The sequence below is a fragment of the Harpia harpyja genome, chromosome 14 (genome assembly GCF_026419915.1).
Source record: "Harpia harpyja isolate bHarHar1 chromosome 14, bHarHar1 primary haplotype, whole genome shotgun sequence".
Lineage (NCBI taxonomy): Eukaryota > Metazoa > Chordata > Aves > Accipitriformes > Accipitridae > Harpia > Harpia harpyja.
Window position 1 is genome coordinate 5413896 of NC_068953.1, and position 144179 is coordinate 5558074.

Sequence of the window (144179 nt, forward strand, 5' to 3'; positions counted from 1 at the left end):
TTTTTCTGTTTCATAAGTAACCTGGCAAGTTGAGTAATTCACATTCTGGGTATCATTCTAAAGAAATATTTCTAATAATCCTCTCTGTGTACAAAGCAGTATTGCCTCATCCTGGTCTGGCATTTAATCTACTAGTTACTATTTTCAGAAAGGCTATTTCCAAATCCAAATAAAAACAACAATCTCACACTTATATAGCGCCTTTCATCCTAGAAGAGTCCAAAGAGCTCTGCAGAATTAAAACAAAACAGACATGTTGGACACAGGGTGGCTTCATTCATCACTGAAATGCAGCCAGCTCTGGGGTGAAGCATGGTTAGTAGCAACAGCTCAGAGCAATACTATAGAGCTGTTTACAGCAGGGAGTACAGAGTGCCTGATTCTCTTCCATATCTTATTGCAGTTACACTAAATTCTGTGACGTTATTTGTGATTTACACATGATGTTAAACATGCTAGCCTGTAGCTCAATAGGGAATGGAAAGAAAACTCGGCCACCTCCATTGCAATGCCCTGCTCCCTCTGCCACCCAGCAAGCCAGAGATGCAACTGTATTCAAAAACTGTAAAAAGGGCAGAAGAGGGGAAGAGCAGCAGAGACATGACAGGCTCATAAGAAAAAGGAATGACATGTAAATATCATCCCTATAAAAGTCACATACAAAATCAAAATTCACCCAGCCTGCATTCTTCTTCACAGAGCTTTTTCTGCCCAAACATCTGAGGGCCATCCTGGCCACCACAGAACTGGGAAAGGACTATTGAAGTCCAGAGCCAATATAACAACTGCATGGCCACATCTTCAGTTGAATCAGAAATCTTTGGAATAGTCCTTGAAAGCATCCCAGCAGGGGCAAACTCCACTATTACTAGAGCAGCGTGGGAGTGTTTGGGAGGCAGCCACCCTTGATGCCTCACTCGCAGGTTTAATGCAGTCTGCTATTATTTACCTTCAGCACCTGCACTGCCAGCTGACAGCACCAGAAATCCCAGCTCTGGAGCCACCGTTTATAACCAGGAGGTTAAGATCCATTTTCTCTCCTGCCCTGCACACACACACACTCGTACCAACTCGATATGGAAATATTTTGTGAACTTTTTTTCCAGGCTATTTTTCTGCTGCCTCCAAGTGTCACAGCATAACTCAGTCAGGCTGTACCAGGATCCAGAGCTGGCCATATTATAATCTCATTTAAAGATACGAGGCCATAATTAGTGAACTCTGAATAACCATTCTGTATTATGATGTCTAATACTTGTCTTGGCTAATGCAAATACAGGGGAAAGGGTATAATCTTATTTATATGTATCAATGAACTGAATATATGTCTTTACAAAAACCCTGCAGTACTTTTGCCTGCACAATTTAATCTGTGGCACCAAAACTGCACATTAACTGCTTATACTAAGTTGTGCCTTGCTTAAAAAAAAAGAAAGGAAGGGAAAAAAAGCACCAACCTTGTTAACCCTCTTACCAGGCTAATACTTCATTGAAAATCCCCTTGGTTGTAATGGATTTTTCTTTTTATACATACTTTATACAGCACCGTATTAAAGTGGCTTTTTATAAACACAACACATGAGGTTAATAGCTGTAGCCTCGGTTAGGGGTTTTTTGTACCCTAAATCTCTACCAAGACTGTTATATAAATGCTACTATTCTAAAAATAAAAACCAAAACAATCAGGGAAATGTTACATTATTACTCACCATATTAGGCTATTAATGATGGCAAACCAGGGCATGCTATTTGTGGGTGAAATAAAACTCCTTACAAAAAGAATCCATCTTTACCTGGTCAGAACTACCTTACCACAGTTTCCAGCCTGAGTTCAGGAAATCTTTGAAGGGCATCTTTAAATATAAGCTTGTTGCATCAACAGGTCTTAAAGTTTATGCATTTACAAAATTTCACTGGCTAAATGGGATTTTAATACATGCATATATGTTTTCTTGAACTGGATATACATGCTCACACAGATACCAGACATAACGACATACACAGTTTTGAGTATAAAGAAATTCAGCATTCCCAGCTACTCATGGATTCCTGGCTCTCCTGATATCTGCAATTTTGATGATGCTTACAATACGTCTGCACTACACTGTTTCCAACAGAAGAAGCAAAGAGAGATCAGTATTTTTTCACAGATTTTTAGGCCAGAAGAGTTTTTAAAATCTTACCTACTTCAAAACACATTCCAAATACCTGAAAAGTCATTAGCAGCAGCTTGTAGAAGCTTCAAGGATGTTTTACTATTTCTGATGTAAAACTTCTGGTGTATCCTTCAAAAGAAGCTGCTCACCCCCCCCTCATTTTACGAAAATTTGCTTGGGCACTGTTTTGTCAGGCACTTAGAGTAATTGGGAGGGGGGAAAAAGTATAATTAATCTAGAACTATAAAATCAAGCATCATAAATTAGTCCACCTCGATCAGCTACTGCACTCCATTACTCACAATGATTACATTTGTCCCAGGCCTTGGCCTTCAGGAACTGCAAAGGAGCAGCCAACGGCTCCTTTTCTTTCTTCTCCTTGGATGATCTTTCATTGACCTTGAGAATCCCTCACAGGGTGGAGTGAGCTGGTCTGGGCAAGGATTATTTTGCTGTCCTCTGAACTGGTACTGCTTTGCAGTACAGGGACTGACAACAGGGACTGTGCAGCTGCAAAGATGCTTGTGCAGTCACGGGCATATACTGCCCTGGGTGGGGATAATGGCAGGAGGAACCACGATGGTTCCTACCTCCACGCTGGTAGACATTGCTCTGTGAGTGCACACTTGGTTGCTCAAGGCTGTTTTTACCGTGAAAATGCTTGTTAGCACACCACACCGTATCCTACAGGCAAAAGCCAAGGGTTTCTAAGCTCTCAGTATTGCTTTCAGAGATGTGCGCCCACACCAGTATTTTACTGCCTGTGGCTGAAAATTTATTGCTCACTCTGCTGGTTTTGTTTGGGTCACACATTAGATTTTATTGACCTGAAGCGAAATTTTGTGTGGATACATAGGAACACATATTGTAACATATACCTCAAACTTTAGGATATAAACTGTGTCCTAGCTGCTTTTGAATAAAGCAAGGATATGATTTCAATCCTTATGTATGATGTAATCTTTAGCACTTCTGGACTGGCACCTTACTCAGACCACTTGTAAATAAAGACTACTGTAGTACACAAGTTTGTCTGAGTTTTGGAGACTGCGAAGAGTTCTGGTTTATGTTGTTGATATCTGTCACAAGCTACTTCATAATCTCAATTCAGCGTACTGAAGTGGATGTTTTCACACTAGAATGAGATGTGGCTCAATGGGAAGAGCTTCTCTTCTGGCTTCTATTCCTTGCCTTGTGACAGATGAACTCTGACTAACAACAGCCTTTGATATCTTAGTGAATTCTCTGCGAACATCTAGAAATATGTCTGCTTTATAATGGTAGCATGATAAGTAATTTGAAAAGTACTTCAAACCCCCCATACGACTTCAGTGGCCAAATACAGAAACCACAAACCCAAAGATTTTCGGAGCTGTATCATTTCCCTACTACTCGATTTTGCAACTGTACCACTCAACAGGCAAAAAACATTGAGAACACTGCATTTCATAGACATCATTTAATTGTATCAGTTAGAGATAATTAGGATTTGTGTTCAAGCAGTCTCATGAAAGATAGAAAGTCCCATTTGACCAGACACTCTATAAAAACACAATACCAGCCCTGAACATTTCATACTGTCAGATGAAAGATGAATTGCCCAAGGAAGCTTGTGGCAGAGATGAAAATTTAACTGAGCTCTCCCCAAAGCCCAGTCTACTATTTCTCACAGAAAAACATGCGCTTTCCTGTTCAGTGCTGAGTCTGATGGCACAGGCCCATCTGCAGTGAGATCTGAGTGTCATCTCCTAACTGTTCTGCAAAGTGAAAGACAACAGCCAGTCCTTTTCTCACTTCATGGGAAATAAGAAATATTTTCAGTGTTTGTGGATCTTTCCACAAGCTGAGATATTCTATCTAGACAGCTTTTATTCTAGGAGAAAATACTCTAGGCATTTTCTTAATAATTTTAGCATTGCTCACTCATTTTTCTTTTTTTCCCCTTCAATTCCTCTCTGTCATGAGAATAAAAAAAATTCCATTCAAAATGGAACGTTTTCTTTAATCCTATAAAGAACAAGTATAATTGATTCAACTATAAAATTTATAGGCATGGAATCAATGCTTATTATAGTCAAAACATGCCAGGTCACTTCTTTGTGGCTGGTTTAAAGCTGTTCCGTTAAGTATAATGTTAAATGAAAATCCTTTAGTCTAAACATGAAAAGGTTAGATTGTATTACATCTGCACAACTCTGCGTGACTGTTAGTATCTGATTTCAGGGTTTCACACAGAAGACCCTCCATTGTTTTCTTTGTACCTTCTCTCTGGGGTAAAACTAACTTTTGACAGTCACAGTAAGTAGCTGCTATAATGTAGATATTAATTTAATCTGCAGCTGTATTAGTCCTTAAATAGTTCAGACTTTGCCTTTATGTTTTGATGGTCAGGAAAACACTGAAAAATTGAGTATGAATGGAGCTTAATCATGGCAATGATGGCAAATCTTTTCAGTCTCTCTTAATTTTTCTCTTCTCAGACGTCTTCCTTCAGGGCTAATTGAAAAGGTGCAAGTGTTATGCAGACCCAGTCACTCCTATAACTACAGCTCTACTCCTTTGACTATTAAACATTTCTACACACTTTGTTTGCAATTAAGCTACTAAACTTTTCAGCAGATGTTTTTTCTAAGCAGCAAAGTGTTTATAACTTTTCTGTTGGCGTAGAACAATGCAATCACATAAATCGAATGGTGGAACATTTAGTAGGTATATTTATTAGTGCTGGACCCAGTCAAACAGACTGGAGAACCTCAGATTGAGCAGATTCCCACTTTCTTACTACTTTGCTATTTCATCTTTGTGGTGTGCCTGGTGTAGGCATAATACTTCTGAAACAAAACTGTGCGGCGAGGCTGTGATTACATGGTGTGACTGCGCTCTGATGTAGCAGTATCTTTAGATTTCAGTTCCTAGGCCAAAGTTTGCCCTTGGCTGAACAGGTGTAATTCCTGTTGAACCAAGTGGGAATTCCACAGTTTTAAATAAAAACAGCTCTTGGCCCATTATCCACTTACATGCACTGCACCCAGGGGCCAAGATACACAGAATTGACAAGTGATTGGGGGTTCCCCAAGAGCTTGAATCTTTACTACATAGGGCTTAAATAAAGCAGTGTTTCAGACAGCTGGGAGCACATGCCAGTTTCATTTGTCTGAATTTCATCACTCAGAATAAAGGCCCTTAAAATCACTAGTCACCTTCCAACAAAACCAAAACCCCCAAAATTATAAATCCTAGCAGTGTCAAAGCCTAAATAAATATATATGTCAGCTGCCAGGATCCTGGACGTCAGTTTTCAAGGCATATATTGCCCCAGACTAGTCTGTAAATAATTTTTATTTTTATTCAGGACTTTAAAACCACATCACTAGTGGGCTGGACTTGTGGTTCTTCATTTGCATATTCTGTGTTTTGACCTAAATTGAGTTAAATGCAGGGGGAAAAGAAACGAGGGTCAAATTTCATTAACAAAATAAAGCAGCTCGTGTGAAATCAACGTCTAGTGATGGAAAAATATGCAACTGAACTGAGCCCTTCACTGGTTATTTAACTGAAACAAGGTCTCCTTAATGACAAACACTCCCATCTTCAACTGCATCACAGACACTAATGGAGAAACTTGGCATCTCTCATTGTATGGGGATACGAGGCAGAACTGGTGAGGACTTTTTCCTGCCATCCCCTTGCCAACTGTACATTCCATCTGACTGAGGATTACTGATAATTTTTGGCAACTTCGTGGCTACAGAGGACTCTTCTGTACAACTATTTATTTATCCAGGACTTCAGGAATTTATTTTTAACAGAACTTTTAAAAATGCTGTAAACACAAAATATGCTAATTGTATTAACAAAAGGATTCCTACACCAAGCTTACTTTTTTTTCAAGCATACTTTGGGGCCAAGCTCCTCAGTTGGTGTAAGTTGGTAAGTAAGTGCTCTCACTTTGGTGGACGCCTGCCAAACTTACAACAGTTGAGGATCTTTCCCAGTAAAGCAAAATGCTTATAAAAATCTGAACAAAAGGGAGTATTTAGACATATGTATATTCTCTCCTTAGCAGTAGTACCAGGGAACCTTTAACAGCCATGTCTCCGCAGCTATGAAAGGGACCTAATTTGCCAAGGCAGCATATATAGACACGGACCCCGTCCGAGAGCCTTAACAAAATGAAAAGAGAAAACAGGTCAAGGATATTATTCCCATTTTACGGAAGAAAAACTGAGATGATAGAAAAGCAGTCGATATGTGACCATGAGAGTGGCTCTCAGGACCTGGCTGTCTTCTGACCACATGGCTGCCTTGTAGACAGCCTGGAGACCATCGGTGGGCAACTGGTGCGACCATGCCTTCTGAAGCATGATAATCCACCGACCATTTTGGACACCTGGGGTCTTGCGTGATCAAGAGGACAGGCTTCAGCCGTCCGGAGGCTGCCCTTGAAGGCAAGCCTCCTGCACCAAGGGCAAGCCTTGTCGGGGGCAGCCTTGGCAGGGGTGTGCTGCCTGACCACCCACCATCAGCCCTGGGAGGGTGGGGGTAACTGCAGAGATGGGGACTCAGGTGCGAATGGGAAGGGGAAAGGGAAGGGAGCGAGGAAAGGAGGAGAAATGCCCCACTGAGCTGAACGCAGGCAGGTGGCAGGGTTTCTCTGAGGAGGGGACAGCAATGACAGGGAGCTGAGCTTGCCTGAAGTGGCATTAAACCACCACTCCATTAACTGGCTTTTATTTTCTACCAAACCAGACAGAACTGACTCCATCAGAGGCCTGGGCCACCCTATCAGGGCATGTAGACATACCCAGTTAGATTACGTAGCTTGTCAAAAACCTCTGACAAAGCTGAGAACTGAGCTCTGGCCTCCTGTGTCCCCATCCAGAGCACAGCCTACTATTCCCTAAATGTCCTGGAAAATCTCAGGACTAGATTAGAAACTATTACTTTCACCACAAAAAATTCAGTGACAACTTTTTGGTTTTCAGCGACAGAAAGCTGAAATGTTTTAGTTTTGAACGAAGTCCTTCCCTTCTACTTTTGGGTACTGAAAAACCAAAGAATTTTTACAAGCAAACCTGATTTTTTTCCTGGTTTTAACAGAAAGGTTGCTACCCAATCAGAGCCTCACAATTTTTTCAGAATCTGGACCTGAACATTTTCAGATGCATTACTAAAGGAAAAAAAAGCAATTTTTTTGACAAGACCAACTTTCCATTAAAAATCACAGCAAAGGGGGCAATTTTCTATGTTTTCTTCCTCCATCAAAATTGTAAGTGGTGGGAAGGAAAGAGGCAAGGGGCTGTGTCCCAGCAGCACCACTCTAGGACTAGCTCCGGGAGGCAGTCATGTAGACTTAGCCCTAGTCACAGCCCCTTCGCCGTCCCCTCCTCCTGAGCAGGGAGCAGAAACTGCTTTTGATCTACCTCTGCACTAAACTGCCTAGCACGCAAGGGGTTCACCAGCCATGGCTTTCTCATCCTCAACACCTCCCCACCACCTTGTCTCCAAACATGTCCAGATGGAGAGTCCGCTCCAGGCAGGATCACTGGCCCTTACTCCCTGCATCTCAGAAGGGTTATGCTGTGTGTTTAGTGGGCAATTTGCGCTCATTTAAATTTCATGGACTCCTGAACTGCTTTTGCTATGTTGTTATAAAGCCTGTGTGAAAATTTTGACCATGATTTAGAGCAAATAATTTAGGTGGTAAATAGGCTGTTAACTGTGCTCTGCCTCTCCAAACCCTCCGCTGGAACTAGGGACACTAAACCTCTGACTTAGGAATCTAACTTGTGTACCTGACATAACTAAAGCTGGGCAGTATAGCTGGCTATGGATTAAATCCCCTGTGTTCGGTTTTCAAGTTAGTCAACATTACCTTTGCCTTGAATTAAGAATACATGCACAGACTATGACCAAAGCTCCGCACAATAACTTACTGAGCTATGGCTTCACAAGCACATGCCTTAGTGCTGAGTAGCATGGAGGCTGGCTCACAAGTGGCTGTGTAGCTCTGAAGCAGGAAAAGCATTATTTGACAAAAAATGAAAATTTCTGCTTTAAAAGATTTAATTATTTTTAAATGTAAAATAAAATATCCATAAAGTAACCCAAAGAAGTTAAACATTCCCTTCGAGGGAAATTCTCTCTTTTTAAAATTATCCCTTTTTCTAATAAACTAGTAATTTATGTAATCCATATAAAACCACTAACACTTATTCTTCTATTTTTAAATAACATTGGAGAGCTTTCCCAAGGCTTATTTTATTTTTATGAGAAGGATTAAAAATCATGATGGGCCAGATTCTTCCACACTTCTATCTGCTGACAAGTAACATACTCCTGCCATAATACCAGTGACTAGCAGCTAGGGATGTGTCGCTCTGCGGAATTTGCACCACTCCACTGGCTGCAGTGGAGTAATACCAGGCTGACAGATTCACTGCTCTGAATGCAACGCCATCTGATTTGGAGCTTGCTGAACAAGTCATAAATCAAGCGATCTTTATGTTTCTAGACAAACATTTCAAGAAAAACAAGGATAAAGGATCTCTATATGGAGCAATTTGTTCTATCCAGTCTCTTATCCAGCTTAATATTTTTATTGCTTCACAACGAGCCTGCATATTGTGATTTGTCTAGACTGCATAGGAGGAAGCTTTACCCTTTCAAAGTAAGTCAAGGCTGCATCCGTGTTTTTTATCCAGAAGAGGATCATGGGAAGAATCTACAGCTGAGTCACCATGCTTCCTGGGGCTCGCTCTTCCGGGGATGCTGTTGTGCTTCAACCCATACCTATGGCATGCAGAAAACATAATCTACCCTTAAGCAACTGTACATCTGTGACTTAACAGCACTTTGGTTTTGGATCCAGTTTAGCGCTAAAGTGCGGCAAGGCTGAGTGAATGAACTGTCCTAGAAATGACACGCTATCATCTCAGACGGCATTGCAGACACAAACCAAGGGGGACACACTATCCTCACCACTCAAACGAGCGGGGGGTGAAGTCTACTCAGATAAGAAAATCCTGCCTGCTCTCCGATACTTCCCCTCTGCCCCTTATTTCTCTCTCAAATAATTCAGATGTTTTAGCCCTTCCAGACAAAACCTGGAGCTTTAAATTAAAATGTCATCTGTTAGTAAAGAAACTAAGCTATGTTTTTCATTCCTGAGAAAGGACTCACTTATGCTTATAACTATAAGTTGCTAGTGATTAAGCAACTGGTATATTTTCACACTCATTAAAAGAAACATGGTGTGTTCGCCTTTCTAAGAAAAGGCATCTTGTTTGTAATACTGTAATACATTGGGAACACCTTCTAATTGGCTTCTAGTGCCCCTTGCCAAAATTCAGACACAAGTTTGTTTATTTACACAAGGAAAAAAATAAAACATTGTATAATTAGTCGAGTAATGGACTCCTAAATTCAGCAACTCAGAGGTATGCAAAACTGACAAACTTTTTAAGATTCCATTTTGGTTTATGAAATATCTCAATAGGTAGCCCAGACTGCATCATGGCTATTGTAGCAATGTGCTGCTCAATGTGGTGTTTGTGTCGAGATGGAAAACTTTGACATGTTTGATTTTTATGCAAGTCAATTAACTTGTTTTTTAAAACTGTAAGGGCATGCTTTGCAAATAAGATTACTTACTATAAATTATGAGAACATAGGGCTCCATTCAGACAAAAATGTTACACACCCCTTACACATGCATAAGTCTTCAGAATATAGTTCTGCACCCTGACAACCTATTCAGCTAGGGGTAGGAGCTTATTTTGGTCTATTCCATAGGGGCTTTCCTAAAAAGATATTAACAAAAGGGGATAGAGACTTAATTAGAATGTCTCTCTACACCCCACCTTCCTTTGCACCACCCAGGCAATTCCAACAGGCCAAAACCTCTCCTTATGTGGTGAAGGAAGAATTTCTTTTTTCAGTTAAGTCAGCCCACAGCAGAATTAGCAATGGTATGGCCCCCTAACCACAGTACAGACAGACATTTGGCCATTCCCACCTGTGAGTTCTGCTCTCAACACTCACACTTAAGCACGGTCTATTGACTGCAGTCATGTCCATCTGTTAACATAACATTCATTGTGCTTGGCCCCAGCTCAGATGGGACCCTTACACCAAGACATCAGGGTGAAGCTGTCCCTGGAAGAAATGACATTGGAAACCAAAAGTGACATGCTACTAGCACAAATGAAGATGGCAGGGGTATTGCAGTCAGCACGCATCCTTTTCATTTAATGCAATAGGCATTTGGTCAAGACTTCTTGCTTCCAAAACGCAGATGCTTCGATGGGTGCATGAGAAACTCAGGATGTCTATTTGGCATTCAAAATACAACATAAAGAACTGCAGATATGTACTTGGGGCTTGGAGGCAACCACAGTGCCAATACATACACAAAGCAAATCCAGAGACAAGTATGAGTCAGAGAAAGAAAAACTGCAGAATTTTGTCCAGGTCCTTTCCACTTTTACACATGCGGAGAATCTTTACCTAAGCAAATCATCCCATTGATTACATACGTGAGCAAGAATTACTTGCATGAAGAAAGGTTACTGGATCTGGTCCCTGCTCTATGCACATTGTGATATAAAGCCAACTCTTACTAAGTCCAAGACTTGTTCCTATTAGTTCTGAATATTAGGTTAAGGCACAGGAGACCACACAGCAGAGCATTTTGTCTTCCTTGCCAGCTTCAGTCTAGGTAATGAAGTCATTCTTATTTGAGTTTGATGTTAGGTTGTTGGTTCTAATTTAGTCTGCAGCACAGATAGTCCGTATTGCAGATTACTCATTTCCTTGAAATGTCTTTTACCTAGACAAAAAGGTTAACAACAGGGCGAGAAGAGTAAGGGACAAATGGCTTTCCTTGTCCCCTGGCCACATTCTGGACAATCTCTTCCACAGACTGTTTGCTATTAGAGCTAACTTTCAGCTTAGAGCGGTAAACTCATACTCGTAGAAATAGTTACACAAATTCACAGGAACACATGTATGCACATACACATTGAGAAAAGGAGTTTCAGTCAAAAGACCTTCCAAAGTTACATTCCCATAATTGCGTTCAGAATAACGTAAGATGCTAGCCTGATTAGAAATCAGCTATGTCATTTACCAGAACTGACCTGCCACGTAAGGAAAGATACCTCCCATTCATCAGGAGAACCAGCGTGGCTACGTGCCTCTGAGCAGCCTTACAATGTCGGGTCAACTGTTGTTACTGGCAAGACACTGCTGTGGAAAGCCTGCAACAGAATCAGGGACTCATCACTACCAGTATGTGTTGCTATGGTCACCATTGAAGAAAAGCAAAATCATTTGAGAAGGAAATAAAAGACTCTTTTCCACCAATGGTGACAGACACTCTAATAGGTTAGTGATCCTGGTGGAATGCTAATCAACAGCACATAGAAAGACTTGGAAGTCATGCAACTTTTAATATTTCTCATGAAGGAGCAGAGAAGTAAATTCATGTAATACATGGCCATGCACACAGGATTTATACTAATACTTAGTACTGAAAACACAGGCATCACAAGTTAATGCCACGGATAAGTTGGATATTACTTTTGTCTTACAAGTCTTTCCTCTCAAGGATCTCAGCTACAAGCCGTATTCACCTGAAGAGTCCACCTACACAGTCCCACTGAACCAAACACTTAAATGGAGCTGGATTCCTTGCTTGCATAAGACTGAATAGCTTGCCCGACACCAGCAAAGCTATGCTGATTTACTGCAGCTATGGATCTGGCATCTGATTTGAGCTGTGAGACAATCTAATTTTTCCATTCCTTGCAGCTCTGGTGAATAATTTAAATATACGCTCGGAGCTCACCAAAAATAATACTTTTTCAAAATTTTTGGTGAGCTGAAAAGTAAGAAATACTGGCTCAGAATCACACAAAATGCTCTGTTCAATCTTAAAAAGTTTAATTTTGATTGAGTTGGGATTTTGGCTTACCTAGGTTAAAAAGGAATGGATTTTTGTAACAGAATTGAATGAGGACTTTCAAAATGAAAAAAACATTTTAAATTAAAAAATCAATAGGTATTACTCTGAAAACATCAGAACAAAATATTTTATTTTTTAAAAAATTGTTTAACGTTTTCAAAACTGGAAAGTGGCCACATTTTTTGGCTGATGTGAATCTGTAAAACGTTACACTGCCACTGAGTCACCATTTTTGCCCCAGAAAAACTGCCAGAATATTTTTCTCAGCTGTACAAGTACATAAATCTATTGACCTCACTAAGACAATTTGCACGAGTAGGGCCAGAAGCATTTACTGTTTTAACAGAACCTAAACTATTCTGAGCAATTTACAGCAGAAATATAGAAGCAGGGACATTTTCTCAAAGGGACCTTCAATCTAGTTTCATTTGCAGTACAATGAAATGAATCCAAAATACTAAGAAGTGGGACAAGGGTTACAGAATAAACTATAGCTCAGTAAGGCTAGAAGGCAGCAAAATCCTTTGAAATAAATAACATATTTGACTCACACATTGCAAGTGCCATCGCAGAAATGATGCTCAAGAGCATCTGAGGCAGGAGAAGATTCAGGGATGATTTGCAATAGGGCTATTTAATACTTGGAGTAGAGCTACTCATGGATTCAGATCTATTATTCAGTGCTACCCTAACTTTTTGTAGATTTTTTGTTTTCAAAGGAAATTAGGTTTATTGGACTGTGCTGTGTGTCTGTCTACATGCTCTCTCAGTTATGAATATTAAATTCCTAACAATAACAAAATCCAAAAGCTATGTTGGGAAGAGAGATCTAGTAGTTCCCACTACTAAGGTAAGCTGAAGCATAAGCTCAGATGTTATTAAAAATCAAGGAACCAACACAAGGCCTCACCCAGCAGGACAGACGGACAGAACAGGATTCGGGTCATGTCTCTCAGAGTGCTGCCCGGCTTATTCAAAGCTGATGTCACCTGGCTTGCAGTGCACAGGCAAGACAACGCTCCCCAGAAATGGGAGGGTCAGGTTAGTGCTGTCCAGGTTTGGCTCCAGATACATTTGGCAAATGAGCTCCAGAAATTCACTTTCAAGACATAAATCCACAGGAAACCAGGTTTCACATGTTCCATGGCTTAATATATTATAAATATTGCAATTTCCCCTCAGTGTTCAAATTATTGTTTCCAATGAGCAGCACAGCGGTCCACTAGATGCTGCAGTAGTAGCTGTCCCAAACTTGAACATAGGAAGATACCTAGCGCACTTGTAAAATACATATATTGTATTCTTTTCTGAAGGTAAGTCTGCACAGAAAACAGAAGCCTCCTACTGCTGCCAGCTAAAGCTTTCTTCAGGTCAAGTGGTACCAGTCTCTGCACAGACACTAAAGATCCTGCAAGATACTGACAGGGATTATTACACCAGATATTCTACCTAACAGTGAAATAACATTTATGCTCTGCCCCTCAACACTACTGCTTTACACTATGAAGTGACCAAAGCAGTCCTTTTAATTGCAGACTTTCATCCTACCTCTAGCAAAACTGCAAAGGCTTTACTGGAAGTTTCTCACGAGCTCCTCAAGAGTGGGCAGTATAGATTTAGAATCCATTTATTTTACAGAAAGGGGTGATAAAAAAGCCCATACTTTGCTTTGTTTTTATAGAAAGCTAAAGAAATTCCACAAAGCTAAACTTGCAAGAGAAAATGTGCAATTTCATAAAACATCTACTATTTGGTCAAAAAATATTTTAATCACAATATTATGACCACCTTCAGGGAAAACATGGTAACAGACAAAGAGAAACTTCAGTGATAGATAATTACTGTGCCAAAGGCAGAAAGATTTTAGGCAACAAGAAATAGAAAAAGAGACTTCTGAAAAGACTTTATTTATTTTATAAGCTGATTAAGATTTTCAATCAGCATAAAATAACTGTATTGAAGTAAATATGTTTGTCCACTACATCTGCAGGGGCTGACGGAGAGCTGAAATGAAGGAGGGAGGGGACTCAACCACTCCTTCAGCATGTGACAGCATCAACCATGCTGGTGGGAGGCAGGAGGAGGGAAAAAAGTGAAGAGAGGGTCACGCTGCCTTAGCTCTGTGTCCCCCATCCTCCCTTTTTCCCTACAAATCCACCCTGGCAGAAGATATGGCTTAGAATCTAATTATTTTGCTTTAGGATTTCTCCTGCCTGTGAGAAACTGTAAGTCCTCTTCTTTTTCTCATTACTTCAGAGTGAGCAGATTTGTAAATGGGATTTTCTACAGCTCCTAGGAAAGTTATGTACCTAAATCCCACTTTTTTAAAAACATGCATCTATTAGCTCTTTTTGGAAAAAAAATATAAAAAATCTTACTATAACCAGTTATAAAATTCACAGTATCAGATACAGACTTAAGCGGTAAGGCTACATCTGCTGTTTTTCACTGTGTGGTGTATTATCATTGTCTCCTACTGAGACCTGTGAATTTCTGCATCCAAAACTCAAACCACAGGGTTTTTTCCCCCATAGGTGTCTGCTTGTTGAACAAGATGCCTAATCTTAGGCACCCAGGCCTGAAAACGTTAACCTTAAAGTCTGTTGGCATCTCTCAGAAGCTTAAGAGTAAGAGGAACCTAGTCTGGCTGTCTGAAACGTTTCATTCAAATTGCTTTAAATATTTTGTGGATGATTACAGTCTGAACATTTGACTACATGCCACTTCATTAGACTTACTCATTTTTTTTTTCGTACCATAGATGGGAAATTAAAAATGATCTCTTTAAAAACTCTGATACTTAATTTCCCATAAGATATGAGAGATATTCAGGGCAGTGTCTGGAAAAAAATTAGGATAATAAGGTGTATAAATCTCTGCTTCATTTGAAACAACGCATAAAAGCCAACCCCACATTAATTTTTTTGCTGAAAGAACTTCAATAAGTTTTAAAGTAAGTGTTTCATTTACTGCCACATGCCACACATACATGGCAAACAGTTTATACAAACCACAACACTCAGCTGTTCCTGGTTAGGTAAAGCAGCCCTCCCCTGAACACCCAAGCTGCTCTCGGTTCCCTCGGGACTCTGATACAGGGTGCTGAGCATTTCGACCTGATCCAAGGGAGAACCTATGTACATGTTTTACTTTAATCAGGTAAGCAGTCCTTCTGTGGAGGTGCTCATGAAGCCTAGCTTGAGTATGCGCTTAAGATTTTGTTGGCTCAGACCAGAATGTTCTGCCCTTTTGAAGACAGCTTAAGTACAGCATAACTATCCCTGACCTGGTGGTCCAGCCTTAATGCCTTCTTCATGTAGTTCTTAGTGAACTTTATTAGACTTTCCAGTTAACTAGAATACTCCACTGTGTATATACACAACTGTATTGGGTTTGCGTGGCAAGGTTTTGGCAGCAGGGGGGCTACAGGGGTGGCTTCTGTGAGAAGCTGCTAGAAGCTTCCCCCATGTCCGACAGAGCCAATGCCAGCCGGCTCCAGGAGGAACCCGCTGCTGGCCAAGGCCGAGCCCATCAACAACGGTGGTAGCGCCTCTGGGATAACAGATTTAAGAAGGGGGAAAAAAACCTGCACAACTGCAGCTGGAGACACGAGTGAGAATATGCGAGAGAAACAACCCTGCAGACCCCCGGGTCAGTGAAGAAGGAGGGGGAGGAGGTGCTTCAGGCACCGGAGCAGAGATTCCCCTGCAGCCCGTGGTGAAGACCATGGTGAGGCAGGCTGTCCCCCTGCAGCCCAGGGAGGTCCACGGTGGAGCAGATATCCACCTGCAGCCTGTGGAAGACCTCACGCCGGAGCAGGCGGATGCCCGAAGGAGGCTGTGACCCCATGGAAAGCCCAGACTGGAGCAGGCTCCTGGCAGAACCTGCGGATCTGTGGAGAGAGGAGCCCACGCTGGAGCAGGTTTTCTGGCAGGGCTTGTGACCCCGCAGGGGACCCACGCTGGAGCAGTCTGTGCCTGAAGGATGGCACCTCGCGGAAGGGACCCACGCTGGAGCAGTTTGTGAAGAACTGCAGCCCGTAGGAAGGACCCACATTGGAGAAGTTCATGGAGAACTGTCTCCCGTGGGAGGGACCCCACGGTGGAGCAGGGGAAGAGTGAGGAGTCCTCCCGCATAGGAGGAAGGAGCGGCAGAGACAACGTGTGATGAACTGACCGCAACCCCCATTCCCCGTCCCCCTGCACTGCTGGGGGGAGGAGGGAGAGAAAATTGGGAGTAAAGTTAAGCCCAGGAAGAAGAGAGGGGTGGGAGGAAGGTGGTTTAAGATTTGGTTTTATTTCTCATTATCTTACTCTGATTTGATTGAATAAATGAAAATTGAATAAATGAAACTAATTTCCCCATGTCGAGTCTGTTTTGCCCGTGATGGTACTTGGTGAGTGATCTCTCCCTGTCCTTATCTCAACCCATGAGCCTTTCACTATATTTTCTCTCCCCTGTCCAGCTGAGGAGGGGAGTGACAGAGCAGCTTTGGGTCAACCCACCACAACAACAGAAGATCCGGATCCAGTAAACTACTCGGTGAAAAGGGACTCTTCACACCCATCTGAAGCCAATAGTCTATGAGCAGATACAACGAGACAGAGGAGATACGTTAAGTGTTTCTAAGGCCATGAGAAAGATTTCTAATGTAGCCCTGAGACTTAATTTAGGGCTTGATTGTAACTAAGACAGTGAGGCTTATTTACAAGACCATCAAGGTTCAAATCAATGACCTAATTTGTTGCGCAAGTGCTACCTGCAAAACAAAATTTTATCTACTTATTCCAAAAGGACATGATGAACTTGGAAATCCACTTAATTTTAAAAGATACCATTTCAACTTGTCTTACTGGGCTATAAAGTCCCTCTACTAATTTATGCATGTTTACAACAATATTTATGCAATATTTTTCAGTATTCTGTTGCTGTATGAAAAAAAAATTAGCATTCTGTTGCTGTATGAAAAAAATAGAGTGCCCTTGGAGGAACAAATCTGTGCAAAGGGCAAAATAAAACTGACTAGATATGCAGTATCTCTAAACGTCCAAAGCAAACTAGGAGGGGGAGTGAAGGAAAATTATTTTCTGTCCATTTTTCACTCACAGACAATATTATGAAGTGCTTGGAATACCAGAAGGTTCATTCTGAAACAGAGGAGTGATGTTTACACTGGCTTTTATATAAATATGTATTGGTTTTATGTACTTCTTTTTCCTAATACTTGAAGTTAAAATCAGCTTATTTATTGCTGAGAAAAGGTGCTGGATTTTTTTATTGCACAGGTACAACACAGCAGCTTGGCAAGCATACTCTGAATCACAGCCTGTTCCACCCTTTGTTCAGAGAAATGCGTGTTTGGAGCTGCATGATTGGGGGTCCTATGAAAGGGTAACCTCTAACCTGAGCCCTGGAAAGTTGCACTGCCTTAACTAAAGCAGACCAACCCAGTAAGCAGAATATATTTGTAGTGGTAGGCATAAAGTGCATTTACTGTAAAGTAATTTGCACCGCACCACACAGTTCTGCAGGCACTTTGGATTAATGCAGCAGAGTATGGCCCTTGCATTTGCTGCATCTTCCTCTGGACCACGCTTTTGCATCCAAGCCAGGTAGTAAGTTGCTGGGTGTAGGTCAAATATAAAGATATTACTATGCCAGAGGGAAAATACTATTAGCGTTGTATCTATACAAGTGACTATACTGGTTATATTCTTCTATATTAACCCCTCCCCCGCAAAACAAACACCACCCCCGCCCCCCCAACCCTTATTGCTACTAAATCACAAACGCAGATCAAACATCCTCATTCCTGTTTCATTTTGCTCTTTGGATTGAGAATCCTTGCAAGCATGTCAGTTCTGGTGGTGGCTTTGTGATCTGGATCCTGCTTGGTAGGATCTATGCAGAGACCAACAACTCATTCTACACAGCCCACTATGCAGGCATCAGATGACTGTGGCTTTCAGTTACTACCCCTGGATTGAAGCCAGAAGCCTAGCGGTGAAAAGCTCTTTATACCATTACCAATCCCCCGAGCCACCCAGTCCTTCTCCATTGCATACAGGTTTTTAGTGTTGTGCCTTAAGATCTGTTCTGGTTCTGAGTAACGTTCTTTGTGATGGGAGTCTTGCCACTCCCCCTCTCATGAGGGGAGAAAAAAAAACGAGGAGGGAGTGTGAAACCTATTTTCAAACTCTGTTATGATTATCTGATGCAGCTAGTACTCTTCGATTCTCTAAGGGAGAGACTCGAGTCCTGGGGAACGTCTGTCTTAGGTGAAGAGTAGGCTCCAGCCTAGTCAGTGCTGAGATCGGCGTGCCTTCAGTCAGTACCGCTGCCCTTAGCTTGGTGGTTGGCTGTTGCACAGGAGCACCCGCACACTGCCAGAGCCCTCACAGGGACGGCTGCTAAGCTGTCCGGGACATCTGCAGGCTGACCGGGCCTTAAGTGCACACACAGGTTGGTCTGGTCTTGAGCTTGAGCGTTGGCTCAGAACCATGCATAATGGCAGCATAAATGTACCCCTGGAGAGGGCAGAAGGTACAACCAGTGAGCCCCAGAGCATCTGTTCTCAGCTGGTTTCCGTGTAAACTATCCACCTAAAGAGTTAAGAGCCGAAATAATGCCATCCCTGCAGCTCCTGTCCTCCAGTTCAGCAGAGAAAAGTGACTCACTGTGACGTTATACCCATGCAGATTTCTCTTCCAGTATCTCTTCTCTCAGACTCTTCAGAAAGCACATCACATAGAGCAGCTGCTTTTCCCCACAGAGAACTAGCTGCAGGAGACTTAACAGTAATACATCGGTACTCAGCCTTCACGAAAGAGGGCTGTAAGCTGCTGATCCTGCAATAACACCTCTAAGGATTTAGAGTCTTTCATGTTGATTGCTGAATATTTCTGTTCCCCTCTGAACCATTCCAACAGTTGTTTCAAGTGAATGTATTCATTCCCTTCCTTTTAACCATTGGAGCTTCTTGCTTGGTCTGGGAGCAAGGAAGAGGGAATGAAAGGGTCTCTTCAAATTTGCTGTAGCTGCTCTCTTAAAAGAGAGCATTGACACAGATTCTGCAGCTCTCGCGTGTAGTAAGACTCCCAGAGGACCTGCACGCACAGAAAGACTGCAGGATCCTTGTGGGCACTCCAGGAAGAGTGTGGCTATTCTCCTCCCCACTGGATGAGAGTATCGTATCTATTCCTAGCATGGATCTACCAGGTGGCAGCATTCCCCTGCCAACATACCTTTGGTTTGGCTTACCTTGAAAGCTATGATGTTATATTATATGATGACGTCATTATATTTATTTCAACTTTCAGTGAAGATTCCTGGCAAATCTCCGAGCTGGAATATCTTCTTTTTAATGGATCCAAGATCCAGCCAACATGGTGCAGATTACATTTATATAACACAACCCAAGTAAGGTGAAGTGCTAGGGATTTTTTTAACAGCTGTTGACGTTACTAAATTGAGATTATTTCTCTATTAAAACTATGGAAGAGGAAAAACTTCTCCGGTATTTATACAAACACTACTGCTCTAATTTCTAGCTGTGGTTATTTTTGTGATGACTCCATCATGCACTCATGCAATCTCAAGAATTTACCTTTGTGGTAGTATTTTGAAAAGGATAAAATGAATCAAACATATTTTTTCAGTTAAGTACGCATATGAGGACACCACACTTTAATGGGATGGGTAACAAAGTTTTCCCAGTTGGTTCTTTTTCTTCACCCTACCTGGACTAATTTTGAATGAGCTTATTACAAACATTTGGACCACTTCGGTCTACTTTTTTTATCCTTTTATCAACTGTGTTACTCTTAGCACTTTCAAATTAGCCTACAACATCACAGCTTTCATTGAAAGTCACATGCTTTTCCTGATAAACAGAAGTACAAAACATTTGAGAATGCTACATAAGATACTGTTCTGCACTGGCAAAAATAATGGCTCGGATGCTAAATCCAATACCATCAAAGAACCCCCCTTGAACACTGGGCCTTAACATTACTAGATTTTGAATAAACACATGGTGTGAGAGAACAAATTATTCTAGATAAAGACTGTCTACGCTGACAAAGTAGACGAAGTCCTGTACTCATAAGGAACAGCAGCACATAGGTTAAGTGACTGAACTGAGGTTACGCAGTCTATGGGAGAGGTAGAAATGGATTTAAATTTTCAATATTGTGCTTTAAGACACTAAAATTGCAGAAGAAGAAACTGAAGAGTAACCAAAAGCAAACTTTTAACCTTTCCCTTCTTATTTCTTCCCCACAGTGGTCTCTGTGAGGTCTTATGATGCCACTACAAAGATCAGCAAACAAAAATTGGCTGTGTTATGAATTGATTTCAATTTAAAAGAGCCATAATTCAATTTTGCTTTAAAAACATATTACAAAATCTCATATTAAAAAGATTTGCATAGAAACATTCATCAGAAAGATATTTTATTTGTTTGGCTTGAAACACTTCCACTACAAGCCAAACATTTCAACACTAGGGCAGGAGGACCAGAAAGTGAACCTGACCAGAAACAACAGTGAAAACTACTAGTTTATTTTTGCTCTACCAGCTGACAAAATTTAGTTATTTATTTAAAAAAAATCACGGGCCTTGTGGATGGTGAAACTTGATTTTTTTAACCCAAAATATTCTTGTAAATTTATTAGTAACAGGGCGTTATTAGTTGAGAAAGCATGTATGTACATATGTCTTACTGATTACAATGACTATCAGATTAAAAATAAGACAGATGCGGCGATAGCTGTTTAGACTATATTAACAACACACTTATTTTACACTCACATGACACTCACAAATACACACACATCTCTGCACACACAGAAAAATCCAAAATCTTTAAGCAAACAGTCAGAGGTGGTTTCCAGATGAAGCCTCTATTTGCCCCATTCTTGGATCACAGACAGATAAATCACTGGGTGAGTCCCCTCGCTAAGTAGTGGGAATATAACTTTAGTAAAGTTTGCTAATGGGGCAAAGGACCTTGTATTGTAATCCAGTGACATTTTCAACCTTCGGAGAACTTTTGTTGACATTCCCGAGTCCCTGGCTGCCATCCCAGCATGAAATAGTTTCTGTTCACATAATTCTCGTGTTTACCAGTCATGAAAAACTCTTGCTTTTGGCTTTTTTTTTTAAATAAACTTTTTTTTTTTTTGCAAGTGAAACTCTGTCTAAAAAAATATTGGCCCCAGGCATAGAAGGTTTTGCATAAATTCATATGTGATGAATGGCTGATTTTAATGTTATTTGGGTATTTGTCAGAACCTAACAAATATACATGGTAATGGTGGTTCATAAACTTAAACATCTCAATATACCCTTTCTTCTAGAAATAAATTACGTTTGTTTGCCCTGCCTGGAGTCCTAAGGTAGCCGACATTAGGAATATTTTAAATGTGATCATCCATCCAGCATGTCTTTCAGGCGCCACGAAGATTAAATGAAAGAATCATAAGATGAAGGTCTTTAACTTTTAATCCTTTTACAATGAACCCTTAGATAGACATGGGGGCAGGGTGCCTTCTATGTGAGTAATAATGCCTCTGTTCCTCTTCACTAGGTTAATGAATACCCTAAATGTCCCAAGATCTGATTTTTTTTTTTTTCCCCCCAAACTATTGAAATTAGAAGCGAAGAGACGGGTGGTAAAACGCACCGAAAGAGTGAGAGAGGGAATGAATATGCATTCGGAGATAGGCGAACTAAACGTTAGAGAAAGCAGGGCTGGGTTGTGTCAATGAAAGACCCGCGGCTTTAAAATAATTAGCATAGATTCCCTCAGAGTTTGGGGAAAAAAAAAAAGTTTTTTGATTCCAAGATAAATAAGGAAAAGGCTTTCTGCGCTGTCAGGGAGCCTTTGAAGAACACGTGGAAAGTTTGTTTTTGCAGTTGGTATCTACGAGATACTAACCGTCGGGTCTCCCGGCACGTAAAACTCAAATACTTCGTTAATTGCGACGGGTCCTTACAGAGCCGCGGGACAGTTACGCGCCCCGCGGGCCGGGGACGCTCCCCGCCGCCGCTGCCCCGCTCCCCGGCGCGGAGAGCCGAGCGCGGGGGCCGGAGCGGAGCCCCGCAGGCTGTTCCGCGCTGGGGGCGGGCAGCGCTGGAGCCGGCGGCCGGGGAGGGGGGGGAGCGGCGCCGCGGGCCCCGCGGAAGGCGGGCCGGGGGAAGAGGGCGGCTGCGGGACGTCGGGCACCTCCGGGGCTGCGGCGGCCCCGGGCGCGGGGGAGCCCCGTGCTCCCCGCCCTGCCCGGGGGAACGGGGCGGAGGGCGGTGGGGGGGGCCCGTCCCTGGGCAGCGCAGCCCCGGGGCGGCCCGTCAGCGGAGCGATCGGCCGGGGGCTGGCGGGAGCCCAAAGAGTTAACCGGGCTGCGAGGGGCGACTGCGGCCGGGCAGGGAGGGTGTGCGAGGCTGTCATAGGATCAGGCTAATAACGTGTCTGCGCTGAAAACCCCCAAAGCCCAAGGGTCAAGTTTCAGCAGTGTCCCACCACAATGGTAGGTGTGAAAGACACGTGTCCCGTTGTAAATGAAATGTCAAGCGGTTAAAAAAAAAAAAAAAAAAAATCCCAAACCAGCTGCCACCGAGCGCGCCCTGCCTGCGCGGCAGTGGGTGAGCGGCTCCGCGGGGGGACAGCGCAGCGCGGGGCCGGCGGGGACCCCCCCACCCCCCCGGCCGCTCCTCGCCGGCCCCACACGCGGGGCCGGATCCCCGGGGCACTCCTGTGGTGTAGGTGCCAAAGATTGCCTTCTAAGAGAGTCGTGAGCAGGTTCCCACCCCCCCGCGCCACCACGAAACGTCCTGCTGAGCGTGGAGAACGAGGAGGAGAGAGAAGAAAGCCCCCCCGAAGGTGGCCAAACCAAAAAGCAAACAGAATCCAAACGGCTCGTGTTTTAGTGGTTGACTTTAATTCTGCACTGCACTTTTACTACAAGGATATAAAGAATAAATAGCAGATACTCTTCATTTACATAGGATTAAGTCATTCAAACTGTTCTCTCTATTTACAATAACATTGTGCTCTAGGCGTTTATTCATTTTTATTTTAAATCTAAAGTCCATAAGGAAAAAGAAAAAAACTCACACACACGCTTTCCGAATAATGGAAAATAGCTTTAAAACGTTTTCTTATCAAAAAGTTTGGTTTGTATTTTTTAATCCTTTTATTAAAAAAAAAACAACAAACAAAAAACAAACAACAAAACCCCTACTTCGCCAAAGCGAAGCAACTTCTCTCTGGAATATAAATACCAAAAAAAAAAAAAAAGATACATTAGCAACGATCAGGGTAATAGTCTTAAAAATACAGTAGACGCTGATTATTTCACGTATAATACTGACCTTTTAATAGTATATTAAAACGGTGCCATATATACACACAATATACATTCTCCTACACGTTACAGTGCATTACAACGTTAACCAGAAAGCAAATGTCTTTTATTTTTGTTGCAGCAAAGGTCCACGTGAGTCCGCTGGAGAAGGGGGCGAGAAAAGGTAAGTGCAAGCCCTAGCAGGAGCACTTGCACTCCGAAATGATGGGGTACTGGATGGGTATCCATGTGCACCTCTGCCCTCCCCGACGCTGGCACCTCCACCTCAGGATCGTTAAATGCACGGACTTGGCAGGTTTGCAAACCATGCCTTCTGGGACCGAACAAGACCTTTTACTGTAGCAGCTGCCCACTTTGACGTACCGGGGCCAAAAGCGGCTGCCGAGATCGTTCCACGTGTATAGGACCGGGCAGAAGGTCTGGGACCAGAGCCACATCTGCAGCTTCCTGCGCAGCTTCTTGCTCAGCCTGTGCTTCTTGCCCGGCTGCAGCCCGTCGTAAAACTCCAGCCCTTTGATTTCGCTGGGCATCGCTCCCGAGGGTCTCTGCCTGAGCAGCAAGTCCAGCTCAGCTAGATCGTCCACTCCAAGCCGGTCCTCGGGCAAGGAAATAGCCATAAAGTTAGGGTCGAAGTGTCCGCCCATGAGGTTCCTTAGCAAGGTCTCGTTAAGATCCTTCTCCTTGGGGTCAAAGATAGGGTCCGGGTGCTCGATTAGATCCACCAAGGGCAAGTTGTCGCTGGGAGCCGGTCGGATGTGCAGATAGTGCTGGCAGGCGCCCTGCTCTAGCCGGAGACCCAGCAGAACCACCAAGGCGTATATAGTCACAAGGCACTGGGAATGATCCATCCTTGGGAGACCGCTGGGGGGGGGAGAGGGGGGCTGGGTTCACCAAACAGCAGGGGAAGAAGGTGCAAGCAAATACATCAGAAAACTTGTACGGGGATATCCAAAATAGCTTGTCTTTAAGGGGGATCACCTCCACTCCCCGCACCACCAGCAAAGACAGCCCCCTAATAAGCCCGGAGAACAAGCCCCCTGCAAACACTCTCTCTTGCAGGCTTCTCTATAAAATTTCTCCTGGTGGAGCGGCTCCAAAATTCTGCTGCTGCTGCTGCTGCTGCTGCTTCTTTTCACCCTGCCCGGGAAAGGGAGATGCCTCTTTTTGTTGCAAATTCGGCTTGCCGCCGCTGCTCCTCGTCGTCTGCCCGTGCGTGTGGAAGAAGTTGCTGCCGATTCTTCCTCCCCGCTCCTCTCCGCCGTTTGCAAAGCAGCCTCCTCAGCAGCAACAGCAGCCACGCACGTTGGCACCAGTTTGTCTGCTTTGCAAGGACCCAAAGCCTTTAAATTTCCTGCACTTTCAGCTTCATCTCCATGGAAACCACAGACTCTCTTCTAACCCACCCCACCCCCCTTAAAAAAAAAAAAAACCCCCACACACAACGCAACCCCCACTCCCACAAAAGTCCAGGAGAGCGCGGCTTCCCCCTTCCCACCAGCAGACACCCTCTGGTGGGGAAGGCTGAGGCGGGAGCCGCCGCTGCCTCCCCCCGCCTTCCGCACGCCGCCGCTCACGCGAGCCCGCCGCGCCTCGGGAGATGCTGCTCTCGCCGGGGCGGCCGCCGGCCGGCCCGCCCCGCCGGCCCGCTCCTCCGGCCGCCGGCGGCGGCTCCTCGCTCGGCCTGGCCGCCGCGCTCCGCGGCGCCGCTCAGCCCATGGGCGCAGCCGGCGCGGCGGCGGAGCGCGGCCTCTCCCGCTCGCCCCGCGCAGGAGCGCGGCCCGCCCGCCCGCGGAGGGCGGCGGCGCGCCCCGCGGCGCGCAGGCTTCCGCGCCGGCTCTCCCGTGGCCGCCCGCGCTCCCCGGCCGCTGGGGGCTGCTCGCCCGGCTCCGCACATGGGCCCGCGATGCACTGCCCGCCGCGCCCGCCTGGCCGCTCGCCCGCCCGCGGCAGACACCTCCTCTGCCCGCGCCCAGCCGCGGCCCCGGCGCCGCGCGGCAGCCGCCGGCCGCCTTCCCGGGCGGAGCGAGCCCTCTGCTGGCGGCGCCGCGCCGCGGGCCGGGCCGAGGCGGGGGCCGCGGCCGGGGCCGGGGCCGGCGGCTGCCCGCGGGCGGGCGGTGGGCACGGGGAGAGCGGGAGGCGGCGGAAAGGCCGTCGCGTTTTCGGGGGGCCGGAGAAACCCCCGGGATCGACTCCCCGCGCCGTGCCGGTGAAGGCGGGCCGAAACAACGGCGTGCAAAACCTCTGCGGGCTGGGAGGAGGAGGCGGCTCCTGCGGACAGTGCTCAGACAGACCGCGGAGGCGACCGCCCAGCGAGACCCTCCGCACGGAGCCTGAGGTCCCCCGAGCTCCGCTCCCACGGCCGATCGCTCCCGCAGGCTGCGAGGCTCCGCTGCCGTCCTCTGAGCGCGCACTTAGCATTTTCCTAGGGAGCTCTCTCGGACTTCGCCGTCAGAAACACCATTTCCAGTTATGCCCCCAGTCCATACAGAAGAGAGGGCGAGTCTACCTCAATAGCAAACACATAAAACAATGGAAAAAAATTGATACTTAATGCTACTTCCATTGCAGAATTACTGTCTCACAAAGAGCACTCGCAAGGCACGGCGGGCAGCGTGCTGTAAGGGGAGGCGAACGGTCTATTACGGTTTGAGTAAAATTTCCTGAAGTGCTTGAATCCCATTCCTGCAGGCTATTTAGGCACTTAGGAGCCTAAGTTTAATGGGACTGAAGCTTAGCCATTCCACCTAAATTATTTATGCATTTGTGTAAATGTTAACCTGCAAATTTAGGTTCATTATGAAAGTAATACACAGATCGTGTTACCCGGGTTTAGTGTTTTTTCTAAAAACTAACTGTATTTTTTCAACTACTTTCACTCCTTGAGTTGAATTTAAAACAACTCTTATTTTGCTTTATTCCTGAGCGTGGAGGGCATTTTATAAAGAATACATAACTGAAATAAAGGACATGAAAAAGATGGAAAACTGACCCTAGCTCTACACTGTAAAAGGAACCTCACAGTGACACTTGCTACTATAGTGTCAGTTAAGGATCTGCTAGAGTTTTATTAGATATTTTTTTCACCTGGAAGTTTAGGTCTCTACCTTCATCTAGAACCTGATAAACTTTCATCGCTGAAACTTGGCATACAAGTTGTCCCTGGAAGTGAGTGAGAAGCCACACCTCTTATCTTTCAAAATAAAATTCCCCAAAATTCAAGGAGTACAAGCTTATCAGGAATGGAAGACAGACATTCTGCTGAATTTAGGACTTAAATGGATATGACTTTGATGCTGACCTGAATATGAGTAGGACATGGAGATGCTAAGGTCTGCACAGAGCCAGTGAGTGAGCTCAGACACAAGCTGCTTCTGGCTCAGGTTCTCACCGAATTCCTGGCCTGTTCATGCCACAGTTCCGCTCCTGCCTCCTGGGATTTAGCCTATAGAAGCTGTTCCTCTGTCACTGAGCTGAGCTGGGGAGGGTTTACTCATCCCTCCTTTATTCATACACACTCCACATTTTTGCCCACCCTGCAGGACAAAGTGTTTCTTGACACACAGGAGCTAAGCCCGCACTTAAAGCTCATCGGCTGATCCACTGGTTCTGGGAAGGGTTGACGTGACTAGTTGCAGGAGGGAGCAGTTGTGAGGATGGCTGACGAATCCTAGCAAGGTGTTAATGTTTTTTTTGGGGTGCCTGTCTGTCTCTTTCTCTCTCTTTCCTCACTGTGTTCCTACCTCCAGCCAGTAAGTCACCTGCAAGTCGCTGCAAATATTTTTGAATTCACTTTTAAACCACCTTGTTTAAAAACAAAGGCACAAATAACAATACTAGGTTAAAATAATAGTGTTTCGAACAGAAAGCAAAAATTCAGAAGTTACACCTAATGTCCTGTATTTCTTAATAATAAATTCAGTTTTACTCAACTGGTATTTGAAAACAATTCTTTAACTACCTACCAGTCTCTAAGTCTAAAGATAAAGCCTGTAAGGCCTATGTCCTGTCTATTTCATGCCAGCTGTGTGTTTAAGATTCTACATTCAAAACTGTGATCCTAAGCAAGCACTCAAAGACCTCTCTCTCCTGAACTGAGTTACCTGCAGGAGGAAATGTTTTCTGGAATGAGGCTGGTTCAGATGGACTGCCTCTTTAAGGTACAGAGATTTGTTCTGAGCAGAGCAGGCTGGGGTTCGGTAATTCCTCAAGTGCAGGCGTTCGCCTCGGGTGCACCAGGCTCCTGGCAAGGCCATGAAAGCTCGAGGGATGCAGAAGTGACAGAAGTCACTTGTGGCCCAAGAATTTCTTGGTGGAGTGGCTGATAGCAGGACTGGGGAAGACCTGCCAGTAACAGCTCTGCCAGAAGCCTCTGGGTCAGAGGGAAAAAAGATTTGGATTCCCATCAAACTGATTTATTTCAGGGTTTGCTGAGAACAGCAGTAAATGAAACCTGGATGTAAAGGGCCTGATCCAGGGTCCGTGTATGATGCCAGCCCTTCCTGGGGTAGGGAGAGAGGCCAGCAGCTCATAGGGGCCTTAGCTGGTCACTCTACTGGCAAGGGTGCATGAAACAGCAGAGAAAACAACTCCCTTCGCCTCAGCTTTATTGGTTCTGGAGTGCTGTCAGTAGTAAAAATGTGTTTTTTCAGTAGACAAAGCAAATACAACCTTCAAGGCACACAGGAAGCCAATGTGGGTGAGAGTAAGATGCCACTCTGCAGGTCACACCTCTGATGAGGAGAGAAGAGGTATGCAGCCTGCACTGCTCTGCTTATGACTCTGGAGGCACAGCTCTGAAAACACATTATGTAAGGATCTGATTTCAGTCCACAACAGCAAGGATGCACAGAAAGAATTCAGAATAGATTTGTTTCCCATCAAATCTACTAACAGAAAATGGCCTGACCTACTTTCACCCAACCCAGTGCTCAGGGACATCCCACTAAATTCAGCCCGTGGTGTCGAATCAGTCTGGTCTACGAGCAATGATCTCAAGCTCGATGCATGCACCACTCTAAAACATGGGGAATCTCACAGAAAGCAATAAAGCACTACAAAACTGGGATGAAGAAGGACTATGCCAGATGTGCTTGGAAGGGCTGTACCTTCCTTAGGAGGGGAGGCTTCCTTACAACTATTCTTGTTTCCCTTACACTTAAAGATTATTTAAATCATTATCTCATTCATAATCTCATTGCCTTTCACTTCTTATTTTTAAAATCCATTGGCATGAAACAATGATTGTTTGTTAAAGAAAGGAAAACCAACAACATAACCAAGTGAGTCCTCTGCACAGCTCTCATGCAAATGTCTCATATGGCTTTGGGCAACACATTTCATAGCTTTGTGCTTTCCTTATTTGTAGAGCAGGAATGATAATCCTTGCCTCTTTCACAGAGATGTTGGAGCGTTTGATTAGATGCTACCGGTAAATCTGTATCGATGCAGAGGGGAGAGTGCAGTGTTTTACTAAAATTATAGAGGAAAGCTGTGATTGATAGAGCAGACAACTGAATTAAAATCACCTAAATTTTAGTCTTAGGTCTTAGTGAGCTGCTAGACCAGCTCCCTCTTCCTTGGTCACACACCTAGACATTTTGTAAGGAACTTCTTATGGATTAATTTTCTACCTTTTTTTAAACTGTGAATCCCTGAAGAAATTCTAAAGGAGATGCACAGCTTTCAGACATTTTACATAGTTCATATTTGCCACATGACAATCTACCCAATCTACATTATTAGCTATCAAAGGTCATGTATGACCTCACCCAGGAATCTATGCACCACAGGTAGAAAATTAGTGTTCTACTGCTTTCAAGCTATATTCTTTAGTCTGGAAAGATTCAGGGAGATCTTGCTGGACCTTTGAAATGTGGTGCTGCGTCTCAAGGTGCCTCATCCATTTCCCTGCCCCTTTCCTGATTCACAGAAAGGGCCACAGAATAAGGATTGCGTTAACAGACTACACAATGTTAGCAGGTGATCAGCTGCTCTGAAAGAAAACAGTTATGAATCACATACTTTGGAAGGTAAACATTTTTTGAGAGAGCAAAGTTCTACCTTGAAATCCCAACAGAATGGAGACAGGGGAGGACACATTTGGCCAAGATCCTGTATCTGCAGTGATAAATGATGTATAAATAATATATTTTGAAACTAAGCTCTGGGATGAATGTTTTATAGTGGAGTAAATCCTAAGATGACTGATGGATTAAAGCAATGAAAAAAAGCAAAAAAAAAAAAGGAGACCCTCCAAATAAAACAAGTTATTTCTTAGTCTTTAAGTACAGCTACACGTAGAGATGTATCCATTGCCTTAAAAAAAAAAGACAAGCAAAGAAAAAAAAAGAGAAGGCTATAAAAGAAGGGAATAAAATCTTGCAACGTCCTTAAAGAATTGCTCTATTTTTCTCATTTCGTGTAATTCTTGCTCCTAAAATACTGTGCCTCTTTGATTCTCAGTCCGCTCTCCTCTTGCTCCTGCATTTTTCCTAAGGTATAGACTTTTGTCTTTAGAACGGAGCTTGTGCATTCATCTGCTGATAAACTGTTTATCTTAGCTTTTATGAGGGCGCCTTGCTGCAAGCCAGCCAGAGACAGGATCCTGGGTGTTTGTCTTTTTTTTTAAAAGAAGGTCCGGGAAGTGACGGGTATTTATACCTCCCCTTGGCTCTATATATCATGGGAGGTGGAAATCCACTGTCTCTGTTTCTTGCTTTTTCTCTCAGCAGTGTCTTCTACCGTAAATCTGAATCTCTCAGAACAGAGTTTTCTTGGCTGCAACCCCTCTTGGAGGAATTAGTTTTATTTATTTATTTATTTATTCGCGCAAAAGGTTTGCAACAGAGGAAACCCAAAGTTCTTCTAAATCCTCCCCCTCCTCTACCCCACCTAACCATCCTATTTTTTGTGCCAAATACTAACATCTCAGCAGTCAAGAGAAGAGGCCAGAGCCGGTTGAGTGTCTCACAGTTTGCAGACCTATTCGTTATGGAGAGAGAGGCCAGTGGGAGAATTGGCAAAGATGAAACAAAAACCAAGGCATTTTTTATGTTAAAAAATGACACTTATATTTACAAGCAATGGCTCCTGACAGGGATCTGAATTTCCACACAGGCAACGTTGTTTATCCAAACAAACTCCCTGTAGCAGCATATATTACATACATACACACATGACAAGCAGGAATGTATTTATCCTTTTTTTGCCAGCCTGCTTATTAAGATAAACATCTATTGAGATAAACCACGTTTTTATTATTCCTTTTTTATAAAACACTAAAGACAACTGAGTGACAGAGATTCAATGAAGCGAAAAATACAGCAACCCCCCAATCAAGCCCTGTGTGCATGTGAGTAATTCATTGATGCCAGCTACTGAATAACCCTGATACATAACATTTCCCACCTCTGATATTTAAAAAGACCCCTTTGCCCTTTTAGCACCAATGGAGCCCTTCAAATGTTTTATTGCTAATTGTCTAATGCTACGTGATGAATGGCTGCTTGACTGAAAATGACAACCCCTTTTCTCTCAACTACTTCATTTTCCTGGCTCCAGTGGGGGTGAAGAGGAAAAAATAAATCCGATTACATCATATTTAGCCTGTTGGTTATGAATGAAGGAAAATTAAAGTTATTTTAAAAGTACTGCTGTCAACGAAGTCCTGAGCCCCCAGGTCCCCTGCACTCAGTAAATGTTGCCTCAGATGCTGGGGCAGAATGTTCTGAGAGACTTATGGGTTGTGTGGAAGCACAAAATCCCAAAGGCAGGGTCTAATCCTGAACAGGGAGCCAGGGGGAGCAGGATCACAAATATATCTAACCGAGAAACCCTGGACCAAATCTAGAGTGGCTGGACTTTGTGCTCACAAGAAGTATTTTGGCTACAGGGTAATAACATCGCAGAATTTAGCCTGATATATAAAATAACTCCTGACTACAGTTTTGCCTCAAGAATAAATGCAGCAGAGGAAGGTCAAAAAATTCAGAACTACTGCTTTATTAGACATTCTTAAAATTTGCTCTGGCTAGAAAATCTGCAAGGATGAAGGAGTTCTAATAACTAGAAAAAGATTAAACTGTGCATCTTTCCCCAGCATTTTGTTTTTATCACTTCTTTTCTGCTTCTTATGCTTTATCCCTTTAGGGAATCTGAGCTCTTCAAAAAGAAGTAGACCACAATGATCTGCCAGAGTTGTGTGCATAGCATTATCTTTGCAGCCACTACAAAATGTCACAAAATACAAACTCACAGTGACTGGGCTGGCTGTGAAAAGCTGTATGTTCAATAGGATACTTTTCAAAGAAACTTGTACCTTTAGTGGCAAATGGAATGATTTCCCCTTTCTCTCACAAATGATGAAACAGACACACACACATGGGGGTATGGGATTAATTCAGATACAGAAACAGACACAAAGGAGACTGCTTCCAAACCTGCTCATGTTCACTATGAATCTCTGGGTTGTGTTTCTTTGGCTTGGGAGTTTCAAGTCTTTGCCTATGAAGGCAAAGGGACCCAGGCGAGTAAAATAATGAATCTAGGCTTCCCAGACACAGATCTGACATTTGCTCTCTCCCTCTGACTCAGGCTTTGACTGGGTTCAGGGATTAATTAGGCCATGCAAACGAGTTAGGTTCTCTCTTCTGGCAACCTGGTCACGTAGGAAACCCCCACCCCTCCCCTTCCCCACACTCTCCTTCCTCATAATGAAGCATGACTGTAGTAAAACAAGTCTTTTGATGGTGCCTCTTCTCATCACTTTCAAGACAAACAATGTCTCAGAAGCCCCCCAGCTGCTTTTATTTTTCTTATATCTACAGTTACATCTTGGGTGTGTTTACTCATCCTCATTAAATATGTTGTTCCCCCCCGCCCTTTTTTTTAATATCCTTCCTTTACTGCAGTTTACACAACACATCAATTACAGGATAGAGTTAAAAGCTTTTAGAGCCATTCTTGGGTATAGAGCAACATCGCACAACACCACCATCTCCAAAAGAGAATTGACACAGGGTATAGCAGGGTATAGTAGGAATGTGAGACAAACAACCCCACAGCAAACACCTCCACAGCAAAGGAAGAAGTGGTCACAAATTACTACTTTGCTTACAGCAAAGCATTGCTTATGTATAGTAAACTTCCTTTGATAAGCCTGAGTAAGGACTTTGGGTTTTTTTTTTTCATTAAAAAATATTAACAGGTGACTATTGCCCTCCTCCTTTTAATACAGATACTTGGAAAGTCTAAGATGGCACAGTAAGAAGAAACAACCCATCACAGGACTAACAATCAGCTAGACTTTCCTGCATACACCTTGGTCTTAGGATCATTTTCTTTCAAGCAAGATTGAAATAATGACACTTCAATTGAGTATCCTTGCTGTTTAGCGTGCCTTTTGAAGCCACATCACCTTTTAAAGTACTTGTTTTTATAATAAACACATCAGCAGTTCAATAAGATGCCAGACACAATGGCATATATTTTAACTATTATTTGGATTTGTTCTCTCTCTCTACGTGTGTGTGCGCAACTGTGTGTGTATGCATGCATGTGCAATTGTTCCCATGTAGGAACAGCCTTTCCATTACTCCCATTCTTGATAGGATAATGTGTCTTTGCAACACTGTTCTGTTTTTATTTACAAAAAAATCAAAACCAAACAAAAAAGAGCATTGCCCTGACCACTGTGGAAGTTCCACAACAGTTCTCCATACTTTGAACATGAAGGTTAACTTCTGTAAGCAAAGTGAGCACTTCAACTCAAATATTAGGTATTGAAACAGACCTGGACAAGGGATTCAAAGAAAAGACATGCCTTTGTAACAGAAAAAGAAGCAAAAGGAACACTGCTGCATTTAAAGTGTCTCATGGCAGAGATGGCTTTTTATGCCACTTTCACTTAAGCTCTCCCCACTTTTCTCATCAAAAAAGAAGGTAGGAATAACCTTGCTTTGCAGACCCTAACTTAAGTCACTCTCTCCAGGGGGACAATTCAGCTCCAGATATCGGAGTCTGCCTATCATCATTCTGTGTTAGATCTCTTAAATAAATAAATAAATAAATAAGCATCCTTCCCCCACCAGCCTGAGGGCCCTTGTGTGCCTAGGCTTAGGCCTTGCCCAGTGGCTTACTGCTGCAGGACCTGAAGGGAGCAGGGCGGGGAGCGAGGTGGGGGCAATCACCCTCCAACACTGGGAACCGTTTGTAAATTACCCTAAGCTTCCCTTAGTCATTATTCCATTAACTGCCTCTTGGTAGATCTGTCAGTAACTAAGCTGGGACTTATTTGTAGAGAATCAGAGGCTATTTGCTGTACTAAGTGAGCCATGAGAGTGAAAGGGTTTGGGATTTATTTGTAATTACAGTTGGGATTTTTTTCTTCTCCTTCTTGCCTGGACCCCACTGGTACTTTCATTCACATTCCCTAAGCTGAAGCTGGCGCCAGGATCACAGGCTGGCCCTGTGTTTATGTCATTGAGACTAGGACAATATTTCAGTGTGGAGCCAGACCGCAGGGATCCACTCTATAAAACCCTCACTAAAAATAGACAGCCGCCCTGCCCCCAGGCCCGCGGACCGCCGGCACCCTGCGTGGAGCACAGCCCTCGGCTGGGCCGAACTCAGCCCTCCCGGCTGGGCCTGCCGGCCCCGCCAGCCCCCGTCCCATCCCGCGCTTCCCCCCAGCGAGGGTCCCCCTGAGCTGCCCCTGGAGCCGGCGGAGCCGTTCAGGCTCCTCATTCAGCAGCATCCTGAGGGCTCCTCTCCTCCCTGACTGCTCCTTGCGAGTGGATGTGGCACCTCGAGGTGCCCGGCCTTCCCCTGGGCCCTCCCGGCTGGGGGGCAGCACGCCCCGAGTCCTGTTCTGCAGCAATCTCTGACCAGCCCTGCAAAAGCTCTGCTCAGGCTGCAACGCAGAGCCAGCGTGGTACCCTAAAACCCCACTGGCTCGCTAGGGTATCGCGGCTGTTAACTGGGAGAGTAAGAGATACCTGAAAATATCAGTGCTTGGGACTCCTCCTTTCCCTCTGTAGCTTGTAAAGGCGTTCAGAGGGACCCCAGCAGGACAAAACTGGGTCAAAGACTTCACCTCTGTCTGATAAATCTTTCCTGCAGCAAATTAAAAAAAGAGCTGAACATTTCCATCTCATAGCTGTCAATTTTATTCAAAAGCATGAACCGGGGCAAATCATTCAGCCTTTTCAATGCCAGTGGTGCGTGATCCCTCAGCTTAGGAGGATAAATGTAACTGGTAGAGTGTTTATTGATTAGTTCAACAGCTATATAGATAAGATATGAGGCGCTTAATACACAGATTTTCAAGGTAAGAGCCTGATCCTACAGCTTAGATCCTGACATTGGAAAGGGCTTCATTCAAGAAGCCTGCAAGTGACAGAAAAAGCTCACATGGATTTTAATGGGCAACAAAGCCTTCCAAAAGACAGCAACAAAGAGCAATCGAGCCTCTTGATTCCCTTAGATCCCTGTTTATTTAGCTGCTGAAAAAGCATACCGAAAGGCAGCAGACGTGAGTACGTGTGCTCACACACACAGGTATCCCGAGAAGGGATGCTGCCACCGAGCGCCAACGAATGCCGACCTCTGAGAGGAACAAACCCTCAGAGAACAGCTTCGTTCCAGATTCCTGTCACTGAATCACAGTCCTGGTGTAGGTCACGTTTATTAAGTCGGTAGGAACCAGACCCAAGCGTGAATGCTTGCTCAAACCAGTGGCAAAACTACAGTGTGTGCCAGGGAAGAGCCAGATGCTGAGCTGTGATACAGAACAGCTGGAAGGGAACACCAGGGTTTGGTTAGCTAGAGGACCCTGTCTCACTCTCTTATCCAAGGCCCAGGCCAGCCTGACTGTTCTCCAGCTGGGCTGCACGGTTCATTCCTGACACAGGTGCAGCCAGTCACCACCTGAGCAGAGGTGGTTGCATGAATCTGTGACAGAACTGAAAACTGAACTCCGAGCTCTGAAATCCCAGATAGTGCTTTAAAACCTTGCTGTGCCACACATGATGCCGCTTATAATGAGACTTGACTTTGATTTGATTGGCTCAAACTACATCATTCACTGGGCAAAGAAGTCGTTTTGTATAAGGAGATAAGACTATTGTATCATGGACTAAGAACGTAGGAAAATAATGGCTCCTTGTTGAAAAAGGCTGCTTTGAAAATTTTCAAAATGTCAAGAATGTGTATGCAGTAGTATACAAGGACAGCTGTGGTGTCATAAAGAGATTTATCAGAGACATTGGGAAGAGAATCCAACAGATTTCAGACAAACTGGTACACGTTTTCTGCACCATGCTATATGTACTCAGCACTTGCTCAGTGATTATTCTGTTGAGTTCAGCTTCTTCTGTCAGTTGTTCACTTTGCTTTTTCAGCTAAATATATCAGGTGAATGTTAGCGCAGTGTAATCAGGATCCCTTTGCAGTAGGCATTGTGCATGTGTTGAACGGCAGTTCAGGGTCTGAATTTCGGATCATCTCAATAGATTACACAGATAAAAGGTGAGAAGGTAAAAGCACACAAAGTACCGAACTGGCCTGCCCAAGGTCACAAAACAGCAACACTGAGAAGAGGGCTCCACTTTCCCTGCTTAGGACTGGTTCCTATCTTTTGTAAGAGTAGCATGTTGGCAGGCATAGGCCACAGGGCCTCATGGATTTCATAGCATCTTCTGATGCCATTACAGTGGAAGTTAGTCATCAATTAGAAAGGGAGATCCAAATCACAGCTGCATGAAAGGCAATGGCAAAACTCCACACTGCTGCTAACAGTGGCTTTATCAACCAGCAACGAACATGTCAGAGTAGGAACTGTAGCTACAGGGGACTGTTGTGCAGTGTGTGAAATACCGGTTGCTCCCTGCACAACTTCTCAAAGTAATCCTCGCAGCAAGGAAATACTACACAGACAAAATTCAGTTTAGAAGCAGCCTTTGAAATGTAACGTAATAGTTGCTTTTGCAGGGCTTCTCTCTATTTTATCTGAATAGTCACTGTTTCTCAAATACCAGTCCTGGGGATAGAGGACCTTAACCACCTTCAGTCAGAAGTGTGATATGTAAATGAATGAAGCTGAAGGGCCTTCGTGCGGAGGAAGCACATTTTTGATAATGAACCACATTCTATCACATGCCATTAGTGGCGGAGAAACAGCCCTGAATTGTTCTCCCACTTCATGCTACAGCTTTTCACTACTTGAGCAAATGCCATTTGTTCCCTGTGTACTTCTTTCTATAGTCAGTGTGTGGACTTTCTTTTTCATTTTTGGAGCTCACTGATTGTGCACCTGACAATGGATATGCAATGAAAGGAGACGGTTGCAGAAATAGGACTTTCTGATTTGTTACAGTAATTAGATGCTAAGTAGTGAATGAAGCAGAAGATTGCAAGAAAATAAAGGCAACACTTGCAGGAACTGAACATCATCACAGAAAAATGAATCCTCTCCCTGTTTTCTGCCAAAGAATCCCAGTGCAGTAGCATATAAGCAACTGAAAACTTTTCACAGGTGGCCACTTAATGTATATGTCTCATTTTCGACAATGCTTAAGCTATGCAGCCTCAGTTGAGACTCCATTCATAGCAGGGCATGCATTCACAACAGCTGCAATTCAAGCCAACTGGAACCGTGCTTTGAACATATAAAGTCCTGATATGAAATATCAGCTTTTAGGTGGCTTGAATAAGCACACCCACAATTAGGGGATACTTGATAATTTTGACTGTAGACCAATCTATGTCTTGGTTCTCAAGCCATAAAACGACATCACACCCATGATGATACTAGGAAGATAAAAAACCATATCCTTTCAAGGATTTATTATTTATATTATCATAGTATCTAAAAGCTTGGACATGGACCGACCATGCTTGGTATTGTACAATGTGTAAGAAAAAGGCATGCCTGCTGCCACAAAAGTTCATAGCATAAGTTAAAACAGCCAGCCGAGGTAACAGATGGTATGACAGGAAAAAGACAATGAAACAGTACCGTCTGCTGGTTTGCTTCAGCACACCTGTGCTACAGCACCTATGTTCAATTTTTTTTTTCAGATAAAACAGAAAAAAAAGGCCTAAAAAACTTCAGATACTGTGGTAAGACCCAGAAAAAAATTCTGTACAGCCTATGCACTAGGCTGTACAGCCTGTGCTCCATACATTTTGATGAACACAGTCTCTTTCAAGAAGTCAGTGCTGTGAACTGCCAGTGAATCTAGAAGTTTTAAATAATGCTGAGTGCTGGAGAGGTTGCCTCCACACAGAAACGATCACATATTAAGAGGTAAAAAACCTGTCTACATACACTATAGAAAGACATGGTGATTTGAGTTTTCCACATAAAACAAAACAAAGTCTCTATTATATTTATTTGTTTATTCTTTGTATTGCTGCCTGGCCAAACCAGTCAGACATTAGAACCCACTATATCTCAGGCCCTAGAAATACACGCTATAGGGATTGCTTTCACCACAAGTACCTTATTATGTGATGGCTTTCCCAGCTAATTTGAAAGGTAATAATTTATCTTAATTTTAAAAGAAAAGTTGTTCTTAATCTGCAGATCTCTGCAAAGTGAACAAGCAGACCTGAGAATTTAGCAATCATCAGTTGGATTTTATACGTATTTTCAAAGTATTGCAGGTATCTGTTGTGGCAGCAATCTGCGGACTCCCTTGAAAAGTTTATGGAAATGTATTCTTTCAAATCATTACCCAACCTTTCTCCCTACCCTCTACCATTTCAGGACAGGAGCACATATACAGTTCTCTCTTTTCCTTGGCATCTGGACAACTCTTCTACTGTCACTGCCCTGTAGTCCTCGGCTGGCATAAGAATTCCAAAATAAATGAGCATGTTGTAATCAGGAGAAAAATATTGTGTCCTTGTGGTGTTGATGTTTTTGCAGCTCAGCTTCTCAATGGCCACCACAAGTTAAGCTGCATATTTCTTTACAAAAATATGCTTGCATTGGTAACTTGGCAGGCCACTCATTGAATAGACATTTAGCTACTTAACTGTTTACTGTTGCCAACAAAGTTCAGTTGATGAACTTGAAATAGGGGAGAAGAGGCACCTTGACAAACAGTACATGGTTAGCAAGCAGGCAGGCGGTCTTTAGGGCAAGCAGACCTTTACTGCAGATCTGCTGGTCAAGAGGCTTTTATGAGTTTCTGTGAAACCCAAAAGCTAACAGTAAGAGTGACATATTATAGCAGAATGTCTTTAAAGAGACAAAGATACTGACTAAATACCTTCTAAGTTTAAGCATGTTGCAAGAAATCACATAAGCAAAATAAGCCTCAGCAGATAATTTATAAACCTGCCTACAAGCAACTAAAGAAGAGCATGAGCCAATACTTAAAACCAGCACGGAAGTACTTAAAGTTGTGTTGCTGTGTACAGTCACACAGCCCAAGGGAACGTATTACCCAGAGAACTAAAAGGGCAAGGATGGGATTTTTAAAGCATTCGCTGTCAGCTTAGCTCTGCCAACTTTCACTCCTGCCAAACTGCATCCAAAAAGACAGGTCCTACCTGTGTTCATCCCCTGGAACCAACACTCTTCCTGGGGCCATTCAACTTCCAGTATCCTTCACTTCTTTCAAAAACTTAAGCTCTGTCTCAACTTCATTTCCAGTAAAACTGGATGCACAAAGTCCTAATTTATTTATTCTGTACCCTCAGTGCTCCTACAAGTGTTTTTGCCTGCCTCCCATCAATTCACACCAAAACAACCTTCAAAGTACACTAATTTGCACTTTCAACCCATGCTTTCTTGCCAGCCTAGCGGGTATAGGCTAGAGCCACAGCTGTATATTTGTTCAGGCTGGAAGATTTAAGTCAAGATCACTCACACTGCCAATAGTTTTCCAATATCCTTTCCAGAGGTCTCAGTGGAATGACAAGTTCTCTGGCCATAGATTGGGGCAGAGTCAGCACCAAGAGCTGGAGGAGATGCTCCCACACTCACGCGGGCACTGCACAGACAGCAAGGTCACCGTCTGAGCAATACTCACTCCTGACTGACGACAACCCGACTGATCAGACTACCTACTTGTTCCCCAAACTGGTTAAGCAGCACAGAGGTATTAGTGCACTACTGCTCAGGGCTCTTTGCATTCTCCAGCAGGGCTCAGCTGAGTAGGACTGGGACAGAAAGGCCATAGAGGAATAGGTACAGCCCAACTGCACCATTTTTTCCACAGCTGTTGATTTTTATTACAAAAGGGCAGTGACTGTGTTATGGAAGTCCACAAAATATGAAGCTAATAATAAACTGCTAAGCATCACGTGGAGTCTAAAACTATGCTTCATTTCAGTGGCTGCTAACGTGCAGGCTATTTAGAGTAGTTAACAATGTAGACCAAAATAATTCCTGTATGAATTAAAGCATGGGAGACATTAACTGTTACACCAGCAGGACAAGCTAAATTATGCTGAAAATACGTACACCAAATTTACGTGGTGAAGTTATAAAGGAATGGGGACAATTGGTTCTTTTTCTACAAATTTCACGTTAAAGAGGGGAATTACTACCTTGTACCACCCAGTATGAAAAAGTATTCACCAGATTTCTTAATTTAAAGAATGTCCCAATACAAGAGACATTTTCCAGAGGCAAAGTTCAATCCATTCTTCAGTTTTTCTTATAACTTTGCACATAGCCTTAAAAAAAAACCCAAAACAGACCCTGGGCACACATATTGGGCTGAAGTGTGACCACCTGAATTGATTTTTCTTTTAATGACTTCATCTTTATTCATTTCCCTCAACTTTCACAGAAATTATGCATGCGCATGAATAATGCATGCATAGGGCCCAATACAAACTATTTTGAGAGCACAGCTCCTCCTAAAATTTTTCATGGGAATACATGCTGTGGTACATGTATCTCATGGCATATGCATTAAATGTACTTTTAGAGCTCATCATAAGTCACATTTTTTGCTTTTCCTTACTTAACAAAAGGTATTGGGAGGCAAATGATTTCTTTTTTTTTTCCACATCCAATAAGAAACGTGAATTCAGAGAGGCAGTTCAGTGCAAAGGGCAAGTCAATCTTCAGGAATTTTCTCCAAAAGTTAATTGTACTCCCTATTTCTACCCCAGACTGCTCCGGTACCCAGACACTGGATCTCACAATGCAGTTTCTTTTCAATGTTAGGACACATTTACAATCTGAAGCATCCTTCTCGTGAACATACATAATGAACAGGAGCTAATAGCTCTTAGTCACCTCTTGGTTAAATTAACTACAAGAGTTGCCTAGGTATCTTGCTGTAAGGTACATTTTCCAAACCCTGAATCATTCTCATAAATCTCTACTGATCCTTCTGAACCTTTCTGAAGTCTGACTACCAGAACAGGATGAAATACTTCACTACTTGTATTAATATGCATTAACATGGATCTGTATGTGGTAAATCTGGTCATTTGGCAAAGAATTAAAGTTAAAATAATTGGTTAAACCACAAATAGAGGAGACATTTAGCAAGAAAAATACGAGTGAAAGACATTAGTTTGTCACTTCAAATGAGATTTTTAACATGAGTGCTGAAAACTAGATTATTGCCTACTTGGAATGTAATCAGGTAGCTGATGCTCAGTACAGCTGCATTCTCTCCAACTTTCACGGCTTCAGTGGATGCTGAAATGAATCTTCAGTTTGTTTTTAAAATTAATTGCCAAAACTAAAATATTTCTCAGCATTGGTTGAACTGATTTTCTGTAAACTGCTTTAGCAAATAACATAGAACATGTTGAAAGTGAAATAATAAAGCTGTCACAAAAACAATGCATCTCTTGTCAGCTTGCGCATTAGTGGGCCCAACAGCATGGATGTCATTTACTTCATACTTGCTCCAATGTGAAAGCTATCATCAAGATCGTAAAGGATGTTCTATTCATAAATGGTAACTATGTTGCCTTAAATATAATTATATTCAATGGATTTTAAAAATGCGATACTGGACACTGGATGCAATTGCTACGGAATGTAGGAGACCTATGCACGAGATAATTTTCTTCTGAGTTGCCCCTTTTTCTGATATTGTGGGAGTTCACTGATTTACTTTAAGGAAAAATATTACCATAAAAACTCCAGCTGAGTAAATGTGGTTTTAAAAGCTTGTTGCATTAAGCCTTTTATTTTACCTGCATTCTTACCCAAATCCTACCTTGACAGATGCAGATATAAGAAATGTGGTCTTTGAATAAGTCCAGAATTGTATATATTCATCACCTATTTATATTTTAACAAGTAATAGTTTCAGTAGCCTCATCCTTTGAAAACCTTTAGGACCCAATGCCAGCACGAAGCTCAACACAGAAATAGTTACCATCTGAGCTTACACAGAAGAGAAAGCTCCATTTTTTTTCAAGTACGATGGATTAATGTAGAGGGAAAGTCAGTATCGCTAAATTCATCCTGAATGTTAAAACCATGGATTGCAATGGCACGGAGGGTCAGAGATGAGTTTGGCCTGCTGTGGCTACGGCTATCTAACTTAATTAACATTTATGTTCTAAAAAAAACCCCATTTGCAAGTACTAAGTAATATGGTAAATATGGAACAAATTATCAGCAACAGCAGGGGAGATTTAAAATATGCATCTTGAGTTTGGAGTCACTCAGAAACCTGTGGTGATGCAATCACTCAAACAGAGTAATCTTTATGAGTTTAACTTTGCCAAGAATGCATGTGCAAACCGTCTTCCAGAGACTCATCAGTGTGGATGATACACAAGCTGCCCTTAGTTGTTGAAATGCCTCATCCACGTGGCCCCATGCCTGAATGTTTTCGCACGTCAGGTGTTTCCTAATGACTTAGAGCAGTGCTTTTCAATCTCTTTTGACTTGAAAACCCTTACAGCTATTCCAAGGCATGACGCAGATCCCTGTATAGTGAGTTGAAGGCTGGTGGTGATGGCTGCAGGTTGCAGCTTGGGAGGTTCCGACCGGCCATGACTCCGTGTGTTGGTGAGCCACAGGCACGCCCACCCCACCCCACTTGTGTCACAGCCTCTGTTGCCCCCCAGGGGCCTCCGGTCACCTCAGAGCCCCCAAAACGATAAATACCTGAGAGGCGGCAGCAGTGGCCATCGGTGGTCAGTGCAGAGAAAGCGATCCATGCAGGCTGGGCTTTAGCAACGTGGGCACCATGTCTGGAGCGTGGACCTGCCGTAACGTCGTAGCTAAGGGCCCGGGGGCTGTGGAAAACACCGCAGGGTTTTTTTTATCCCTCTCGTTTATGGGTCCTTGGATAATTCCCCCCTCCCGCGCCCCGCGAAGCCCCTAGAGCACATTAGGGCATTACATCTAACGCAGGGTACCCCAAGCCAAGCCTCGCGGCCGCCATTACCTCAGGCTGCCCAGCAGAGGGCGCCGCGCGGCTCCCGCGGGACGCCATTTTGGGCGGGCGTGAGGTGAGGCTGCCCGGCCCGGCCCGGCCCGGCTGTGGGCGGGCAGCCCGCCGGGCCTCCGGGCCGGGCCGAGCCGAGCCGAGCCGAGCTCTCTAGGCAGTGTGCTCCGTCCCCGTCCCCAAAGCGGGCACAGACGGAACATGCGGGCAGCAAAGGCGAGGGCTGCAGGGTGGCACTGGCGTGTGGCTGGTACCGAGGGTCCCGCCTGGCCCGCCACAGGATACAGCGTTTTCCCGCCGCCACATGCTCTGTCACCTCAGAGGCTTCGGGCTGCTGAGGTGTAAACCTGACCTCGTGGGCATACTTAGTCGCAAACTAATGAAGTTAATAAGGGGATGCCTTAGGCTGGTAAAAATGTATTTCTTGTTCAACAAACTATAGTGTTGCAAGGTGTGTTAAGATTGGTATGGAGGGTGATGTGGTTACTTATGATATGCAGCAAATGTCAAAAAATAGGGTAGGAGGCTGCTAATAAGTAAGATCCCAGCTCAGAGCTTGCTGTCATCAGGGAAAAGCTCTTGGTGCGTGGGATGGCCTTCAGCTGACGTCGTGGGGCTCTGAGCAAACCAGGAGTACGGGGCAGGGGGAGAGCACTGCTGTATTTGATGCCTGTATTGAAGGAGAGATCTGCAAAGCTGAGCAGCAAAAACCGGCATGAGTTAGCTGAACTGCTAACCTCTGTAATGGTCTTTTGTAAAATTCACATCTCTGGGCATCTAAGAGAGGGCAAGGCATACTCTGTGCTTTGCAGTTGTTTACAGGCTTCCTCCGTGAGGCCTACAGCACAGCCAGGTCTTATTTACCTAATTACTGTCTGTGGGGACAGGCTGCGGAGCTGATACCACTCAAGACAGGAGCGTGTATCTCTAGTCAAGCTGCAGAGTGAGCTGCAGGAGTACAGATTCAGGCTAGTACCATTACCACATGCAAAATGCCGGTTACATGCATTTTCCCAAATAAGATAAGGAGCAGCTGAAAACTGTGCAGGGGTATGTCCACCTCTGTAAGACAGGGCGAGGAGTCGGCGGCACTCCATGGCTGCTTTTGCAAAGTACTTGAAACAGCCTCCTCCAGCTGAGCCTGTGGCGCGTGGATTTACACTTGGTGCATCTTACATCTGGAGACAAGCAGCGTGTAGCTCGTGTGCTGGATCTGTGCCAGGGTTAAGCCCCCAGTAGTCGAAGCTGGATCCCTGGTAGCACTCATGATGGGAGGTCAGGCGCAATGAAAGAGCCCTAGTAGTTTGAGAAGGAACACACCAGCACCTTTCCTGATGGGAGGTCAGGCGCAGTGAGCAGGAGGGCCCCCCTTGTGCTGGCAGCTCCATTCCAGTGTTTGGCTGGACTCCAGAAGATTAAAATAGAGCCTTAGACTGTCCCCTCGGCAGCACTGCCAGCCAGAGCCCTGACAATCCTGGGGTTGTACTCAAACGTGAGTCCCTCGGGAGCATGGGCTTTACCCTAACAGCTGAGGCACTGAGTAGGTCGAAGCAGGCAGGGTTATTGCTCTTGTGACTCAGACTCAAGGAAGAGAGGGATCAGGATGGAGCCACGAGAGAGCAGGGGATCAGAACGAAACCACAAGGCACAGAAGGGGGGAAGGAGCAAGTGTGGCCCAGAAGAAAGCTTGAAAAAATCCTTGTTCTGCTGGGACTGGGTTCAAAGCACATGTAGCCATGAGAATAGGGCATTAAACTATTCAAGCACAAGTTCTGATTTAGCTCCTTTCTGCGATTTCAGGAAAAGAAAAGATAAGCAAAAAAAAAGAGCAACATTTTCCTTTCTCAATCATTTTAAAAAGCAATATGGGAAAAGCCGAAGGCCATGCAAGTTCATGTGAAGAACCTCCACGTAGGTGGCAAAATCATTTGTGGTCCAGAAATGATCACAGCTGAGGGGAGCCAGAGTTCTCATATCGGGTATTTTTTTTAAGTGCTAGTATTAGTCATACACATTCTCGTACATGTGTGACTAATACTAAGCACTTAAAAAAAATACCTGATTTTCAGAAGGGAGGAGCATTCCCAAGTACCACTAAAACCAACAGCAGTGGCAGATGTTGGCATTTCTTACAGAAGGGTGTTTCAACCCAGTCATCTATTACGGATTTATTTATCGCCACTTATTGAAGGCACCTACACTCAAAATGTTTTGCTTCAGGATTTTCAGAAAGTGATTACAAACAGTGCTGGACAAAACATTTTGGCATTGCCTTTTTTCCCCTGAAAAATGAAATTTGGTTGAAATGTTGAAATAATTTTAATTTTGAAAATAGCACATTGATTCAGTAAAAAAAATGCCCATAGCACCAAATTCAGTGACTGTATTTTGGTATTTCCAAAACAAAGCATGCATATTTACTGGTATAAAAGGTTGTTTTGTCTTTAAATTGACTTTAGTAGTAGTTTATAAAGCTCAAAAATTGCTACTCAGTTTACCATTTTATCTTTGTAACTGAGTGTGTATGTGAGTAGCAGAGGGGAGGTTTCTACCTGAATTTTCTTCCTGCATGTTTGCTATAATAAGATGAACTGGAAAATCAGAACAATTAGATCTGTTATTCACACAGGTAAGGAGCAGAAGTCCTACTGATTAATTAGGAATAATTAATTAATATTCATTAAAAACTCTAAGAAAATAGAAACATTTTTAATAACCCCTGTCTGAATGAACATATATTTGTTTGAAAAGAGAGTTTGAAAACAGCCGTCTGGGGAAGAGAACGGCAAAGCTTATTAATAAAGATTTTTTGTGTGTTTGCAAAACAAACAAAAAACCCAAATCAAACCCAAAGCTTTTATTTAAAGACAGCATTAAAAAATAAGTTAATAGTTTTCTCAGAGAGATGACAGTTTATATAAGTTAATACATTTGAATGGAACAGCAAAATGGTTATCTTTTGCCGTCAGAAGAATGAATCGAAAACATGCCCACAAGAGTTTGTTGACTTCTTTCCAGTTGGTTTAAAAGCATTTCAGTAAAACAGCATAGAACACAGAGGCAATTATAAAACAGCACTGTCCTTCAAGAAACCATGGCAAACTTGTTATAAAGGTCTGTAAGAATTGCACTGTTCACCTACTTATCTTCTTATATGGAGAAGAAATCTCAGCTCAGGGCAAGCAAAACATACGAACAACCAGGCCCTAAAAAATGCGTGGTACATGCAAAAATGCACCAAGGTAATTTAAGTACATGCACACAAAAATCCTTCTTTGTCTTGCAGTGTTTTTTCTAGTTAATTTCTTAGGTTACTGTACATGACTAATTACTTGCATTTGGTTTTTTTCTTTTACTAACTTAGTAAATGTGGTAACAATCTTAATGTTTTAAAATTAAAACTCAAGGAAGCAGAAATGACTGACGGTCATGTTTTATCTTACGTTTTAAGAATTATTTTGCTCTGCTGCTTAACTCCACTTTGGCTGCGTTTTGGTTGAAATATTTTCCATGTGTGAAAATATCCACAGATACTCCAGTAAGATGCTGTTATTCTGAAGCTTGCAATGAGTTGGCATGATATGGCTGAAATACAGACATTTGTCAACATTTACATTACCATATATACTTGTGCACAAGCTATGGATAATCGACTGATGCTGTAAGGATGCTAGCCAGAAAATTGTGTCCCTGCTCTGTCATAAGCTCTCTGTGTGACCTTGGGCATGTCACTTATTCCAATTATGACATTATCTGTACAAAAGGGAGAACAGTACGTGAAATGTTGAGAGGCTCAGACAGTATTGTAGTTAAAATACATTTAGCAACCTGTTCATCTTTGGAACAGGGTAAACAGTGACCCAAAGCAGAATCCTTCCAGTTCCACATCAGCATTCAGAACGGAGTTGTTCTTACTTCTCTTGCTTACATACAGTAACCCAATTTTATACTACATTAGAAATGTTGCCATGCTTTTCTTTTCTGTGTACAAGAATATGTGAAAAACAGAGGAATCGCAACAGAAGAGTGTGTTTCACTTTTATAAGGTAATTCCCTCAGTAGGTAATATCTGGGGTGTTCCTCAACTAGAAGCAGATTATACATACCCACAATACGGTATGTTTACAATGTGGCTTGAAAGCACAGATTCACACCAGAAATGCAGAGTGGATTCTGTCTGGCTGTCATTGTAAAGACACAGCTGAAAGCTGCGGAGCCTGTATGACAGCCCCCAGGCTTGGAGAAAGAGGGCTCAGTCTGTCAGTCTGTGAGATTTTTATGCTGTTCGCTGCTTTGATGCAAAGATGCTTGTATGCCAGCAACTTCTGCAGTTGTAACACACAGATTAGAAAGGTGCCACTTCAAACCTGGCTACCCAGATATCACTTCTGTATTAAGGCATTTACATTTATATAAACTGAATTTCAGTTTCTGTTGACTTTGATGGGAGGTTATTTTTCCCCACAAACTCTGGAAGCCATGCCTGTTTCATTTAGGTTTCTGAATATGTAGACCAAAATCAAAATTTAGAGACCATATTTGAAAGCTTGGCCTTCGAAAAAGTCACTTTCCAATAAAAATAAAAGAATCCAGGGGAAAAACACAAACTATATTCAGATTTCCATGGATTGTAAAGCTCACGTACGTGGGTACTTGATGATGGTCAAATAGAACATACTTCAAAAAACATGGTTTAAAGATTATACACAAGTACACATGGTATTTAGGATTATGTGAATGTATACACTAGCATTTTTTTGTTAATGAGGGAGAAGACTTGAAGTACATAATTTTAGAAGATCAGAGGAGTTGTAAGAATGCAAGAGCATTTCAAGTCTTCTAAATCTTAAAAGAGCTAGGTTTCTATGATATTAGATCAAACAAAAAAATCTATGTTAAGAACATTTTTATGACAATGATTCACTTGAATAAACCTAAGATTTCTTTTACCAACCAATCTTTTTTCTAAAATAGTATTTAATATCTGAAGTTATAAAAAATATTTGTAGTCTTGAAAATTATTTTTATTGTCTATTTTATGTAGTATACATGCCTCTTTCAGGAATTATTAAAGAAGCATGAGTCATACGGCAGTCATTTACTCTTGGCTCATGGCCATCCTCAATATATATTTTGCTATTTTCAAACCATTTGCAGGTACATATGCATGAAAATATTGTTGTGTCAAGTCCCAAGATCACAGTTAGCACAGCATACATTGTTCATCTATATATTTACAAAGTTTTAAAGCACATAAAATTGTGCATTATTATGTACCCAAGTTTAAACTTTAACATACGCTTGGTTGCATATATAGCAACAAGTTACAATAAAAATCTGAACAAAGACAACCAATAAACAGCCAAATTGCTATGTACAAACAAGGCAGGAAGCAATTAAACACTGCTTGCACATTTCACTTAAATTACTTTTTCTCTGAGGGGAAAAAAACAAACAACCCCTCTTCCCCTCCCCCAGTAACCCTAAACGGTCTTCATTTTCATCAGCAAAATAACTGGAACTCCCATTGCATTCAGTAGGGGATTCATTTGCATAATGTGGGAGAGAAATTTGGTCCCTATCATAAAATGTAGCAATGTATTATGCAGTATGTGTTTCCCCCCCAGTACAACCGGTAACACAGCAGCATGGTGGGCTTGCTCTCTGAGCCAGGCTCCGACAATGATCCCTGTGACCTCTAGGGGAATATTCCATGAGGTAAAAACCCTTTTGTCTTCTTTACACGTATTATTTTTGACACCAGCATGAATGTGTTGTTTTCATGATGACTCCTCTGATCCAGGTCCTCAGCTGATAGCGAGCCAGCCTTGTGAGCGAGTGGAGGTATGCTGATTTATACAAGGCAATACCTGACTCAGCTTCAGTGGAACTACTCTTGATTTACACTGGTGCAAAAGAACCTGGAATGAGGTCTAAGGACAGCGGAATTGGGCCCAAACTGACCTTTATATAAAGTAAACCACAAAAAGTCTGTGCGTTTAGCTTAAAATCTGCTTAATAAATTACTACAGTTCACAGTAATAAGGTAGATTAGTGCTACGACAATCACTTTCTCTAATGTTAGATCAATTTCACATAGCTTTTCCAAGAAAGAAAATGAAAATGACAATAAACATAAAAAATCTATTCTTATTATTTGACAAGTAAATAGGAGGTTTTCTGTAGCCTAGTGACAGACAAGCGTAGTAACACATTACTCCACAAGCTAAATCTTGCCCAAGATGCTGTGGTATGAAAAGGCTGAGGAAGGTATTCTAGCCTGGCTGTTACTTCACCCCAAAAGCCCAGTATGAGAAACAGCTAGCAGGGTAAGAGCTCATGATCATCAGTACCGAGGAGAGATGATCTCTGAGCTGGTAGGGTCTGTACAGCTTTCAGCAATATATGGGGCCTGCTCCAAAGCTCAGTCAAATCAACCAAATGACTCCTAATGACTTTGCAAATGCTTACTTAGCAGAAGAGAGGGCTGTAGCTGGTGCCTGCACAAAAGAGGGGTGAACGACTGGCCAAAGCATGCTCAGCCCACCTTTGGGAACGTTGCCCTTGGTTTTTGCAAAGAATATGCTGGGCCAACAGCTCTGCTTCTCACTTCTGGGCAGGATTTAGCCTTATGAATTCTACTTCATGGAATCAAAAGATAAATTATACTTACAAATAAAGTGTTCTAGCTATTTAATGTTTTTCTGTAGTGGAAAAATCAGAGACCCAACCTGATGAAATCTCCGTTGTCTGAAAATTCAAGGCCTCTTTACTAAAAATACTTCTTGCTGATGGCAAAGTTCAACACCTCAGAGAAATTCAGAGTAAGTTTCCAAGCTGTATACCATATTTTCAAATACACTATACCCTTTTTGTTTGTAAGGCTGTATTGAAGTTTTACATAACAGTCATGAGCCATGCATTTAAACACCTTAAAAGAGTTGACCAGCAACTTAATGCATTTCTTTATACCATAGAGAATTTAAAGATGCACCATCTCTTTCCAAAACACTCTAAACACAAATGTTCAGGATAAAATATTCCATCTTCCCCCTCCCCCTTTAATATCTATGTTTTAAAATATTAATTATAGATTTCTCTGTGTGTGCTCTTACTGTATAGAAAATCCAATTGTTGGAATCTAAAGGCAAAGAAAAAAAATAAATACAAGCACGGGAAATAAATGCTTGAGCCACAGGTTTCTTGAGGCAAACTGTCCATGGGCAGACTGCCTTCTTGCGGGTGCAAGGGATTTTGAGTGTAAACTTTGCACTTTACCTATATCTCGCTTCCTACCAGCAGAAACAGGAAAGTTTTAGATCATAGGAGATGTGGTCCACAGGTTTTTCTTGTTTCTTTGTTTTTTTCTTTTTTTTTTTTTTTTTTCCTGTGGAGTGGTAATATTAAAGCACTATATTCTTTTCTAGCTAGTCCAAGTGATGCCTAGAAATAGGAGGGACTGGGTTCAGCCCAGGTGAAAATATAGTCCCTGGAAGATGCAGGACAAAGGTTCTGTGGCAAGATACATGAGTAAGAGAGATATCCAGAAGTTTGCAAAACCTAAGTACCCATTTTAGAGCAGCACTTCGGCTGATATAAAGTGGGTACAGACTCATTTGAATGAGCTGTCTGCTGGCTAATGAAATTCTAGTATGCTGTGGGCTCTGAGCCACAGCATTTCCCATTTCAGTGCAAGAATCCTTGGAGGGGCACTCTCGCTCAACCTGGAGAAAGGGTTCCTGATAATTAAAGCAAAGGTCTGAGTTCCTAATTTTAATTTGATTCCTGACTGTGAGCTTTAAGTTCTACTCAGAAGAGTCACTCTTGCCTTTATGGAGTGGGGATAACAGTGCTGGATTTTGCAGGATTCTTCTGAACTGCTATAGTTGCTTGTGAAATGTCTGAGTGATCTTCCTAAAAGAATCGCAGAAGTATTATGATTAGTATTACGACAGTACTTGAAAGGCACTGCTTTCCACTGTTTATTTATCTCTGGGTGTTCATCACTATTCTTTTAAGGAGCTGCTTTACTCAGTCACTCACTGAATAGGTAGGGATAGCAATTTTGAACAAAGAACACATACTTCTACCAAAAGATAAATCCAGTGCTTTATAACCAGAAGTATTTAAAGTCAGAACTATCAATTACTACTTTGACTATGTGGAAAAAAACTCGATCTAGAGGTAATAGGATCAAGGAAGCATGCCCCATTGGCCATCATGTAAACACTACTTCTATATAACAAGGTTAAAATCAAGATGGGGTACACGGTGGCTGGCATTTGCATTCCCAGAGTCAAATTCCATCTTAGCACAGAAGATTATGATAAAGTCAAGCCCTTTCTACCAGTAAAGAATCCAGCTCTTTGTTAGATACATGACTGCTTCTGGAAAAGTTCAGCAGCAGGAGTAGGTAACAGAGATTTTTACATCCTTATCTAACCAGCAGTGGGTACCTGTTCTGCTGTAGATTTTGCTGCTTCTTGCCCTCACTGTTCCTGAAAAGCCAAAGCAAAGAAAGGTGGGTTTCATTTAGGAACATCTTGTTTTATCTCGTCACTTCCTGCAAAAACATATGGCCTCAGCATATTGTTATTTTTATTCTTTAATAGACAGTTTTATGGCAGTTTTACTTAGAGGCTAAACAGATTAGGGAAGCCTGGGCTAGGTGGTGTATACTAGAAAACAATGTGAATTATTTTGACTTCGGAATATGAGCCTTACATTGTTCTGGCTCTCCCTGGTGAAAAGCCTTCTGCTAATGAACATAATCTAATGTAATAAGCTCTTACTGCCCTCACCGACAGTAAACCATCACTATTTAGTTCTATGGCATGTGAGTCAGGTTTTCCCCGTGCAGGTCCATGTGGCATAAAACGTACAATGTATGTCCTTCTAGCTGCAAATTGGCACTGACACTTCTGCTCCCCCCCCGCATCTTCTCACCCACAGGAATTTTCAGATGGGTCTCATTCAAAGCCTGTGGAAGTGAATTGAACTCTTTCCATCCTCACTGAGCTTTAGATCAGGTAATGAATGAATATTTTTGGTGCAAAAAGTTAACTTCCCTCTCCCAAAAAGAGACGTTACGAATGTAAATCCCTTATAGGGAGTTTTTACCCTTATATCACTGCAAAGACTCTCCTTGGCTTCCACATACTGACCAAGCATAAAATAGTGAATAACATTTATTTTTGAATTTATGGATTGAGTTCACAGGGATTTTAATAGCACTGGGGTTATGGAAGTGCTATTTTAATAAGGACCACAGATCATGGGCCCAAATCCTTACCTTTACCTCAAGGACTTGTAAACTCAACTATTTAACTCAAATCTCTTTATTGGAGGCCTTAGAATGTATCCACCTGGAGGCTGAAAAATTGAAAGGTAGAAGGCTGCGCAAACATGGAGTGAGGGAATTTAACCAGCAGGAATGTGGCCCATAAAATTAAACTTCAAGAACTGTTTAAGAAAAATTAAAGCTTGTGCAACAGCTGGGGTTTCTCTCCACATTAGTTCATTTCTTAGTGACTCAAATGTTATGGTTCTCATTAATATAGATTTCATTTTTGAGATCATCTTCTGTAGTGCTGTAAGTCCTATTCTGGTTGCAAAGGACAAAATCATGACTCACTGTGATCTGCTGTTGACAAATATGGCATGCTAAAACACCACCTCCCACCCTCTTTATGATATAATATTTATTGGTGGCCCAAATAAAAAATCTCAGACTCAAACTGCACCCCAAATTTCCCTAATCTGAATTGCCAGAATATCCCAATTTCAGACACAGTGATCAAATACCCCTGAAGTTTACAGTGACTATTCAGGGACAAAAGTAGGGGCATTTCTTTCTAAGGGGTGTATGAGAATGCCGCCAACATAAAGAAATGCACTCATGTGGTGGGCAGAAGAAAAGACCAAGCTTCGCTTCAATCCCACTTAGACCCTGCATATTATTCCTCCAGAACTTGGCATCATTCTGCCTGCTCTTGACCTCAAAGGTTCACCTCCTAAGCTTTTAAAATAACTTGGTACTTATATAATTTGAAATCTAAGCTCCTGAAAAAACCCCATTGTGATAATTATGTCAGGCTCTGACAGCGTTCAGAGATGGTGTTGACTGCATTTTCTAGATATAGAAAGAATTTTCATTTCTCTGTAAGTGGCTAGAAACTCTGGGTTAACTGTGTTACTAGACCAGTTAGCACTTTAGTTATATGCAACCTAAATCCATTCAAGAAGGCTAAGAAGTAAAAAAATTTATAGGAAATGGTGGAAAACAGGTTAATAGAAGTTTAGGACACAGTCCTAACATGACGACACCAAGGATGTTACAGTTTCTGCTAACCTGCAGGCAGAACCACTCATGCTTAAAATTTTGCATGCTCAGAGATACACGGAAATCAAGAGAACTGCAAAACCTTATTACTAGATTTGCAGCCACGGATTGTTCTGTTATGTGGTGACTGTTACGAGACTACCTGCAAAACTGCAGATGCCAATAATAATGCTTGCATCATGACAGATACCCCTGTAAGACCAGAGATCTGGTGATGAAGTCAAAAGATTAGGATTCGTTTGAGTGGCATGAGTTGCCATTTCAGGAGCTGGATTTTTGCAAGTGGGTTTGAAAGTATGGCCCTACATGCATAATGCTCACTATCTCATTGTGGAGCAATGGGAAACAGTGCAGAAGTCTGGGGTTAAAGTGTGCTGCTGAAGACTTCTGAGACAGCAGAACCCGACTGGTCATCTGGACCCATTATCTGTTGCATAGCATTGTGCACATCCCTATGTTCTACAGACTGTGTGCTCATTGCCCAGGACTTGCCCTCTTCATCCAGAAATGTTTTATAAGGCTCCACATGTATCCTGTGGACATTCTGTCTTGATTCCTCATACTTGCCTTTCCCGTCTTCTGGAAGGCTGGATGCATGAGGTAAGAAAGTGCTCCGAGACCCATCGATGGGAATTTTTAACTGCTCACTGGAGGTAGGTTCTTGAGACAGATCTGAAGATCGCATGAGATGCTGAGTATACACGCCTTCAGACAGAGAGCCAGACTGTGTCTCGCTGTGCACACGCAGCCAACGATGATGCCGGCTGAAGTAGTTGTAATGTTGATGTTTCCCTAGCTTTTTTTTCCCTAAAAAGCTCAATGGCTGCTTGGAGCTAGAGGACTTGTCTATGCTTTTCGATGTAAGCCCTGACATTGTTAGATTGCTCATATAATCTGTGCAACATTCAGCATCAGTATCAAAGGCACTACACTCTGTCAGGCCTTCTTTCAATGTTAGGCAAGGCTTCATGTCGTGGACTTGGAGAACATCAGGTGCACTGCCACCCAGGCCACTGCCCGCCTGCTGGGATATGTCATGTGAGGAGGAGTAAATCAGGTCTAATTCTCTGGGGCTTAATGCATCACTGGAGTCATAGTCACTGTCAGTTGGAAGGAATACTTCAGAGCAGCCTTCTTCATCTGAGCAGGGCTGGGAATCTGCAAAGAGAACTGATTAACACTAAGACAAGCACAGGAAAGAAATTGCTTAACTGTCATTTATGTATTTTTTTTTCTTAATTTAGGTGACAGCAAAGACAGTAGTCAGGGAGGATTTACGGATGTGTTAGAGAGGTGGTGGTAGAATTAGGAAAACCCAGAAGGATTCATTTATTATATTAAGTACAGGGAAGAACTTGAATTTGAATTGGGACTAAGTTCTGAAAGGATCTATTTTCTTTTATCTTGTTTTCACCAAATTTCATAGAGATGGAGATTTGGGAGAGAGAAAAACTCTAATCCAGCTTCTGTTTTTATTGAAGATGTCAGTTGAGTTACTCCAGGCTTATACCTCTGTAACTGTGAGTAGGGTGCAACTGTACATGTGTGTAAGAGGCTTGAGGCAAGACAGGGAGGTAGATGAACAAAAACTACTCTTTTGCCTGTCAGGTGCATTATGTATCTTCAAATCCAAAGCAGGCGCACTTAATTAAAATGTGAATTTGTTGACCAAAATGCACACTGGCACTGAAATCACTGCTGTCTTTTGGCTACAGAAGGATCAATGACATAATAAATAGTGGCATATGTGATAGAATGGATTGATGCTCCACTGCCCTGGATAGTTTATATTAGATCCAAGGAAAAAAACATAGATTTTATACAGTGCTGACTATTCACTCTTGACCTAGTGTAAATTACCATATAGCACAGCAATAATGAATCAAGCCCATGCAGGACAAGATAATTCTAGGTTACATGGTGCCAGCGCTAAGGATTATTCTGCATTCATGGTCTGTAATACAGGGAAAAAATTAGCTCAGGGAGAGATGCTGAGAAAGAACACCACTGTGTAATGGAGCGAATCAAAGCACCAGCGTCTTTGGGTTTCTTTTCTTTTAACCTAATCTAATCAGAGTAGATTTATTCATTTTTCTTAACTGTATAAAACTGCCAATTTGAAAAAACAAATTATTATTACCAAAATGGTCATGGCAGTTGTTTAATGCAGCATCTGTTGCTTTTGTTTCTACTGTTTCATTTACTTGTTGCTTAAAGACAGCTCAGCAGAATGGTGGTTTACGTTTTTCTCCAAAGTCCTTATTCTGTTAGCAAATTAGGTGTTACTGTTTAATTTGCTTCATCTTTATTTGCTGTGATCCATTTCTTTCATCAGTTTAATTTTCCAGCTGTTCAGAGAAGCAGTAATGGTCAATGAGGTGGGTACTTATTTGTGTAATTCTGTGTATTAAAGTGCTTGTCTAAAACACTGAGAACAGTGAGGTATGTGAAAATCACTGTTAAATCAAACTGGACTGTTGGCACTAAAATTTGCTCTATCAAAACAAAGCAAGAGGAGCATAAGAAAGAATTGCTCCAAAGCAGAGGAGCAGTCAAAGCATGGAAAGAAAATGGCTGTAATATCAGAGAAACAGAAGGTGACAAATGGAGACCATGAAAAAGTCTGACTTAGATTCCGGACAAATTATTAGAAACTATGGTGAAGAATAGATAGATACATGAGTGATGAGAAAGGGTCAATAGCTTTTGCTTAGTAACTCATGTCTCACCAGTCTAATAAAACTCTGAACACGTGCACAATTAATACACAGGCATCCTTAGATTTCTGAAGAGCTTTTGACAAGGTTCTTTACCACAGGTTCTGAAGCAAGGAAGCTGTAATTGAGATAAAGAGAAAGCTCCCTCCATATATTGTTGGTGTAGACAACAAATGAAGTAGTCAGCTTTCACTATGGAAGGATTTTACTAATTCTGGACATCATGGAGAAGTCAGTGATAACACTTGTCCCTTCCAACCTGTTCATTAAATGATCTGGAACAGTGAGGTGACAAAGTTGGCTGATGATAAGTGATGATTCTGAGTAGTTGAAAACAAAAAATGATTGTAAAGACTGTAGAAGGATCTCAGGATATTGAGTGGTGAATGATTGGTAAAATGATTGTTAAAATACCTTGGCAGGTATGGGAAAAAATTTACTCCTTTTATAAAAACACATACAAGAACCATTATAATTAAAAGTGAGTTCAAAGATTTTGCTTGAGGAACAAAGAAAAATTCTCTTACCACTCACAGCTTTTCTCCTCTGGATTCTAGCCTCAGGTGAAGGGGGAGGTGAAGGAAGACAATCTAGATGTGAAGAGGTTGAACTGATTTTCTTTTGAGAGTGTTCTTCTGAAAGATCCACTAGCTTCTTTATGGGTAGGCCAGCTGCTGGCTGCTTGTATCTTGCATACTGCAGTGCTTCTGTGATCCATCTCATTTCCCTCCAGATCTCATCAATTTGCTGTAGAGAAAAAAAAGGTGAAAAAGTACAATTAAGTCTGAGTATTAATTTTACCTAAGTGTGTACTTTCTTCAAGTGCCCAAGTAGGTGTGTAGTCACTGCCAACAGAGAGAAGCAGGATTCCCTGACAGGACACTTCAGATTTAGGTGGTCTGAACTGCCTTTGGTTAGGTGCTTGTTCTCCTCCACCACTGCGGAGGGTGCTTGGGGCCACCAGACTCTCAAATTAGGTACCTCAATTAAGAATCTGTAGTTAGGAGGCTTGAATCCAGGCCTAAACTCTGACATGGAAAGAAAATGAAAATTGTCTTTCGATGGAGTAAAAAATTTGATCAATTTTGTAGCACACTTGAAAGTTGGCTTCATTCTGTACTGGAATGAAAGCAAGGCTTCTTGCGCATCCTTGCAAACCCGGGATTATGTTCAACAGCAGAGTGCTCAGATCAAACCTAGTTTTTAACTAGAAGAATATACATACATGGAGGGTTGAAGCATAGCTATGATCCAAACTGCAGGTTTCTCCCTTATCATCACGTTGGTCTGCATACATTTTAAGAGTATAAATCTACACTAAGACAGTTCTAACACATGCCTGTTGATGGCAATAAGAGACAAGTGCTAAATCAATAGCAGGATATAGCTTTAAGTATCTATGCAGAGAGGAAAGATACTGTTTAAAGTGGGTCTTGAGAGTCTTTTGATAATGGAACACTTTTAACATCTTCAGGCAATTCAAGATCTTTGATGACTGAGCAAATGTTGCTGCAACCAGCAAATGACAGTAGCTATAATATCCTTCTGCTGCGGTATCCTTTCGAAAACTTCCCTTGTATTTCTCTTCCTACAGAAGATTCTGCATTTGAAGAAGTGAGCCTTCACATTAATATTGCAGTTGTTAAGGGAAACTGCTTTGTGGTTACACAAGCTACATTCTGCAAGAACGCAGAGTGAAAGACCTGGGTCAGTAAATGGATAGGCAAAAGTGGGTCGTACTTTGCGCAGTGAGTATTATCAAATAGGGAAGTAACAGAGGGATCAGTGAAAAGGGGACTGCAGACTGATATATTCTAAGATGAGTTCTCCAGCACATACTCAGCTGGAGATACTTCACAAAATGCACATCCAAAGTGTGAAATTTATTGCCAAAGGATACTGTAGATGCCAGATTAGCTAGGGTAGTTCTTGATGAGCTGTGTTGGAGACAGGATAGATGGATCTTTGTTTTGACCTAGTATGGCCATTTTTATGTAAAGGTGAAATCCCAACTCCAATGATGTCAGTGCAAACCTTGCCACTGAGTTAATCTGAGCTAAGAATATACACTGATAAGAATAGCAAATGATTCAGAGATTAATTTGTAATCCTACATCATTTCAAGACTTCAGTGTAGCTCCATGAAGAGAATGCCAGTTAGCAAACATCTCACCTATTTGATTTTGGAGATTTTATATTTCCTTTCTGTGATTCTTCCTCAACCCCAAACAAAATTCATACTGCATGCAGTTTAATAAAATGCAAATCCTGTTGGTTTTCTCCCTGATGCCATCTGCAGTGTCTCCTGGGATAATGGATCAATCATTTTAATGAACTGTGGTTCTTTTACAATTTAGGAACATTTGAAGCATTACGCTATATAAATTACAGCTTAACTTCAGTTTTAGTTTCAGTGTCTGTAGATTTCTTCTCTTGCTGTGTAACATTCTAGTAAAGACTCCAAGTACCTTATCTGCTGGTTGGTTTTTTTTTTTTTTAATTTTTACTTTTCAGTTGCCCTCTGACTCCTTTTCAGAACTGCATTTATATAGACTCCCTTGCTCTTTACAATGTTTGGTTTGTGTAGTGACTTCAACACTGTCTTAGATCTAGGATCACACAAATGCTCTTGCGGTTTTGTGGTCACCACTGAAGATTGCGGTATGTGGTGGGCTGAGATATTTTTGCCAATAGGTGGAATACAGCTGGTTTTCATTTGAGAGGAAACCTGACAAGGCTAATACACTGTCACAATAATTCAGCACAAAACACTGAAGTTTAAAATGTTCTCCCATATTTTCCCAGCATATATATGTGACTCAAACACTTTGGAGAAGAGGAACACAGAACTGTCTATACAGTGCATGCATATTAATATACATATACTTATTTTTGATGTGAAGGATAACATTTTTCCAAATTCTCCTGCACACTGGGAAAAAGCTAGATTTTCTGAGTGTGAGAATGAGAAGATGAGAAGGAATGAGATGATTGAGCAGTGAAAGTATAATGGAACATTCCTCTCTGCCCTGCTGCAGGTTGCCAAAAGCTCTAAAGTGGACAAGGCCAAGGGGATCTGAATTCAGAGCAAAGAGGAACAGAAATACTATCATCTTGTCCACAATTATGGAGGGCCAAACGTATTATCAATGGAATAAATGGTTGTCTTGGCCCCTATTCCAACAGAGGGTTGCTTGAATATTAAGAATACAGAGCTGTAAACTTATCTGCACCTCACTTGTAGAAAGACAGATCAACCACGTCCATAGATGCACTCTGCAAAAGGCATGAGTTTTACCTATAAATAACCAATTGCCAAAATGGTTTGCAAAAGGACAGGCCTTGCTATGCTGCACAATGGGGTGTAGTTCGAAGATCCCTGAGTTGAGTAGGTAAAGTCCTGATCTGGAAACAGTACAGGAAAATTAGTGTGAGAGACAGAGAATAAGCAAATTAGACAAGTATGATAACATTTGTGATCCTTCTGCATTCGGGGACTGAAGCAGTATCACTGCATGGTGCTGGACAGACTTACAGATGCTTTTGGGGCTAGCTTTCCATCTTAAATGCAGAGCTGCTTTCTTCACTGTGATATTGTTGATGAAGATTGCCTCCACAACCTAGTTTGAATTTTCATTTTAATTTTTTTAATTGGCAACTTATCATGGTGAAAAATGTCCTCAGTTCACAAAGACAGCGAAAAACTATTACACAAATGAATGCCCAAGCATGGTACTAGCTTACCTTACATTAGAGGGGAGTGAGTTTTACAAGCAGACTGACACATTTCTTTATAACAGTCTAGTATAACTGTCATTTGATTTTACCCATAAAAATCCTTGTATAAAAGCAACAACTAAGGAAATCATGTTCTGGGTTTGAATTTCATAAAAACAGAATTGGACTTTTGATACAACTGCTCTTTTTATGATGTCTGTGAATAATTCTCCATTTAGATTTCAAATTACAGCCCTATGCAATTTTTAAGAAAGCCACCTTAAAATCTCCTTGGAATAGTCAGAAACAGGCTATTACCTGTATGTAGTCTATAACTTGCTGGTGTCTTTGTTTGGCTGCAGCGACTTCACTGTCTGAAATTGCTTCCCTTAGGGATTGCTGGGTTTTCAGAGAGTCCAGCTCTATGACAGCAGAAAGGCGGCAATACAGGCTTATAAATTTTTCCTTGTAACAGCAAAAATGAACTGTGAAAAGACCAAGTGCAAAGGAAACATTGTTATATTCTGGTTATGAAATATGAAATCCTTAGCTTTCAGAACACAAATTTTATTAAATGTAATTACTAACCCTGGATGGGTTACTTTAAGGTAGAAATAAATAATACAGGCTCTAATTCTCCTCTCATTTACACTGGATTTACTCTGTAATTTCAATGATTTCAAAAGAGTAATTTCTAATTTCTATCTAAGTGAAGGGATAATCAGGTCCTTAGTATGCAACTCCAGAGGCTATCTTGCCCTTGATAGCTTTAATCAGAAAGGCTGTTTCTGAGGCTTTTATAGCTCATCATTTCTTTTATCAAGAAAATACTGACATGACTGGAAAATGGAACTCATCTTTTATTTTTTCTAATAGAGTGTTTCAGAAAGAAAGTATCATTTTGAAGGATGATAACTTCCTCTTGGGCTAGGCTAGCTTAAATCAGTAACTTAAATGTAAATGACTCAGTAGTAAAAGCATTTCAGTGATATCACAGTTTGGGTGAAACAATTAAAACTCTTTTAGGTGTTATCACACATCATCCTCTGAACTCTCATGCAGGAGGGTAACACAGAAAGTTCAGACATGACCTCTTGCTTTGTGTAATTTGACTTTGGAATAGCACAGAGCCACCCAAGCTACTTCTAAAAGAGGTAACTAGATAACAGAGACAGAACAGCTACAGTGCCATGGAGCTTCACAAATGTTAATTTACCTGGCCTCTTAAAGCTACATTATTCTAGAACCTGCAATTGCTCAGGCAAAACTTACCAGTTCTCTCTACAAACTGCAGTACAGACATACCAAAACTTGCTGAGGGAGAACGAATTTTCAGAAATACTTCCCCATTCATTGGTGCTTCAATAAATGCAAGCATACAGCGTGATCTTGTTATAGCAGCGAATGCCAGTTGGCTTACTACTGCTACTTTTCTGGATTGTGGCATGATATTTTTCAGGGTGTTTCAAGAGTAAATTGCATAGATTCTTCTTGTCATAAATATTAAAAAAAGAAAAACAGTGTCACATGTCTACTTATCCCTTGCAAACAACATGATAAGAATAATTGAGAAGAATTTCTCAAACTAAGAAATCCAATCACAGAAACATCAGCAGCATAACAATAAAGGCCTAATCTGAACATAGAAATCCCACAAAAAAAGAGTGAAAGAAAGAATTCTACCTTCTGGTTTCTCAATGATTCCTAGATATTGCAGGGATCTAGTCTGAATAGTGTGTGGTCTTACAGTATATATGCCATATGTGGTGGACTCTTGAGTGAATTACAGCCGCGGTTTCAGCTTCAGTGCTGAAGTTTCTAGCCTTTGTGGTTTTAAGTCAGACCCTTTAATGTTACTTTAACAAATGTTACTTCAACATAGTCTTTTGTGGTTATGCAATTATATAGTTGGTAGCCACCAGCTAATGGGGAATGGAAGCTTCTAATATTTGAGATGTGAATCACAGTCACTTTATAGAACATCAGGGATACATATATAATAAGTCATATAGAAATGTCATCTGCCTTTGGCCAGATGATTGCTTACTTAAAAAAAATACTCAAAAGTAAAACTCAGCTTTCCATAGTATTTTCTCCACCATGAACTGCTTTCCCACTGCAGCAACATTGCTAAACAGAGAGGTCTGCATCCAGAATGCCTTTTGAGAGATGACTGTTGCGTGTTTATCTGCACCACATCATCCCATTCAGCGTCTATCGCTTTGTTGGCCTGATGGAAACTATGTCCCAGAAGTGAGAATGACTCCTGCCCCCAGCCTGTGTACCACATAATGAGAGTTAAATAGTCTGCAAAACCTCTAGTGCGGAGATTAATTTCACCAGAGATGAATATGCTTCATGCATTAATTTGCACAGTGAATGCAGCAGTCACCTCTCATAGCGAGAAATTATATGCTCAATACACAGAGTCTAACTGTAGACTTCAGGGTTGTGTGTCAAGAAGATCTGTCTTTAGGGCACAGCAGCCATGGCCATATGGCCCAAAGCACTGAACTAACTCTTCTAGTTCAATTATGTTAGTCTTCTTTTGAAGGGGTAACTTTTCCTTGGCAGACTACACCAGCTCATGTATTGTCTGTCTGTACCACTCATAATTTTATGGCAGCTCAGCTGTCATCTGTCCTCCCACAACCAGCATAAAAACCCAAAGTTGTCACAGGCACCACTTCGTGTGCTCTGGCTGATGTGGCATAAACACAATCGTATATTCCTGCCTGATCCAAATGAAATTTGTGTTGCTGGATGATGGTAGGTCGCAGATCTATTGTGACTGCAGAAATGTAGTCTTGGTAAGACCCTCCATTAACATCTAATCATCGTTCTCCTACATTAGTGACTCTAATAGCACTTAGCAATGACATATAGGAAATAGGATGGTGCTGGTAATGGTGTCACATAAACACCTGAGAGCGCTATCACTGAGGACACAGTTGCCACTAGAGACCTATTCTGTAGTGGCTCCTCGTGTACTGACACCCATCAGTTTTGGCTTGTATCTTTTTCTCCTCTCCAAGGCAGAGGAAAGAAAGATATCCAGTTTTACAGGCCAGAAGGAAACAGAGGAGACTAATGTGTAAGGCTCAGCAGTCCCCATACTTATAATATTCTTCCTAAAAAGAACTATTAAGTCTTTATGAGCTGCTTTTATGTGGAACTTTTCTTTTCTCTGTGGACCAAAGAAGAAGAAATGAGAAATAGAGGACCTTGAAGCTAAAGCATCTTATGCCTTCTGTGAGACCGCTGGAAAACTCTGGGGAATTCTTACCTGCTCAGCAATGCCATGGAACAAGAGGACTCAATCTGCCACAGCACAGGATGTGCTCCCTAAAGAAATAGATTCAAGTCCAGTGCTTTGGCATTTTTCACAACAGGCTTTTTCTGCACCACAGCAATAGGACTGAGTCTCCTGCGTTTTTTTAGGAATCAGAAGGAAAAAGATGACCCTTACGTGGGAAACTCTAGTCAGACCTTTCACAAAGCTGTGAGGGAGTCAGCCCTTGAGTAGGACTCTCTGCAGTCAGGAACTGCAAAAATTCTCCTCTACAAAACTGGTGATTATTCTTGTGACAATTTAGAGGGACGTATTTTTTCATCTCCTTTCACACTCCAGCCTTGCTATGTCGTGTGTGATTTTTTGGTTCTGTTTTTTAAAGAACATCATCATTCAAATAAGCTTAAAGACACATACTGGATAACTGTGGGCTTTGCTCTATGCTTTGCATTTCAGTAACGATTGCTACAGTATATGCTTTAACCGCTCTGCTCTCTCTGTAACTTGTACACAGTTATAGGTAGTGTTGTTGCCAAAGCCATCATGTGATTTATTGACTCTCCACTGGGACAAGGGGGAAAACAGATACAACTTTGTGATTTTATTATAAGGAGACTGGGTTAATATTTCTAGGTGAAGCAAGCTACTATACCGAGTTCAAACATCTGAAGAGGGAGGTTAAGAAATCCTGAGTGTGGGGTGTAAGGATTATTCTGTCCTGGGGCAGTGCAGACGTCGTCTGAGGCGGGGAGCAGGAGAAGAAAGGAGACATTGTGACCCAGTTCCAACACCTCCTGTGTATACAGACGGAAGTGCTTAGCCTGTAGAGGGACACGCGCAGGGGAAGAAATAGGAGAGAATTACAACATGGCACTTATATAAACAACACCCCAAATGATATAAAACATTAAAGAAAATTTGCACAACATCAAGCTCGGAATTTTTATAAAACATAAATATTTGGGGGGGGGCCTAAATGTGGGTTCATGTCACTACATAAAATAAAGATTTAAAGCTGCAATGTTCCACATTAAAACAACACACACAGGCACAACCCCCCTGAAAACAACATTTATGTTTCTTATTAGGCAGAAAATGATCACATGCCATGTGCTTTTCAAGATTATGATTGCATAATTATGTGAAAACATGAAAATGGATTCAATTAAAAACCTTTAAGATTCAATTTAGGGTTGGTTAAGAGAAATATGCAGCTTTCCCTCAACACAGCACTGCAAAGGTTTAACAAGTGCTGCAGCAAGAGAAAATGGCACACACAGGAGTTGGCCTGAGGCTGCTGTAGAGCTGCTGTGTGCAGCACTGCATTTTACCCTGGGTATGTACCAGTGCCACTGTCCATGATTCTGTTTACCACAAAAATAAAAATACATAAATAAATCTGTTGAATTAAAAATTCAATTCATTAACATAGAATTTTGGTCCTGCCTCATCAGAACATTTACAACTATGTTTAACTGCAAGGTCATGTTTATGTCTATCTCTCATGCACAATAGATGAGCTTAAACACTTGGCTGAACTGCAGCCTAAGGAACATATTGCACGCTGATTTAAATATTTTAGTCCCTAGCTAAAAAAAAAAAAAAAAGCCACAAAAGCTATAACCTCCAAGAAAATACACTAGCATAGAGACCTGCACAGAGCCCTAGTGAATTAGAGTGACTGACCACAAGGCAGCACACCATCTGTCTTAATTTTAGATTTACTTGAGTCTTACTTGGCTCTTCCCAGGCTAGAAGGTGCAGCACTGATGGATTCCTTTTTAAAAGCAAAGCCTAAACCTTTCAAAATCAAGAAATGTAGAACCAGATTAATTTATTTTAAGGCCATTTCTTTCTAGCTGCACAAACAGACCTTGAAGTGAATATAAAGATGATTTACTTCTACTTTAAGCCCTCTTTACCCTTGTAGACCAAAATAAAATGGAATTCATGTAAACAAGAAACAAACTCCTTAGCTTATTTTTTCATGGATCTTTCACATCATAGATTATCCTCCCTGACTTTATTTATTCACATATGCATTTCTTGTATCTAAAGGTAAAGCCAGAAGCCAGATACCTCTCCTCACCCACAGCAATCTGGAGGTCTGGAACTATGTGTTTTAGAAGTGCTACATTTATCTGTGTGTAAAAGAATAGCAAAATGCTGTGTCTTCAGCAGGCCTTTCATACACTCTCACTATTACCTCTAAAAGAACAGTCAATTGCCTGGCTTGCCTGCCTGTTTTTCTTTGCCAGCTGGGTAAAGGTGCTTGCAACTACTTTTTTCATGCAAAAGTGCTTATTTGCACCTGCCTGAAGTTGCACAAACATGCTAACAGATGCAAAAATAGGAACTAATTGAAAATGTGTCTCTTAATCTTTGTATGTTCAAATATCCAGGAAAATATCTGTTTTACTGAAGATGTTCCACACACACATACTTAGAATAACGGAATACAAAACTTCTCTGCTTTTCTTTTCTTGCAACCGTAACGTTTAATCCCTACTTGCAAGTTACACAGTTTGTAGCTTTTAGTTGTGTTCTTAAGAATCAGTTTTTAAAAAGGTGATAAAGACCACAAAGGAAAATACCTGATGCAGAGGTAGATTGATCTGTTTAAGGAGAGCTTTCACTGCCATCTGGAGCTCATACAAGAACAATTGAGTAGGGCAGTCTGAAGTATGATCCATACTTTCCACAGATTCTGAGCCAGAAAGTGTTTGGATCCATTCCCACTCATCTCTGTATGTTGAGTCAAGTTAAAATTAGAAATATAACAAAAGTTCAGTGCACAAGCAGGAATTCAGTGTATGTGCATTTGGGATCTGTTGATAGTTTAATCCTCATATAGCAAAACATTCTAAACTTGTGCAGTCTTGATTGTTTGTGGTTAAAAATCTAACTTTGAAAAGTTTAATTTTTCTAGCACATGTACATCAGGCTGAACATTCCTTGCAAACCTCTGAAAGTCCAACTGCCTTTGAAATATTTCACTAAGGCTTCCCACTCCAAGTTTTCTTTTTCACATACTTCATTCCCTATCTGCCACAATATTTTAAAAAGCATGCATTGGAAATGACAACAGTGACAATTAGCAGGAAGTTTAATTTCTGTGGCAGACTCTCTTGTACTCACTGGAGCCAAAGAACTTCCTGGTTTGCTTGACATATATCCATTTTAGACCTGATAAATATGGGAATCATCTTTCTGGATCAAATCCTTAATTCACCCTGCCCAGTATTCAGTCTTGAAAAGCAGCCAGCACCAACCATTCAAGAAAAAAATGTACAGGAAACCCCACTACAAGATGAGTAATAGATGTGGTACAATTTGCTCCTAAATAAAGATCTGATCTTAAACTTCAAGAGTCAGAGATGGTTATAAACTTTGAAGCACTAGGCTTTATATTCCTTCCAAAATTTTTGTTAGTATTAACTACTACATTCTGGATATCCTTGTTATCCATATAGATATCCAGTTCCTTTTTCCTCATGCAAAATTATCAGTTGGTTGCTGAAATGATATGGGATTAAAAAGCTCCAGAAAAAAGCCAATAAAATGTGTTGCCCACTAGGCAAGGACTAAGCAGTACAAATAAGTGCACTTGCCCAATAGGTAAGGGAAGCAATGAACAAAGGGGAAAATGGCTTTCCCAGAGCACAGTAGTTCAATGACTGACAGCATTTGTCTGAATATGTGTTTTTAATTGCTGTATGTTTGCTGTGGATTAGAGTGAGAAACCAGATACTACACAAGAGAATACACAGAAAAATCACCAACACCAACACCCCATGGTCAGTGCAAATCAATAGAAAGGCTGACATTGAATTCACTGGAGGCTGAATCAAGGCTGCAGGCTGTAAGCTTCCTAACAGATACATGGAAGATCATTACCACTGTGCAGAATTTGAGCAACCACTATCCTTAGAAACCAGTGGGCTCATATGTATGTGTTCTGGATAGGCCTTCAGATTGCTGGAAAGACCCAGGTGCACCTGTTTAGTTCAGTGCTGATCTCTGTGGTGGTACACACCTGAGCCAAACTTTGCTGGCACCTACAATTTTGCAATGGCAAAATTGCCTTAGCATTTAAATTTGATCAGTTGTTTCCAAGTTAAAACAAATGTTCTCTCTCTACATATGTGTGTGTGAATATGTATATATTCACTTACTTGGAGACGTTGCTGTTGTCTCGGATTTTAACATGACACAGGACATTAGGCAACTTCTGCAACACAAGCACTTTGATTTGATCCACAGAACTGCAGAGTTTAAGGTAACCCAGATACAAGCCAGGGGGGAGGCGTTGCTGACTTCTTTTGTGATAGGAAAGTATGTCCTGTTTCAAGAGAAACAGTCCTACATAAAAATCTCATTTTTTTTCCACATAAGCAGAAGAGTTTGAGATCAAAAAGCAACAAATGTTTTTACAGCCATCTTTTTGTTTCAACAGTGTTCCCAATTTGCAAAGCATTTAAGCACATGCTTAACCATATAAATAATCTCTGGTAGTTTGGATGCACTTGGACAACTTTTTAAAGTCATACACAGGTCCTCTAAGCTCTCCACGTCATGCAGGAATTGGCTTTAAAAACCTGAGGTTTCAATTTTCTACAACTGTAGTATTTAAACTAGCTTAAATAACACCCACCTCTGCACTCCTGCCTGATCATTTCAGCAGTGAGCTGGTTCACGGAACTGATTCAGCTGAAAAACAACTCAGGGAAAGGAGCCGTCATTTTTCAGCCAGAACGGTTCCCTGGTTTGGTGCATAGCTACACAGATGGAGCAGAGCAGCATTGGGAAAAAGCTACCACCTGGAGAAGGTGGGAGAGAGGGGCTGCATAAGGCAGTACGGTCACCAAAATATCCCTGTAGAGTCCCAGCCTGCGTCTCTCAAAAACCTGTTCTGTATCATCTGCTGTCAACAGGAAGATCTCTACGAGCATGGGGGTTGGTGGTTTGCAAAATTTAATTACTGGCTGTGTTTTCTGAACAAATAGCTTTATCAACAAATAGAGCTTAGAAGGAATTAATAATGATGGCGTATTTGCTGAAGCCAGAGACATTTTTAAGGCTATGTATAGCAGTCCCCCAAAACTACCCTAAAAATGATGTCTGCTGCCATCCTGAGAAATGTGTGCTTCTGCAATGGGTGAGTAGTAAGACACCTGGCCTTATGCCTTTACTCTTGGAACCATCAAATTATCTGCCAGTGCTATGCTTGGCTCTGACCAATGCAATTAGACCCTCATTTTCACAAGCACGTCATGAACAAAATACCCATTCGATGATTAAACAAGTAATAGAAGAAAGGGTGGGCATTAGATAGGAATGTGTAAACCATTAGGGGAACATTTTTTCCACTAGGATCTCTGTGGAAATCTGATCAGGCCTGTATTTTGGGTTTCCTAATATAAAACTTTTGCCCAGATTGACATTTTTCTACACCTTTAACACATTTTAATACATTAAATCTAACATAGATCAGGTAAGTTTTATTGTCTTTTGGAAATTTTTTAACGTTCCTAAAACCTGGTAATGTATATTTTGATTGCCTGTCAGTTTCCGGTTTGAAAAGCACAGTCTCTGCCCAAGAAAGTACCTCTAATTCAAAAATTAATCACAGCAGTCATCGTCTAGTCGAGGGTGCTAAAGAAGGGACTAAGACAATGATTTGTCTTGTAGTATTTTGGGTAACTGTGCAACTGAGTTTTAGAGAGATTGGCTACTGACATTTTGTGAGAAATATATTGCTGGTACCTACAGAAAACATGCACTAATCTTTATGTGAACTATCTACGTTTAACATGAGTTTACAGATGCCCTGATTCTTGAAGAGCTGAAAACCCATGGCTCTCAATGATGTTAAATGAACTGACTGTGCAAAGCAACTTCTAAGATCAATCCTTACCTTGGTATTTTTCTAATTGTGAAGTCTAGGGGCATGTTATGCAGAAATTAAAGAGGGTTATGGTCAGTAAAGAATTCTTTAGCAACTATACCAGGCTCCAAGGAACTCTGAACCCCACAGAACAAGTTTATTAAGTAGAACAGTAAGGTTTTAAACCTAGATTTAGTGTTCAAGGTTGGGTGGAAAAATCTTATGGAGTGTAGCAATTGTGTCTGTATAGGTGCTTAAGAACATCCCAGAGAATTTTAAAGGTTTTTATATCCCTTGCTACAGAATTCTATAGCATGGTTTCCCGAAACTGATAGAAACTACTATTCTCTGCTAGGACTTTGAAGTAATTTCTTTAGAATCTCATGGATATTTTACATAATAAGGATCTGATCCCAGACCCACTGGAAGTAATATAAGTCTTTGCTTTCAATGGGAGCCTTGCCATTAATTTTATTGGGCACTGGATTAAGGCCTAAAATTCTACAAAACTCTCCCAAAAATCAGGGCTCTGGCACAGGCTTTACAAAAGCAAATAATGTACAGTAAGAGAAGCAAAGCACTACCTGGATTGTTATAAGCAAGATGTCTAATGCTGTTGGCTCCTCTGGAGTTGAAAGAGATTTCCTCTGGCTTTGTAGTTTGGATACCTGCATCCATTTGCCATTAAAAAATGAATAAAGACTCTCCACTTCTCTTATAGTAACTATCAGCATATTGCCATGTCGATCCTTGATTGGCTCATAAAAAACTCTGCCTAAGTTGTGAGTTCCCAGCAAATTCTAGAAAACAAGCAAATTATAAAATGAAGGTTATTTATCACATATCAGGAGAGTGGTATTTTTTTGAAGCTTAACTTTGTGCTCACTGACATCCATCCTATTGACTTCAATAAAAGCTAGACACACAGTGTTTCTCAAAATCTTGCCCTACAGTCATATCATTCAGTGGCAAAAGGAAAACTTATTCCCTAGGTTGTGTTTGTGGATTGAATTGTGGATCCTCTGATATATTTGGTCCAGCAGTGTTTAGTCCAACATTTGATGGAGAACATCAGAAAGACTATTACGACCCAATGCCTTTGTAAAAGGAAACACTGAAAAGTATTTCACTTATTTGGTCAGAACTTCCTATTTTAGCCCAGTCATGTAAAGATAAAGGATGCAATTTTCAAAAGCACTCAGTGTTGGTCTAGTGGTGATTCCTTTGGTATCAATGAAGCCCTTCTGATCTGAACTTACTGAAGAGCTAGGTGCTTATCTTAACCTCCCCATAACCAAATGTCAGAGATGATACAAAATGCTTCCTCTATCCCCAAATCATTCATAATGGACACTTCAAATGTTTTCTGTTAGGGTCATTAACTATAATCTCCAGTTTCTGTTCTCTGCTTTAAAATTATTCGGATTATTTTCAGGAACAAAAGCAAGAGGCCCTCCTATCTGTGTTGAATGTAAATAATTCTGGAGCTAAACTGTGGAGTGCATTTGTGAAGGAACAGAGAAGAATTTGAAGAGATGTGGACCCTTTTCCTTTTACTTCAAATTCCGAGAATGTGCTAGACAAAACCGACAGAAACTAACAAACTGCCAGGGCAAAGGTCTTCAGGAAGATATGGGAGGATTAAAGAAAAGTAATTTTAAAAGGCTCCACATAAAATACATATTTTGGTCAAAATCCCTTTCCTCACACAGTAAGGCATCTGCTTATAGATGCAAACACACTCAATCCAGTGACCAGCCACTGAAGAGATTCCCAGATGTCTTAAAGAAAAATGCCTAGCATTTAAAATATGCTCATTACTTTGCGACTTTTCAAGAGATCTACAGTAAGCTGGATAGGGATGGGAGTAGTTTAAAATGAAAACTTGAATTCACAATGTAGCCCATGGTATGTTTAGGGAAGAGCTGTACGTTAACTTAATGACACTGTAAACAGATAGATTATCCTGAAATTATTTATCTGTACTTAACAGGCAATATTTACTTATAAACTGTATTATTAAATTGTTTATAAACTCTAGGTAGTCAGCACAGTGACTGCCCTTTATGTGGCATAACTTAGCTATTTTAGCTTTATGCATCGCTCTCCAGGGCATACTTCTGATGTCTATATAACACCTCCCCTCTTCTTTTTTTAACTGTTCTGACTTTTGGGGTTAGCCTCCATAACTGATTAACACTGGGTATCTTGAGTATATATTTTGTATTAATCCATGTGTCCACAGGTGGGTCAAATCATTGCAGGTAGATGTTAGCCGTCTAGTTGTCATATTAATCACTGCAACATATGAATGTGCCTAGATGAAAACAAAGTTCTTTACTGTCACTGACTGTATATTCTGAATGGCATCCCAGCATAGTGAATGGGGGTACCTACTAATATGAATATGTGACTAATTCATATGCTAAAAAAGTTTTGTGTCTGCTTAGCTTGGCACCCCATCACTTGTGTTTTGTTTGCTTTAGTTGTCTAGTGGTAACAACAGGCAAAATTACAGTCCCTGTTGTCTCTGAATCCACTGATCTAGTCCTTTAGCAGCTGTGTTGTCACTGATCTTTTCCATTCTGTCCTAAATTCCTGCGGAGTCAGTCTATTAACTGCCTCAATAAAATGTATTCAACCGTATAAACTTTATTGAGATCCTTCCATTGGTGGATCCCATTAGACCACACACTGTTAGAGGTTGGCAGACCGGTGACAATCCCTGTGTTCATCAGGGGACCAAGCTAACAGAACAAACGTTAAGGACAATAAATTTGCCAGAAATTCAACAGAGCAATATACCACATGGACACATTTGCTGTATCTCTGTGCTTCTAGCTCTGCTCTTAACATCTCCAGTAGCAAATAATATCACAAAGTACTAGGAATCTTGGTTATCTCGAAGTGTAGTCTGTGCATACTAGCAATGCTCTGTTAAAGGCAATCTGCACAGAGGGAATGAAATTGAGCTAACCAAAGGAATACGTGCTACCTAAGCTGAGCTAACCACACCAGAGGGAACATTCAGCAGATATAGTTAAAACTTTCTCTAGTGACAGCTCAAAGGACTGACAAGCAGCTGCTGCTTAACACAGGTGGTCCTCCAATAAAGGTACAGCAGACTGGCATTCCATATATTTCGGGATACTTTGGGGAAATCAGTCAAGACAGGTGGTTGCCCAGGAAGGCTACTCTCCTGTACAGCGTGCTTTGCCAAAAAAGGTAAAACAAACCCCACATGGATATTCTTAATAATGCCCCAAAAGTATCTGGCTCTCATAGCTGCTATAAAACCTAGCTTATTGCATTGACTGGCAATAACAAGAGGGATGGCCGTATGGCTAATACATGAGCCAAGCAATATGAAGATCTTCATTAATTCCATGACTGTACCATAGATTTTTCTGGGAAGCTTTGGTGACTTCATTCAAACAAAAGGTAGGAGAAAGTGAGGCCTGGATATACTTTTTCTGTAAGAATTGTACACACATCTTTTTGAAAATGTATTTTCCCACAAAAGTAAATATTTTATGGAAGTGTCTGCCTTCCAGCTAGAGATTTTGTGTCACCATGAAACCCATTCTTCAGAAACTTTACAATAAATGGCAAGATGTTCTGCTGGAGAAAGTGTAATTACTGTTTGCATAACAAATAGTGGACCGAGACACAGAAGGATTAAGTGACCTGTTCAGTACCACTCAGGTTGTATGTGTAGCCCAGGTTGGAACAGAACAGTCCTGAGAGTCACTGCTATGCCTTAACAACATGATATGAGTAGTGCATGTAGTGCTGCTGTCCTTACCACTGTGTTGAGGGGTCACCACAAGATCTATGCACCACTTAGTCTCTATTTTTAAGGGTCTAAATAGGTCTCTGACTGGTTCGCTGCACAAAGGTACATTTCACCTTAAAAATTTTGGCAGCTTAATTAAGAACTTAATGAAACATTCATTTTTATTTCCCCGCTGATGATCCACAACCGCATAGACATCCTGTTTGTCAAACAGTGTAGTTCTGCCCTAGAAGCTGTACTTGAGCAGTTTGTAAGCCATGGGTGAATCAAGAGTACTGTTTTGGCAACTTCAGCAGTCTACTTGTCCTTCCTGTTCGGGACAGAAGCTACCTACTGCTGCAGGTTCCCATGTAGCACAAGGGAGTGCTAAATCTTACCCAGAGTTTGAATGCTTCATTAATATATTAATAATGAATAATTAATAGGCCTTCTAAGAGGCTTTTAAGCAGCAAATGTTAGAATTATAACTCTTAAATTCCCAATCTGCAAGCCTACAGGCTTATCTGTGGTCATTATTTACTGGTTCATATGTGTTTGTTTCTTCATCTGCCACTATTGTTTCTTTCCTTTCTTTTTCCTACTCTTTACTCTTTCCTTCCAGCTGGCAAGAGAGGCTCAGTGGCTCATTTCATTGTACATGATAACATTGCTCCAAAGAACAGGCCAGTGGGGAGTGGTGAACCATAGGACAGCTGGCAGTACTATCCCTTAGAGATCAGAAAGTCACTAAGTTAATAGCTAGAAATATGCAATGTAACCAACCTGTAGCTGTGCTGCTGCCGAAAGCATCTTTTGCCTGGCTTGAAGTGCTGTTGATGAGGACACGGATATAGACATATTCTGCCTTAGCCATCTGATATCATCCCACATACAAGACAACTGCAAAAATATATCCAGTTCAATCAGTTTTTGTTCTCAGCATTTGCAAAAGCAGAAATGAAACTAAAAGCATTTTGCACTTGGAGAAATCAGTAGATATTGCTCATTCTGAGTTTCTGCAGATGGCAATGAGTTGCCTAGATAAACATGAAACAGATATTGAATCAGACACAGAAGTTGTTCTGCAAACATCATGCACCTATTTAAATTGTTTTTTTGATTATTGTGTAAAAGTAATTTACTGTTCTTTGGGGTATAAAAAATAGTGTGAAGATATGGCATAACCATAATACCAACTTTCAAACTTTTAGTTATTTCTTTAGGCTCTTCCTCTAAATGTTCATAAAACCTTTATGTACCGAAGTAGCAATCGCTTATGTAGGATCACACATTTAAAAGAGTTAATTGTGCCATTGTCAGTGACCCAGTCAGAATTTAATCCATATAAATGGTTCGTGAAAATTGCATTTTAACATGAGTGAAATGTCAAGCACTTAATCATTTAGATTTTAATGACATTATTTCATATATTCAGAATGATGAGCTAAGGCCTACGCATTGCCAGCAACAAATTTGTAGAAGCAATATATGAAATTAGGCTCCCGTTACCTTTGTGAACCACAGGAAATCCTGCATAACTGAACTACTATGAGAGTCATCAATTTCCACAATTGGGATTTGATCTTCGTTGGTTACTAATAAATTGTCTTTGTAAAAAAATATAACAGATAAGTAGAGTCCCCTAAAGAAAGAAGGAAACATTGTCAAATGTTCATGTCTATTCACCTCCATGCCAAATTTTAGTCAAAGAATCAAAGATACTAAGTTCTGAGGAGACAAATCAAACAATCTGGTCTTAACTTCTGTGTTATATAGATCATGCAACTTCAGCCAGTGAATTCTGAAAAATATTTGGGAAGCTTATCACTTTAGATGATGTGAGACTACAGGAATCTAAGAAATTATGAATCTGTGCAAGCCACTGACATCAGGTTTAGTAAGAATTTTGTCAGAGTAAACAGTACACAATGGAGGCTTTATGCCCTTTAGAAATCAGGAATTTTACTAAAACTTTTTATCATTAATGGGCTTAGTTCTGCCCACTTTTACTTCAGAGTAAATCTGAAGTAACTCAGTTGAAATCAGGCGGGTTATTACAGATTTATGTTAGTGTAATTGAGTGTAATTTGGCCAGCATATCTGCAAAACTGTTTATAGAGATCATTCCTTTCAATATTTACCCTTGCAATTAGTTACATAGGTTAAGTAGTTGCCTTAGGGAATTTAAAGACTCTGGAGAGCTCCTCTGAAAGAATCAAACTCTTATCAAAATACAAAGAAGAAAAAGCAAACTGAACACTCATGGCAATGAAAGAAGAAATAACCCAGAAGAAGCAACTTCCATTTGCTAAAACAAATTATCAAGGCTGAGGGTTGTTTGAGTCACACTGGGTTGCAAACCTAGCTAAAGATGTTAGAGAATTCTAGATGTGTTTCCTGTTGCCAATGGACTATTAAAACATGTTATCCGAGCTCTGCATTTTATATTATGAATGAAATAAATACCATAGTTTCATTACTGAGCAGCAGCAGAGGCAGTACTTCCAAAATACCTCAGAAACTACACTTTGTGTTTGCACAGAATATTTCTCTATTACAATTCGAACCCATTTCCAAGAGTTACAATGAAAAGATTCTATTGATTTCAGTAGGAACTGGAGCATTATTTTCCTATCAGGTGCACCAGTCTTACATGTATGTGAATTTATCAGGTTCATTCTGATTGATTGCTGTTTCATTGGTAGTGGAATCTTCACATATATTTCTAAGGTGCTTTTCACCATTACATAAGAGCAACAACTGCTAGCTAAACCTCAGAATGTTTGGGAGATAAAATGAATGACAAACCGTTTCAGAGTCTTCACAAACTTGTTTGAAGAGTGGAAAAGGTGCTTCAGGCTTCTGGAAACTGATTGCTTGCGACCAGCATTCTGTAATTTAGAACTTTCTAGAATGGAAAATAAAAAGCAAACCAAACCCAGCACTTAAATTTCAGTTAGTATCTCCTCATAAAGAACCTTTGTCTCTTGAACCACAATGCTAAATTTCAGTCAGTGCCTACTATATTCCTTTCGAAAGACAATATTTAGAAACATGCTCAAATACAAGCTTTTGCTTGTATTTTCATTATCTTGGTGATATGCAACAGCAAACAATTTCCTTACTTGCAGCAAACTCAGACCTGGTAAAAATGTTTTGCTCCTAGGCAAAGTATAGCTTGAACCAATACTCTTAATTTTGAGAATGGATATGAATTTTGCAAGTGGTCTCAGAAACCCAAGAAGAGATTCGAACCATCAGCCAACATTTTAGGGTGTTGTAATTCCTCAGTTTCTGTCCATATATAGCTTAAACTTCTAAGAACTGAATAATTGGTGCCTTGACAATCACTATCATCACAGCATCGCCAGTCTAACCTAAGTAAAAGCTTTAAGAAAACACCTAGATTAACTCACATTAAATGCATGTGCTTTTGTTTGGATTTTTTTTTTCCCCATCACAAGAATTTCCGCTCACCTGTATTGCTTCAGAGCTTTCACAATTACGTTTACTCCCTAGTAATCTGGAATCCAAGGAAGAGGTGTTTAACTGTTTTGTTCACTTCATGTCAAAGCTGAGACCTGCTATGTGCCTGCAAGGATCTCTGGACCAGCTCTCTCAATAGAAGAATTTTATAAATTCAAATATTTGCCCAATATTGTAAAAAATGTGGTTACATTTTTATACATTCTATTATTTTTCACTTTCATGAATTTGACTTAATGTCTTTCCTTCTCTCATGCATAGCCTGAGTTTCCTTGTAAGCCAAAGAAAAATCTTCCAGTGGGAACTGGAACTCACAAGCTCTGTGAAACAGCTGTGTCCACCTGTATACCTGTAAGCAGATTTTAGAGGATATGCCAATAGATGGCAGTCAGGAACATGCAGGATTGTATAATGTGTAATATATTGTCTGTTGTTGTCCACATATAGCAGTCAAAAGGAACGAGCGATTAAAACTGTTTAGGGTTTTTTTGCATTGTCTTTTGCGATGTCCCTCCTGTTTAATGCTGTTGTAAGAGAAACAGCAGAAACATTTAGTTTAAAAAAAGAGTTAATTCTTCAGATATTTACTGTGATCTGAAAAGAAAGACAAGAAGAAAAATGTACCTGTGAAACTACATCTCAGTTTTCCAGGATCTGATTGTTTATTTGGATGAAGCATGGATACCCATCCAGACTGAAGTGTGAAACATTTTTAGGGACATCCTTCTTCAGTGGGGAAACAGTATGACTCATGAAGAACTATTTGCTGAAAGCTGCTAATCAGTCTGCTTAGGTGTTTTCAGAGTAATGTATTTCCCACTTACTTACCTCCAATGCAGAATAGGAGGTGTCTGTCTGTGTCTCCCTAGTGAGTTCTAAGTTTGAACATTTAAAGAACATCTAAATTTGCTCTTGTCAAAACCCCATCTGTGGAAGTGCTTGACATATTTTTAAATGATGAATAAATTTGCACCATAATTTGCACATTGAAAACCACAGAAAGAAGACACATTGTTAGCAATAATTACCACTCTGCTGAACAGCAAGTACAAAGAGAACAAGGTTGTACTGGGGGTGAAATCATACAATTCAGATGTATGAGAATTATTAGATCATCAAATCCATTGTCTTTCCAGTGCAAACTTGTTCTCCATGGCATATTCTCCAATGCGTTTTAACAGACTCATCCAAATCTATGACTGCTTCTTTGATGCAACTGATCTTTGTTTTCTTTTCCTTTTAAAAAAATTCATTTGTTTTTCTATCCATATCTCCTCAGGTAAGTTTTATTTTACTGTGAACTTTTTCAGTATATCAGAGTAAAGGTAAACCAAATGCTACATGAAAACTCCTGTCCTACTGTTTCCTTCTTCCAAGGTTAAGACCAATTTAGGAATATAAATTTCATTCTAATTATGGAATTTTTATTTTCTTCCATATTAAGGGTGGAGGGAATGAAGGAGGAAATTGCTGAAGGCAAAGCAACATAATTCTGTATAAACACCCAGAGACTGCAGCATTAAAATAAGAGGGCACATTACAAGTGAAATATATGTTATTGGGCTATTCAGTGGTTTGGGTTTAGTCCACAGCTTTGCAGAAGCCAACAGCAAAAGAAATAATGTAAAACTGGATGGAGGCTGTAAACTATCCTACACTGCTATTTGCTTTTGTTTTACAGTATAGTGTGTCTAGAAGCCAAAAAACATGGAGCTGAGATTAGAGGATAATTTGGATCTACAGGAAATGGAACTTTGTCTGTTATTTAATTAACTAATAAATAACATAGCGTAACCTTTACAGAAAAGCACTAGTAAGAAAAAAAAAAGTTTATATTAATAAATGATACAGCAATAGAGCTGTGAGCTCTTTTAATAGAAGCTCAGGAGCAAACAAATAGTGGCCGAGATTAGAGAATTTCCAGTGATTAGATTTAGATCAGAAGCACTCAAACCTGGATTGAAATAGGCAATTAACTACAAAGGTATATTTACAACATTAGAAGTTTTTCTCTTCTCAAGTAGGATATATAAATGTTTCTTTGCAGTTCACTTAAATACAACAGATACTTAAAAGCAGCATAAGTCAGTGTGGAAGAATGAGAACAAAGTTGCATACTCAGGCTGCTAGTATGCATCTGGGGTCTCTGCTCTAGAGGAATGTCTGTTATGCCGGGCCATTTCTCTGAGGAGGAAGATCATCTGGAATTCTTTGTCCTATCACTAGGCAAGTGGGTGCCTCTCCTCAAGTGGGGCAGATGTGAAGTAAATGGAATTACCTCAGTGCAAAATTATCTGAGATCTTAGCCCCACAAATCAGACAGCCAGTGGAACAGCTAAATATCACTTAGGGTAACCCTGAATAATGAAGCAAATTAGCACAAGATGAGCTAGATCCCACTGAAATCCTAGTGGAGGGCATAAAATGGGGTTTAGAGTTTTCACTAATTGTGTAACCTTACGAAAATACATCAAATAGCTGGAAACTTCCAGGCGAATTCAAACTCAATTTAAAGCTGCACGTTTTTAGCACTGCAGACAACTGACACTGGGATAATGTTCATGGAGACATAATTCCACACAGAAGTTAAAGGCATAAGTAGTGGCCAGACACCTCAATAGCTTGAGACCATGATAGATTCTGTATTACCTCACCTCAAGGTGGGATGTCTTTCAAAGGAAAATTCTGTATCTCATGAAGAAGCTATTGGCATGACAGTCATATTACTGGGTGGTATATTTTGGATTTACAAAGTCATGCTCAACAGCAGAAACTATAACTTTTTAAATTCCCTACCTGAACTTCTCAGCCTATGGCTTGGTTCTCAAGCCTGCTTTTTTACATTCTCACAAACAATTATAAACTAAACATTTTAAATGCCCTGTGTAATCAGAGATCCTTCTCTTTGTTAAGTGCAATGAAACTAATGTGCAATGAAACTATGTGCTCTGCTTGTGAATCAAATTACAATTAGAACATTTTTATTTCACCTCTGACTTGTCTAGTAAAACACATTTCAACCAAATTTCAGAAAGAAAATATCTGGTAAGCATTTTACTGAAGAGTTGGGTTCCTTTCTTAATGAAGCATCACACAATTACTTAATCCTCTCAGAATTGTTTAGAAAGAATGATCTACAAGAAAAAAAATACTTAAAAAATATCCTTGAAGTGTTGCCAGGACGTACGATTGTAGTAACTCAGTTATGACAGTCTGTAGTATGGTATTATGAAGACAAATGGATGACTGTTGTTTGTAATCATCAGGGTTTTCCAGAAGATTAAACATATGAAAGCAAAGCTTCCTAAGTAATTCCCTAGGAGATTTCATCATATCACAGAGCAGGTTCAAAAGCAACAGCTGATCTAATTCCAAAAGCTCTTAAACTCACTGTACATTCCAATGTATTCTTCCTGGTATTTTTGTAAGCTTGTTTTCTTCAGCCCCTGAAATGCAAAGCATAGGGCAAAAGGCAGGCTGCAGTCCAAAGCCTGAATGAACAGACTTGGGCAAGAGATCTTCGTGGAATCTGGGCAATTTAACCCTCCCAGATGACGCTGGAGCACTAGCACACAGCCTTGCTCTTCTAGCTCCTCTGTGTTCTGAGGCTTTTGCCTATGTTATCCAAGTAATCTCAGGCCTTTTAGATCGATTATGCTCAGTTTTTTCCACCTCCTTTGCACTCAACCTCCACTCTTCTTCAGCCTGAGCAGCATGAGTGTGATATCCTGCAGAGGAATCACTCAGTGAAAAGCCAAGGTGCCGGGACCCCAGGTTTGAGTCCTGTCTCTGTCTTCACCTAGCTTTAATTCATGCAGAGCTTGATTCTGCTCTCATTTATAAACCACAGCAAATCAGTGGTTGTAAGCACATTCAAGGATACCCTACAAAGAATGTTCAGCTATTTACTGACATCTCTAAAACAAATGAGGAAAACAGAGGTTACAATATTAACATATAATCAAAGAAGAGTGTGGTAAAGAGAAGTGTGGTAAAGAACGGATAAATGCCTGGACAGGTCCTCAGCTTATGTGTAACAGCAGATCCATGCTGACTTCTATCCATGTCAGTCGAATCATGCTAATTTACATTAATTAAGAATCTAGCCCAGGCCTCTGTATTATATGAAGTGAAAGACATTATTGAGGCTTTTCAGTCATATACAGTAGCTTATCTCAGATCCTTGATCAGACTCGTCAGATTTCACTCAGGTTGATAAATACCAGAATCAAATTTCAGAGTCAAAGTGATGTCATCATTCTTACTTTTTCTGCAAACTCTTTGTCTTGATTCTCTACCAAATTACTGAAATACAAGGGATTGACATCAGTCATATATTTAAGGCAAGTTCCAAAGGCTCTCCTATTATTTTACAATCCTTATTTATCCAAAATATACTACTGTGTAATGCTAACATTACAAGCAATTATGAGATTTTTATTTGGTTAGAGGCAAGGGTGTTGCTCAAGCTGACTCCACAGTGTAGTACTGCTGCATGTAAGCTCCCACATCCTCTTTCAGACATGCAAGAAAATGTTCTGAGCTAAACAGATTTTCTACTTTGTTGTTATTTATTATTTAAGGAAAAGGAGTTAGGAAATCAACAACAGAGTTGTCTGTGCTTTGCTTTGAGACTGGGGTTAATTTCTGCAGCAGTGGAATTTTATAAGAACCAGGCACTGGTGTCAGATTCTCAAAAGCAGGGATTTTCTGCATGTTGTTTATAACTGCTTCTGTTTTGGGCTGGTATGTCAGTAAAACAATTTATACTAAGAATATTCTCAGCTATTCCATCACTTATTCCCTGTTGACTAGGCAAGTGGCCTAAAAGACCTGAGATATGCACTAACTTCAGAAAGAAAAAAATTGTACCATGGAAAAAAGACTTCTTTAATAGAATGAAAAAGCTATGTAAGAGATAGAATACATCATCTGTATTTTCAGTACCAAGACCACCTGCAAGTGCTAATGCTTGTTTGAATATTAATTAGAGAAACAACATTTTCTTGCAATATCTCATTTCCCTTTCCAAGCAACATAGCTGAATAGTTTAAGTTGCTATGGTTACAATGGGTTGTGGCAGACTGTGGATCATCGTGATAGTGACATATTTGCATGTAAAGAACAAAGGCTGCATCTTTCCATTTCAGCCAGATGATTTTAGCCCTAAGTATTTCTATGATTTTAAATCAATTGATGCAGCTTGACATAACAGTCATACTAGGTGAAGAAAAATGAAAACTTCATGGTAGTTCAACTTTTCAGTTTAAAATAAGTTCCTTTGCAATGAAGCATTATTCCAGTTAGAAGTTTATTTTAAGAAAATAAATAGTACTTTTCAACAACCCATATAGAACAGGAGTTTTTATATATGCTTTAAAAAGAATGCCAAGCTGTTGCCTTGGCTCTTGAGCTATTAAAGGCGCAGTCTGTTTCTCATGAATGAAGAGCAAAGAGCTGGCTGAGATTCGAACTCTCTCCTAGTTTTGATCCATTCTATTTGAAAATGTAGCAATCTTATCTTCCCACTGCATTGTGGAAGTATTTTTCATTATAGATTGGCATCACGTCCACTAGAGTACTTAGTGTCTTCCATTTGAAGGCAGCCAAGTCCCCTCTTTTGATCCAAACCAGTTGTTAACTCTCTAAAATATTTCTTTATATGAAAAAATAAAAGAGAGATCCTTGAAACATTTTAGTGGAATCCTGTGTGAAACTAATTTGTAGGAAAAAACAAATCAATAGGTGTGTAGGGCACACAGAGAGAAAGGATGTGTCTGTGCTTGTGTGCATTCTAGCTTTCAGATGTTTTCATCCAACTAATTTCAAGGGTTAAGAGCAAGATAGTGCACTAAAGTGATTCCAGATGGGCCAATATTAATATCTTTCTTTTCCTGATGAATGAGAAGGTATGACCTAGTTAGAAAACTGCTAAAATTACAGGCGCCACAGAGGCTTCAGCTGGTGCCCTACCACATAGATATTTATCCTTACCTCTGCAATTATAATGCTGATGAGCTGCTCGAACCTGCTGAAGGAGACGTTCCAGTGCTTCAGTGTGTCCCCTGTGCCGAGGTTCTCTTCCACTGCAGTCTTTCCAGTCTATTGAACAAAGGAAATAAACAGAAATGGAACACAAAGGAGCAGGAGAAGGTTTTAAAATATTTTCTTGCCTCTGATACTCTTGGCTTTAGAGGAGTTTTACATCTGGGCACCCGGGAAAAAATGGCAGTTGTTTTTAAGTCTGCTGTTGTTACTTGTACAATAAGTTTCCTTTGCCTTATGCCAGCTAGGTAATTAATCATAATGATTATTAACAAAGAGCTCACAATCAGCTCCCAGAAGCTCCTGCAGTGACTGATTAGACAATGGCTATTTCTCTTCAGTACATAAATGGTCTCTGTTGCTGTAGTGTCAGAGCTGCTCTCAGCCTCTACCATACCGACACTCTCAGTACCTCACCAAGATCACACTACTGCTCCTTCTGCGTTTTGTTGAGACAACAGGAGGCTAAATAACTCTCTTACAGTTATACAGGAAACCATTTGCAAAGCAGGGAATGAACATCTTCCTACATCCAGAGCTAGCTCTGTAACCAGAGAAACATGCTCTGAGTAAACTCGCTTCTGAAAATCCGTTCCCAGCAGAGACCTGAACAAACGCTGGCAATCCCTGCCCTAGAGTCTACAGTCTGCTCAGCACTGCACTCGTGAGGCAAGAAGCTGCGGTTTCTGTCCCACGTACCTTCAACCTACAAAAGACTGTTTTCACACATTTGCTGCTAGCTGCAATCTCAGTCTCGATTTTAAAAAACAATCTCATCACAAATAGGAGAATGAAACTGTGTGTATCAGAGAGGAGCTTTTTAATTCCAGATTTGACTATTTTCATACTTACATTATATTGAGAAAAAAGTATTGCACCAGTTTCCTGACTCAAACTAATGATGGGTCAAGGTATTAGGAAATCTGTCTGCAAGGGAGACATGCTTCCATCTTGGTGGCATAGAGGCCACTTACATATTCAGAGCCACCAACAAACAGTTTGCTCACTCACTAAATATACAGATCTAGTTTCTAGTGCAAGTTTGGAGTCAAGCATTCCTTCCAATGGGCTCACTATGCCAGGGATATAAATATGTATTTGCAGCCATTTAGTATAGCAGCTAGAGTAAGCCCCATGAAAGGGTGGAAAGAGAAGATATTTGCTATCCTGATAGCCTGTAGGCAGTTGCAACAGCTGCAGAGTGGCTATCCTGCATGTCATATGCTATTGCAGAGATCAAGGGCCAGCTGCATTTATAGCTCTGTGTGGGGAGGCCAGTTCTTAGATCTCCTGTGAGCAGCCGAGAGGAACCAACTGGAACTCACCAATCTCAAAGTGCTTTGGTGTCATCAAACTGGTAGAGTTTCAAACAACCTTATAATTTCTCTATCCCAGTGGTTTCCAAACTTTTTGAGCCTCCAGATTGCTGACTACCTTAAAAATGACATGCAAATCAGACCAGCTTATCTCATTGTCCATCACTCACATGCTAATGAATAAGCCTAGAAATGTTACTATCTACTTATGATTTCACAGACCAGCTGCACAACACTGGCCACCACTTTCCAGGCTGCTACTGTGTATGTGGGGGATACAGGAGGATAGTGGCAAGCATTCACTGTCATGCTACACGGATGCATCTCCAAAGGTGTCACTAACCTTTGATGCTCTGGGATTGGAATGGATCAGGATTAAGCCCTGAAGCTTTCATTTCCCTTGCATATTCTTCTGGCTGCTGTTACAGACAGCTTTGTAGAGTATTAATGTATTCACATTTAATTTTTAGCTTAGGGCCATATTTTGTTATGCAACACTGGTGTGATTTCAGGTTGCTGCCTCCTTGCCAAGCACAAATCTGCTAGTTTTCAAAACCAGTGGTGAAGGCAGTCACGTGGATAAAGAAGTTCTGCCCCCAGTAACCGCAGTGGTAAATAGCATCTTGCCACTCAAGCTATAATTCTGACATTAGTGTTACTTAATGAAAGAATTTACATTTAGGCTCTGATGGTGTCACCTGCTGTAAAGCTTGAGCATGTGTCACTAAGGATACTTAATGAAAATACCACATTCTTGCCAGCTACCTATATACAGTGTGCTGATTATGCCTAACGCTTCTGTGTTCATCAACAAAGAAACATACATACATAGCCACGAAGAAACATTTCTCTTTGCCGTAAACTCACAGAAAATCCCATACATATCAAGTGATGCTCCCGCTCTCCTACAGGGAAATCCAAAAGACTCCTTTTGTTACCTTGGCTGCCTTTCAGGACACACCAGCACAATGATTGTCCCAGGCACTTCAGTAGTACTCCCATGGATGGTACTGCTCTCCCTGGTGGAAGCAGGGACTTCACTGAGTTCTGAGCAGCTGCACATGACAACATGGCCCTAATGCCAGCAAGTCTAGGACTTTCTGCTACTCTAAAGCCCAGAATCCCCGAGACACTAAACATGAGAAATGAACTTAATTCTCTGTATAGCTTTGTGTTGATCCACTGAAATCTGCAGGAAAAATTCCCTTACACCCCAAAGCTTTGGAACTGGCACATATTGTCAGATTTCAGAAGGTTAATAACAGTAGACAAGAAATAGACAAGGAAGACAATGCAATATGCTTAAAGCAAAAGTTCATATCGTACAATGCTACGGTCTTAAATGCCACCTATCTTGCTAGGAGGAATAACTAGCAGCTACTGTAAAAGAGTCTGTTTCTCAGCTGATGTAAATTTTTGGTTTGTGGGGCCAAATCCTGTGTTGTTATACCTGGCTATAGTCAAGGTAATTGCATGTCACTAAGTTATTCAAAACAACTCCACAGTAGTGAGTTATCCGCATAGCCATGAGTAGAATTTTGTCCCACGACTGTAGCACATTTTTGTTCTCAAACAGAGTATTTCTTTAGCCTAGTTCTGGTTTTATTCTGGGGTGAAAAAGAGCAAAATTGAAGCAAAATAGGACAATGGTATTGCAAGAGCCTCATTTATCCAACCCTCTCCATTATGACTACTGAGAGTAGGTACAGCTTGCTTTATTTTCTCACATTAGCATGCAAGGTTATTAAATTGTTACATTAGCCTAATAAAAACAAGTGCTAATGCAATAAAGTGAAAAGTCCCACTTTACTGCATTAATCAATACAAGGAAAGCTATAATATGCTGAGCCAGTTTGGCAGTGAACACTAAGTCTGGAAAAGCAACTAACAATACAATGTGATTATAATAGATTAAAAATTACAAATGAAAAATCATAGTCCTAATGGAGTCTGAGAAAGCCTGTCATAGGTTTGAAAAGGAAGAAAGGCTTTTGGACATGTCTGGAACATTTTAGTGTTTACGGGCTAGATCCTATCAACACGCATGTCCACACTAGAGTATTTTACATACAGGATAGTGTAAGAATGGTCCATGAATGGGTTCTATAATGCTACAAGGCAGAATACAAAATCACATATGATACGTGTAAGTGCTTTTGTTCTAGCAGTTCAGATTCAGGTTTTGATCCATTCATGTACTGACAAATGAGGTTCCATATAGCAGAACTCTATTAAGAGGAATGAAGGTCAAAATATTTCTCATTTTTCTTAAGTGTTAGTGACTAGATGGCAATGTTCTGTCAAAGGACTAGAGAAGAATAAAAGATAAGACAAATAAATATACATATATGATTATTTTGCTTATTTTTGGGGGGTGGAAGGAGTTGAGTTCTATTTATTTATTTATTTATTTCACTCCTAGATGACATGGCAATTAAATCATGAACTCCAGAATATTTGTCTTTTTCTGTTCTTTGAAGAGGGAGAAATCCTTACAAAGCAACACCACTAATCAAACTAGGAGGGTAGAGAAACTCAACCTACTTGAAGGAGAAGCATATTCAGGAGTAGATTTGCGTGGAGGTCCCCATCCTCTCATGTTGTATGCTGAAACATGGACATAATACCTCTGGCCCTGCAAATGGAAACAACTGGAGTCAAAACTATCACTTGACTCAAAATCTCGGCTGTAATAACTGGAAAGCAGTCCCTCCCAAAGATGTTTTCTTTGAAAAACTTAAATAGCTTTCAGCGGCATTAACTGATGCACCATGACAGATTGAAACCTAGTACAAAGATCGCAGGACAGGTGATCTGCTGAGGGTTAACAGAACACGCCAATTCCAACTGACAAACCACAATCTCTTCCACCAAAGCCAAACCCTGGGAACTCTTGCAATCAGGCTTCAGGAGTAGGGACTCCCCCATTTCCTGTTGTATTTAGCAGAGTCTCTCTACCAGCACAGCAATGGAAGAAGCTTCATTTGGCTGCCACTGAAAGCAGTCAGACCTTTATCACTGATTTTGATGCATAAATCTAGGCCAATGGAAAGCCCTTCTGAAAATCTAACTTTTAATTTAAATGTGTTATACACTTTGGAGAGTATAGACAAACACACAGTGAGCACTGTTCTTAACATGTGTCTATGGAAATGACTGTGCAAGCTTGCTTGATTTTAACTCAAGAACAGTTACTCTGTTTTGTTGTTAGAAAATGAGAAGCAGGGTAAATGCATATTGTGGCTCAGCTCCCTGAAAGACAGTGTGCTTCAAATCAAAGATTTCTTCAGATAAAAGGCTAGAAAAAGACAGTATTTTTTTCTATTTTATGTAGAGGGTTTTATATTGTGCCTATTCATTACTCTTTAAAGTTAATTCTCTCATTTTGAGAGCCCATCTTTGGGGGCACTGTCCAAGGGTCACAGGCATATCTCCCCCTACTATAACTTCGTAGGCCTGATCCAGTGTGCGGTGAATTCAGTGGAAAGGCTCCAGCTCAGCAGATGCTGGATCGGGCCCCTCTTATGATGTTTCCAGTGGAAATAACTGTATTTTGAGCAAGCTTTATTTTCAAGTATTTTGTGAATCAAAATTTGCTTGCACAAATGGTCCTTAACAGCCTGTAGGAAAAAGACTTTCAGACATGTGGTCAAAATTATTCTGCTTAAGAATTCATCAGTTTTCTCCATCACTGGCCCAGTTCTTACCAGTGTAAAACATTTATACAAAAATAAATAACAAAAATTAAAATGATTGCCATTAACATGTGTGTTCCTGGAAGAAGTAGAAGAGAAAGAACTGTTATTTTAGCTACTGGTCATCAGAGTCAGGACTAGGTCTTTCACGAGCCTTTGATCTGCACTAAGATTACCCTGTGATCCAGAAAACAGCAGCTTTCACTCCAGTCTTTTCTGATCTCCCCTAAGCATGACAGCTTATAAAACAGTTCATGCTGTTTGTCTATTCCTTTGTGGCTTTCGTCTTATGGATACCAGACATATACTTAGTGAGTGGAACTTGTTGCTAGAAGAAAGGCACTCTACATATTACCAACAGGCATGGATGCAGGTTATCAATGTTTTTGTTATCACTGGGGTGGCAGGGGGCATCAAGATCTAAATAAGTCATTTGGCACTTACCGTTCTGAGGCCCGTGATGGTGCACCTCAAAGACTGAAGATTGTCCATAATTATTTCACCAACCAAAGGAGAAAAGTCTTCCGAAGAGCTCCATTCCACTAGGAAAGAAATATCAGGAGAAAATCAAATCAGATACCAGTCCAAGCAAAGAAATCAAAGTACTTGGATCACTCACAGGTTAACTTTTCTCCTAGCAGTTTCCCATTCCATGTGGATACTAAAAGTCATGTTTAGCAATAATCTTTAGCAAAAATTCACACAATAATTAAATTATATCCCTGTGTATGAGAGAGAAAACCAAAATATTGCTCAAAAGCTTTTCAGGAAAGAATGCTTAAAAATACACTGCAATAAAAATTACATTCAGTCAACATTTGCCCTCATTTAAACAATTTCTGTTTAAAGAAAGAGAAGTAGTGGAAAAGAGTAGGTAGAGGATTTGGACCTGCTAATGCCATTTGGCAGTTTATGCATCCAAACCAACAAAAAGTACTGTTTTGCAATTGGATCTGCATAGGCAGGCATGGGCAGAGCGCCCTTTTGGCTCCACAGGTCCACAAAACTCTCATCACCTAGCCTTGGCTAATTTGTATAGAAATATCCTCCCTGGACTAGATCTGACACTCACTGGAGTCTCTTCATTGGTTTCAGTGGGTTCTGGCTCTCTTGTCCAAGCCTGATGCTGCTGTGGTCACTGAAATTACAGAGCTCCACAAGGACCTGTTAAGTGGTATCCAATTTTGATGTGAATTAAGTGGTGCTGGACTGACACATGCCTCCCAACCCATCCTACAGCCTAAATTACAATGAGTACCTTCACCAAAGTGCTCCCATCAACTTGTACAGACAACTCATATTCCTGCTTAAGGGGTTATGAAATTAGTAGTCCTGCTGTCAGTACTCTTCCTCAGGACTTGCAAAAATGAATGTACACGTAAAATAGTATCAAACAGACCATGAAAAACTACTAGATGATTTTAAAAAAAGAATATATGCAAGTGGGGAACTGGAGGCTGCAGGTAGGAAAACAGCCACTTTTTCTTAAATTATACTTTATTAATGACAGGTACCATGGTTACAGTTAAGGTTAATCCCAGAGTCATACCTCTGGGATTTAGTAACTTGTACCTTCAGACTCAAACTTCCAGGAAAACCATAGTGAAATTAATCTCTTAAATTATTCTACTGTAGACATGGGAAAGTCCCATCGATTTACTGGATTTACACCAAAGTAGAGAATTCAACCCAAAACTTTCCCTTTCAGATTCACAAAATAGTTTATAGATACTTTATGTGCATATTTATTAGTATTGGAGTCAATAATTTAGAACAGATCAGAGGGTATAGGTATTTTAATTTCAACATGTGGAATTTTCATCTTCTGGCTGTGTCATACTAGTATTTTCACATTAAAAGAAAAAGGCTTCATAGAATTTTTTGCTCAGCATATACAACATTTAACTGCCAACACATTTTTCTAAAATAGCCAAGTATCAATAGCACAACTCATTTTTTCTTTCTCCTAAATGCTCCTTTTCTGTGATTGCAGTTTGTGAATGCACAGCATGTTCTGCAACATTTTTGTATTTTCTGCAATGAAAAGGATATTGGTTTCGTCTATTGTCTTTGAACTTTTTCAGTGTATGTTTTTCTAGTTTTCCAGGGGTTTTAAATACCTAATTACTGCCACCTTTAGTGGAAGCTATCTCTGTACATTAGTAAGAAAATGTAGAGAGTGTTATGGTACTGTATTGTAGGTTTTTGTTGACAACTTAATTATAGAAATACTTATAAGTACCATTGAACTTGATGGCCTGTCAGAGTTTCCATTGTAAACCACGATTTTCAGGGTTTATAACTCCACTGTATTAAATCATTGAGGACATTGTATACATGCTGCAAACTTAGCCATGTTGTCTGTTTTCCAGAAGGATAAATTTGAGAAACCCTGTTGGAACTGCTGAACGTGTTATCAACAGGCTTGCAGTCACTTCAGATAGCATTTTTCTTTTCAAAGATTCTTGTAAAGCAAGATAGTGTCACTCAAGACAGATTCTGCCAACAAATCCTGTATTCACTGAAATCCCCAGGCATGACTGAGTGTGCTTCTCAGCATGAGGGGCAGTGGTAAGATTGCACTTTAAGCAGCACAAAACAAAAGCCAAGGGTGAAATAAGCAGCTTTAAGCTGCTTTTGAGCTTCCCAAATTTTTAGCTGTTCTATGGACTGGAGACTGCCCGAATATAAACTGGTAGTTCAAGAGGCATATTTAATTTGGGTAGCTTACACAAATAAACACTGCAGCCCTGTTCTTGTTGTGGGTCTCTTTCTCAACCCTTCCACCTCTATTCTGGCATTTAGAAGAGTGCTCTTAATATTTAGAGATCCTAACACACTGTCTGAAAAGGAATTAACTGCCTTAATCTAAACAGGATTGCAATCCTACACGTTTGCAAGCATGTGTACAGCAGGAACATCATGATACTAGTATTATGAGAAGCAACAGCATGGCAGTTCTCAGAAATAATCAAGGACCACCGAGTTAGAGAAAGAAGCTGAGTTACCAAGGGAGAAAAGGCTGACATTGCCTTTAAAGCCATCTTAGGAACAGTTGAGGAAGTGAGGTTTGAAATAATAAATCACAGCTTTGCTCCGATGTTCTAGGGCAAACTGTTGCCCCAACTCATGTTGTTAGTGAAACCCCATGTGCAGGGCCAATGCCCTCATCCACTTGCTGGGTGACACCATGATCTCCCAGTCCCTTGAAGGACAGCTACTTGCTAGGGAGAGCGACTGAGTCTGCTAGTCCTCTCACAAGGTCCTGAGGAGGGCTGTGTACCCCTCCGATCCCCTCAACCAGCCGAGTTTTCACTGGCTGCTAGGCCGGGGCTCAGCTGTGCTTCTCATTATACAGCCAAGTACTGCCAGCATTTTGCACTTATTTTTTTAGGTTACCCTGTGGTGGTTCAGCCCCATGAAATTGAAAACATAGGAATATGATATTAGTTTGTGGGTCAGGTTATGGTTATCATTATGATTGAGACCCCCCCCCCCCCCTTTAAAGGATATTTGCCTAACAAGATGGTGTATACAAAGTTACTCAAATTTTCACATATATATATATATATTTAAAAACCTCACATTTGGAAAAAACCCTGCCCCCCAGTTTCAATAAAAATTTCCCTAACTGAAAAATAAATATTTTTTGAACAGCTGTGTTGGAATAGTGCCTTCTTTTCCCTCTTGTTTCAAAGTACTACTGAAAACATATCAACAGGATACACTGAAACATTGCTATTTCTGACAGAATGTAATTCTCTGACTCATGATATCTGTCATAAAGAAACTCATAACAAATTTTGGATATTTTTTGCTTACTTTTGATTTTAACAAACTTTTTCCCCCATGAATTTACTGATTGAAGTGAGAAGAGGATGACATGATATAGTTTTAAAAAAATGCAAATCAACTTAAGTCATTTATCAATGAGGTTTATATCTCCTGTTATACATTGCCAGGTTTCCGCTTTTTACCATAATGGTTGTCTAAAGATAATCCATAATATTCTACTATACTCATTCATTGGGTTTTAAACCTTTTAGAAGTGTGTGAATACCAGTGTCGCTATTTAATAGATGGGAAAATGAAAGCAAGGAGAGGTAGAGCATCTTGTTCACTCAGCAGGCCCCAAAACAACATGGGACAAACTCCTATGTCCTATATAACATTTATTAGGCCAGCATTGCTCACACTTTCTGGCTATGTGGGATATATATAGCACTTTCTGGTACAATAAAAAGCTACATGTCCATGGTCTTACCCTTGTGATTAATCTGGGTCTAAAAATTATGTAACTTTGTGCATGAGAAACTCATAATGAAGATTTTACTAAATGTCTGTCTACTTTCTGAGAGAGAGTGCTGGGAGAGACTGCTCTGGTAGTAAACAAAAAATATCAACCATTTGTGTAACTCTAAAGTACTTGGGACTTTAAGAAAGAACAAAAGGCTAGCTAACCTCAGCACTTTAAAAGTTGCATATAAAAATGCTCAAATATAAAAACCTGAAGATGAAGAGGGTCCTTTATAAGAGCCCAGGAACAAGAGCTGGTCTTGTAGACTGTACCAACTGTGCTGTAAAGGACCTGAAAGCTGTTGGGTGAATTAAGGATGGAGCATATTCCAGTCCTGTTCTGAACACCCCAAAGGGCTGCTTTGTCGTGAACGCTGAATGTCTTTGCTGTTGCGGCTTTCCATCTGACACTTCACGTTATGTCAGAGCAGGGTTTTTTTGTGTGTTTAATATATTGGTGACTATGTGTTTTAATGAAGGTGCCCTGTATTCCAGAACTAGCAAATGCACGATGTGTTGCTGCGGTCGCCAAGATAAGTAGTAATTTTTAAATAAACAGCAGTATAAACAGTTACATAAAACTCATGTAAATTGCTGGCACATAATTTTAGACTGGCTTAAGTTATGTAACTTACTTGTGGCCAAGTTGGTTTTTTTTTTTTAATACTCAATTCATGCACTTTAAAATAAAGGGAGAAGTTTATTTTCACCTGTTTCTTTTCCACTCGCTATCTGTTATACTGAGCATTCCTTAAACAGCTTATCAGAGATTGACAGACAGACAAGAGACAAAGTGAAGGCACAAAACACCTCCTGACCCTATTGTAGATTCATTCAGGAAAGCACCTTTTTCTGAGTCAAGTAAATAGCCCGAGCCACACTAGAACTTGTCACTTCTCTTGGCATTATTTTTGCTTGCACTTAAATTACTCACTGAATTGCTGAGTAGATTAATTAGAGCAAGGGACATGAGTTCTCTTGCTAAATTGATGGGGTCTACAGAATAATGTACTGAGCTGGGATTCTGGGTTTTATTCTCGCATTTGCTACTGACTTGCTGCGTGACCTTGGGCAAAGTATTATGCCACTACAGCTTTTAACCCAGACTTAAGCAGCAAAGATTGTCTCTCCTTCCCTTCCTCCCCATGTCTAGGGCCTAGGCTGAAGGACACTGTGATCTTAGGCTTGTGTTTCCAAGGGCCTCCAAACAAATAATTGCATTGTTCAATAGCTTCCTTTGAAAAGTAAAACTGAAAGAGAGAACTAACACCAGAAACCACTTCACACCATCTTTTTCTGCCTGCTGAACTTTAAAAAATAATTTTAATAATTTACCTTCATAATGTCTTAGCAGCTTGGTGCAAGGATATTGAACACTGCCATTCGTGTGAATAAAATCAGGATGCAAGTGCCAAAACAAATATTTAGATGTATAACACAAGTGAAGAGAATTGAACACTACTGAAAAGCAAGAACCAGTTTGTTGGTGTAGACGGCATCACCAGCTCAGAGAGAGAACATTGTTTGCAGTATTTGGTCAGCTCCTCCTAGCTGTCTTGAACTCTTCTTTCCAGCCTGACTTAAGAAAGGAACCCAATTTTTGCAGATTTGGGTTCAGGCTCTGTTCATGCCTCTCTCTTGTTTGGAAATTCTCCAAAGAATGATAGGAGAAAGACAAGTCATACCAGCTGTAGGGAGTACTGACAGAGATCCCAGCATAGTGCTTCCATTAAGAAAAGACAAATGTTTGGCACTGAGGAGTTTGCATTTGTTCCCATGGATTTGTTTTTTTGCATGAAGGGTATAATCCATCCATAAATGCAGACTAACGTAGAACATCTGGAATTGGTTGCATCAGCTCAGTAAGAGCATAGACAGGGACAATATGGTACGAGCCACAGCATTTATAAAAGGGACAGGTGAACTTTTCATTTGTTTGTTTAGGGACTCTAACCGGGATTTACTACAATGCATAAGGGACTTAGGCATATTGCTGTGCAAACACAGAAGTTAAAACAGTGTAGTCATAGCCTGGGACTAAGATTTCTAGGTACTACTAAAATGAAAACCTGAGCTCCTAAGTGCTCTAAGTACTAGTGTTCATTATTTTGGATCTTATCTATTATTTCAGTTATTTCTGTAAACTTATTCAAGGCTCTTCATACTGGGTCAGTAGAAACATCAATAAGGCTGAAGAGGAATAAAAAAGATGCAAACAGCCAGCACTGCGTCCACCTGAAGTGAATAAAGCATCGCTGCGTTTTAGTGTGAAAGATCTATGGGTGGGTTTAAGGGCCTCTCATCAGAAGAGTACCAAGAAGAGTGTTCCTAGACTATTCCTAGAGAGCACATCTTCATTTGAAACTTCTGTGGCTATAAATCTTCATCATACATGTTTCAGAGATTTTTTTTTTTAATAATCAAATACTTTACTTGCAGTAAAGCTTCTTCCCTGACAGCTGTGGGCTCCTTTACCTTTTACGCCTGCTAATAATAACCGATGATGTTAAATAACCTTTCTTGTGGCCCTGTTTCTGGATGTTCCTTTGACCCAGGCCAGAATACTCTATTTTATGTCTTGATGTTTATGGGAAGCATTATGACAGCAGGCTGCGTGCCAAAGACACATCTTTGCTTGATCATGGCTTCACTAGTTCATCTTATAGCAAGTCTACATTATATAAATGATTTATAAGATACTATTTTTATTACATTGTAATAAAATTGTCACCAAGAGAAAATAAAAAAATTATTGACTGTTTTTTTCTCAAGTATTTAATTAGTGTTTTCTAAGTACTAACAATTCTTTATCCATTTGTAATAAGGTCAGCTATTCCAGTACAAGAAGGAACTTTTTTCCTTTCTGTTAGTGAAAATGACATCTTACCAACATTTTATAAATAACTAAGAAAATGTGCCATGTGGGTGCATATTGCCTTCCAATGTGGGCCAGTGGTTAAAAAGCTACAATGGATTATAATAACAGCCAAGATTTGTGTCTCAGCCCTGCAGTGCAATGACAAACATATCCCGCTCTGGCCATGGAAAGAAAAGTGGGAGAACATAAGTGTTGGAACTGTGAAAAGCGATTGGAGAATAAATGGGGTTCTTATGCAAAGGCTTCACATCCTAGAAAGGTATAACAGGCTTGGCTCCGATTCTGCAAATTTCCACTCCCAGTGGGTACGTTTTACTCATCTAGTCTGCGTAACCAAAGCTGGTGGGAAAGCTTATGAACGTAAGGACTACTTATTTGTGTGAAGCATGCATGAGTTAGGCTCAGCTTCTTCCCAAAACATAATACATTAAAATCTAATTAATAATGAGCAGTTGGGAAAATGCAAACAAAAAAGTAATCTATCACAATGTATGAGACAAACCAGAACACTGCACAGCACTGTTAACAAAGGAAATAAACACACAAACACTAAGTAACCTGTTTAATGGGATTCCACTGCTTTTCCTCTGGTTCTCCTGTAATATATTTTTAAAGAAGGACTTAGCTGCATAGATGTTATAATTAATTATATTTAAGGCTTTTATTTCTTTATAAACTAATCCCTACAGTAACTTAAAGAGCTTTCACCTTTCCCTAGCACTGCAGCCAGGTGTTGCAGGCAAAACAGTCTTGATTTGGGGAATTTTTACTTAATTTAATTTACTGCCAATTAACACAAACTTCTAATCACTCATTCAGAGTGAGAAGAAAGAAAACATAAACAATTAAACAAATATTTAAGTGAACGCCTTTCCACTGCCTTTCCCAGGCTCAACTTAAGCCAAACACCTATCCTCCCCCTTTCCTACGGTCAACTTCCCTTGTCTCCACCATGGGGTTACACTCAGCGATGGGGTTTTCCATCGCATTTAGAGCTAGCTGGGCCAGTTGTGACCAGCACCCAGCATCTGCTGACCTCCTCCCACACCTGTGGCCCCTGGCTACTGAAACCTGCCATATATGCCCAATACAGTACTCAGGCATGAGCTGAGTGAGTACTCATGCATGAACTCATTGGTTGCTCAGACATGAGTTAATAGGGCGCTCATGTGTGAACCAGCTGGGTGTTCATTAGTAAATTAAATGGGTGCTCATGCATGAACTGATTGGGCGCTCATGCATAAATTGATTGGGTGTTCATGCGTGAACTAATTGGGCACTCATGCATGAAAACAGTAAACCCTGCAATTTATGCTCATACATGAGATAAGAGTTCGAAGCAGATCCAAAGGCCTGATTCCAAATTTACATTCATTTATCAGTTCTGTGGGTCAGATGTAATTACTAGAACAGTATCAGGTTTTGGTTGGAGAGGCAAACTGACTATGTTTTAGACCCTTTATGCTTGTAACTGGTCCAGAAAAGTCCATGATGGACCAGAGAAGACTTCAGACAAAGTGGTGAGCAGGAAACTTTGCCACAATCACTTTGAAGACGTTCTGGTTTTGTTTAAGTCTCCAGTGAGGAACCATTCCCAAACCCATGAATCAAAAGATCTGCTAAATCAGGAACCTCCTTCAAGACAGAAGCTGAAGGTCTTGAGTTCCAGTCCTGCCACTGACTATAAGAAATTCACCTCTTCTATGCAATACCTATGAATGGGAAGCTGTAACGCTTAGCCACATGCAAATAATTTTTAAAAATACTTATTAATTTTGGTGAGGCAAAGCAAATGTAAAAGGTAAAGCAATGTCTAAAATTTAGCAACATCATGATATGAGCCTTTTTCTTAGACACCAAAGGCAGACAAAACCAGAGCCTCTATGTCTGGGTTTTCTCATAGCCATTCATCTTGAGCTGCTGTTCAAAATTCCTATAAAACACAAAACAGGAGGAAAGAATGATTGAATTGAGTAACTGGTGTCTGATCAACTATATTAGTTAACTACACCATCACTCAACATGTGACCCATGTTCAAAGGTGGTTTTAAATACATAGCAAACTTAAAAAATAGTAGTTCTTAAATTTTAAGTACAACACATACTACAGACATTGACAGGAGCTAGAAATAGAAAGGTTTGTTTTAACATTTATACATTTCTGTACTTGCTAGGCATAAAAATAGAAGGCAAATTGCACAGTCCTGTTAGCTACCAAAATGTAATGTGCAAATAAAGTGCCCAGGAGACCTAATAAAATGCCATAAATGAACTACTGTAAAAAATATCAGACCACACCTATTCAGCAGGATAAATTCAAATGTCTTACAAAGAAATGTATTCTCTTTCCTTTTTATGGAGTAAGAACTGTTTTGGGGAAAGAAAGAAAGTTTCAGAATATACAAAGAAACTTTGAATAATAAGTGAAAAGGCTTTCAAGATCCAGTTGAATGCAGAATGCTACTTAATTCCACTATAGACTGGAACAGGATCAAACAGTGACATAGCATCTACTGTAGAAAGATGCATAGGTATTAATATTAAAGCACCACATTTTCATACCTAAGATTAATTTCTAAAAGCATTCATTTCCATAAGCAGGGTTCTTCCAGATATCAAAGAAAGCACAGGCTTGCTGTTTTCTACTCTGACACTGCTATGTGAACAGTTAGTTGCCGCCAAAGTGGGGAAAAAAGCTGGACATGTCATATGTATATATATGTGTGTGTATATATATATATGTATGTATTTAGGTCTTTATGTAAGCCCTACCTATTAGACCAGGCAAACCTGTCTGGAGTCAAACCCACTGTATAGTGCTAGAAGGATCACTGCAGGAATCCTGCTATGGAACAAATCCAAACTTGATCAAACATGGCAAGTCAACTATTGATAGACAAATCAAATACATAATTACAAAACATAGGTATATGCTGTTTGTATGTGCTCACAGGGACAAGCAGAAGCCCATGCAAAATGATAAGATTATTTGGTTGTGAAAGGATTACCCCCGAGAGTAAAACATGCAGAATCACACAAATATTGTAGATAGCTTTTGTAAAATCTTTGAGGTTTTTCACACTGAAATTTTCAGTGAAAAATTTCCATTGACACAGTGACATGTCAACTGAGAATCTCAAATACAGATTATTTTTTTTGAGCTACAGAACTTATATCATATAGGCCTAGCCTGGTAGGCTTCCTTATCCCATGATCTCAGGTGCTGACCCTTAATGAAAAGGTAGCTCCATTCATTCTTTAGCTGAGACTTCTAATGATAACACCAAATTGCACCAGCCTCTCCTGGACAAGAGTACTTGCCTATAACCAACCCATTTCATGCAGCCATGCAATAGCAACATACTGTGGCTACTGCATATCTAGCTAGGACTGAACCAGTGATTTAAAGACAATTTAAATTTTTCTCATGCAAAAAATTCTGAAATGAACCACAAATTGCCTTGGAAGAAGGAAGGCAGGGAACAACTTTTTGTCAAAATTTAAGCAAGACATAACTCCTCCTTTCCTGACCTAAGCCGACTTTTCTTTTTTAAGGAGCTACACTGTCATAGAAAATAAAAAAAATCTTGTCTCCATCCAACAGAAATCCTAGAAGGCAGCTGGGCAGTCCCGACAAACACGACATATTCTGCTAAAATAACAAACTAAACAAAAAGGTAACAAGGGCTAAAGTGGCCTAGACAACTTAGCATCACTATCTGGAAAATAATTTGGCACCCAGGTCCACAGCTACATCCAAACAGAGAGAAGATCAGCTCTGTTTGCTACATCAAACACGGCTCAGATTTTTTTTTCTCTTCCTCTCTCTTCAAACATAAATAGTTCCAGGCTCTTAAATAAATTGGCTCAACTTTGGTTATACAAGCTATTTCATTTTTTCTCCATAGGTATTTGTTTAAAAATTGTAAATAAAATATAAACAGAGATTTTCCATTGCATAGTGATCCTTTCCAGTAGGTAATGATCAGAGCTACATCCATTTTTCTTCCTTATCCTATACTTGGGGATCACAGCATTATTATGACTACTTCTGACAGGAAATGGACAAAAAAATAATTATGCAGTAAGAGAAGGTTTACTTGTACTTATTCACTGTAAAAGCAAAATAATAATCGGGTTTAAAATGCACAGAAAATAAGTGCAACAAAATTACTTACCGTTATTTATAATTTTGTTCTTTAAAAAAACCTGCTTTGTTTATGTCTATGTGTTGTATGGAATATGTGAACCCTAGAAAGACTAATTAGTGAAAGACAACAGTTCTTAAAAGCCCTACAAGCATTTACCACTTGGATCTATTGGGAATGTTCCTAGGAATCAAGTGGTGCCTATCTGGATTATGTTGCTGCTGGGATTTTTTGCATCGAGATAGTTACAGTAGTGTAGCTCTAGGATAAAAATACATCAGTAACAATATGACAGTGTAAACAGAAGGTTCACCCTAGCTTCAAACTGTGGCAAGTTATTTTGTATATTAGTGTGGAACGTTTCGGTTGTGTTTTCAAAGATGTAAAACTAAAGCAGGTCTTAAGTACCTCCACAAGGGAATGTAAAGTTTGGCTTTAGGGTACGATTAGCCAAGGGCAGGGGTTTTTCTTCTCAATATTACAGTGATGCTTCACATCCTTCCTAAAACTGGCTGGGGTGAGGTGTCTCTGGCTTTGAATCTTTCTCTAGTATGGAGCAGATTATTACTATTATTATTGATTTATGTTATGCCTGTCTGCTTCCAGCCTCAAAACACTTTACTAAGTTACAATATACATAGGAATCATTTCATGTCAGCCACCACCACGCTGTAGCCTTCTCTGGAGGGAAAACTGAAGGGAGCCATTAGGATGGTGCCTGCAACATTAAACAACAATCCAGGAGAGGAAGTAAAGAATACTCTGGTTCCTTAAAGCAATGGCTCAACAGAATGCAGTCACTGAACTGCCATCCAGCTGGGACACCAAAGTCAATACCCATTCACTGTGTGTGGTTAAAATTAAATCTCCTAATGAAGTGAGATGGTTTTAGTGGTTAGAGAGTGAGTGCAAAGTATTATGCTCCTGTATTATTATTTGTAAGCTATACAGCTAACAAGGGAAAAGATCACACACAGGAAAATAGCAGACAGTTAGATAATGTTCCAAGCCCAGTTTCTAAATGACATTTGGGCAAATAAAGCTTTGGAAAAAATATGTTGAAAAAAAGATGACACAGAAAAAAGGAATTGGCAGTTTCTCCCTGTTTTGAGGGAACTAAACTAAACTGAACAGAAGTGATGTTAGTTTTTATGCCCTATAATTCAGGTCCAGAGAAAAGAACGTTATTAGCTTCTGTTAATGAGCAGGTATTCCCTAAACACTGCTGCAAAAGCTCCTGAATTTTAATTTGCTTAGAAAAAGAAATGGTAAAGTATTGAGGGGAAAAAAACCCTAACAGCTTATTGTTGTTCCTGAATTAGCAAAATGCTTAGATGGTTTTCTGGATAGGAGGTTTATATATCTGTCTAAAAACATCCTCTCACAATGTTATCAAGCTCTCCTTTCAGGGTTAGTAATTGCTAGCTGGTTCTAATCATTCTTGCAAGTGATCATTTGAAAGGTTCATTTTATGACCGCTCAAACTAGCACAAAGAATCTCACTCCATAATGTAATAAACAATTCTACAACCAGTGCTTAATTAATTCCCGAAAGTCACCAAAAGGAGCTATTAATGATCTTTCTTTTATCTAACCATAAATATGCAAGTCTCCTGGGATAAAAGATTTAAAAAGAACGTTCTGGCAAAACTAACTGTCAACTTGGTAAAGCATAAAATGATCACCAGTGAGGGTAATTCAAAATACAATGGCAGCGCTACCTAGTCTGATTAGAAAGTTAGGTCAGGTTGGATTAAATGTCTCTGAATGTTGTGCTTACCAAAAAGAGGAAAGAATTGACATGGTGCAAAACAGACTCAACCCAAATGAATACACAAGAGAAAAACACTACAACCTTTAGAAAATTATTTTTAAAAATCAATTCTATTGGGGAATTTCCTTTACTGCGAAGATATCAACAATCATTGTAAATAGAGTGTGGACAGTATTTCAAGGTTGTTTAAAAGACATGTATTACAAAGAGCAGGCTGATTTTTTTCAAGAGAACTTAAGTGTTTTAGGAGCCCAAGTATCATTTTCACAAGTAAACCAGGCACTAGGAAGCCCTTAAATGAAATTTAGTTTCCTGGCAACCCCACCCATTGCTGAAATTAGATTTAGGCTTCTAAAGGGCTTTGATGTTTTTGAAAATCACACTTCCTGCAGCACTGCACAGCTGACTAGGTGTAATACAGTAATTTACCCTTCTACTGAGGCTATCAGGAATGGAATCACTTTGATGGCTTTAGTGATGTCTGGGAGGCTGGGTTTTTTTTCTCATACTGTAAAAAAATTTTACTGGGCATAGCCAGTGATGACTGGAATCTCTGACCAGAAGCAGGGGGAGGAAAGAGAGGGAGAATCTGCCTTTTTCAAAATAAACTCATGCAGTCCTTTGGGTGCTTGTGCTTGATGCCAGTGGAGCCTGTGCGCCAGTATGTGCCACCTTCAGAAGAGCTCCATAAGCTGTTGAACCCTCGATGGACTGGGGCTTTCTGAATCTCTTCTGTTGATGCAATCCCTGTGACACCCACACACAGAAACATGAAATAGACTGCCCCACAAGACAGCCATTAGTGTTCTTGCTATATGTATGGAAATCCAAGGTTCAAGTACCTCTCAAATGAGTTTTTAATTATTAATACAAAGAAACAAACACAACAGGAAGCATTAAGAGAGACACAGCGGGAAATAACTAAGAGGACTTTCAGGCTCCCCACTCCTTGACTCCCCTGGGCTGAGCAAAGGCGGCCTCAGATCTTCAGAACAGCGCTTTTCAGGCTCTTGACCTGTGGAAGGACTCAGGCTCCCACTGGAAGATGGAGGCTGCGGATTGCTGCATGTAATACTGAAGAACTTACTGTTCCAAACATTTTAGAAAACCTGGAAGTTCCTTTAAACAGGAAATTTTAAAATTTCTCATTTTTGTTCTAATCTTCAATAAAACTTTTTTTTTTTTAATGTTGCAATTTCCTGTGGAACAGAAATTCTGTTTTAAAACCATTTCTATTCAACAGCGCTATTCAGATGGAAGCATTTTCCTATTCATTCCACTTTGCAACTAACTGGTGCCACCCTGAATGTATTGCTCTTCCAAGAATGATGTGGCAGCCCTGGAATAGCTAATTAGTTGGGCTGTATGATGCCTCTGCCAAAAGTTTCAGCTTCCAGAGGCATTCCTTGAAGGAATGGTGGTGTGGGTTTGGCATTTACAAGGATACATATGATTTCAGGAGCCCACAGGCACCAAAAGTTAGCTTGTGTTTTATAACTGCTCATCTCAACCCAGTCATTGAGCTGATGTCCTAACCACAGTGAGTCAAGCAAACTTCTGCAAAGCACTCATGGAGAAAGATTTTGGTTAATTTATTTTTTCTTTTTTAATAAAAATTTTGTCTTTGGGGAATCTTTTAAGAAAATTCCACTTTTACAGCTATTAACTGGGGAAATAATTAAATTCAAACATTACTAGCGTTGTAATATAATCTCTTGTAGATAAATACCTTTGTCACTTAGCCCTCAAATTTTTGTACATTGTTAAGGTAAATGAAAGATGTCTAAATCCAGTACCTTTATACTTGGTCACCACAGCTGAGTTGACACTCAGAGGTTCTTGGAAGGTGACAGTGAGTGATGTACTGCTTGTTACCATGAGACAGACATTGGTTGGCGCCTCAGGGGCTCCTGGGAGAGAAGAGAAAACATCAGCTCTTCAGCACAACAAATCCTATTCAAACAATGTTTCTGAGTCTTCAAAGAACCCACTGAAAATCACCCTGCAATTGTGAGCTTTGGGTTGTAGGTGTTTGTGTTCTCTGCCTTTTGAGCATTTTAATTAGTGCCTCTGCTAACAATATCCTGCAGACACCATTTGTTTCTATCATGGTTTTTGGCTCCTTTTGGTTAAAAATATCTTCCTGCATATATGTAACCCAATAAAACAGATTCATGCTAATTATGTCAATGAAAAGCCCCTATAAATCTCTTGGGGTGGGTAGGAGGAGAGAGAAAGGACAAAACCACAAAGACCTAATTAAACCTTTATGGTTTCACTAACAAACTCAAATTTATCAAATAACAGAAAACATTTTTACATTATTGTGATTCAGAAATTGCAAATTCCACAAATGTTTCAGTGTAGTAGTTCAAAATACAGTTGTCGCTTGAGGCCTAACATCTTTTTTTTTTTTTTTTTAAAAAAAAAAAAGCTTAATTCACAGAATATCAATCAGACTCAATTCAGAAATCAAACACAAAATGTCATGACTTACTGCTGGGATTGATTTAAAAAAATCATTATATTAACTCACACTACTGCTATATTTCCTGTATTTAGTATCTAATACAAGAAGTACTACATCTGTCTCGAAGAAGTAATCTTAGAATACAATAAATTTGAGAAAATTATTTGTAAGTACATTTATATAAAGATGGTTGTAAAAATGTTAATGGCAATGATTGTATTTCATTGAATAGGATACAGCTAAAAGATCTACATGTGAAACAATTCAGCCCTGTTTACTCCTTCCCATGGGCCCAAATTCCCATTTACTTTGGACACAGACTCACTTGTACAACTGTTTAAAGTTACCCAATCTGAGACTATGCTGATGCATCCATACATGGATGCCAAAATTAAGTTTTCACAATTTTTATACGTAAAATGAAATTCCATTGTTTGATCAAATGTTTAGAACAACTCCATTCTTCTAAAACAGAATACTTCAAAAAAAAAATCAAATTACAACAGAAAAAAGGCCAATGTCCCCCCATCCCTCCTCTTCCCTATCATATATTCTTTTCTAATCATCCCATTTTAAACTCTGAGCACATTGAGATTCAGGAGTAAATGTGAAGAGAAATAAGCAGGACAGAATCATTAGATCCTGAACCAAGAGTTTGGAGGTCTCATCAATTTTATGCAGCCCACTCCTAAACTAGATATGTGCTTGTTGTGCTCAGATATTTGGTCTCCTGTTGTTCTAACATCAATTTCTTTCTCATTCTTGGGAAGGCCATTTAGTAGTATGCCTCAGTTTTCCCACCCTAACATTCATCTGCTTCACAGCAGCGCTGTGATGATCAGTTAGTGAGGAGAGCATCTTTGCTCAACAAAGGCAGTGTTTGCTCAGTTGTAGAGTTCTTGTCTTGAATTTTGCAACTACTTTCTTCTACTTACTAGCATGCTCGTAGCCTGCCTTCATGCGCTTGTATAGCCTGTATCTCCATTCCCATGCTTTTAGTTGCTTCTCTTTTTCTGTGTTGTCTGTACCAAGGCCTTCATTCATCACTTGTGCAGACAATTCAGTAACTCGCTGCTGTGCTTCCTGGACCAATGTACTCAGATGCACTGACCTGCTTTCCATGTTAACAACTACCAAGAAAAGGGAAAAGTAAGTAATTGCTTGGTGGACTTATGTGACAAAATTCTGGCCTTACGCATTCCGGTATAACACATGTAAGGTCAAATCCTTGAAGACTCTGCCTTCCAGTAGTTATCTTGTCATCAAGTGGATTAGAGCATGCCAGTTTGTACCACTTAAGGATCTGGCCACTTAAATGGGATTAACATCATTAATAAACTGAGCAAATTTTATCTTGTGATGTTTCTCATATGCTTAAAAATGTCTTAATTAGACTGAAATCGCATATATGTTTTAAGTTGGTAGAATATTAAAAATGACTTAAAATAATAAAGCATTGGATTTCTATCCAACCCCTACTTTGCCATAATATCATAAGCTTTCATAGAAAAAAAGAAGGTTGTACTGGTTATAAACACATACAATATATAAATCTCTACAAGCAAAGAGAGATCTAATTGGCAAACTTAAGAATGAGAGTTTTGTGCCTAAGGGCCATGGCTGGTATGGAATGGATCTCTTTCCAGGTTTTCTTTGTGCCAGAGTTTTGCCCATGTAATATCTGATCAGTCCTCTGACAGACTGGACAGATAGCAAACAGCTTGACACATGGAGATTTTGTTTTTCTCCAATGCTCAGAATAATTTTAATTTGACATTTAGCAGTTCAGATTGCCTGTATGAACTACTGCGTGCTACATAAAGGTGAAAATGAAGATCGCATAGGTTACAAACTAAAATAGGTTTGATTTTAGCCCAAGACCACAAGACTACCCTAAACCATACCCTTGATTATGCAGTGAAACGTGGTGAATCAAGCCATATTTTCAGAAATGCTCTTAGCCTGAAATTCTTCAAACTATTTGCAGTTTAGGAGTTGTAAAGGTGCTTAATCTGAAAAGAAATGCAACCACTGATCTGATGTTCAATATGCAGGAAATAGCGTACAAGAGAAGGAGTTCTGCAATTGCAGACAATAACTTTTCTCTGGTATCTGGTATTTTTGCAGAAGAGCTCTGAAATAGTCTTAATTTAAAAGGCCCCTATTTACTGAAAACACTACCCTAGCACAAGCAGCTACTCTTAGCAATGATGGGGAGTTGCTATGTAGGGACAGCCAGGCTCTTCATTTCCCTAAGGTTTTTACAGGAACAGCATGAATCTTGCACAGGATGCACCGATCATTCACTTGCATAAGCCAGGAGCACTATACATTTCTGAAAACATCAAACTGTACCATATAAAGGGCCAAGACTGACACGTTTTTGACATCAAAATACCACGCGAGCGAAGATGTCTGCGCACATGAATGTGTTATTCCTAAACAGGAATCATAGGATTATGGGACAAATCAGATTGGAAAGGACCTTCTCTAGTCCAACTTTCTTGTTCAAAACAGGGTCAGCTATGAGGTCATACTAAGTTACTGAGGTCATTACCCAGTCTGGTCTTGAAAACTTCACAGGATGGAGGCTTTACAATGACTCTAGGCAACATGTTCCACTGCTTTACTGTCCTTATGGTGAAAAAGGTGTTTGTTTTATCCAGTCTGAACCTCTCATTTTAACTTTTGCCCTCTCTCTCTCATAACAATATCACAATCGAAGTTTAGTGGAGTCTAAGAATAACCCTCATACTAATGTGAAAAGCACCATGGGATCTTTAAAGCCACAGGAGGAGAGCAAAGAATTACTCAACGCCTCTGACATCCAAAAGGTTGTTTTTGAAGAATGTTTGTCTCTAAGACTTTGCTTTCAGAAGCTGGCTTGAAGCCATCCTTCTTGAAGTTTGATCGTTCTTCATATGGACATCAGAGACATATGGCCAGGCTTACTGGAATCCGTTGGTATCCTAAGAACTGCCTGTTTACTGGGAGGCCAAAGGTGATATGGTTTCCTGGATCCATGCCTACAATAAACATGCAACACATCTGATAGCACAACAGGACTAAGGAAGGAGATTTTATGTGCCAGAACTTCAGGTGATTGAGAATTGGCATCAGTTCAAATTCTCACTAAGGATCTGGCTCTATCTGTTTAATCAAGATTCTGATCCACAATGGTCAGGTCTTGGAAATGTGTCCAATCAGCCACTGGAAATTTTAATCTTATTTTTATTTGGGTTCACATGAACAAGCCAAGCCAAACCATGAGTATATGATGAATAAGAGTAACTGAAAAGATAACACAGCGGACTTTGCCTGCTCCCCAACTAAATTAATATTTTAAATGCTGTACTCTCTGATCTTACTTACTTTGTGTTTAAGAGATGTTGGGTTCCTGTTAAGATTTATAGTCTGAGCACTCCATGTGGAAATGAAGATCATAGTTTTACTTTCTATTGCTTTATCTGCTGTTCCTATTCCAGGCAGGAATCCAGGTGATACAGATGGAAGCTATCTGTCCTCCAGATCCTCTTTTCTACAGCATTAGGTTAGGGGCTATAACGAGATTTTGGCTGGATCACTATGGCTAATATAGTGGAAAAGCAAGAGTTTTCTCTGTAGGAAGCTTTCTGTGTGCGCTTGAGACGGGGAATTCCTCTACCTTGCAGTCTCCCAGATCTGTGCATCTGTCCTATACACTTCCAATCAGACCGAGAGATGCCTGTGTCCTGTCCCAAAGTTGGAGTGGGTCAGAATTTTACCTTGAAATCCCCTCCCCTCCCACTCAGCCTGGGGAAGTCTTGCTCAACTGCCCACCACAGAGAAATGAAAATGCTCCCGCTGGGTGCTGGATCATGTTCTTGCAGCCCTGAGATCGTACAAACAGAATGGATTTCATTCTAAAACAGGGCTGGTTAAGTACAGAAAGCAAAGCAGAAAGACTAGAGAAAATAGAAAGTGACTGCTATCAGTTCCACACGAATGAAGCCACATACAAAGATGCTGTTAACCTTTGTTTTGAATGCTGAAAAGAACTTTTTGCATTTTGCTCTCAAGTAGCAACTGTAAACCCTTAAGGTAAAGAAACCCAAACCAAACAATTGTTTGCTTTTTATTGAGAATGCTTCATCCATTATTTCAATCAGAAAAACTAAAAATCAAGATAAGTGAAGTGGAAATTTGGTGGGTATATTTTGAAATGGAAATGAGGTGGTTATATATTCATATTCTCTGTGTTCATAGGCATGTTTGCATTAATTACAGGAAATGAATACTAATTTATGATTGCCCCTGCTCGCCATCAGACTACATTTATTTACAGATGAGGTCAATGAAAAATTAGTTTAGTCTTTTTTACTGCTGTTTAGAACACTCAAGACTGTGTTTTCCTCTAGATTTGTCATGGTTAATGAATGTTGCTTCAGCAGTCAATCATGTACTCTAAATGCTGTCACACTTTTTTTTAAAGCCTCAGTCATGAACCATGACAGAAAAATAAACAAATAAATATAAAACTAAAAAACTCTTTTCACTGAGCAGCTACACTATGCAAAAATCTCCAGGGAAGGTTAAAGGAGGCCAGAATAAATGATAATATAAGTGCTGTGGACATAGAAAAGCAATAAAGGTGTACCAACACTGAGGGTCTGGCAAAAAAACTCAACACACACGCACATGCACACACACTCTCCAGTGAAAAAACTGGCAATGTTAGTAGCCTCAAGGTGCAATTTCCTGGAGCACCGAGATTGACATGCCAGCACTAAATGTTGTTAATTTAACTAACTTCAAATTAATGGCAGAGTCTGCAGTGGCCGAACCCCTCAAACACAGTCTCATTATAGCCTTGCTGGGAATGTCCTAAATATAGGCATTGACAGTTTAAAACAAATTCGCATACATTGGTGTATTTTTAGACACAAGTAAGGCGTCAGAGTTTGTGTCATGGTATATGGTTGATTAATTGGGTTGGTAAGTCACCCTCCAACCCACAAATTGTGCATAAAAATGCCCATGAAGGAATACAAAGGAGTTTTATAACTACAATATGCAGTTATAAGAAATATTGGTATTCCAGTAAAGTGAGAAGATCTGTTTTGTGTTTAGATTTTCTCTGGTTCTGTAGAACTTTGAAATTCTCACTTAAGTGGGATTTTAGGCCATTTGAAGACCACAAGTGAGGAGTCTGTGGGTAATGGAAATGATAGATTTCAACACAACCTCTCTCCTGAAGGCAGCATAGCCAAAATCAAAAGGATAATCAAAATAAACCAAAGTCTAGACAACCCATCGTCCTTTCATTTTTGATGACAAACTCCATATTTCAGACCACGATCTTTGAATCACTCAGTTCCTGTTTCCATATTTTTAAAGAATTTTTTCTCAGTATTGATATTAACTCAGCTGCCCCAGTGTTAATCACATTAGAAGCTCAGCCTGATTCCTCAGTTGGTGTATCTGACAGAGAACAAAAAAGATCTACTGAGCACGCATTCAACAAGCAGATATTGCTGCAAATGTCCTCTAGCACTGTGCTACTATTGCTGGTATAACCATCTTTATGATAAAACCGGTCAGGTTTTGTGCGTAATGTAATTAGTTTCCCAAAACAGCAGCAAACCTAATCTCCTACAGGCAATTATCTAAGTAAATTCCATTTGTGTTCTTTACTTACAGTGTGGACTTTCCTTTGCCCCAATGTGTAGAAGGGTCCTAGCAATAGGGACGTTGTTTGTCAAAATGGCAATATCCAAAGGAGTTAGTCCCTCACTGTTTGGTGTGTTCAGGTCCAGCTCCTCCAGTGTGTATTGATAAAGAAGAATCTGAACAGCATCCAGATCTTGCTGTTCTACGGCCTCAAACATAGCTTCATTGCACTGGAAATTCTGTGTATCAATAAAAACAGAAATTCAGTAAAACTTTTCAAATGTCAGTGGTTTAAAAATAACTTGAGAAAATTTGTGTTTTGTGACATTGCCATAAAATATTGATCCTCCAGGCCCAACTTAGGTTAAGCTAGAAACATGGAAATTGTTTGCAGCAAAGTTGAGCTTGGTCTGCTTCTGGACTTGTGTGCTTGAACTTGCTTCAGGTCTGTGGGAAGATTCAAGTGAGATTCAAACCCATACAAAACAAACCCATACTTATTTAGACATCTGTGCTGTAATCAAACTATATGAGCAATATTATATGTTTTCAGTGTGAAACTGGATGAAAGACTATGATTTTAGCAGAGTCTTGGACTACTGAGTTTTTCAAACTCAAAATTTAAACTAAAAATCTACAAAGTCAAGTGATCAAAATCCAAATAAAACAAGCTACTCTGGAGAAAAACCTTCACAGCTCCAGTGTGAGCTAGTAATAGGTGCTGTTCATTCAAATACTTCAATCATTTCTATGTGCTCAGATTTTTGCACTTAACTTCTAACTAGAAGCAGCTTTGAAATGTATAGTCGTAGAAATAAGACTGAAAAAATTGACTGTCCAGTGTGCATGTCCAGAAAGTGATGTGTCTGAACAGCAGAGAACACAAGCAGCCAAAGGCAAGAACATACATGGCACCGACTCTCAAGCAGGGAGAACCGCTGAACCTTTTCCTTACCAATGCCAAGGAGATAAAAGAATGGTATAATACAAAGAAACCTATCGTTTCTTAATTGAGCTGGGGAGAAGCAGGTGCAGGAGAATAGCATGGCCTGCAGGTTTCTGTTATGAGAACATCCTTCTGGAGCCTACAGTAATGACATGTTATTCGCCAAGATTCGTTAAATTCTTTCCCAGCATCCCATTGCCATAATTACCAAATAGGTTTTTTTTCCTCTTAAGAATGAATTAGTAGAAGCAAGAGGCCCAGCTGAGCAAGGAGGGCTCAGCATGCGGTCACATAAAGGAATTGAGATCTATGTAGACATATTGTGCCAATGGGCTTACTAAAGAAATGCATACATAAAAGAGCAAGTGATCCAGGTACATAACGTAAACTAGCTTCCTGTGTCCTGAAACCCATACGGAGGAAACACAGAGAAAATTCTTATGTAATAATGTGGTTTTTATGATATGAAATAAATACTGAATTGAAACCATCTTCTACTGTGATTAGAAATTAACATTTCAGTCACATCAAAACTTCATTTTCTTTTTTAAATTGATGTAGTTTTATTCGGCATATCCCTGTCCAAGTTTTGCTCTCAGTGAAACAACTCTTTCCGAAAGAGCACTGATCTGCTGGAACATCTTTTGTCTCCTCCTAAAACACATAGACTAATGGTTTGCAAGCAGTTTTGAAAACTAGAGTCCACAGCTACACCTCTGAATTTGATCAGTTCTACAGGGTTTTTTTCAGTTGTGCTTGAAGTTAAAAGTGTCTTCAGAAATTCTCAGGTCTGACAGAGATCTTCTGGTCTACTGTTTTGCATGTGAAGTACTGGTACCACACTAAGAATTTGCAAAGGTGATGTTATCTTAAAGTTTTAATATGGACCCCACCTATGCTGAATATTAGGGATCAGCAGAACGACAGGTGCACATAAGATGATCTTTACCCCAAATTGTCAATATAGAGAAATGAGATACTTATGTTAGATGACTATCTAAGGATGAGATGAACGATGCAGCTATAAAGCAAATCTAGGAGAGTAGTGCCGACTTGGGAACCTACCTTTTAGACACTTAAGTACAAAAGAGAGGTCATGCTGGAGAAATATTTTTTCTGTAGATTTCCATGCAGAATAAAAGATACTACTTAAACAAATGCTTCATCAAAATGAGCCTCTGTCAAATTCTTGTTTTCAGATTCTTCTCTAGATTGTGAGATTCAGATTTAATTTCGTTATCAAATACCTAGATCATACTTCAGTGTTAGGTGTAAGAGAAAAGTCTCAGAAAAAGGAATAGTTGAATGGTAAGCAGCTAGATTTATCATTCTTTATCCGCCCCTTGGTTCAAGGCAAAACATTGTCTTTAAGGACATATACTGTCAACAGAGAGGGCACATCTCCAGAAAATTTTAGAAAAGAGGGCAGCACATATTTCTCTTATTATAAGGTAAAACTTAAAAATGACAGAAATTTTTACTGCAATGCAGCAATGTTTCTTTTCATTCCAGTAGCTCCACACATCTGCTGTCTTGCTTATATAACACCTTATCACCCTGAAATCAGAGATCTTATTCTGGCGTTTTGCCCCTACCCTGAAGGGATGAAGTGCTCTGGCTAGAAATTAAAATAATTTTAATTATAATCAGAAAATATTTTAATTAATGGTATGATTCTGATACATGTTATATGTCATCAACTCCCACTCAAGTTAATGATATGCATTTAACAGCTGTATGTCACTGTACTGGGTACTCAAAATTAACATAAATAGATCATTGATGTTCCACCTAGAGGAAAAAAAAAAAAAAAAAAAAGCTGTGCTCCTTCACTCTTTGAAACTTCATTATTATGAATGCAGAACTGTGAACTGATAGACTGTTTTTTATATAAATTATTAGAAATGCAAAATATATTCACCAATTCTGCAAAAATATATATCAATATTCTAAAAAGCATTAATTTCATCACAGTTTACACACATTTCAAATTCTTTTTCTATTGATTTTGGAACTTCCTCTATACTGTTGTTTATGTAAATAAAGAGTAATTATGCTTCAGAAGCATCTGCATTTTGATCCGATCAGAAAACAAGCAAAATCATATTACTCTCGTAACTGATCACAGGTGGGAAAATCTACTTATTTAGCAATAAATTCATAAAAAGCTTACAACAAAGGAAATTGGTTGAAGTAAACTGAATAACTACATTAGTTTCCGTTTCTTTCAATTAAGTTCATTTTTGGAAACACCAGCTAACAGTGTGAGAGCAGAACAAAAAGGTACAGCTGACGGTATTACTCAATGACAGGCTTGTGGTGCTTACTTAGGATAGGAAACAAAGTACTTTTTGCTTCACATTTCCACTTCTGTGGCACTGAGTACATACATGGTTTTCACCTTTTTTGAAATCAGAATAGTCATTCTTTTTTAACTGACTTTATGTACATGCATAAAGGTTAAATGAGTTCGCATTTGTAGAATGGTACCCTAAGTGCTCAATACCATTATTTGGCCTTAATTCCAATTTTGTGTGAAACTCAATAAATCTTGTACTACATCTCAGGAATTTCTTGCATTATATAAAAACAAAAAACCCGTTATAATAAAAAAAAATGGCTACCTTCAGTATTACAGCTGAAATTAACTCAATGATATGGCTGACAAAAGCATTTGGCCCTTTTCAAATACATAGACACACACTTTAACAAGAGATTTTTCCTACCTGAATGATTATGGTAAAATTATTTTTAAAACTTTGATTTGAATTGTTATTTTTTTATTTAGTTATCAAGACTTAGACCTGCCTAGATACCTTTGAAAATGCATCGTTGGATTTTTGCTTGCCAAATGAATTACCTGAAGTATTTGTGAAATTTTGGATTTAAGTAAATTGCTGAACAGAATCTAAGCACATGCTTAAATTAATTCCTCATAAATGCTCTTGCAAGCCAATCTGTTGGCAAAAATGTTTCACCAAAAGGGAAAAAATAAAAGCAAATTTCTATTTCTTCATTTCATTAGAAATCTGATTGAAAAAGCTGCACTGATTTAAACAAGAAACAGAGCATGAATTTTATAAGCTACTTCATCCAATCCAAACAATTATGAGACCAAATTGCAAATATCAGCTTTTCCAAATGAACAATTCAGACACAAGCAATAGGCTGAAATAGGTTGGCAAGTCTCCTAACTTCAAAGAGTGTAAAAACACGGCAACTGTGGTATGGCCTTTCTAACTGGGCATGTATGCATCCCTCATCCACATAGCAGTGCGCATCTAACCATGCTATATCTGTTTCAGTCAAAAAATATCCTGGTGAGACAGTGAAATATCTACATTTTCAGCCATGCCAGTAAATTGCCCCATTTGGAAGTCTGCATCAAGCCCAGCTCTCCAAGTCCAGAGAAATATTCTACACACCTGACCAAGTTTTCCCCAACTATCTGCTTTCACACAGAAAACAGAAATATATTTGAGGATTATATAGTTTCCTGCAAAAAGCTGATCATATTCTATGTAAAAGACTCTAGTATTGCAGCAGGATTCAGGCGTCTGCAGTCCAGGGGTAAGAAATTCAAATCGGGGTAAGTTGTAGTATCTTCAGACCCATGTGCTCAATTTTAGCCCAGCTGGTTTTGTCACAAATACTAACAAAAGCCTTCCGATTTCTGCCTTTATTTACGTTTACTAGATAACTTTCTTCTTCTCTGAAAAGACAAAACTATTAAATTCAAAGAGAAACTGAATCACATTTACAAGTGATCAAGTAAAGTTTAGGGGCAGTTTTTACATTGCTTTTTCCTTGAGTCAGTCCTGCAGCCTCTAATCATTAGCTAGACTGCTGTGCTATGTGATTAATTTATTTAGGTGTTACTCTGATGCACAAATGTATATACTGAAAAGGACTACAGTACTGCTTTGCAGTAAGTAATAACCATGTTCCAGTAAGTGATTCAGTGGTGGAGTGTTTAGAAATGCAATCTTATGTAGCTTAATTAAAATGAAGTGCCCCTTTCAAGATATTTGCTCTAGGTCTGACTGAAAAAGTCCACTATGTGCTACTGGAGTTGGAAAAAACGTTAAAGTAGTTTCTGCAAAGACTTGTTTTGATAAACATGAGTTCAAGAATAAAGCTATTTTGGGACATTGCTATGTCTGCAGCAAGACAACAATTTACTGAATGGAAAGTGTTGCACAGCAAGAGAGAATGGAAAGAAAACTCTTCACTAGCCAAAGCAGAAAGAAAACAAATTCTAACAAATGTTGTTCACTTGTCTGGAGACATGATTTTAGTCATTGACTTAGCTCTGTAGCACATAAACTCAGTGATTAGAAAATATATCAGCCAGCAACTTGACCAGGAATATTTCCACCCCTTCACTGATGGTGTCCTTGCTATTTGTTTTTAGGGAAAACTGTGAAAACAACAGGCAGAATGGCTAGAATGGGATCCAAAGACTTTTGAGTTCAGTGGGAGTCTATTCACTGACAGTTGTGGATACCAGCTCAGACCCCAGACTGGCAATACCTAGAGGTACCTATGCTCACTGTAGGTCAGCAGTTACAAAAGTTATGTCACTCCCATGACATTGTAGCGGGTTGGGGGAAACAAAGTTAGCACAAGTAAGTCTACATCCCATTAAACCACCACCCACATCACAACGTAAAATCAAGTCTCCTAATTATGATTACCATGAATAGGCACTCCCACCACCTGACACACCTAGACTGAAAAGGAAGTGAGACTGTAAGTAATTAACTCTGTGGAGAGCAGAGGACTTGAGCCTCAGCAGCAGTACACTGCTCCTCAATCTTTGGGCTGTGCTCATTTGCCATTTCTCTTCTCATTAGTTAAGCATGACAGAGGACCCCATATTTGAAGGAATGTGGAATTTGAAGTGTATATTTAGAGAAACACTGGTCAGAATATATGCTAACAGACTGGCATTCGTTCAGTCTACATGTCAGTGTGCTCTGGCATGGTCCCCAGCACTAGTTTATCCTCTTCTCTTTCGCTTGCCTAGTCACACACAAGCTTGCAACTGAAAAGAAAATGGAAAGAAAAGTCAGTGGCTAAAAAATTCATCTAAAGAATCTTTTCCCACAGTTCATACTTAGAGGCCCAAATTCAAATGATCCCCACAAACTGAAAGCATCTGGAAACCCACTGCCTCAAAAGCACAGCTGTTGGCTACTATGCAAAGGCTGTTCTCCAGCTATCAAAACCTGTTTGAGTTTCAGGCTTCTCCTTCTGTAAAACAAAATCTATTGGCTCTGGCAGAGCTGAGAGGAAGGAGCCATAATCCCCTGCTTCCTTCAGGTCATAGTCTTTCTTCACAGGAGAGAGACAACAGCCTCTTGACTTTTCAATGCCCTAGAGCTACATTTCAGCTTAGCTCTTCCGTGGGGCATGCATGGGTCCTCTGACTTCAGGAGAGAAGTGATCCTAGGGGATAGGATCATTGAACTGATCTTAAAATTATTTTCAATTCTTGCATTGATTCATATAATTTGTCTCATATGTAACAAAGATTTGCGAGTGTTAAAGGAGTCTAGAGTGTGTTTTTTATTCTGACAAAATGTAATATTTTTATTATCTGGCCCAACCATATTCAGAGTTTAGTCCTGCACTGCGCTTAGCATCTGCTTTAGTGCAGCAGAGTAATGGTTCCAAGAGGTGTCTCCTGGCACATTCACAGACACTGTCATAAGTTATTGCTCTTCAGAAGTGGAGAGGAACTCTTTCCTTCAAAATAATTCAGAGGAAAATTTGAAGGATGTGTCTGTTCTTCCTACTTATGGAAAAGGGGAATTTATTTTATTTTGGCAATATCAACAGCAGATTCATCTTCCTCCAGCAAATATAAGAGATTCTATTGTGCACTGAACTTACACTGTGCTATTATTTCAGGGACACAGTCCATTCTTCAAAATGTATGTGCTGGAGGTTGTGTAACTTCACTAGCACTGGCATAAATAGGAGCACTTTTGAATGTTGAGTCTAGCAGGTGCTTATATGCTTTCCTGTACTGGCACCAGAGTGCTTGACTGTGTTCTTTGACTAGGGTAGGGTACCCAGGCCAGACTGCTTCATGTGTGGTCTACCTTCTTCCATGGTCTTATCTAGTGACCATTACCACAGTCTGTGAACAACCTTGCATTTATCTGTCACAGCATGTAAGTTCCAAACGAGAGCAAGTAGAAAAATGGGAAATTCTATTAAAGTAATCTTCAGTTTTCCCAAAATACTTTTTCTTAATTTCTTGTAAGAGAAACACTTGTGTGTATATATTTTATCCACATTTTATCACATTAATGCCAGGTTAAGATCTTACTCCTAAAATAAAGCATCATCACTTGAGCAAGGTAGCTTTTCTTTAGCCTTCAAGAAGGTCAGACTTTGTTTTGACACAGGATCATAAGTGATAAGTCTGGGAAGAACATACAGCACCAGTCAGGGAACAGACAAAGTGAGACGATGAAAATTCTACAGATTAAAAGCAAACCGATTAAGGAGATTAATAGGACAGTAAGTTGGCAATTTGATAAATACAAAGTAATTACCATTGAGGTCTTACGGAGACTGAGCCGGTCAGATCGAGCTCTGAAATATGCTTCGTCAAAGGATGTATGACTCCCCTTAAGCTTCTCTGACAGGTTCCGATATAATCGCTTTGCCGCATTTGGAGAGGATGGCACGCTGTTCTTTTTAGTCTGGAGGAGACTTAAGTTATGCATTTGCTGTGTCATTTTCAGCTAGTAGTTTCTGGAAGAAAAACGACAGCTGTTTAACAAGGTTTTGCTACGCTAGCATAATTGATCAGAACTGTATCATCAAAATGCACATTGCAAGACTTCTATGGCAAAAATCACTTTCACACACACAGTTTTTGAACACTCAGAAGCACGTTTTGGGGCTTTTTCAATGGCAAATTGCTCTTCATGGAATTAGTCCTGTGGATACCTATGGGGAGGGAGAATTAAGGATGGAAAAACTAAAACAGACCACTTCAGAACTATTTGCTGATTTGTAAAAGGACAAGGGGTTTCATTTAATGTGGGAAATAGCCTTTTGACAGAGTGAGTTCTGGCAATACAGGTGTCAGAAAAAAATGACACCCAAATGTAAACGTTAATATACAATTTGGATAGCATGTACATAATCTGCGTTTTGTCAGCACTATGGTTTCTTAAAACAAAACCGAAGCAACTGAGAGGAAAAAAAAAAGTCTGATTACAGAACAGAATGCAGGACTGAATTTTTTAACTGGTCAAGTGACTTAAGTTTGACACAAGCAAAACTGTGGCAAGATGTGCTTTATTTCCCACATTACTATCTGCTAGCAAACTGTGTACTCCAAAAGCATGTGACTTTTCAGTTGGGTGGGTGGATTCTCTTTCTCTAGAGACTCAAAGCAGTATTTCTCACAAAGGAAGTATGGCTGGATCCAAAATATTTTTTCATCTCTGAACCCATCACAAGCTACTACAGAAATAAAGCATGAACTTACATTTAATTTGCATCAAATGCTGACATGTTACCATCCAAATGAAAGTCCATTACTACAGAGAATGGGTTTTTTTGTTAGAGGATTGAGGAGAATTTGGCAGGGAGGGAACCTGCTCTATGACCAGGACTCCTAAGGCATTACGTTTTAGCAAATAACAGCTGAAACACAGAAAACCTATTTAGGCTCTGCTGTAGGCATAATGAGGCATACGTGCATTTTTAGTTTAAACTACCTATGGCCAACTAGTGTCCAGGTTATTGCAAAGACCTTACACTCTATGTTTTACAGTTAAAATAATCTGTCATTCTAACTTTTGCTGTTTATAGTTTCATACTGAGTAGTTTCTTCCCTCAGTTAGTGGACAGGCACTGCTTTTGTCTACATATTGTATAACTTTATCATGTTCTGTGTTTGCCCTGACCATTTAGACTACAAACTCTTCCAAGAGGGACTGCCTCCTCTCTCTAAGACTGTCTAGGCTAATAGGATTTCCATATTATCTCATAATTAAACAATACTTTCTATGCTCTAGGATTAGAGTAATTTTTCCATATTAGGAAAAATTGAATTAATGTTTAACTCTCTGGAAATACTTTGTGTGGGAATAGTTTTGCCTTTCTGAAGGGAAACTAAGAATCAGATTTGACCCAACTGCAAGCACAGGAAACTATCCCCAGGGATCTCTGTAAGTGAAAAGGTGACGAAAACGCACAATTTCTTCACATTTCCTTTTTTCCCCTCACAAGAGTGTGTACACATTTATAAGACAGAATGTCCCTCTAGAAGACCTCACAGTTGCAATAGTAAATCTGGCTACCCTTTCAGACTATCTTTTCCCGGAAATAAGCTTTAAATTTTTTGTGCTATGATACAAATCCTGTAACTTTCTGTTCTCGTGGTCTCAGCCTGCATCTAAGCAAATCAGACTGCAGGACCAGACTCTTAATAGCTATTTACAATCATAAAAGCATTCTTTACTAAACACTCGCCCCGCTGTTGAGGCTGCTTGTTGGCATGAATCGGTCCCTAAGATTAAAGACACCACCCAGGTCTCATAAGCTGTCTACATCTTCCTTTCTCATTTGTAAATTGTGGTGAAGCAGAGATCCTGAGCACAAAAGTATCTGATTACAAGTAATCTCACATATTTTCCAAGCTCATGGGGTATTGAAGAGAGACCAAGTCTCTGAATGAAGAGAGTCAGAGTCAACATAATTGTCATACATGATGAGAAGACTTTGTTAAATTAGAACAACAGTGTGTGCAATCAGAAGAAGGGACTTGTGGGAGCTGCAGCCCTGAAACTAATGTGCAAGAGTGGATATGATAAGAAACGAGCTCTCTGGGACTGAGGGAGCCACAATAATACAATGATTTTGGACTGCTTTTCTCTGAGCTTATGGAATAAAGGTAAAAATTGGGGCTCACACAAGCAATTCATCCTACCTTTTAAGTATTACATGCATTTCAGCAGTGCCTGCAAGGACTAACTGAAATCACTGTCTCTTCAAATGAAGCATTTTATTCTCTGGCCTAAACAGCAAGCTTGCATAGCCTAGCTAGAAGGACTGAGTGGAAACCAAAGAACATAGCAAAATATGTTTAATCAAAGTCTCTGTCATGAGAAGTTGCTTGTTAATGTCAGACTAGAGCATAACACTAAAATTACGATCACCAATGCCAACTCACAAATGTTCCAGACATGCCAGAATTATTTGGAACCATGTGCTGGAATCAGTGTGGGTTAGGCTTTACTGTATGGAAGTTGCTGGTAATTGTTGGGTTTTAATATTGGACAAACTTAGAAGAGAGCCTTTTGTTTTACAGATGCATCCATGGAACCATTTGGGGATATAAACATGAAACAAAATTCTTTTTAAGATGGTCAAATGATTTCATTCACATCTGTCTCTGTTTAGCGTAGCTTCAACAGTTCAGTTTATTTTCAGATATTTATTAAAAACAAGCTTGAGAAATAGCTGATTACCCCCAAAGCTGATTACTCTTCTTCCACTGTTCCATGTTATTAATATTTTAAAGAAACTCAGCAATTTACCAAATATTATTATAATAATAATAATTTCTCAGTTACTTAGAGTAACACTTCCACCATTTCTATTAGTATATAGAGCTAGATTATCCCACAAATTTCTCCTCTTATCTCTGCTTTCAAGAATTTTTTCCTTTCATCAATAAAGTAGGGATCAAGAATCAGTCCCCAATTGTGGATAAAAATAGGCCAATAAATGTTATAGGCATGTTTGTAAAGGAAGTTTCAATTTCCCCAAATTATTTGATTCCAAGAGTACAGTCATTGAATACCAAATACCACACAGTTAGTAGTAAACTCACGAGAGAAAGAACAATTTGCATTTACCACACAAACCTAAACATCATCAAGATGAGGACAAAAAAAAGAAGAGTAGACCCATCCAATACTTAATTCAAAGGTAGCTCAGCATACTTCACTGTGTTTCCTTTGGGATTAAATTTTTTTATATGAAAAGCAACAAGCTCAGCACCTCTCAGCGGCACAATATTACATTATGGAGAGATTCCAAGCTTCGTTAACCTGTATGCCAACTTACTGAGAAGTTGTGTAGACATTTTGTAAGTTTACATTAAATAAATTAGGCATATCTGCTTAGCAGGACTTCTCATACTTATTGTGGTATTAGTAAAACCAAACAAGAATACCTGTTATTAAAACTAACAAGGCTTATGCCTTTATCTGTCCTCCCTAGGCTGATAAAGTCTTCCCTCCATCTTGCTAGACCAAACTACCTGCTTGTTGACTTCAAGACCCTAAGTTATCTGTAGAGAGGACAGCGATTGAAGGGGAGCTGATCTTGGCTGGAGATTTTTGGCACTGAGATGAAGACGCATTTATTTATATTTAAAGTCTTGCTTGTAGAAGCTGTAGTGCTTTCTAGTTCATAGAATTACTACTGTGACTCTTGAGGATTAAAATAATTACTAAAAAAGGAATTTTGCCAGCCTGATTCCTAAAAAACCCGATCTCTTCTCCAGCCTTCACTAATGCAGGAAGTGTATTTGTATCCATCTCCTTAAACACAGTTGCCCAGATGCCTTTCACAGAATGTCTTGAAAGTCATCAAATTCAAGCTTTTCTTGAGAAGCAGAGAAGTTAGTTTCAGAATCCCAACTTTTTACAAAGAACAGCTTAACAGCAAGATTTTCTTTTATGAGAAGATATTAACTAGAGCAAGTAAAGGAGAAGCACCTCTCAGTTTTTGAACAGTTTTCCACGAAACCTGGGGGTTTGGTAGAGGTGTTCTAGTCACACATCTCCCAATACACGTTCAAAACTTAAGACGGTTTGCAGTTCAGTTCTCTCTATTTCAATATGTACACTGTAAAAAGAAACTAGGTTCTCTAAAAGTGTTACAGCACTCTAGGATGCTGTGTAGTCTCAGGACCAAAGCAAATTTAGGTATCATTGGGCTGCTAGCCTATGTCTCCAGATAAGCCTAGCAGCAGTTTCATACGAAGACTGCTCAGGCCTGTTCCCCATGGCATGGGTTACTGTTCATATTGACTCTATCCAATCATAGCTTGACTCCAGCTATTACAATTCCTAGGGGTTGCTGGACCCCTTCCCACCTTGATCTGGTCAATGAAACAGGATATACACTCAGCAGAAAACAATAGTGTGTTAGTAACCGTCTAAACAACGACTTCCAAAGACAGTAACAATAGGGTGTCCATATTACGCATGTAAGCTTTTTCAGTACACAGCCAGAGCAGATCCCCAAGACTAACATTAATGTAAGAAGAGGACAGAATCTTTTGTAATCTGTTGAAAGTTTCTCTTAAGTCAAGAGCAGGTGAGTCTATAGGGAAGGTAAATAAACACTGTAAAAGTTGCAGCTATTCAACAACAAAACAGATGGCATCTTAGCTATCCACACAGAATCAGTGCATCACAAATGACATGAAACATATAAATGTTTCCTGTATACTAACCATCAATATCCTGAACTAGTGCATGGAATAAATGCAGAACAATAAAGCAATATCTGGAATAATATAATGCAAACGAACTGCATTTTTTACCAGTGTAACGAAACAATAAAATGCAAAACGCTACTGAAGATTATCACACTTAGTATGTTCTCTAGTCACATACAAGGTATGAAATAAAGAAAGAAAAGGTAAAGGCAAGCTGCATATTCTGGAAAACTTCCCGGAAGTGTGATCTTAGGCTGTAGAAATGACTCCCGGGAGAGCAATGGAAATGAGATCAGGCAAAATCACGGGTAAAATGTATAATAAGAAATAAGGAAAACAGACAGCTCAATTCACATAATTTGTAATTGAAAACTTACTGGTTTTTATTGGATGTTGGCATTTTATTTTTACAGACATGAACTATTATTTAAAAAAGGAGCCTAAAACTGCTCGTAAGTCATTCATTTTGGGTTTTTTACAACCATGTCCTCGCCTCACCGATCAGGTGAAACCCTGAAATGTGCATTGTCTTGATTGAATTAACAAATCCTCCAACTGAAATGCACTTAGCCTGAGGAGATACCATTGTCGCAACTAAAATTGTTGCAGTATATCAAAGACTAACAGTTTAGAAACAGGTGATGTCCAGAACTGACCCATTTGAGATTTTCACCTAAGGAGGACTCTGCCCATACCTAGCATAGGTCAGAATGAAATGGTGGGGACATCTCGGTATGGTTCGGAGTAGCCCTGTGTGATCTGACTAATTAGCATTGTCACAGCAAGTCAAGAACTACAAGCAGCACATTACAAGGTTTCCCAGTAAAAGGCAGAACTAGACAGAATAACAGCAGCTCCCCTTATAACTAGTCACAATTAACAGTAGTTTGCATTTCCAAGAATTAAAAAACACAAAATGAAAGCCTTATGGCAGTTCTCTGGGGAAACAGTTACTGCACTACCCTGGAAATAACCACCAAAACAGTCTCGTTGTGTGACTATCACCCTGCTATAGCATGTACCAAATCAGTGATCGAAGTCTTCCAACATGCATTTCATGCTGCACATACTGTAGCTTAATCTTTGTGATCGGATTTCTACTTGCACTTCTAAGTGCTGAAGTAACCGCTTTATTCCCCAACAGCAGGATGCTTTAAAAGTCAAATTCAAATATAAATGAATATAAATTAGCTACCCTTATAAAAGCTTTTTTTTTTTGATTGGCAAATATACTGACCTAATATTCATGTCCTTTAAAAAACATGTTGCAGAGAGAGAAAAAAAATAAAATCTAAATTATAGATCACTGTCTGTTGTATGCAGCACATATATGCTGCACTGGATAGGCAGGTGCACTAGTAGGACACAGCATAGCTGTAAAAGCATTAACTTCAGATTTTAGGAAAGCACAACAGCCAAGAAACCACTCAACACTATACGTGTTCTTAAATATGTTTATGAAACAATTTTATACTTGAAACTAATAACTAAAAATATATGCATTAAAGAGTTAAATTTGACTTACCAGCTTAGGCTATCCAAGGCAAAATGTGAACAAGTTGCTGGTAATTGTCCACTGTCTTCATTCAATGAATCACATTGGCTTTGCTGTCTCTGCTGGTTCAGCCTCTGGGCAGAATGAATAAACCTCTTCCTTATACTGCATGAATGATCAGATATGAAAAAGCTTATTACTAGCAATTACTGAAGTCCAATATCACTGATAAGATCTCAGAGCAAAACAGTATTTAATGCAAGTAGTGTTGTATCACAGGTAAAATGTTTGGTTCCTTAACTCTATACTAGCTACCTGTGCAGCTGTAAGAATGACTAATATATAAAGCTCTTACCTCCGTAGTCAAAGATGCCATGACTTCTGTATGCTTTTAGCTTGTTGTGTCCCTTAAAATTGATCAGCAGCACAGCGTGCAAGTAGAAAAAATAATTACTGCCAGAGTAAACAAAACTGTGATTGTAATTAATTTGCCATGAAGTATGAGCAAAAAGACATTAATGCAGCCTCTTAAAGCTGTTAGTTTTATCTTAAACCAATAAAAGGGAGGAAAAAAAAAAGTCACAGTCCTACACTCAGTCCAGTAATGCATGTTGCATGTGATGTATTGTTTCTTCAAGCAAGCTATCACTACAGCTGCCTGCAATCATAGCAACAAAAGCAGCAACCATATCCATAGCTATGGGACATCTGCAAGATCATTTGAAAGCTCCCAGCCTGAACAGGTTACGCTTAAAAAAGATTATTAAATGAATAAGAAAAACATATTTTATTGATGCCTACATTTCAGCTAAAACAGATCCTGTAATGTTTGCATTAAGAGCTTCCAAAATAGTAGAACGGTCATATTTCAAAATATAATTTTTTTTACTGTAGGGCAAAACCCACAAATGCTGGATCCCACAGAAACCCACAAAGATGTTACAAAGTCAGAATATGCAATAACCATACACAGCCTTAGAATTCTAAAAATAGTGTAGGCGATAAACAACAATCTAGAAAATCGTTATCCTTCCTGGACAGTCCACCAGGTTAAATTCATGTAACCAGAACACTCCTGTGTAACATCTGGCAATAAAAACCACCACACTAATTCCTGGGTCTGTCATAGCCAATGATCATTAATATCTACAGAAAAGGTATTTTTAATTGTTTTTAAAGGTATACTGGAACTACTGTTACAAACTGCTGAAAAAATTTCAGTCTTTATTCAGACATGATGCTTGATTTTTGGAAAATGTTGGAAACCTCCCAAAAGCTGGTGACCAGTCTGATTCTCCCACCCTTCAAAACTCCGTTAAGGGTACCGTACCTCATACCAAATAGCGTCCTTTTGCCAAAGTAGCTGAAGCTACTGCAGTCCTGGGCCTGACATTTGTATGTCATGCGACTTGAACCTATTCTATACTTTTTACATCAATCTGGATTTTTTGAGAGATTTTCTGTACGTACATATGCATGCATATATATGTGTGTATGTAAATATGCATATGCATATATTTCAAAGACATAACAAGAATACCAAATGCAACTACCTGCATGTTTTGCTGCAGCAGAGAATTACAAAGTGCTATGACAATATGCTATGCACAACATTCCTTCTCCTATACCATGAAAATCACAGGCTGTATGTGTATAGGATTCCACCTTTTGTTCCGCTGCCTATAAGGATCATTAGTCAGAAGGCTGGAGGACAGCTGACTGAGGTCACTGCTCCTTGCCAACAGGAGGAAGATCTGAAATCTTTTGAAAACCACTGAGTACCTCTCTAACACTGGGATACTATCTGGAAAAAAACATGCTGAAAATCTGAAATGTCTAAATTAGTTAAAATTAAATGTAAGCATAAAAATTCCATTTTCAGTGCTGTGCTGAATAGGGATGATTCTTCTGAGTCAAAATCCCCAATTAAGTTTTTTTGGTCTGTATAGACCACATCTATGGAACTCACTTGTGAGGGAATTCTCAATTTCCAGCTGTTTTCAGGGGAAAAATCTGAAGTGAATTTACTGAAACTAGTCTATTCTTAAACATTTTTCTAGCAATTCCTCATTGTGGGTCAATACTCCCCTTTGTCTTTTTTGTTTTTTCCCTTCAGCCTGTTGGAAAGTAGACCTTTTGCAGTTGCCATTTCAATTTTTATAATGCTTAGTACTTCTCTATTGCTACCCAAATATTATTTAGTAGAATAATAAAAGACAAGATGTTTTCTTGCCCAAGCTAGTTCTGTGAAAGACAGTTAGTTTGTTTACATCAAGTAAACATATTTCTAATCTTCCTGACATAGGAATTTAAGTTCATTATTAAGCTGTTCAAAAGCCAGAAGATATAAACGAACACTCAGTAAGAAAAGTAAACATAAATTTACCAGATGATAAAAACATGAAATCAATTACTAAAAATGATGAATGAATGTGTGTAAATAAGTGCAAGAGGCACCTACATCTATTTCTGGAAATGGAGAAGACTAAAAGACCTACAGAAAACAAAACCCTGAGTTTATGATAAAACACATGCGAGCAGATCTGTTAGTCTGATCTTGTACAGAAACCTGCATGTTCTTAGCCTTTGATGATTCCATTAGATGGGTCAAAGATATTAGCGGTTTATTATTTCATTTGCCTATATTTCACGCTTATTAGTTGAACAGAATATATTGTTAGCTGTGCTTACACTACTTACTTAACCTATTGTGACAGATTTTCATTACATGTTTGATCCCTCTAAAAGTTTACCTACCTATAGCACACATCATGAGCTGATTCTACAAGCTATTATTGTTATTGCTGTTGCTAAAGCTGCACATTTTTATGAAGATGTACATTTAGGGTACATTTCATTTAAAGAGGCCACCCAAGTTGGCTGATTAACTGACACATTTACCAAAATGCTTACCCTGTATTGTTCTCAGCTTTATACACCACAGATATTTTTAGCAGCCAAGCAGCACATTGTACTGGCCATTAATTCCACTTAGCAAATTCTGTTTCTTCTGGACACCGGTAACGTTTCTGGGATGACAGAGGCTGTTCTCATGCGGAGGATGAGAAGCTCACAAAGCTGTTCTGTCTAAAATCTCAGGGTAGCCGGAGACGTTCCCTTTCAGTTCGTCAATCAATAGGTGGCAGTATTCACCCAGCTCTTCCAAAGCCTGATGTGGTCCATGGAGCAGCAGCCTCACGCAGGTATCACATTTGTCCCAAGTACACGATGTCCAACCCTTTGCTGCAGATGGTATTTCAGCAGCAAGCGCGTCCTCCATATACAGAAACGAACGTTCCTACGTTTTATGTCGCCTTGTGTTTCGGCGCTATGCGTACACTGTGTTTGTGAAAAACGCTTGGTAGACCAATAGTCTAGAAACTGGGTGGGAGCAGCTCATTCAAAATGTTTGAGTGCACAGAAATGCACTCAAACATTTTGAATTTGAAAACTTTGCATGGAGCCTGACTTTACTTCCTAATCAGTCAATGGCAAAGCTGTCATCATCATTAGAGACAAAGCTGTAGTTTAGACTGTTCATAATGCCCCTAAAAGAACAAATACTGCTCAAACGTCAGATCTGACATCCCGTACACTTGCTGTGGCCAAGGTTGGGCAATGTAGCCGGGCAGATCGGATACCTGGGAATGGGATCTCCAGCCTCCATCCCAAAGTAACACGGTCAGACCAACTCTGTCTAGCACCTGTATACTCTCTCATTTTGGAAATCCATGACTAGAAATGTGGTTAAGTGACTCTTGACCTTGAAACAAGATATTGGGGTGGTTTTTTCATACAGCCGAAGGTATACAGTAGGAAAGGTAAAAAAAAAAAAAACCACCCCAAAAAACCAAACCAAAAAACCCCAAACAAGCCTATAAAAGTGTATCTTTCTTTGTCCCCACACTTATTCTTTCTTGCAAACTTTTTATACATATAAGCTACTGTAGTAAATTCCAACTCTGGTTTTGGCAATTTCTGCTGCTCTGGCTCCTTGTTTACCTATCATCTTTCACACATACCCTTTTGCCAATTTGTTAATTCTCTGTCCTATTCCCTGGTTTCTTGTGTTTCCTCAAGGACATCGATCTGAGTCTTACTGTTTCACTAGCTCCTTTAGGCAGTGTTCTTGATCCAAATCCATAGCAAATAACCTATTATCCACAGAGACACAGAAGTATTCAGTGTATTCATAAAAAAGACAAATATTTCCCAGTTCATCAGTCATAGACGTGATCAAACTCAAGAAATTCTGAAATTGTGAGTGAAGAAAAAATAATTGTGTTTGGACTAAGTTTAGAAAATTTCCCAATGAAATAATTTCCCCAAGTGTTTTGAAATATTTGAGACACCCGTGATGTAAGCGACTACAAGAAACTGAGCTTGGCAGCCCCAGCTCCTCCAGACTTCCTGCCTTAGCTGTGGTTCCTAATCTACAGTCCACTCAGCACAACCTGGATTTCAACACACTCAGGCTCTGCCACAGGGCTGAAGCTGGCAGATACACCAGTGCCTGGGGCTTGCAGACTCCCACTTCCACAGGAAGGGACACGGAGGCCAGGAGTTCTCCAGCTGTATGGCAGCAGTGCCTTGGAACAGCGGACCCTGGTTGCTTATATTTCAGAGTATGGTTTTAGATGAACTAGCAGGAAACCAGAACTGTTTGGTCAGAATTCTTTAAAGACAGCATGTTTTTTGTTTTTGACAAAGTGGCATTTTTTTTTTCCCCCCAGTCTTTTTAATTGGAAAATTCCTGAGAATAATCATCCCTGGCTGCAGTGGAATAGAATCAGGCCTGGAGTGTTTGAGCCACAAAACGCTAGTCATTTGGGATAATTTGGAGTGTAAGTTAAGGTGAACAGAAATACCTTAGTATAAGAAGTTCATCAGATCTTTAAAGTCATTACTGTTTGAAACAAGGCATCAAAGAGCAGCTGCTGGTACCCTAAGTGATCAACATACATATCAAGAGGTGCTCATCAACATTGCTTGACAAAAATGCTGCCCTATTGCAAAAATAATGTAGAGCAGAATGCTCTCTGCTAATGGTTCCTGCAATTATTCTCCATATTAGGAAAAAAACTAAACTTGTGCAAACACATCCATCTTCAGAAAGCTTATAAAAGCACATACAGGCCATTAGACATATCTGAAGATATTGCTGTTCCTCAGAAACAAATTACCCAGCTGAACATCATAGAAATAATGAAGTTGTCAGCAACAACAGCGCAACTGTGTTGTTTTGTCAGTCTCATGTTGATTATGCTATCTAGTCAGACACTCCATATAGAGATAATTTATGCCATGTATTGTTTGGCCATGACTACTCCCAGCTGCACTGCATTTAATCCAAGTTACAGCAGAACATTTTACAAACAGAAATTAACAAGCTTTTCATAGCTGGCAATTTCTAGATTAGGAAAGAATAAAGAAAAAATGGGATTTACCAAAACCGAGCATGGAACAAAGCTGAACAAAGGCAGACATGCATGATTCCACAGAAGCACTTTTTAAAAAAAACCCCAAAACTATAGCTATAAAGTGATGCTGTCTTCAAAGATCAGAACAATTTTTAGGGTTGTGTCATGGTCACTGAAAAGACCAAAAGGAACTTATAAATATATAGATAGGTGTCATTGCAACTTTTGTATGATTACAGTAATTAGCAATGTACTTACTAATATAAGGCCTGTTTCTGAAGGTGAATCTCCTTGTTCTTCAAAACTTGATGTATAAGAGCACCTATTATAAAGCACTAAACAAGTGTCATTAATTTTCATAATGAGTAAAGAAGCAACTTTGATGATAACAGAAGAACAACTTCCTATTATTCTGTGAACCCCAAGCAGTGTTTATTTCACTAAACAGATATTCCTGTTTGCCCTGATAAAAGCAGAAATCTCTTTAAGGGCAAAGATTTCTCTTTATAAAATATTTTATAGTGATTAAAATCAGGCATTTCAAAAAAATAAGAATAAAGTACTCTTTCAGAAAAGCTTTGATACTGAGGACAAGGAGTAGGAGGAGGGGGATTATTTTCAAAGGCTAACATTTACCTGGGGATAATAATTTTTTCAGATCCTGATAGAGGCAGACTATTCTAGATAACAACGGTTCAAAACAAGAGCCTATTTGTCTGCATTGCCAGAGAAAGAACCACAAGGAGACCTGTCTTACTAGACCAGCTTTTGTGAATAGCCCCATGGGTTATCTCTGTAATAGAGAAACATCACACTTCTTGGCTGTGATAGTTTTACACAGGCTGGAATTCATACTGCAATCATTTGGTCTGATGTGACTGTTCATTTACATTTTAGTTAAAATGAAAATAACTCTGAGGAGTTCCAAACCAGTCTCTCACAGGAGCAATACAAAAACCTAAACAGAATAGAATTGATTTCTGTGAAGTAACTCCAGGCTTTCCACTGTAATTCTATTTCACATTGAGTTAAAAAGCACATTTAAACATTCATTTTTGCTGAGCATTTATAATAGCTTTCAAATCATGAATATCCAAGGTTTACTACAGAGGCAATGTACATGGACATAAAAGAGTTTTTGTTAAGCCTTTTTATAATTTATAGAGGCAAGGACATATGATTATGTATACTTTACAAGGGGTACAAGGCACAGCAAATTCAGTGGCAAAACTCAAAATATGTGATTGTTCTTTCCTGAAGTCCAACATTTCAATAAAATAAAATTAAAATGCAGGAAATGCAACCAAATCTTTCCTGTGTAGAATATAGGAGATCTGTAACATACTTTGCCAAAAATCATTACTTTTTTATTGCAGTGGAGGCTTTTAAAATATGTAGCAGTTACAATAGCAGTTCACAAAAATATCTTCTCATTGCTTTCCTTAAGCGCTAAAACTGAGGAATCTCTTTCCTTTCAATTAGTTATGTCAGCTTCTCAGTAAGCAATAAACATTATTACTAGTCCTCACTTTGTTGCCACGAGTCCCGTCACCACCACTACAAATGAGAACAGAATAGAAAGTGATCATTGCTCTCTGATGAGCACATACTTTTTGGATAGATTTAGTTCACAGTTTCTCTTTCCATTCCTCCATCTTCCTCATGCCCTAACTAATGCATCAATCAACACCAAAGGGGAGAAATTAATCTGAAATAAATTCCTACTTTTCATGGCAGGCTGCAGCAAACATTACTCTGTTTTCCAACAGGTCAAAGAAAATTAATGATTCAGACCACGAGATTCTTGGTTTTATTTCCCACATTCAAATTCTGACTTAGCAAAGTACTTGGGATGCAGCCTTCGAGCCACTTACAATTCCTTTCAGGACTAAAAAAACCAATCCCTCTTCACTAGGGACCGTGGTGTAGGCCAAATCCTGACATGCTAGCACAAGTCTCTGAACTTCCATCTTGTTAATAGGCCATCTGGGACATGCTTTACTCATTCTTACTCATCCTTAAATCAGAAAGAACAATGCTGGTTAATCTTGGGGCAGAAAGTGCTTGCAACACACAACGGCACTCTGGCAAGTGCCCGGATCCACTCTAGGTAGTACAACTGGCATGGCCTGCTCTAAGTCACACTCTGAGCTGGTTCAGTCTCCAGCTGGGCCAAGTTTCAAAATACCTTTTGTTCTTCAACTCATACTAAAACACTTGCTAGTCCTAGAGTACAAAGACAATGGCTGGGAAAGCCTTTGTGATACCAAGCTCACATACCCTACAAGTTTACTATATCAAGAATGTTTTGTTACCTATGTGTTCACTTATGTTTCAGTTACATTCAGCAAGTTTAAAAGAATATTAAAAATTAACTTCAAAAAGTGAAAAAAACCTCAAACCCCAACAGCCTATTATAATTAACTACTACCTATATTTTTACAAATGAAGTACTTAGAAAGTGTTTGTACATCACCATCCAGATATTATGTTCATTAGAGCTGGCATAGGAGACAGATGGGGAGAATAATTTGCTGTTGTGTTAAAAGATTGAATATTGATTTGAAAACAAGGACTCGTGGTCCAATGAAACAACATTCTCCGCAGCTAGAAGTGCTAATCTGACTTCATCTGAATTGAGTTAATAAATATTTGCAAACCCAGGCAGCTTAGGTGGCTTAATTAAGAAAACACTTGCTTTTCACCTCTAGGAATTCATTTCCTCCAGGGTCAGAGTTTGGTGGTCTTACAGCTATCGCACAAACTTGTACACAATTTGGAATGATTAATGATCTCTGTTCAGAAAAATTATGAGGTGCTATAAGGAAAAATTAACTGAATTCACACAATGTGAAAACTCTCAGTACCTTGTCTCTGCACTTTTTTTTTTTTAAAAAAAAAAAGGGGGCATGATCTGTATGCAGGTATTTCACAGATAACTTGTATATGAGTAACCTACAAACCTGCACAGAAGTATCTTATATGGTAACGCAGTCAGTCTCTCTGTCCTGGTTTCAGCTGGGATAGAGTTAACTGTCTTCCTAGTAGCTGGTACAGTGCTGTGTTTTGAGTTCAGTACGCGAAGAATGTTGATAACACTGATGTTTTCAGTTGTTGCTCAGTCGTGTTTAGACTAAAGTCAAGGATTTTTCAGCTTCTCATGCCCAGCCAGCGAGAAAGCTGGAGGGGCACAAGAAGTTGGCACAGGACACAGCCAGGGCACCTGACCCAAACTGGCCAACGGTGTATTCCATACCATGGGACATCCCATCTAGTATAGGAACAGGGAAGGGGGGGCGGGGAATCGCTGCTTGGGGGACTGGCGGGGTGTCGGTCGGCGGGTGGTGAGCAATTGCACTGCACATCATTTGTACATTCCAATCCTTTCATTATTACTGTTGTCATTTTATTAGTGTTATCATTATCATTATTAGTTTCTTCTTTTCTGTTCTATTAAACTGTTCTTATCTCAACCCACGGGTTTTGCTTCTTTTCCCAATTTTTTCCCCCATCCCACTGGGTGGGGGGGGGAGTGAGTGAGCGGCTGCGTGGTGTTTAGTTGCTGGCTGGGGTTAAACCATGACACTCTCCTATAGACAACACTGAGTCCAACTGAAATCTTATAGATATTAAGTGCTGAACAATAGAATTGCGCTTCAAATAGCACTGACCAGTATGACACCTGAGCCCTTGTACAGAAAAAATGCCCACAGGTTTTAATTCAGGTGCTTTTCTTGACCATAACATAGCAAACAAACAAACAAAACCCAACACAAGGCCAAAAAATGTGCAGTTTTATCACACCAATGAGTAGTTTTGAATTTCTTTTTTTTGTGACTTTTCTGATTGGTAAATAATACGCTTTAGATCATATTCTGCACTGTTTCATTCAATGCAGATCTTTTGAATGATTGCAACTGAGAATATAATTTGTCGCTTTGAAGATACCATTCTGAGTGAAATCCTGCCTCTGGGCCTCTATCCACTTTTCCAAATAGGCACTATTGCCACCGATTCCATACAACATCTGGTGTTGCTACTCAGCTAGCAATAAAGCCATGCATTTGCAGTAAGTTTGCTTTGTGATCAGTTTTTGGTTTTGCACTGACTTGAGCAGTATTGGCAAATATGCATACCCTGGTCAGAAACGGAGAACTTATTTTTCCTGTCGTTTGGTGGTATGTTGTTGATCTCCTTCTAAAGCATGACCACAATCATGTGTTATGATGCTATAGACCAAAGCCACTTCTACTCTGACGATGGTATATTAATTTAAATGTTGATAGCAACAGCTTTTCAGGTAGAACAAGCTGTTTCTTTAAGAAGAGAAAGGAAGTCATGAAGATTAATGAACAAGTTGAAGGTTCAAGAAACCCAGACAGCAGTACCAGTTTTAATAGGAATATGGACACCTCACTGTGTCCTAGGTATGATACAATTTCCTTTCCTCAGCTTCTGATCTAATAAATATACAACTGATAGGTAATTGTGAAGCTTAAATCACCAATATTTGTCAAGTATTAAGAGATTCTCAGATGGACGATATATTATTATATACAGTTCTCTAACAGAAAATCATGTGCTCTAATGCTTTAGAAGCACCTGATCTTTTCTATTGCCTGTGCTTTATAATAAAACTATGTATTTTAGTTTTATTTAGGGGCCTCAATTAGAAAGAACTTGAGAATTACCCACTATCAGTATGCAGGATGAATTTACTGTCTTCTCATAAAAAAAACAAAACAAAAAAACCTGTGCTGAAAAACAGAAGGTCAAATTGATTATTCCAGCTGCACTTCGTAAGAAGCAGTGTTAAACATAAATCATGTAAGATTCTTTCCTAGAATTGCTGGTGCAGATGGTTCTGTTGCCTACTGTTCAATACAAATAAGGTGAATTTTCTTGAGAGCAACATTGAACTACAGAAGGGGGGAAAAAAAAATCAAGCCGATAAGAACTACTTCAATCTTGAATCATAAATAAAAGGCAACCATGAAAAAAAACATGTAAAAATTCCATTTTAAATTTTAAAAAAAGGGAGCATTCAGTGACACAGTAATCCCTTTTACAATATTCTATCAGAAAGCTCAGATACACTTTCACACTGACTTCAGTACAGAAATGTATGTTTTGTACTGGAATTCCTGTTGTGAGTACCAATACCTGAAAGTTCAATGGATTGCAAATAGACAGGATGGGAAAAGGAAGGTAGGGAGAGTGATTTGTCCAATGGTTACTCAGTGTACCTGTAGCAGAGCTAGAATTGGACTTTAATATTGTTCCTACACCTATTTATACCTCATCATACAGCTTAACAGAAATGCTGGAATTTTGTCCAAGCTTGGCTCATCTGACTTACCCCCTTACTTCGAGAAATTACCATGGAACTGAACTTTAAAATTACTAACATGCTACACTGGTACTTGTGTTAGAAAAGTCCATAGATTAGATTACATACAATTAGAATAGAATAAAGTTAGTGGCCAATGAATGATGCCATCTTTTTCTTTAAATAAGGCTATATTAAGAAACAACAGTAAGAAAGAAGCATTTCTTCACCGAGAGGGTAGTCAAACACTGCAACAGGCTTCCTAGAGAGGTACTGAATGCCCCAAGCCTGTTAGTGTTTAAGAGGCATTTGGACAATGCCCTTAGTAATATGCTCTGACTTTTGGCCAGCCCTGAAGTCGTCAGGCAGTTGGACTAGATGATCATTTTAGGTCCCTTCCAACTGAAAACACTCTAAGTGAACCTGTACTTCAGCAAAAAGCTAAGTATCAGTATTATGGAAAAGTTTGATTACTAAGCCGTTATATCACAATCTCACACTTTAAATATAACTTTCTATTTTCTGAGAAACATCCAGACACTTAAAAAAGCATATTCAAACGAGTTCAGTCCTTAAAGAATGATTCTTTAGAAGGGTGAGTAATCCAAGACTGTAACTACCAGCCTCCTGAACATACAAACTGATAGCATCAAAGTGTCTAAAAATTGAATGCTCTGATATATCAGATACAAACTGTGCTGGGAGAATACAAAATTGTAGGACACACAAAAAGACAAGTGAAACAGCTATGTTTTCCAACAGTGGAAGAAACACATTTACAAGCTGAGTAGTACCAGCCCACCACAAAGATTGCCTAGATTTTCATCTATTTGTACCAGAATTTAACTTTTTAATATAAGTAAGAGAAAAAATATGATTCATAGAATTCCAAATAGTTCTAATATGTGTTTAAAGAAATAACTATACAACATTAAAAATAGAAATTTTGGTCAGAGGTTTTCTGACAATTTATCTACAAACAACTCAATGTGATTTTAGTATGCAGCATCTTGCTCAGTAGGCTTTTCAGAATAGTAAGGAGAATAATACAACTGGTTACTTCTAGCCAGAATCATTTATACAGCCCGCATGAAAAATAAGTTGTTCAGGCTTTAAAGTTAAATGAATCTTCTGTAATTTTAAGTGAAGTTCCACAGCTCCATGCAATATGATCTTCATTACATAACAGGGGCTCCTGTTTTGTTAGCAAATAAGCACCCCTCTAAGTTATTGCCTTTTGGATATCTGCTAAAGATCTGATGGTTTGTAAGCTTCCTTAGCTCTTTGACCTTAGGTTTGGGTAGGGAGAATCTCTCAGTAGGTTACAGATATGAAACCTCATGAGTATGAGAAATACCTACTTTCTTCAACCCTAGATTCAACTATTAAAAACAGATAATCACAACAGAAACACCAATCCTAACAAACTTTGGCAGTACTGAGCTACTGCTGTTCTATCTTGTCAAAATGTAGAAGAAAGCTGTTTCTAAGTTCAGACAGTATTTCCAATTGTGTACATGGTGCTTACAGTAGATGACAGCATAATAATTAAGTGCCACTTGCATACCAGAAATACATTTGAAATGGGAAATGGGAAATAAATGAGTGCTCACAAGTATAAAAGAAAATAAAATAGTTAGGATTGCAGTGGTAAGTTTTGAATTTGCGGTAAAAGTTGCCTGCCTGCAAGACGTGGTTTTGAGAATGCATGCTCCAAAGCAGAGAGTCAATTCCTTTTGATTTATTTCATCTATCTGTCTACCCAAAGAAGCATCTGAACTGTATTTCCAAACAAACAATAAAATAAAACTAGATAACTTCTCAGAGATAACTCCTGAACTTTACCTTTCCTTGAAAAGCAATGCAGAAAGTAATTGATCCTTAGATCCATACATTCTGTTGTTTTGTTCAGGTGAAGAAATTACTGTACTGAAAATTACTATATTGATATGTGTCCATCTAAGAAAAAGCAACCAAGAGAGTTAGAAAATATTAGAAAAATATTAGAGGCACACAATGAGCTTTTTAGACGTGATTGAAGAACAACTGTATTTCCTAAAGTATAACTACCAGGTAAATAATTTTCTGTAAATAGTACTTTTGAGAAAACTGCTTGCAGATGCTTTCTGAGTAAAAAGAAAGGCAAAATTCACTACAGCATTTGCTTCAAATTATACAACCAACTAATTATCAAGCAGTGTCTTTCAATACGGAGTAATTAATACAACTGAATAGCATATACAGCTGGGTGAGAAAATTAAGCTTATGAGTGAAATATGAAAGTCAGTGAAGTCTGAAAGTAATTACAATGGAATTTTATTCCATTAGTTCTACATAAAGAGATATTAACTCATTTTCACCTCTGTCTCTAAGAAGACAAAGCAGCGTACTGACATACAATTTCACCTATTTCAAATAACACGGGATTTTACACTGTTATTAATCCAGGAACAAATGGAAAAGGGACCCCCCCCCCCCCCCTTTCTTTACAATTGACAGGTCACGATTAAAAAAAGGTCAAAAAATGGCATTTGCATTATCTGCACTGTTCTGAAAATAACACTGTATTAAGAATGAATGATGCAAAAAATATCTTCAGAAAACCTCAACAAATGACAAATGAAGACAACCAATCAAGGATCAGAAATTACCATCCAAAGCTACTGACCACTATTAACTGCAACAGGATTTGAGCCAATCAATTGCTTCAGGAGTATATTTTGATTGGTTTAATTCTTCTACCGGACAGCACAGAAGATGTGGAAGGCGTGTCTTAACTACAGGTTGAACATTCTGCAATTTGTTCCTATTAACCCCATGTCTATGTTCTTTTATTGGCATCTTTTAAGAAATCTGAACACCAAAGCTGAAAGCTTCTTTAACTTCCACTGATAGATTGTAGCAACAATAAGCAGCTGTGAGGGAATCAAAGTGAGCAGGATCCACCTATTACTGTTTTGGTGACAGTTTTTTAAAAATTCTGAACCACATTTCATTTAAAAACTGCAGATGCTTAGAAGCCATATAGGAAATTACTATTGCATCTAGAGGATTCTTCCAAGATAAAGACCAAGGCAGGAAGATATGCTGAAAATTAAATCGGTACAAAAAGATAGACAAAGGATAGATTACAGTGAAACTAAAGTAGACAAAAATGTAATTTCAGTGATGGAATAATCCCTTATTTTATGAGTAGCTGTACTCTTAAAAAAAATAGTTCTCGCTAGTTTAAACTGATACAATTTCAGTCAGTAGAAGAAAGCGAGCCACTATTTTGGTAAATCATTTTGAAAGCCCCAATAGATGTATATCTGAATCATTCAATGGGAAAATTTTAAAAGAAGAAATGGTCCAGGATGAGTTAACACTTGTCCTTATAGAATGGATTTGTGACAGGGTCTGGGAAAGGAAAACATACATGGGACTAAGAGCAACTTCTGATCATAGTTCTTCAATTACAATAGCAGTTCATAAACGGCTGAAAAAATAGGACACCCTCCCCATTAGGTATATTCTGTGACAGAGGAAATAGGAATTTGCTTTTCCTAAAGCAAAATGAAGCACAATTACACAGACTTCATGTAACAATGAAAGCAACTCTAATTTATTGGATCTTGAAAGTATAAACAAACAACATAGAATCTCTGCTAGAGTATGTATATATATCAAGCATTTTGTCTTTTTGGAAAGCCTCCAAAATCTCAGGCATTTGCTGAAGTATCGTGCATGGGAATATAAATAATACTAGCTTACTGAAGAGATGGACAAAGAGTTTTCCAGTAGCTTTTGAGTAATAAAAAGATATCAGAAAATAAGAAATCTGTGCAACCTTCAACATGCAGTTTTCTGTTGCAATTTAGCAACTGTTTATCACAGTCTAAAGATGCTCTAGTTATTACCTCTGTGCTGTCTGCTTATAAGGTAATAGAAGCCTCTTGTTTTAAAAGTTGCATCAGACTTCCTAAAGCAAATATTTAGATAACTTAAGTTGTTTCACTCTTAGAAAATCAGGATCTTGGTTTTCTCACTGCTTTGATTGTCATCTTCATGACAATAATCCTACGAAATACACAGCTTCAGAGAGTGATTGGAGATAAACTGCTCTGGTAGCTCTTTGTTTTATTTATGCTTTATATTGAAAGATCGGAAGTGTGGTGCATTCAAGCAAGCATTATCAGTATCTTCAACTCATGAAAACTATTATTCAGAAAACCAAAGCTGACTGTTACCCAGAAAAATATTGTACTGTCAATTTGCAACAAGCCAGTTAAAGCAAAACAATTTAATGACAACTTATTACACCCAGAAATTTATTGCAATGATGAAATTGCTTTCTTGTATTTGGAATTATAACAAAGCATTTTTAGAAATGACAGGAAAACATGAAAAAGTCTTCTTTCACACTAACACTCTACTATAAAAGTAGTAATTTGGAGAACTGGCAAAATAGTACTGTGGAATGACGGCTTTGATCAAACTGCAAAGCGCTGGTTAATATCTCATTAACTTTGCTACTGCAGGAATAAACCCTTCCAGATCAATGTCTAGATAAAAACATACTGAGACAATCACACATTTAATTATTCATGAAAATTTTTGTAAAATTTAGGTTCCACTGTGTAAATTTATATATGAAATGTGGGAGAGGAAGGCCAAGAGCAAATGTGTTGGGCTTGATCCTGCAAACTCATGAGCACATGCTTCACTTTATAGACATCAATAGAGCTGCTGCAGGAGCAAAGCTTACAGTCACAGCCATCCTTCAGCTGTGCACAGGACAGAGTAAGATGAAATAAGACCCTCTTCGAGTTGTGACCCTGCCCTTAACCAGTACGGTGGGGACTGCATGTTTCTAGAGCTAAGAGGCAGGGATGAGAAAAGGCAAAAAGGTAGTAGAAAGGATTTCTACACAAGATTTTTCTGTTTCTGAAGGGTATGAGGGGAGTTATCTGAGGAGGTATGAAAGAAGACCAGACAGCTGATTAAGACAGTCCTTTCACAGACTGCAACATGAGCGACAAATGCCCTCATGAAATACTTGTGCTACTTCTTAATGTAAACACTTCTTTAAGCTACCTCATGTGTGTGAGCCATAAGCCTACAAGCAGGCCCAATACCAAAAAAATAGTGAAGGGATTTGCACGCGCTGAGGCTAACTGATTTCTAAGGCTAAATTATATTAAAGCACTTACACAGCCATTAAACCTCCTGTTCCTTCACCACAGCTGCTTTACTAGTGATTGTAGGAAGAAACTGGTCTTTGATGTGTTCCCTAGTGAATGAGACATTTTAGACTTTTCTTTATGATTACTCTTGTTTTGCCTACCCACTTCCAACCTCAACTATAATAGTGCTATTTATGGTAGCTACTACAAGATAAATTAAAACCACATTTTTGATACATATATACAAACCCAGCACTCCACTTACTAGAGCAACCATCTTTGTGCCATATAAGGACACTGACCGGACTTGTGACTGACCTGTGTAGTTCTGCCATTTTTATATGCCCCTCTCCAACCCCTTGTTGGAATTCCTGTGCCACACAACACATGGCACTAATCAGCAACATCATGCCACACAGCTGCTCTTCGCCATCAAGATCTATGTTCCTGCTAAAGCAGTTAAAGTTGCCTCCTTGGTCATGCAAAATGCAGTGATTTCCAAGCACATGTATGACACTAGGACTCTAGGCATTGTCACTGGCATACCAGGTGTCTCCTAGAGCCAGGTACAACTCCAGCTACACTTATAGAAGTAGTCCTTCCACTGAATTTAATACTAAAATGCATACCAATTCATTCAGGCCTCAAGAAGGCAGTTACTTCAACACTGGAGTTACAACTGGACTAATAAGTATGTGTTTTTAAAAATATTGAGAAAAACTGGTTTGAGGTTACAAGCATTACCTCAGAAGGTTCTTCTCTGAGACAGCAAGCAATTATTTAAACCAAGTGGAGCAGTTCTGACAGCTTGGACTGCCTCTATCGTGTTGCAGTTGGATCACTAACCTGGTAAGAGGGAAGCTCATTCCCTCTTCACACCAACCTGCAGCCTGCGAGTTTTTAATTACTCCTCGATCTGCCTCTTTCAGAGAAGAATTTTAAGTATGGATTTGAAGATCACAAATTCAATGTCTAATGGTCAAAGCTTCCAGTTCTCACATCCCTTAGTCAGAAATTCAACTGTGAGCCTTGGAAAATTACCTAAGTGTTGATGTTATTCTGTTCTGAGAAAGCTTCAATTTTTATAAAGAGCTTTCTAGTGAAAACAGTCCAGTAAGGATACCTAATTAGCTCCTATTTAGTGTGTTGTGAATGTACCATAATGACCACCCTCCATTTTGTGTATGAAACCAGCTGAAAGAATCTTAATATATGAAAAACAGAAGCTTGGAACATTATGCAATGTGCACAGTAGTGTAAAACACAAAAAAAAGCTGAAATCTTTACGCTGTTAAGATATGAATAACAAAGATAAACACATACTACATAGTGAGCAACAAGCACAAAGCTTTCATCTCTCTTCATGGGAAATCCTATGGAAGGTGAATAAACCCAAGAGACCATTGTAGGAACTCATGCCATACCATTTGAGAAAGCTTTCTTTTATCCCAGTAACTGACAACAAAGTATATTAATTTACAAGATTTCTTTTTTTTCCTGTATATCTGCAGCTAACAGCAATTTTTAAAGCCACTCAGTTGTTTAACTACTAGGCTCAACAAGGAAAGTTGTTATTTAGAAAAATAAAGTAAATCAAAATTAGTTAAATTTGGCATTCTTCCCAAATAGTTCAAACTTATGAGTGGTTATCCTCCCTTCTCTTCAGATCCTTCTCTAAGCTCTCTCATCAGGATTTCAAAGTTAGATGATCAAATGTGCAGAGAGGCACCTAATTTCTCACAGGCGCTTCTGAAAGCTCCTGAGTAGGTCTACAGTGAACCATTTTCTTTCTCTTCCCCTGCCCCCACCCTTTTTCTGGCCTTTGATCTTTAGAAAGCACAAATGCCATTACAGTGAATAAAGTCATAGCCCACAGAGTCAATCCCCTACTATTTACCTCTTTCTCCCCTGCCCCCCTTCACGACCAAGACTCTAGCATAACCAAGCTAGTTAAGTTGGGCTAAGATACAGCAGCAGGTATCATCAGCACTGTGACAAATGAGAATGTGTGTCAGGGGAGACTATTTAAACAAACAGTTGGATGCTTGGGAACGCAGACAGAAGACCTAAGATCTTGCTCTTTTTTCTTTTTCTTTCTCCCTCCGTCTTCAAAACAGAAGATTAAGTTTGCTGTGAACATGAGCTGATGAAAAGAATTCAAATAGTGCTTTGAATAGTGCCACTGGGAGCGTCACAGGAGAATTACAAATTGCTGCTGGAGACACCAGTCTCCCTTTACAGAAAGTTAACATAAAAGTACACATATCTTCTTTCTATAAGGTACTAACTTGTAAATTAACCTTTAATGGAGTATAAATGATGTCCTGAAAGAACTGCTTATGCAGCTATATTTATGATCTAGAAAATTGCAAATATTTACAAGATTATAGGTGTTAATGGTCTGTCAAAAATGTTTGTATATTGTACATACATTAAACCTCAGTTTAAGACCACCCTGCTATAAAGACCACCCCATTTCTTGTCCCATATAGAATTTCACTTTGATTCTATATATTCCGTTCCTTATAACAAGGCTAGGCCCCAGCATACACCCAAACCACTCTAGACAAGGAACTTCTCCTCCATAGGATCCACTTATTTTACTCTCTGTTCACAGATCTTATGGGCACCTCTCTACTAGCCAGTATTATCATTGTTATTCACCTTCAGTAAGAGATCTGAAGAACATTCCAAGTTGCTCCGCTGCTCACGACACACTCCAAAGGCAAGGCAAAACAAAGCTGGAGGGGGCAGTCAGACACAGGCTTAGGAGAACTGAACAGTACTTCACCGCAATACAAGCAACAACTCCACCTTCCAACTTTCCTGCCTCAGTTTCCCCACTCTGCTATAAGCCAGTCACGCTTTTTAATGAAGTGACTTTAGCATCACTGTGTTCTCCTCTAAGGTGAATATTTACTGTTCAAACACAGGTCATCAATAAAGAAAACAGATAAACCAAATCCTGCTGTCTGGCCTCTCTTAAGACCTCTGTTTCCAAGGGCTTCTGCTGCTGTCTACACAGCAGGTGTACCCAGCAAGGCCTTTCATCTAGCTGGTAGAGCAGGCCCCTTTCCCTGACCCAGCACTTCTACAGTAGCCCCCTATTCCCTACAGCTCACTCCCAGCTAAGCTGCTTGTTGTTCTTTTATCTCACCACCTGGGTGCAGCTAATTAATCACATGTGGGGCTACACACCCAACTCCTTAATACAATATTCTTTTGCTGTGGCTCAGTAAAATTCAAACTTTTCATTTCCTACATTCAGGTCTCAGGTCTGAGCTTTCTTTTTTTCTCTAAGCTCATTATTTAAACTGTAATTTTCCTTACAACAATTTTTAATTGAGGTTTTCTGCCAGTGCTATAGTGAAATAAAAAGAAAACATCCCCTCTGAGTTATCAGCAAATTCTATATTTGTCTCTGATTTAATTTTTTCTTTGGTAAAGAATTATTAATATATCTTCTCCAGACATAAGTTATAGTGACAATAATTTCAATACAAACTATTGAATATATTTTTGCTATTCAAAGTGAGAGACTAACTTGTCCTCTGATCTATTACAGTTTCTTTTCTGGGCAACTGAGTAACTTTCGATGTCAGAAATTTAATTCAGACTTCTGAATTGAAATTTCTTTTTCTGCAAACATTGTCAAATAAAAACAGTTGGAACTTGCCTGTTGTGATAGTGAGATTTCAGAAAGGTCAAAATTCAAATTTTGAAAAAGGAAAAACTTTTTTTTGGAAATGTGCGTAACTAAGCCCAGTTTCTTACTTAAAAGATGTTACATTTTTCAATACTTGCTTTAGAAACATCAGTGTATTAATGCACAAATACAGGTGGGGAAAAAAAAAATATTTTAGGAACAAATACTTGGGCCTCTGCCCAGGTTTTATTACAAGAGATTATTTTCTTTTGTAATTTATCATTTGCTGTACATTACCTTGCTCAATGGCTGAAAAAAAGGTTCTTCTTTAGGATAAAAAAGTCAAAGGAAAACTTGAAAAGGCTCTGTCCCCACTGACCTCATGCACATTTTTATTGATATCAAATTGCTCATATTTTTTTGCCTTGCCATTTTCATTTTTATACCTGCTGGGTCAGATCTTCAAATGATGTAAACTGGCATAGACCTAATGGTTTCAATGAAACTATCAGAGCTGAGGATCTGGCATTAATTATTGGGGATTTTCTGTTATCCAGTGCGAAAATGTAAAAGCAGCTCCTCTCCTAACTCTGAAACAGAACTATCTGTAAGCTAACTACAGAGATACGTCTTAAGTGAACTGCTATTAGAAAAATGTTAACTTCTAAGATTTTACATAGATCTTCAAATTATCCAATTATTTTTATGCTGTGTCAAGAGAATAATAAAAGTTAAGTTTCCCACAAATTATGAAACATTAAATTTTCTTAAAAATACATCGTTTGCTTGGATACCTCAATAAAATAATGTCATTTCAATTTTAGTGTTGTTTTACACAGAATGAGCTGGCTTCTATCAGTTTGGCTGCTAAAAAGCAGCACAGCAAACAGCAAAGCTTACATATAATTTTCGGTTTTCAGGCATTGTATTTATTTGACCTGTTTTTTTGGCTGGCATAATCAGATACATTACCAGGTTCCCAAGTATTCCTTTCATCTCAAGTGCATAGTTTCAATGAGTCTTCTCTAAGTCTTCTTCTAAGATGAGTCAGTCAAAAAGGCTTTTTATACAAGTCCCTAGATAAACTTCAGAATTGTATTTTTATAGTCCTACAGGTTACCTTCTGGTTTTGGGGCATCCACCGAGTAGAGATCAAAAGCCCAAGATCTCTAGCAGATCAATGAGAGGTTTTATTGCAAGCAAACACTGTACATGTCATACAGCTTCTGTGCTTCTAACAGGTATTTCCCATGTTAATCAAAAGCATTATAAACTATGTATTTATAACTCTGTTACAGAACAAACAAAACCTCCACACAATCACAAGTCCAGGTCAATAAACTTTGAAGCCTCTAATGTTAGCTTTCAAGGACAAAGAAAAAACTCCAAGATCTCTTTGACTATGTACCTGAGATGTCTCTTAATTTTCTCTGATCATCACAGCACTGAGCTATAAATTTCCATGAATATAGTTGAGTTTCTTGCTGCCAATACTCTTACTGGAAGAGTGTTTTCCACCAATAGATGGAAACATCCTGATTTACCATATGTAAACATGTATTTGTGGATAGTTTATATTATTTTGATTTTTTCACAGTATTTTTATTTGGAAGTGTGTATCTAACTTTGGTGTCTTCCCTCTTGATACTTACACAGAGAGTGATCGTGGACCTTGAATCAATTAGTTGATTTCAAGAGCAGTTAAATGTTTTTGTGATCTGAGCCTTCATGTTCCTGTATTCAAGTTTTTGCTCTGTAAAAGAAGAATAAACAGTCCTTCCTTTCCTCTCCTCTATATGTTCATGTTCAGACTGTAAATTCTTCAGGGCAAGAATTTTGTTAATAAATGTTGGTTTAGTGCCTACTACAATGGGTATCTGCTCACAGTGGGGTACTACTATGCTTAAAAAAAAAAAAGTAAATATTACTGACAGTAAAAATACAGCTCGTCAACTAAAGGTGCCTGAAAAGAATTTTGTCCTGTAGGACATCAAAGTTCTTAAAAATTCATATGTCAAGTATTGCCATCTGAACTAAATTAGTTTTGTAGAACTAAGATTTCATGGCAAATAAAAATAGTATATCATCTTAATAAAAGCATCATGTGCAAAGGGAAAATAAAAGCAAGAAAGATATAATTTTATAGTACTTGCACAGTTCTTCTTACTCTGAACTGAAATTCAAAACTACCAAAAGAAGCAGCCATCAACAGCCACATAATCAATCTGCTGCAAAGCTGGTACTGGTCTCCAACTTATTTGATACAAAGGACAGTGGAAACAATAGGAAAGTTTGCAGGAGTGTAGTAAATAACTCTAATGCTTTGAAT

General features: G+C 39.7%; 2 protein-coding genes across 2 annotated transcripts; both read right to left on the reverse strand.

Moving 5' to 3' along the window:
• Positions 1-23041: 23041 nt before the first annotated feature.
• Positions 23042-25190, reverse strand: NOG (noggin). The gene has a single exon (XM_052809010.1). The coding sequence runs from the start codon at positions 24335-24337 to the stop codon at positions 23666-23668; it is 672 nt and encodes a 223-aa protein (XP_052664970.1). The 5' UTR covers positions 24338-25190; the 3' UTR covers positions 23042-23665.
• A 23930-nt stretch (positions 25191-49120) lies between these two features.
• Positions 49121-116062, reverse strand: ANKFN1 (ankyrin repeat and fibronectin type III domain containing 1). The gene is made up of 17 exons (XM_052809007.1): positions 115877-116062; positions 108390-108600; positions 103648-103842; positions 102039-102152; positions 87591-87688; positions 85996-86086; positions 82085-82192; positions 75413-75512; positions 74114-74246; positions 73388-73504; positions 69414-69629; positions 67118-67284; positions 65537-65687; positions 63595-63763; positions 59969-60135; positions 56461-56680; positions 49121-54374 (listed from the first exon to the last, which is right to left on the reverse strand). Exons 1-17 carry the CDS (start codon positions 116060-116062, stop codon positions 53581-53583), a joined length of 3237 nt encoding a protein of 1078 aa, XP_052664967.1. The 3' UTR covers positions 49121-53580.
• Between the last annotated feature and the right edge of the window lie 28117 nt (positions 116063-144179).

Bases quoted from the DNA above. Each gene is read 5' to 3' on its own strand.
- NOG (XM_052809010.1), bottom strand. From the start codon at position 24,337: ATGGATCATTCCCAGTGCCTTGTGACTATATACGCCTTGGTGGTTCTG.
- ANKFN1 (XM_052809007.1), bottom strand. From the start codon at position 116,062: ATGACACAGCAAATGCATAACTTAAGTCTCCTCCAGACTAAAAAGAAC. The intron at 87,689-102,038 runs GTACTGGATTTA...TTTCTTTCCTAG, and splicing joins TGTGGTGACCAAGTATAAAG to TGGAATGGAGCTCTTCGGAA. The intron at 75,513-82,084 runs GTAAGGATAAAT...TTTCCATTCTAG, and splicing joins TCAGCATTATAATTGCAGAG to AAAGTTCTAAATTACAGAAT.